At 56.9% G+C, this 137936-nt stretch overlaps 8 protein-coding genes across 16 annotated transcripts; 4 read left to right on the plus strand and 4 right to left on the minus strand.

The window, feature by feature from the left end:
• Window positions 1-52892: 52892 nt before the first annotated feature.
• On the minus strand, window positions 52893-58692 carry LOC117649228 (protein FAM91A1). 2 transcript variants are annotated; one of them, XM_034391777.1, is made up of 16 exons: window positions 58621-58692; window positions 58215-58299; window positions 57889-58098; window positions 57631-57812; window positions 57449-57549; window positions 57202-57361; window positions 56965-57113; window positions 56662-56842; window positions 56317-56582; window positions 56009-56172; window positions 55749-55897; window positions 55608-55671; window positions 55264-55529; window positions 54937-55178; window positions 54768-54837; window positions 52893-54665 (listed from the first exon to the last, which is right to left on the minus strand). In XM_034391777.1, exons 1-16 carry the CDS (start codon window positions 58690-58692, stop codon window positions 54567-54569), a joined length of 2460 nt encoding a protein of 819 aa, XP_034247668.1. In that variant the 3' UTR covers window positions 52893-54566. The 2 variants fall into 2 exon arrangements, with proteins under 2 accessions (XP_034247668.1, XP_034247667.1); XM_034391776.1 differs by having other exon boundaries at window positions 54937-55181.
• A 141-nt stretch (window positions 58693-58833) lies between these two features.
• LOC117649229 (BRCA1-associated RING domain protein 1-like) lies at window positions 58834-61982 on the plus strand. 2 transcript variants are annotated; one of them, XM_034391778.1, is made up of 9 exons: window positions 58834-59021; window positions 59114-59229; window positions 59387-59578; window positions 59653-60352; window positions 60431-60627; window positions 60775-60984; window positions 61061-61170; window positions 61244-61356; window positions 61438-61982. In XM_034391778.1, exons 1-9 carry the CDS (start codon window positions 58863-58865, stop codon window positions 61777-61779), a joined length of 2139 nt encoding a protein of 712 aa, XP_034247669.1. In that variant the 5' UTR covers window positions 58834-58862; the 3' UTR covers window positions 61780-61982. The 2 variants fall into 2 exon arrangements, with proteins under 2 accessions (XP_034247669.1, XP_034247671.1); XM_034391780.1 differs by having other exon boundaries at window positions 58834-58931.
• On the minus strand, window positions 61862-63951 carry LOC117649230 (DNA repair protein XRCC3). Its single transcript, XM_034391781.1, has 5 exons — window positions 63218-63951; window positions 62801-63139; window positions 62580-62722; window positions 62284-62496; window positions 61862-62205 (listed from the first exon to the last, which is right to left on the minus strand). The coding sequence occupies exons 1-5, from the start codon at window positions 63264-63266 to the stop codon at window positions 61993-61995; spliced, it is 957 nt and encodes a 318-aa protein (XP_034247672.1). The 5' UTR covers window positions 63267-63951; the 3' UTR covers window positions 61862-61992.
• A 4318-nt stretch (window positions 63952-68269) lies between these two features.
• Window positions 68270-70968, plus strand: LOC117650063 (zinc finger and BTB domain-containing protein 17-like). 4 transcript variants are annotated; one of them, XM_034393347.1, is made up of 6 exons: window positions 68290-68423; window positions 68908-69207; window positions 69300-69341; window positions 69451-69519; window positions 69607-69654; window positions 69787-70968. In XM_034393347.1, exons 3-6 carry the CDS (start codon window positions 69303-69305, stop codon window positions 70798-70800), a joined length of 1170 nt encoding a protein of 389 aa, XP_034249238.1. In that variant the 5' UTR covers window positions 68290-68423; window positions 68908-69207; window positions 69300-69302; the 3' UTR covers window positions 70801-70968. The 4 variants fall into 4 exon arrangements, with proteins under 4 accessions (XP_034249237.1, XP_034249234.1, XP_034249238.1 ...); XM_034393344.1 differs by having other exon boundaries at window positions 68291-68423; window positions 69601-69654; XM_034393346.1 differs by lacking the exon at window positions 68908-69207 and having other exon boundaries at window positions 68270-68423.
• A 255-nt stretch (window positions 70969-71223) lies between these two features.
• Window positions 71224-73114, plus strand: LOC117650064 (acidic fibroblast growth factor intracellular-binding protein). Its single transcript, XM_034393348.1, has 7 exons — window positions 71224-71444; window positions 71547-71745; window positions 71823-71942; window positions 72027-72134; window positions 72205-72432; window positions 72505-72633; window positions 72715-73114. Exons 1-7 carry the CDS (start codon window positions 71360-71362, stop codon window positions 72917-72919), a joined length of 1074 nt encoding a protein of 357 aa, XP_034249239.1. The 5' UTR covers window positions 71224-71359; the 3' UTR covers window positions 72920-73114.
• On the minus strand, window positions 73109-79227 carry LOC117650062 (biotin--protein ligase). Its single transcript, XM_034393342.1, has 16 exons — window positions 78864-79227; window positions 78335-78517; window positions 78131-78252; window positions 77866-78036; window positions 77634-77787; window positions 77500-77556; window positions 77205-77302; window positions 76927-77114; window positions 76608-76847; window positions 76187-76531; window positions 75890-76061; window positions 74779-74970; window positions 74510-74689; window positions 73999-74419; window positions 73708-73921; window positions 73109-73628 (listed from the first exon to the last, which is right to left on the minus strand). The coding sequence occupies exons 2-16, from the start codon at window positions 78492-78494 to the stop codon at window positions 73457-73459; spliced, it is 2886 nt and encodes a 961-aa protein (XP_034249233.1). The 5' UTR covers window positions 78495-78517; window positions 78864-79227; the 3' UTR covers window positions 73109-73456.
• A 218-nt stretch (window positions 79228-79445) lies between these two features.
• Window positions 79446-88277, plus strand: LOC117650060 (testis-expressed protein 2-like). Of its 4 annotated transcripts, XM_034393338.1 has the most exons (20): window positions 79447-79616; window positions 79921-79979; window positions 80286-80469; window positions 80857-80982; window positions 81078-81257; window positions 81341-81424; window positions 81502-81846; window positions 81919-82069; window positions 82159-82356; window positions 82445-82697; window positions 82793-83034; window positions 83114-83439; window positions 83513-83633; window positions 83719-83896; window positions 83974-84285; window positions 84358-84644; window positions 84742-84828; window positions 84903-85133; window positions 85221-85341; window positions 85436-88277. In XM_034393338.1, the coding sequence occupies exons 3-20, from the start codon at window positions 80418-80420 to the stop codon at window positions 85502-85504; spliced, it is 3363 nt and encodes a 1120-aa protein (XP_034249229.1). In that variant the 5' UTR covers window positions 79447-79616; window positions 79921-79979; window positions 80286-80417; the 3' UTR covers window positions 85505-88277. The 4 variants fall into 4 exon arrangements, with proteins under 4 accessions (XP_034249230.1, XP_034249229.1, XP_034249232.1 ...); XM_034393339.1 differs by lacking the exon at window positions 80286-80469 and having other exon boundaries at window positions 79446-79616; window positions 85436-85504; XM_034393340.1 differs by lacking the exons at window positions 79447-79616; window positions 80286-80469 and adding an exon at window positions 79634-79822 and having other exon boundaries at window positions 85436-85504.
• Window positions 88278-90417: 2140 nt separating this feature from the next.
• Window positions 90418-120595, minus strand: LOC117649665 (meteorin-like protein). Its single transcript, XM_034392609.1, has 4 exons — window positions 120189-120595; window positions 96114-96547; window positions 95969-96025; window positions 90418-92701 (listed from the first exon to the last, which is right to left on the minus strand). Exons 1-4 carry the CDS (start codon window positions 120338-120340, stop codon window positions 92322-92324), a joined length of 1023 nt encoding a protein of 340 aa, XP_034248500.1. The 5' UTR covers window positions 120341-120595; the 3' UTR covers window positions 90418-92321.
• Between the last annotated feature and the right edge of the window lie 17341 nt (window positions 120596-137936).

The raw sequence follows: 137936 nt of genomic DNA on the forward strand, positions 1-137936 counted from the left end.
ATGCGGCAATCAAAAACCGTATGAGGCAGACCAAAAGCCGTACCCGGCAAACAAAAAACCGTATGCGGCAAATCAAAAACCGTATGAGGCAGACCAAAAGCCGTACCCGGCAAACAAAAAACCGTATGCGGCAAATCAAAAACCGTATGAGGCAGACCAAAAGCCGTACCCGGCAAACAAAAAGCCGTATGCGGCAAATCAAAAACCGTATGAGGCAGACCAAAAGCCGTACCCGGCAAACAAAAAACCGTATGCGGCAAATCAAAAACCGTATTAGGCAGACAAAAAGCCGTACCCGGCAAACAAAAAACCGTATGCGGCAAATCAAAAACCGTATGAGGCAGACCAAAAGCCGTACCCGGCAAACAAAAAACCGTATGCGGCAAATCAAAAACCGTATGAGGCAGACCTAAAGCCGTACCCGGCAAACAAAAAACCGTATGCGGCAAATCAAAAACCGTATGAGGCAGACCAAAAGCCGTACCCGGCAAACAAAAAACCGTATGCGGCAAATCAAAAACCGTATGAGGCAGACCAAAAGCCGTACCCGGCAAACAAAAAACCGTATGCGGCGAATCAAAAACCGTATGAGGCAGACCAAAAGCCGTACCCGGCAAACAAAAAACCGTATGCGGCAAATCAAAAACCGTATGAGGCAGACCAAAAGCCGTACCCGGCAAACAAAAAGCAGTATGCGGCAAATCAAAAACCGTGTGAGGCAGACCAAAAGCCGTACCCGGCAAACAAAAAACCGTATGCGGCAAATCAAAAACCGTATGAGGCAGACCAAAAGCCGTACCCGGCAAACAAAAAACCGTATGCGGCAAATCAAAAACCGTATTAGGCAGACAAAAAGCCGTACCCGGCAAACAAAAAACCGTATGCAGCAAATCAAAAACCGTATGAGGCAGACCAAAAGCCGTACCCGGCAAACAAAAAACCGTATGCGGCAAATCAAAAACCGTAGCAGACCAAAAGCCGTACCCGGCAAACAAAAAACCGTATGCGGCAAATCAAAAACCGTATGAGGCAGACCAAAAGCCGTACCCGGCAAACAAAAAACCGTATGCGGCAAATCAAAAACCGTATGAGGCAGACCAAAAGCCGTACCCGGCAAACAAAAAACCGTATGCGGCAAATCAAAAACCGTATGAGGCAGACCAAAAGCCGTACCCGGCAAACAAAAAACCGTATGCACTGCAAAAAAAATCTATCTTAATTTTAAGAAAGTAGTTTGTGAAGCAGTTTACAAAGATTTTTTGCTATTAAAAGTAAGAAACTTTCTCCTCTTAAAACTAATGACCAAGTTTTTTAAATTCATAGATCATGGTTTATTAAAATTTATAAACATATTTGACTAAAGTGGGAGGAAAGAACTTCTATACCGACGTCCGATTTCCAGTGTGGATGTCAGAATTCTGAAATGCATCTTACATCGTGTCACATAACAGTGGCGGTTGACAAAAATTAATCGGAGCACGAACACCTGACATTGTATGTCTTCCATCTTCCGACTGTGCCGCAGCGGAGGAGGTGCCTGGACCTAACCTAATGGCCGACAGCAGACGCCAGCGAGTGGCAACATGGTTATGCGTTATACTCAACTCCAGTGGAATATTTTGTTAAAAAATTTGAGCTAGCGGCTAGAGAAGACATTTACTAAGGCATCAGATGGTATCATTTGCCAAAAGAAGTTCTTTTAGAAATACAAATAGGAAATACTTATTCGGGAACGGACACGGCGCTCTAAGCGCCACCTAGCGGCAGGTCTGTGAAACCTGACCTTGAACCCAGCGGCTGACTGTGGGCCATACTGTGTGAGAAGTGGCTTGTCGACAGTTTGCGTGAAGTAATCAAACTAAACCTTCGGTTTACGTTGAATGTGACAGCTATCACTGAAGCGTTCAACTTTAACTTCAATCAGTTAGTTTCAGAAATCTAGTTATGAAAAGTCATCATTTATGTGGATTTTAAGAAACCAATTTTTACTTTTGGCAGGCAATCTTAATTTTGACAACCCTGTTCCCAAGTTTTAAAAGTGGTTTTGAAATTTACCAACTATTTATTACTTTTCATTTTAGTTTTGGTAAATGTAATAAAGTATAGCACTTTTCACAAACTTTTCTGAGTTTTCATATCATTTCAAAATGTTATTAAATTTAAGACATTTTCATGTCTTAAATTTCAGAATTTTTTTTGCAGTGTGCGGCAAATCAAAAACCGTATGAGGCAGACCAAAAGCCGTACCCGGCAAACAAAAAACCGTATGCGGCAAATCAAAAACCGTATGAGGCAGACCAAAAGCCGTACCCGGCAAACAAAAAACCGTATGCGGCAAATCAAAAACCGTATGAGGCAGACCAAAAGCCGTACCCGGCAAACAAAAAACCGTATGCGGCAAATCAAAAACCGTATGAGGCAGACCAAAAGCCGTACACGGCAAACAAAAAACCGTATGCGGCAAATCAAAAACCGTATGAGGCAGACCAAAAGCCGTACCCAAAAAACAAAAAACCGTATGCGGCAAATCAAAAACCGTATGAGGCAGACCAAAAGCCGTACCCGGCAAACAAAAAGCCGTATGCGGCAAATCAAAAACCGTATGAGGCAGACCAAAAGCCGTACCCGGCAAACAAAAAACCGTATGCGGCAAATCAAAAACCGTATGAGGCAGACCAAAAGCCGTACACGGCAAACAAAAAACCGTATGCGGCAAATCAAAAACCGTATGAGGCAGACCAAAAGCCGTACCCGGCAAACAAAAAACCGTATGCGGCAAATCAAAAACCGTATGAGGCAGACCAAAAGCCGTACCCGGCAAACAAAAAACCGTATGCGGCAAATCAAAAACCGTATGAGGCAGACCAAAAGCCGTACCCGGCAAACAAAAAACCGAATGCGGCAAATCAAAAACCGTATGAGGCAGACCAAAAGCCGTACCCGGCAAACAAAAAGCCGTATGCGGCAAATCAAAAACCGTATGAGGCAGACCAAAAGCCGTACCCGGCAAACAAAAAACCGTATGCGGCAAATCAAAAACCGTATGAGGCAGACCAAAAGCCGTACCCGGCAAACAAAAAACCGTATGCGGCAAATCAAAAACCGTATGAGGCAGACCAAAAGCCGTACGGTGTGGCGGCGCGTGGCGGCGGCGAGTCCTTTTGCCGGCACATTGACGCGACAACAGCGGCGCAGGCTGGCTGCGGCTGCAGTCGGGCCGGCTTTCACGGAATTACATCGGGGCTTAGCGAGGGGCAGGGGCAATGTGTGTGGAGCAGGGCGGAGCGGGGAGCCTGTTGCTCGCTCTTGGTGGCGATTACGATGACGTCACCCTGACAGTGGAGGCGCGCAGAGGGCGCATCGGCGGGGATGCCTTCGGCGCCACGCCTTGCCCCGCCACGTCCCGCGGCCCAGCCACGCCGATGCTGGTTTCAGTGCCAAGGCCGCCGCACTGAATTGGGTCGTGAGGGCCCGGCCTGCGAGACCGCGGCCTGGCGGCCTGGCCCGTGAAAAATCCCCCCTCCCCCCCTCCATCAGTGCCGGGTCCACGGGCATAGCGCCGCAGTTAGCGTGCAGGCACACGCTGTTGTCGTCAAGAAGGCCTTAATGACGACACTCGAGGGGGTGGAGTGAAGGAAAGCAGCACTTTCTTTCTCGCACACCACTGTGTTTCTTTTTATTTTTCTTCGCGTGCAGTGGCGCTCACACACACACGACAAGCACCGCGCCGCCCCGGGCCCCGGGCCGCACTACAGCGTGCCGCCGCCCTGTCTCTCTCGCACCCCTCCGGACTCGTCGAGACGAGACGCCCCAGGAGGGCGTGGAGGTGGGAGGGAAAGAGCGTCGCGAGGCCGCACTCTTCGGAATCAGCCCGCGGGGCGGGGCGGGGCGGGGAGCCTCACCTGCCTCCCCTTATTGAAGGCGGGATAAATCGGCCCGCGGCTCACACCTGCCAAGACACACACACAGAGGCGAAAAGACGCGCAGATACGCCCAAATGGATGGCGCCTCCCCACCCCTCCCCTCGCTGGTGCAGCGTCGCTGTGGTACTCCCGGCGGGACAAGCACCCTCGCTCACCTCTTTGAAGTGGTGCGGGCGAAGCGACGCGGTGCCCCGCGAGAGGAGTACCCCCTCCCCCCTCCCTTCTGGTGCGGGACGGCGACGACCAGCCGGCCGGGGCTGGGCCAAGAATCCGCGCCTTGCCGCCACTGCCCGCCACTGTCCGCCACGGCCGTCCCGCTGCCGGTTTTACGTCCACGGCGGGGACTCGGACGGGCGGCAAGGTCAGGCTCAACTCACGCGTGGCGCGCGTGGCGCCGCTCAAGTCTGGCCGCCAATCAGACGCCGTCTCTACCCCTCGCGGGGCCGCGGCGGGCGGCGGGGCGCAGGGGGTATTTTCGGCCGTCACAATGGATGGGGCATCGACCTGCCCCGCCGACCCTAATACGCGGCTGGCACGAGCACAAAGGGTCGCCGAGGTCGAAGGGTCGGCCCAAGGGTCGGCCCGAGGGTCGGCCGAAGGCGAGAACCACGCTGACGAGGCGGGTTCAGGCAGGCCGCCACCCGATCGCGCGGGCAGTCATCATTTTCATTTCTCTGCTGCCAAAACGCCGAAATCCAAGAGGAAAACAAAACTCGAAGAGCATTGGCGGCAGGGGTGGCGACAGCGTCGGAGAGAGACTGACGCAGACTTAAAGGAGCCAGTACGAGCTCCACCTCAACATGTAAAACCGGTTCCTTGAATGGGATCATCTCACAAGGTTGGACCTTTGGGAGAAACGCGTCCCCATCCGGCCGACACAAAACGGCCGCCAAGTCGAACGAGGAGTGTCGAGTGACTCCGGCGACAAAAACAGGTCGATGTCGGAGTTTCTCTGGACTCGGTGTTGGCCGTGTTGGCCGTGTTCGCCGTGTTGGCCCTGACCCGACTGGCTCCCCGAACCCGCGCCAGACCGCCAAGGGCGAGATCGGCGAGACGCTGCCGCGGCTGCCGCGGCCCGCGGACAATATCCCTGGCGTCCTGCGTCGCGCAGCCAAAAGTTTTTCATTAACCTGATAGTACCGGCCGCCGCGGCAGGCGGCACACATCACAGGAGAGACGCCCCTGGCAGCCATCCCTCTCGCTCCCCCGCTGGCGGGCAAACAAAACAAGGATGGAACACAACTCGCGATTTCATTTCCGGACGCTGGCCGCCAAGGCGCGGCGGTGGCGGGCGCACCGCGCTGCAGCGCTGCCAAGGCCGGCTGTCGTCTGCACGACCACTTTATCAAACGAGCCGTTTTAATAGAAACACAAAGGGAAAGGGGGAAAGAGACGTCATTTGACAAACTTGCTGAAATTGCCGTTGTTAAAGATGTGCATGGGATCGGTGGGAAAACCCCGACTAGGTCAACGTTCGGCAGTTTGCACAAGTTTGCGGAATTGCGTCAAGAGGCAGTGCGGTGTGGATGGGTAGTATAACGAAAACGCACGGACGAGAAGAGAGGGGAGCATGGAAACACGTACAATAGTGAAAGGCATGACTGATGCCAGCCACCGATCCGGAAGGGACCGTGACAGAGCGCCCCGCCGGCCGCACCCGTTCAAAGAGATTACTGCGCTTGGATTGCGCACAGCGCGGAGCACAACGGCCCAAAGAGGAGTCGCGGGAAGCGGCGCCGGGGTCGCTGCTCGTCAAATGACCGCGCCACCGCGCCCCGAGGGGGAAATCACTCCTAAAACCTGCGACCCGACTATTACGCCTATAACGCTCTAATACGCCTCAAAATATAGCGATTTAGCTGAAAACAGACCAAAAAACCCCTAAAATCGATCAAATTTTGAGAATTTCAGCTATTACGCTACTATTTCGCGCACTATTACGCGTGCTATTACGGACAGAGTGACCCGACTATTACGCGAGTGCTTTCCCCCTCGCCGCGCCCAGTCGCCGGACGGGCGCCGTTTTCAGCATGGACAGACGGTGCGCCCGGACAGAAACAACGAGACACTGCTCGAGGTGGCCACGCAGCCGCTGAATCTCCGGGTCACAAATTCGACTGAGATTTGGGGACCCCAGCATGGCTTTTGTCTAGCGCCTCTCTCCTGTGAGTGCGACCTGACATTCGTGTCCGACCGAAGAAAGAAAGAACAGGATCAGTTCCACACCTCCCATTTCGATCCGGCTGCTCGTTCATCGCGGCTGGGGGGCTGCTGCGCGGGTATGAATCAAACTTTGGCGGAGCGGACGCGCTCTGGTTGTCTCGGTTTGGCTCTGCCGCGTCCCGACGCAGTCCTGCCACCTTCCGAATCGAAAAGTCGCCCCTCGGCGCTGCGTTCCGCGCCGCCACGACGCCACGCCATTGACTTGGCGAAGCGGCGCGCGTGTTTGGAGAACTGGGGCGGAGGGAAGGCAGGGCCCTTACAGGCCCTACAGGCCCTTGCAGGCCCTACAGGCCCAGCCCGGGGTCGATGGTCACGCAGGAAGACTCCGCTGACGTCACCGCGTGACACGTACGACGGCCGCACGCGAGAGGAGGCACTCCAACAGGCAGACGAAATACATAAAACAGACCCTCTGCGGCGCCGCCGCCCCGACGACGACGACGACGACGTGCATGATGGGGGTCAAAGCCGTGCCGCGGTCGAGGTCAAGGGTCGCTTTTAAACACGCCAACAACTGTGGAGAATTTTTTTGAAAGGCCAGACAGTCCCTTTCCTTCGTGCGTTCTCTCCATGTGTCGCCTTTCACGCTCTCTCTCCCACTTTCCCACCACCCCGCTTCTCAACACTCTCGACTTATAATCTCCCCAATCCGGCCGGCCGTGCCGAGTTAATAGCCGGCGCCGGTTAACGTGCGGCGTGATACAGCCATTTTTAACGCGGGGCGGGGCGGGCCGCCTCGCCGAAAGTTTTTATTCCATTTCTTGGTTTATACGACGCGGCCCGCCCCGCCCCGAGACACTCTGTACGCGGCGCGGTACGCAGCTCGGCGGCCCCGCTTTGCATAACGCCTTACTTTCATTCGGGAGGAGCTGGCGCGGCGGCGTGGCGGCTTGGCGGGCCAATACGTGCTCCGTGTGTGTGTGTGTGTGTGTGTGTGTGTGTGTGTGCGCGCGCGTGTGTGTGTGTGTGTGTGTGTAAGTGTGTCGCTGGGACCAGGATGCCAACACGCTCAACATGCATGGAGATTGCCCTGCTCGAGCTCCTTAACGCGATAAATAGAGAATACCGGGTCAACAGGGCAGGCTTTGGACCAGCGTGGACGACCCAACGAGGGACGCCACCCCAGTCCACTATGGTCGTGTGATGCTAAAAACCGAACGAGTGGCCAGTATAAGCTGGATTTAAACCAAAGAAGCCGTTCTGTTTTTCAGCGTGGATCGAGCAACGTCCAACTGCGGCTCCGCGTCGAGCAGTGTGGTCCACGGTCCAGGGGGCCAGGGAAAGCTCTGCGGACAGTCCGACACAGTGCGAGACCGCCGTGACACCCGCCCCTCGCCTCGCGGTCAGTGTCCTGAGTGTCCTGTCGCCGTGTCGCCGCCCTGGACTGCGTCCAACATGGCGGCGGGCAGCGCCAGGGCCTGGCAGGGCAGCCTGGCAACGGGCAATGGCCTCCTCTCTTGTCGCCACTTTCGGGACCCGCCCTTCCTGCGTGTTGTCCATCCCGCCCAACACGCCACACAGCCACGCCACGCGGCCACGCCCGCTCGAGGAGAGCGTGTGGGTGTGCGAGAGAGAGAGAGAGAGAGAGAGAGAGAGAGAGAGAGAGAGAGAGAGAGAGAGAGAGAGAGAGAGAGAGAGAGAGAGAGAGAGAGAGAGTGGTGAGCGTGACCCCGTTACTTGCCCACACCACACGCCACCACACACGCCAAGTCGCTCGCGCGCCAAGTTCGGGGCGTCAGAATAAGGCGGGTAAAAGAGCCGACGAGACACTCTCAAGGGGCGTCCCGTACAGGTGCGAGCGAGACAGAACGACGAAAACGAGTTTCGGAATTCGTCTTAATTGCCGACGCGGTGGCGTGGCGCCTCGAGCCTCCCCTCGGGGAAGTGGCGGCAGCCAGCAGCCGAGAGACAACAGCCCTGCCGGCGCCAACCCCGCGCCCGAGCACCCAAAGCACCCCCTTAAAATGGCCACGCGGGCAATTGGGGCACGGCAGTCAATCTAAGCAGCAAACAGGTGACGTGCCCCTCCAGCGGGGCGCGGCGTTTGGTGGCCCCGGCGGCGCGCGACCCCCGCGCGTTGATTGCCCCGACAAGCGAAGCCCTCCACGAGCTTGCCGGAAACGGGGCGGGCACTCGGCCGTCAAGCACTTCGCTCTCGAGCGACCCTGGATGCGGATGGCGCGCGGCGGAGGACGCCAGTCGTCCTCGCCAACGGCACGGCGGCACGGCGGCCTAGAGCACCATCCCCACCGCTCTCCCTCCATTCCCCCGAACACAAGGACGGGAAGCGAGGGGATATTTATTATGACAGCTATCCCGGCTATCACTGGCAAAGGAATCGGAAAAGAGACTAGGATTTATCCGGCAATTTGCTACGTCTTCGATCGCGCACCTGGCAGCCGACGAGCCTGTCGAGCGTCGCAAAAATAACCACAGTTTTCGAGGGTTTCTTGTAAACTTTGGCACATGTTTCTTCTGGTTTTCGTTTGCGTTTGGTCAATTTTGTGCAGTGAATTGTAACTGGGGCTGCTTCCCTCTCGTCGCCCACGACGTTAGGCCGGGCACTCTACAAATCAAAGAGTGTACATGGTACGCTCTAACTGGAGCATGCCTGCAAGCACGCTCTAACTAGCGCATGCCTGCCAAGCATGCACTAACTAGTGCATACATGCCATGTACACGCTAACTGAAGCATACATTTACTGCATAAGGGATAGGGAGTTTTCTGCATCAGGAAGCGTGTACATGGCATGTATGCACTAGTTAGTGCATGCTTGGCAGGCATGCGCTAGCTAGAGCGTGCTTGCAGGCATGCTCCAGTTAGAGCATACTATGTACACTCTTTGATTTGTAGAGCACAGTGTAACACGCCACACCAGCATCCGTACTTGCCACCGTAAATCCGGGCGGTCGCCTAGTTATCTGTCCGGTCCGTCTGTCCGTCGGCGCCATGCCGCATCCATGCGGCGCGGAAAACAACCAGACGCAGCGCGCACAGTGATATTGATGGCTTCGACACGGAGGGGAGGGAAAGGGAAACCCTACCCTGGTTTCCAATGCGCAAGCTTGCAATCCTAACTTCGTCGGAGGTTTTATCACCGCAAATGTAAAAGCAAACACAAACACAACAAAAAAACGCATCACGTCCGGGGTATAGTTACTTCTGCAAACAAAAGCGCTCTCTCTCCCTCTCTCTCTTTCTCTCTCTCTCCTCTCCCTCTCTTTCACTCCACACACACACACACACACACACACACACACACACACACACACACACATACACCATGCGGTCGAGGGGGTCGGGGAGAATAATTATGTTGCAAAAATCTTGCGATAAAGGCGCGGTGCGGGGAGTGTGGGGCGGGGCGGGGCGGGGCGGGGCGGGGCTGGACTGCCACCGGGACGCAACACAATCTCGGCCGCCACCAACTTTCGCTATGTGCGGAATGCCTCCCCGGCCAGAATAAAGCCCACCGAGCATACGGCGGCGACACGGGGCGGGGCGGGGCGGGGCGGCCCCTCGGGGGGTGGCGGTGCCGGGCGGTGCCGGGCGGTGCTGCATTTCCATTTCGGCGAGCATTTTTGTCCGAGCCGCCCCATTTATCAGCGCTCTAGAGCGGCCCGGCCGGGGCTGCACTTGTTGCCGGCGCATTCCTGAAAGAGAGAGAGGGAGAGAGAGGGAGAGAGAGGGAGAGAGAGGGAGAGAGAGGGAGAGAGTCGCGGAGGAGCGGGCCGCGCGGGGGAGCGCGAGAGGGATGACCACTAGGTGGCGGCGGTGTGGGAATCACATCAGGGCGTCTGGTATTTCTGTCCTGCCCCTCGCCCTCGGGCGAGTCCTGCCCCGATCGCCTCGCACAATACATCCCCCACCAAGTCTTCCTTCATTCGCATTCCCGCGTGAGCCCCCCTCCCCTTGCCCCTACACTGCAGTCCTCGGCCAGGTTCCATCGGGGCACCCCGCCCCACCCCGCTTCCGCGACGGTTGGCCCAAACACACTGCAGAGGAAAATATATATATATATATGCCGGGCCTGAAATGACCCTGCCGCCGTCGCAACTCTCAGCAAGTCGCGTCGTGGACGACGACGCCGTCATGGTCGCCACGGGAACCACACCACAAAGCAACGCCCGCCACTGCAAATACAAATTATCATTGGCGCCGTGTCTGAGGGGAAAGTAGGAGTTAGCTGAGTCAAAGGGAGGAAGAAGCGGGACAAAACCAAGTTTGCTCCAAGTTACGCGACATTACTTTCCCCATTACGATGCCGGGTGCCGGGCCTCGTTCTCAGAAATCATGCTGCAATGCCCGGCGAGGCCTGGCGCCCCGTGCCAATAGCGTGCGCCACCAAAACAGTCCCGCTGCCAAAGACGACGATCCAGAGAGGGGGTAGGGAGGGCTTGGACTGCAGCCGAAGCCAAAGTTGTTGCGATGGGCTGTGCAGAGACTCGGAGACCAAACCCCCCGCATAGCGCCGTCGACTTCCTGCTTCCGCAAAACGTCCGTGAAAACTCAGCCAACGCCGCCCCCCCCCCCTTTCCACTTGCCGTGTCAGCAAAAGTTTGGATTGAAACTCATATCCCATCGGAGAGGGCCTGAGGGGGCGGGGGCGCGAGTTTAAGAAGGGCTGAAGAGGCTGATCCCCGTATAGGCCGCGCGGCGCCGAATGGCTCCCCCCCCTCCAACGCCAATTCCATTCATACGTGACTCAATGCACAATGCAGTGCCCCCCCCCCTTTTCCCTCCTTCCCCCGGCCCTAGCCAGCCCTACTGCCTTCGCCTCGGCGAGATTAAAACACACCCGACCGCATTACACCGATAGCGACTGCACACAATCTGCGAAAGAACCGAATTACGCCGCGTAATTTTGTCTCTTCCCCCTCTCCCTCTCCTTCCCACCTCTCTCTTTCTCTTGCGCTGCGATTGCACTCCGAAAAAATTGAGCTGAAGAGGTCCAAGAGATGCACGTTTTAATTCAAACAATGTGGACTTTGTTGGCGGTCTTTTATCTCTATTTTCAGGTTGGCTGCGCCGCTGCGCCGCTGCGCGTGACGTAACATGCGGTTCAGAGAGGAGGCGCGGCGCGCGGCTCGACCTACACACTACTTTCACGCTCCCAGTTTAGCGCGTCCTTTAGAAAGGCGCCGAGGACTTATTCCGAGCGCCGCGTGGTGGGGCTCGGCGGGGCGGGGTGCGTCGAGACGCGGCGGCAGCAGCGCGGTGGGGGGCGTGAGGCGCGACGCAGTGGGGAAGGCCATGGCGACCGCAACGAACTGACGAACTCACGACGCGCGCCCTCGCCAGGCCGACGGACCTAAAGACCCAGGCCTTGGCGCCTTGCCTCGCAGTTTCCACCTCAAGTCCGGGCCGCTCGGACCCGACTCGACCAACACCTTCGGAGGTCCGTCAGCCGAGCGGGAAAAATCTGCCCGCTCGCCGAACACGCGCGGCGTCTGCCACAAACCTGCAGCGAAAGAAATTGGCGTTAGAAAACAGCTTGCGACATCAACACCAATATTATTGTGGACTGCGACCACTATCCCTCGCTCTCTGGTTGCGCGTTCATGAAGTTGTGTACGTGCGTTTGTGTGTATTTACATTGCTTTTGCGTGTTGTCCGACAGAGAATTTTTTTTTCTGTGCGGTCAGGGAACCTGTAGAGGCCCCGCGACCGCGCGCACCGCCGAGATACGACTATTCCCACCCACCCCATCCCGACCCGACATCGAAACACCCTGCCCGGGCCGGGCGGCCAGCTGACGGTGCCAGATTGCCGAGTCATTCGCAGCCCTTCCTTATTAAACTCTTGGCAGCAACAGGTGTCAACATGGAGAGCCCCCTTCCCTTCCCCACTGGGTGACAGGCCTGGGCATTATGGAGATGTGTGCGCAGCGCAGGCAAGGCGCAGCCAGGGCGCGGCCTGCGAGGCTGTAAGCCAGGCTCTAAGTGAGGCTCTAAGCGAGGCTGTCACCTCGAATCACTTCGTCAGGGCGGTGCGGGTTTGTTGACCCTCAGGACTGCTCGTCACGGCGCGGCACGGCGCGGCACGGCAGGCCAAGGCACGGACCAACAGAGCGGGCTCATTCGCAAGTCAACATCGACGACAAGGCCCGCGCGCTTTAAATCTCAGGGAAAAAGATGTTTCTTCCGACGTTTTGGAACTTTTATGGGTCACTTGGAAAATATTGAGGCCCACATTTGATCTCAGTCTGAACTGAACGATTGTTTTTTCACAGTTTCACATGGTAAAAAAGAAAACACTTTCAAATAAAAAGTGAAAGGCCGTCAAAAATTTAGTTGATTACTTCATTTCTTGTGGTGGTGCCCGACGCGTCAACCCTCGCAGGTTTACCCAAATGATCTTCGTAGATGTGGCCAGCAGTGTCGCAGCCACGTGTACAGCACACCAGGTAATGAACCGGCTAAGGTACGTGTGCGGCACGGAGCCGATCTAGGCGAGCGTTCGCTCTCGACCCAATCTTGGGGAACGGGAGTTGAGCGAGGTCACTGGCGAGACTTCGGTCTGGCCGGTAATCCGTCTGTCCCTGGATTAAGAAGTCGTCCCGGACGGACCTCGTCTGGCGCACTGGAGGACGACGAGAATTACGCGGCCCAGACGCCGACCACGGCCGACCACGGCGCCGGCGGCTGTGGCCCCGCCCAGGATGGCACCCCGGTGGACTTCAACATGGCCTCCAGCGTGGACCCCCGCGTGGTACTGCAGCATGGACGGCAGCAAGAACTCTAGATCTCGCGGGCGTGAGTGGGCCAAGGGCGAGTGAAAGCCTGAAAGGAACGCGACGATGATGCCACGAGCGCGTTCAGCTCTGATTTAGCGGAGTGTTGTCTCTATCGCGCCCCTGCGTGCGAGAGAGACGGAAAGGGCCTTCCGGAATCAGCCCGCTGGGTCGCTGGCGGTTAAAAAGGGCGCCGCATTGCCACATTGCACCCTGAGTTGCGGCATGGCCGGGCATGGCCGACTCCATTTCCCGGCAGAGCATAGAGTGGACCCAGCGCGACGACGCGCAGAGGCCCCTCCGGGGGCAGGGCTTCCGGGGCCCCTCGAGGGGCCGGGCCAAGCAGCCCCCAGACGGCGCGCTCGTTCTCAGCCATTTCACCTCTGTTAGCACCTCCACCTCCGCACCGCGTCCCCCGCGGGGCCCCGCCCCTGATTCCCCTCTCCGAGAAAGTGCTGCACCCGAAAATGCATTTCGCCGAATTCGCATTACACTTGCGTTCGCTTGCGTGCCCACCCAGCCGTGGCCAAGTGCGCCGCAGCGGGCCCCGCGCTCGAGTGGCCCCTTGCCCACACTGCCAAAGCCTTTCCACCTCTCCTTCGGTCCACGCGGGCGTAGTGCGCGCACCGTTGGAATGCAGCAGCCACCGCCGCGTTTTATAGGATCTCCTCGCCGTCCTCCGCGACGCCAGGTAAAAGGCCTGCGGTCAGGTTCCTCGATCCTGTCAGCTGCAAGCCACGCCACGCCGCGCGCCAGTTCGAATGCTTGAGATTTGACAAAAATTTGACTCAGGTCAATCTTTGTATAGGGCACAAGCTCACTCGTGGAACATCCCTTTCGTTGAGGATGCTCATTTACCTAAGGGCGCCTTTCTCCCCTGTCCTCGCAGAGAGTATGCCACTAAGTGGTTTATGACGCTCCGAGAGAGGATGAACCTGCCCTTGAGAATTTGCACGCGTCACCCTGACAGCGTGCGACGATAACTCTAGGGATTAGTTACCTTTGTTCGGGAGCGGAGCGTTGCCGCAAAGTTTGGCAGTGCGTCAGTGGGGGAATTTTCTCCCTTCCCCAACCCCTTTCCGCCGCGCGTGCGGTGCCGGTGTTGAGTCCTCGCACAAACAAATCGTTCCGGTGGCGGTGAAGGAGGCAGCTCTGAACGCCGTAAGCGCCGAGAGTGCAAACTTTTGTTAAATTTCGACTTTGTTTATGAAGTAAAGGTTATGAAAGTGTGGAGCTCCCCAGCCTTTTAGAGCTGCTTGCCTCTGCCATCGAAGCGACATTGTCTGTGCGGACTTCCTGGAAAAGAACCCCGATTCGGTGGCGCTCAACCGCCACGCTGGCAGCCCCGCTGGCAGCAGGCTGCTGCGATTCGAGAACTGCGATCGCGGCTCACCAGCGTCTCTCCAGTGCGGTGGCTTTCCAGGCAGCGCTCCACAGGGAGGGAGCAGGGCGCGGAGTCTCTAGAGCTGGAGGAAAGCGCGCGGGGACGCCCTGAACACATCACGCGCGACACGCTTCCCCTCTCGAGCATCCGCTGCAGCCGCATCGACTGCCGACTCTTAAAAAGCGGCGAACGCACTCCGAAGAGAAACGGCAGGGAAGCGGAAGAGAGCGAACAGACAGACACTCGCTCACAAATTAAAATGAATCGGAACAAAGGGACGCACGGCTGCAAGAACAAGAGCAGGCCGAATGAAAAGAAAGCATCACGCAACAGAAGGAGAGCGAAAAAACACCGATGAAAGGAAGGAAAAATATTACTCCAGCCCGGTCGGTCTGGTCGGTCCAGGTGATGAGCCCCGTGGAGATGGACTGCCTCAATGGTCCGGCCACGACCCCGCCAAGGATCGCGAGGGTCCCGGCCACGCACTGCAGCCACGCTCTGGAGCCACGCACTGCAGCCACGCTCGTCGGCCGCAGTCACGCCCACCCCACGCTCCAGATCCACGCCGCTCCACGCCCCATTCTCTGCCGACCTTTTCACCGGGACGCGCCGCTACGCGTGTAGGGAAGGTATCATACCTCGCACAGTTCGTTTTACGACCCCCACCCCCTCTCGCGCTTTTAATGTCTCTGCCGCGCGCCGCGCCACGCGAAAGATAGCATCACTAGAAACTTTTGCCGCTTTCTTATATTCACCTTGTTCGTTTTGCCGCGTTTTGCCGCGTTTTGCACATACATAATTCCCTTGTCCTCGATTTGGCGGCCTGCACGGCCTGCACCGCCTGCACGCCCCCCGCGCTATCGCGTGCCGCGCGGCCGCAAGCCGTCACGCCGCCGAGCCTTTTTCGTGCCTTTATTTCTCGGAAAGTGAGGCGGGCGGGGCGGGGCGGGGCGGGGCGAGGCCTTCCGCACCGCAGTTCCACGACGGAAAGGCGCCGGGCGGGCGGAGCGGCGGAGCAACAGTCCGACGGGGTGGCCTCGGCCTCGACCGAGGGGCAAACAACTTGAATTTAGGTTACATTCCGTGAATCGTGAAATAACGGTGAAATAACGTGAAAACGGTGTACTAATAAGACAAAATAAGCGTGAAATGCGTGAAATAACGGTGAAATAGCCAATAACGGAAATAACACGAAATAACGCAATAACGTTGAAATACCCTTTAAATACCCTAAATAACGTGGAAAACAATGAAATAACGTGAAATAACGTGAATTTGAAATAACGGTGTACAAATTTTGACGAAGTTGTTTGCCCCTCGGCCTCGACCCCCGTCAGCAGCGCCGTCAGCATCGTCAGCAGCGGTTCATTTAAAATAGAGGCCGTGAACGGTGATCACTACAACGGCCGCGGCCAGTCTTTTTGAGCGCCATTTCAAGCGCTGCCCGCCACGGCCTCGGCTTCTTGAAGCGCCTTCCTAAGCACTGCCGGCCACAGTCAGAGCAGTCTCAGCCCCTCGTCCGTTAAGCACTACCAGCCTCGGCCACGGCCGCGCAGCGTCTCGGCCTCTCTAAGCGCCGCGGCCCTGCTTTCATTAAGCGCTACCGGCCTCGGTGGCCCCGGCCACGGCCCCGGCCACGGCCCCGCCTGCGGTGGGCTAGCCCGCCCGGTGGCCGGCCTGTCCAAAGGAGAGAATTCGTCTTTATGAATAGGCCAACGCGCGTACGGCGCTAAATTATGGACGAAAAGTGCTGATGACTTATTCAATGTAACGGGAGGGAGAGAGAGAGAGCGTGCGTGTGTGTCGACCGAGAGAGGGGTACGAAGCGAGGGACAGCGAGGAGAGGGTGTGCGAGGCAGAGAGCGCGTTCTGCAAGCCCCAAGCCCAAGCCCCACGGCGCCGACCCGGCTGGCTCGGCTGGCTCGGCACACCAGGGCACAACGCGCAAGCTGGCCGCCAGCAGCCGCAACGCGAGGGGACGGCCGGCCACGTGACCTCGCCAACCACCCGCCGCGCTGGCTGCACCTCCCCGTCGTCCGCGGCTCCGCGGCCACCCCGTCCACCCCGTCCGCGTCGTCTCGCCGAACCGGCCTTGACGAGGCCGCCGCCGCCTTGAATATTGAACGCCGCGGAACGCCGGTACATGCAGGTTTCCTTTCGTGTGCGACGCGAGCGTGCAAGCCAAAAGCGCTGTTCCATCATTCACGCCAATCACAAAACGGCGTGACCCAGCGCTGTCGTGTGTGTGTGTGTGTGTGGTGTGTGTGTGTGTGTGTGTGTGTGTGTGTGTGTGTGTGTGTGAAAGACAGACTAAAGGAGCGCGGCTCCCGGGTCTGGCGCGCTGCATTCTCCGATAAGTTTGTCAATTCAGTCGCAAGCCGGCGGCCGGCCGGGAATTGATGCTTTGATAACGTCATAATGAGTCTCGCTGCTCCCCCCCTCCCCCAGCCGCCACAATGGCGACACATGTAGCCGCGTATGTAAGTGCTTTACAGCGCAGCAATTACGCGCTCTCCAGTCCGGCAGGAAAAAAAGCGGGCAAAAAAAAACAACGACAATCCGTGCGTCCCGTCTAGTATAATCCTTTTTCTTTCTTTTCTCCTCCTCCTTCTCTCTCTTTTTGGCCAGTTTCATTCGCCACCACACAGCGGGACACAATGGCAGCGGGGAAAAACACGGGCGGAAGCTTCAAACAAAAGGAAACCAACAGCGAGTACAACCTGCAGCCAAGGTCAGGCTGCGAGGCTGCGCTCTTGAGAAAGGGGGAGGTCGCCCTAATTGTGAATTGTGGCGGGGGACGGGAAAAAACTGAAAACAGGAAAATAGAATGGGGCGGAAAACGTTCTGGCCATCCCCTATTTCGAGAAAAGCACACAAGGCGACGATCGCAAAGCGCCATCCGGACAGGAGCACGTCGCATACGGTCTCGCATGGTCTGGCTTTGATTTCATGTGACACTGTTAGGGTTGTGCACTTTCCAAATGTCTGGGGAAACTTTTTGTCACCGGCTCGAAACAATTTCGTAAATTGCAAAGTTAAACAGATTTGTTACAGCCCGGTTACAGGTTCATCGCCAGATTGGGCAATGCACAAAACGATTTTTGGTTGGTGACAAAAGTTGTCTGAGTGAAGGGTAGTCGAAATGAGTAGAGCTGCGCCACTGCGGGGCGCAGGACTGTCCGCGCCCAAACTGCGCTGCGGAGATTTCTGCGTTCCCCGGGGCCACTTGACGGCGAGGGTCCAGAGGAAAGATTAGTAAGGGACACTCCATAGAGAGGCGAGAGAGTCGCAGAGAGAAGGGCTGGGATGCAAATGGTGTGGGCCCGGGGGCGGCGGAGGCGAGGCTGGGGTCAGACGGGCTGTTGTTGCAGGCGGGCGTGCTGGCCTGCGGCCCTGCGGAGCGGACGGCAGCCGACGGCAGCGAGGCCGGCCGGGTTTTCCCTATTCCAGTGGATTATATCACAGGCGGGGCGGGGAGGAGCTGCTGGCGGAATGAAAACATTTGCCGACGTCGTGACGGAGACGAAGCGGCGAGGCGGCGAGGCGGCAAGCCGTAAGCCGGGCCGCAGCGCCGTGGCGCGCCGTGCCGCCGATCGGGAGATGGAACCTATCAAGGGAGCGGATTACCGGGAGACGTGACAGCACGCCGGGGCACGGCCAAGCAGGCCAAGGCGTGGCGGTGCGGCTTACCGCATCGAACGAGCGCCATTAATTCCTCGTCTCCGGCAGCCTAGCTAGTGGCGTGGCAGCGAGTCAGTTCGAGTCGGGCGGACCCTCTGCTGCGACACTTCTGCCTGCCCCTAGCCGGCCAGCAGGGCCCGCGTGTGCCAGGGCTGGGAAATACCTAGGTAAAAAGTACCTAGGTACTGTACCTAGGTACTTTTTTGGTACCTATAACTGTACTAGGTACTCAGGTCACAATTGTAACTGTACCTGTACCTAAGTACATTTGGGCAGTAACTTTACCTAGAACTGCAGGTACTTTTACAGGTACTTTTGGGCGCGAATGTAGGGAAAGGCGGGTAATGAGATGCGCTCACAACAGTGCGGGGATAAAGAGAGACACTCAGAGGACTGCCTGTTTTCGGGGAAGAAACAGATATTCGGCCCCCTCCCCTTTTTATGTGCCTCCTCCGGGCTCCATGTGGCAGGTCTGGTCACCGCACGCACTGCCAAGGTGAACGCAGAGGACTTGCACTATGAAACAATGGACACATCTCAGCAGGGATCATAGGGATTGTCCCTAAAATGCGTTACCGGAACCATCCCATTATAGGAGCGAGGTCAAGGATAGTCCCTGGAGCCGCCGACGATGCGGCGTGACGAATCGGGGTTGTAAACAGCACACACGTTGGCATGAAAAGGGTCATTGACGCAAGAAAGTTTAAAGGGACGAAAAAGTCGCGCGAGGTTTGTTTTGGTTGCGTTACTGGGCGGATGTGTTGAAATATCAAAATATCTGAAAGTACCTGAAAAGTACCTAGGTATTTTGCCAAAGTACCTGTAACTGTACCTAGGTACTGAGCTCGATCAAGTACCTGTAACTGTACCTAGGTACTTTTTTGATCCAGTATCTGTATCTGTACCTAGGTAAAAATATAAAGTATCTGTCCCAGCCCTGGCGTGTGCCAAGTCGGCCAGCGCGGACCCTGGCCGAGCCTGGGGTCCCTCGCGAGCCACTTTGGGGAATTATAACGGGCGAAATGGGGGAAACAAACGGTTACTGTCCATTATTAAGGCCTCCAGGCACAACCCCGCACAATGTAAGGATCCCCGGCCAGAGCCCCGCCCTGCAGGGCACCGGCCGGCACCGCCCGCCAAGCTCAGCCGAAGAGCCACGCTTCCGGTCTGAATCTTTTACTGTCTCTGTTTAATTGAGTAGAGTGGATCAAATCTCGGCTGAACTTCATAAAGCCCGGCCGGCACCTCGCCGCCCCGCCCCCCGTAAGCCGTCCTCCTTGCCCCATGCCCCACCCCAGGGCACAGCCGCTGAGGAACACCACTGCAAACGGAATGCCGAGGCCTGCGATTGATTGTCGTAATTGTTACCTTGTTGTATCTGATATCATTTTTTAAATGAAAGAATTTGATGTCTGAGGGATGTTTTACTAAAGTGTTAAAAGACATCTAAACGAAAATAGGTTTACTATTTTTATATTTCAACAGTTAGAATCATTTTTGGCTGCCAAATGATTTAGACCATGTCAATGTCCAACGCAGACCACCTTGAAATTTGTGGTCAGATCATTCTTTCCGGTTCAATCCGTGATAACAAATTACAGTGAAAACTTCTAGGATCGTCATCACTTAATTCAGTGTCAACTACGTACTGTCCCTCATCTCCTCTTTCAACGCCTCCGCATTCATCCATGACGGACTTGTATGAACCTCTCGACACAACGGTCCGCAGGATAACTTCCCGCGCAGACATTCTTGATAGTTCCTCGTCTCGATAGAGCTGTCCAGAACAAAGAGATCTCAAAATATGAAATGACCTCCATACTGAGTAAATTACGTAAACTGCTATCAATACCCGAAGATCGGACGGAATCCATTCGTTTGGCATAACGAAACTTAGTACTACAATGCAAACGGTATTAATTAACAAGCATCCATAAACTCCAACAGAATGTTTGTTTTTCAAAGCTACATTCAGATAGATGACAACGAGAACATCAAAGGAGGCAATTGACATTAAAATATAAGCCACACTAGGCTGGTTCAAGACATTGAGTGTCTCAGTATATCTAACATAACAGCTTATCATAACATTAATTACAACTGCAATGTCTAATGCAATGGAAAAGTACGACAGCAGACATGTAACTTTCTGTACGCAGCACATACTATCTAACAGTTAACTGATCGAACAGTTCACCTCAGCAGAAATTTTCTATTTTTACCAGGGATTAAGGACAGCCAAGCCGACAGCGCACGTTTTTTCTTCTTTTTCATGCGAAGGTGTTTCACTCGCTGATGTTCAAAGTGTGTCCCGCACTTCATTCAAAGTTTGAACACATGGGAGAGCACAACGTAGCACGAATCAGCACAAAGTCACTTGTCGCAATGGTAAGACACCTTAGCCAGTGGAGGACAGCTCGGTTGAAGAAAGTCTTTCTGTGTGCCGCCAACGGCGCTGCTTCGAAACGACCCGCTCGGAACGGACTAGTGAACTGCGGGAAGTGTAGAGAGTGAGTGGTAGGCCAGCGCGCTGCTCCAGGCTGTCCTGGCCTCAGCGGCAGCCGATGACTCATTCGAAGGAGCGAATCACTCCGCGAGGCAGCTGGCAATGCCGTCATGGGATTTGCGTTATCGCCTCCAGCCTTCTCTCTTTCTCAAAATGGGGACCAAAACTGGACCAGCAACTACTACTATCTGGCAGGAAGCTGGCATTTCAGTGACTTCGAGTGCGCCCACAACTGCAGCTCCGGACAGAGAGGGCCTTGAAACTCTCAGGTCCTATCAAGTGAAAGGATGGGCAGGGTAAAAGGGACATCAGCTGACTGGCACGCTGACCTTGCGAGTGTAGGACGCCGCAGCGCCGCGCCGCCCCAAATGCCACAGAAAGGCCAGCCCTAGTGCGCCGTGCCTCGCGGAGTCGCAGGCCTCGTCGTGCCGCACGCCGGTGACTCACCTGGTCCCCTGGTCTCGACAACAGTGCGACGGGAAGCGAATTCCGTCAACGGTTCCAACAGAAAGTGAGGATGCAACGAATTGAACAACAAACCCTCCCGCAGCAACAGAAGCTCGTGCCAAGGCGTTGTGCATCGCGTTGTCGGCTCGCTTATCGCCCCGCCGAGACACTGGCAGCGCAGCAGCGCAGCCCCGATCGGAATGCGCAGTCCGGCGGGGCCGCCACTGCCGCCGCCACTGCCGCCGCCACGGCCACGCGGCCATGCGGCCCCAATCGGAATTCAATTGTCGGCCTGGCCGAGCGCTATGGCCGCTATGGCCGCCATGGCCGAGACCGCCGTGCCGGTTTCGGGTCAGTTGCTCGCACCCCACGCGTCCCGCACCCGAAAGAGGGGTTCATGTCCAGAGAGATTCTCCAGCTGGCAGCAGCGAGCGATTGTCGCGATTGAATGCACTGGGCTCAAGGTCATTGGCAGCCCATCGCGCTCGGATCGTGGAGCGGAGTTGCAGGGCGTCGCCAGCCCCGTTTCTAAACGAAACGAATACCTGACCGGTTTGCGCAGCGCAGGCGCGTGGCGCAACCTGCAAGTCATGCAACCCCCACGGGGCGGCCTGCCCTACCGGCCGGGCGGTCGGGTCGGGTGGCACGCACTGGCCTCGCTTGGCTCGCTGGGACGCTTTGCGTAGCCTTTGCCATGGTCGCCCGGTGGCGCCAAGAGGAACGGGAAGGGTAGACGGACGGCAGGCATGCGCCGGTCCGCTCGGACGCTTAATCTGATAAAAGCTCACTCCAATTGACGCCCCATCGATTGACGGACAAAGCACACACACAGACGGGGGAAAGACACGGCGCGCACACACAGTGCGAAAAGACGGGCCGCACGCACACAGGGGCACGCCGGCACGCCGCAATCAATAAAATGGATTGATTAAGAGAACGGCCGGAGGTGCGGCCAGGTGTCGTGCAGGTTCGCCTGCCCCCGCTAGCAGTGCCCCGGCCCCGCAGGCACGCCGCAGGCCACGCGGCGTGGAGGGTGTTGGAGGAGGGGGAGCAGCACCGGGGAAATATAATTCCGGGCTTCCTCGCGCTTCAGGTACAGAGAGATAACTTTTAGATTCGAGTTGAGAAAGTCGGCCACTCCGTTCGCAGCGCTAAGTAAGTAATCCATTGGCCGGCCGCCGCCTCCGCCACTGCCCGAGCAGCACTTAGAGCAGCACCACGCAGCGCCATGCTTCGCTTCAAATTCGTGCCGAGCTTTACCGGACGCCATCAACAGACACCTTTATTTATTTCTCTTAGCCACACGACGCCTTGCCCAGCACGAGGGGGCCAGCAGAGGGAAATTAAAGCAAAAACAACTCGCCGTTCTGCAACACATGCCACCGGCGGGGCGTGGCGGGGCGTGGCTTTTGCTCTGCGTCATCCACCCCTTTTTTCGCCACAGCACAATGTGGCGCGACGTTCGGAATGTGTGTCTGTGACTGGACAGCTAGCCAAATCCCCCCTCCGCTCCGGGGGGGGGGGGGGGGGGGCTGTGACAGACCGACTGCCACGCGGCGGTCTCGCCCCGATAACGCAACATTCCCTGTCTCGATTAGCAAACGAATGGAGGAACGGCATCCTCTATTTCACGGATCTATTTCAGGACGTGCGGAGGACGAGAAAAACGACACGGGTGTCATTTTCCCAAATTAAGGTTGCACGACCCAAAAGAGGGGATTTTCGGCTCGGAAGAAATTTTTGCGGCGTGCGCGACTCGGGGGAAACAGCACTTTCACTGGACTCTCGTAAAAGGCGGCTCACATTAATACGGCGCCGAGCCAAGCCTAGAGCCGGGCCGCCAAGCCTAGACGACGCCTCTCTCTCTCTCTCTCTCTCTCTCTCTCTCTCTCTCTCTCTCTCTCTCTCTCTCTCTCTCTCTCTCTCTCTCTCTCTCTCTCTCCCCCCCCCGGTCGCCGTCCCAGTGCCGTCGCCGAGCTGCAGGCCTGCAGGGGGACATCAAAATCACATTGGCCGACTTTTAGAAGATGATGGATACCCTTTTGAGGGCGACGCGGGGCCACCCCGGGCAACGCCCCCTGGTGGTCGACGCCGGCCGCCCGGCCCGGCTCGCCGCACTGGCGGTGCCACGACGGCAGTGCCACTGCAGTACTGCCGAACGAATTCGCCGGACAAAGCGTCTCCCTACAACCTCCAGATAAATCATTCCTGCCTGCTACTCGCTCCCAAGCAAAGTGCATCTCCCGGTCCCTGCCCTGCGCCGCCCCGCCCTGCAGCGACCGCCCGCCAGGCGCCACTGCATCGATTCCACTACGTTCCACTACACTGTACGAAGCCGGCCGCGGTCACCGAACCACGGCCACGGCGCGTACTACTGTACGTGACGGGCCGGGCCGGGCCGGCGTGCACGCGGTGTAGCCAGGGCTGCCAACACCGGGGTTGCCAACATGTCGGGCCACTACCACGCCAAAGGCCGACGCTTGGATTGGCAGCACTGCACGCGCAGAACACGCGGGTCGCTCGGGCGGGAATCGGCAATGCTACGCCCCTGGGACCCCGAAAGAGATCCCGAAAGGGACCCCAAAAGGGATCCCGAAAGGGGCACCGCGCCACCGCCCAGGAGGGAGAAGGGGGAGGGGGAGGTTTTGGGTACGCCAGCCGGACACAGCCTAATCGCCAGTCAGCTGGGACCCCAACACTGCGCTCCCTCCCAAAACACCCCCACCTCTTTGGGGCATGTACACAGCGTCGAACACGCGCGCACTCACACACACACTGGCTCACACACACATACACACACGCGCACACACAGAGGCTCACACGCTCACTCACACACGACGGGGTAACTAACTTTCCCTGCAGCGTTTCCTTACTCAATCCAAGTACATTTTGCCGGGGCACCCTCGCAGGCACACACCACCACCATCGCAAACACCCCGAAGCACACTCAAACGAAAAAACACACTCAATAGTAATGCCAGTTTTCACATATTTGGTCGTCCACGATAGCATTTGGAGTAGTTGACGCCTAGAACGACCACGGCCGCCCACTCACGCTCGGCTCGGAGAGAGGAGGGAGCCTAACGTAAACTCCCCATGGTCTTCCTCCGGCCGCCTCGGAGCGTGGGCTTCGCCGCTTCGCCGCTTCGGGCTTTCGGCCGGGCCCGCACAGTGTACATTGCACAGTGCGCACGGAAAGGCGTGGCGCATTTCCATTTTAGTGTGTACACAGCGAGTCGGCAGCCTTGTAGTCCGACTGTAGCGACTTTGACGAGGAAACACTGCACGCTCATTACAGCGCGAGGCGGGGCGGGCGGGGCGGGGCGGGGCGGGGCGGGGCGGGGCGGGGCGGGGCGCGGTGCAGATGGGCGAAAAGAAAACACGGCCCTCGAAATTCCTCGCCGACGGAGTAATTAGTGGCGGACCAAGATTATCACGACCACCTCGTCTGCCTCCCCCCTCCCCTCCCCACGCCATGTCCGGGACGTTTCACCGCGGCACACAACAGCACTTGACCTAGAACCTCCTCCCCCCCCCCCCTTCCCACTTTTCCACCACGACCTGTGCCGGCTCGAGGCTCCGGAGGTAATCCGCGGAAGAAGCTGAGCATGCCTTGGGATTAGCCCACAGCTTGCCAGCCTGCCTACGGCCCTACGGCGGCCCTACGGCCCCACGGCCGCGCCGCGGTGTGCGGCTAGAGTGGGCGTGGCTGGCGCGGCTGCAGCCACTAGGGCCGAGTGGTGGGGGGGGGGGGGGGGGAAGTTCAAGGGGGAAGCGGCAGGTCGTTGCGGCGTAAGTTGTCATCACACAGTCGTCGGAGCACAAAGCCACACATTCACACACAGAAAGGGCGCCGAGACAGGCCGGGACCGTCTCGGCTGAAACACCGAAAGGCACCCGCCCGAGAGGGTATTCAGTTGAAGTACCCGGCGGGGCATTCATATTCTTGAGCATTCATGACAATAACAACCTTTAGTTTTCGACCAACTTTTCAACACTCCCAAACTAGCCGTGGTGAGGGCGTGTCCCAGACGGGGCATGAAAGAGTAGGACGTTGAGGGCGTCCTTTGACTACCGCTGGATCGGATGCAGAAGCCGCCCAGGGGCAGCAAAAACCGCTACTTTCCCCACCACGTTGGTCCCACCACGCCGACCCCACCACGCCGGACCCATTACGCTCTTCATAATGCAAAGTAGGCTGATGGGGAAACGTAATCCCGCACTAAATCGTCCACATTAGTTGGTTCGCTAATCCGCGCTCCGCCTCGCCCCGCCCCGCCCCGCCCGGCCCAGGTGCAACGCGGTTCCCTTTCACCCCTCCCATTTCCACCCCGCGGCCCCGGGGGGAGGAGGGGGGGTCAAAGCACGTGGATGCAGCGCGCCGAGCCACTCAAAGCGATGACTGCGCCGCGTCCAAGTGGGCACGGAAATGCAACGGAATGCTAATGAGTGGCCGCCAGTCTGGCCGGACAGGCAAGGACAGACAGGCAAGGACAGACAGGCAAGGACAGGCAAGCAAGGCTCGCCAACGGGACTAGGCGTGCGGGAAGCACACAGCACACCACGCAGAGGCCCACTGGACCGGTAATTTGTGTCGCACGCTAATTGCTAATTAACTCCTTATTTCAAAAAAAATTATTATTATTTTTGCAAACAAAATATTCTGACTCTAGGACGGCAGGCATTTTCTGTTTTGTGGAAGCAAAGCTGTAGTCACTGCGCAGTTGCGACCGCCCTTCTTCGCAGTGTCTCCGCCTGGCAACAACTCTCAGACCTTTGCGGCGAACAGAAACTCGTCATGGGTGGATTCCTAATCCGGTAAGGCTGTGGTGCGACGGTCAGCGCAGCATTTTAACTTTCTTTTGTTCCCCTTCGGCAAATCGCTGCGGGTGGCGAAGGGTACGCCGCGGCAGTAAAACGAGAAGGCGGGAGAGGGTGGGGTGGGGGTGGGGGACTGGGGCGAGGTCAGGGCTGTCTCCGAGCACCAGCCCTGCCACCCGGGGGCCGCGGCCCGCCTCGCCCGGCCTCGCCCTGCCTCGCGGCGCTTTATAGGCATTTAATGAGCAGTGCGAGATGTGATCGGCATGGCGGATCGCTCGCTAGCTCCAACGAGTGCGCCCGCAAGGAGGCATTCTGTCGCCGCAGCGACGCGCCCGCCTGGCGCCGCCGGGAGGGGGCGCCGAGTATGAGGGGCGGGAGGTGCATTTTAGAGCTCGGCGAACAATCACTCTCGCCGCCCCCTCCGCCAACCCCAACCACTCCACCCGCCACTGCCACCACCCCCTGGAGGGCCTGGACGCATCGCGCGGGTCAAAAAGGCTTTGGCCCGACACTCCTTAATGAGCGTCCATTTAAATCCAAAGCGGTGTTGTTTGTTTCTGCCGCGACTTTGACGCGGCGGGGGGAAGGGGGGGGGCTGCGCCCCCATTGACCGTTTGCCCGCCGTCAGGGGCGAGGCAGGGCAGGGCCGGGCACGCCTCCGACGCCCCGGCCGGGCCGCCTCGGCGTGCGGCATAGCGTGGCACACGTCGCGGGGGGATGGGGGGGGGGGGGGGGCGGCATGCCACACTATAAGCAGGCAGGCGGGCCCACACGGCAAAACCAGTTCGCCGCCGGTTATTCTGGTCAACCAACGATCGATGATGGCCAGGCCTGGTGAGTAGCAGCGTACACGCCGCGCCACGCCGCGCCGCGCCCTCAGGTGCAAGCGAGGGGAGGGGAGGGGAGGGGGAGCGACCTCAGGAACACACGCCGGGCCGCTGTCCGCTCGCACGGACGCACGGAATACAGAAAAGGCCTTTCTTCGGCCGCGGAACGAGGAAGACAAGGTAAGAGCGCTGGAGAAATGGACGCAGGGCGGTGCGGCGAGGCGGCTCGCCGATGGAACCGCCTATTTCATCCTTTTCTCGAACCAGTTTGAGTGGACTCGTCCCAGTGACATTGTGTGTGGAGGATCGCCGAGGTAACACCCTACGAGGTTATCAGGCACAGGCAGCCAGTTGCGTGTTCCTGCAGTGCAGAGGCCGACGAATGGACGCCGGGGCTTTCGGTGTTTCGACACCACCATTCACTATCCACCTCCCCTCCAAGGCCGGCAACGGTTAGCCTAAACTTCTTTTCGTCAGTCGCCTTCCTGCCTCGCATGTGTGGACGTGCTGCGAGCGCTCGTGTTACCAGCTTGAGCCACGACAGCAACAACATCAGCAACAACAACGGCCATGTTGGCGCAGAGGGCGCTGGCGTGGCGACCACCTGTCCTAGTGAAAGTAAAACAGGCACGCACGCACGACGTGGAATCGATACCGTGCGGCGGCCGGGCGAACGGCGAAAGCGGCTCGCCGACAGCGGCCGAGGCCTCCTCCGCCACGACCAGCACACTGACAGCGGCCGGGCCTCCTCCGCCACGACCAGCACACTGACAGCGGCCGAGGCCTGCATCGCCACTCCTATTCGATTGGAAGGTCCCTCGCCTCATAACTAAGAACAAACGGCTGAGGGTCATTTTCCATTTTTGGGGGGACACAATAATCCCAGTCTCTTTGTGCCGTGGGATACAAAGTGGGTGCTCGGCGCGTTGATCTCGGCGGGGCCGCTACACAATTGGCCGGCACCACGGCAGACACGGGCAGCCCGGCCCAAAAACAAAGACCAGGAAAGAAAAGAGCAGCTGTTCCCGGCACACGAGGCCCTGACAAGGGCTCACGTCGGATCAGCGAGGATCAATGATCTACCATGCACCCGCCTCGCTCCGCGACAGTGTGGGTGCGTGTGTGCGCAGCAAGGGGGGCGCTTGTTTGCTTCCATGAGATCCAGTTTCCCAGGTTTCCCGCCTTAAAGAACCTGCACGTGCACACACTCTCGCCCCAGCAGGTGTGCTCTCTCTCTCTCTCTCTCTCTCTCTCCCCTCCACACACACACACACACACACACACACACACACACACACACACACGGCAGCCACTGCCTTTCTGGAAGCCGCAGCCCTGATGGACGGCTGGGCTGGAATCACGCCGGAGGACGGACGGTGCGACGAATCCGATTACATTTTGAGGGCGGACCATGGAGTGGGCGCACCCTTGCCTCTGTGTGTCTAGGTGTGTGAGTGTGTGTCTGTGTAGGTGTGTATGTGTGTGTGTGTCTGTGTGTAGGTGTGTGTGTGTGTGTGTGTGTGTGCATGGGTCGTTAGGCCCCGTTAGTGGGGCCCTAATCAGGAACAGGCCAAACTGTCCTGGCAGCCTGAACCCGAAACCGAAACAAGCCGTGGCACTGGCAGCGCCCGACCACTCGGGAGGTCGAGTCGAGCCAATTGCAAAAGGAAAACACGTGCCCTGGCCTGGCCGGTCCGTGGGAATCAGTTCGGCACTCCCATTTCGGCTTTTCCTGGGATTCTGGATACTGGCACACTGGCAGCGTTTAGACAAGATACTCGCATATGTTGCACTTGAGCAGGCTAAATACACACAAGCTGTTTGCGTTTCAAAACGCCTCAAGGCCCCACTACCACCTTCCTTGAAAAAAAAAATACAACAACAGACTCACGCCGGCTGACCCCCCTTAACACGCGGCCAAGGATTGGGGGAGCCCGGGAGGGGGGGGGGGTTAGTCCACTAACGAACAATGTCCTGAGGACAATTGCGCTTCCCCCTCGCGTGGTGGCCGACGGTGGCCGCGCTCGGGGCCACGCCAGGTAGAGCGTGAAATAGAACCTCACTGCGGACTCCCTCCCCCCTGACTGCAGCGCCGCGGGCCTGGGCGGGCCTGGGCGGGCCTGGGCGGGCCTGGGCACGAGGACTTTGTGGCACAGAGTCACACAACCCCTTCCCCTTTTTTGTTTCGTTGGCATCCCGCGCAGCCCATGACTGGCCGATGAGTTTAAAATTTTGATGTGGTCGGGCGGGGTGGGCGCGGCTGCCGCCATAGACCTCTTTGCCGTTCCCACGGCCCCCCTCCCTGGACCACCGTTGCCTAGCAACGCGAGCCAAACAAATCGCAGGTATGCTGCACACCGGACGACGCGCGGCGGGTGGGTTTTCCGGCCATATTTCCTAAACCGTTCAAGATAGACGTGTACAGTAAGCGAGCCGATTGTAGATCTCAGCTTAAACTACAATCGGCTCGCTTACTATACCCATCTAGCTTTAACGGTTTACGAGATATGACCAAAAAACGCATCCGTCGTGCGTCGCCTAGCAGGCAGCATACCTGAGATTTGTTTGGCTCGCGTTGCTAGGCGACGGTGGTCCAGGGAGGGGGACCGTGGGAACGGCAAAGAGGTCTATGTGGGTGAACACTACGCCGACCCCCATCCGGTGCTGGTTACGCACGCTCTCGGGGGAGTGCTGCCGCCCCACCTTGGTGGGCCACCTTGGCCCGCAAATTTGGCGCGCATTTAGTTGACTGTCCGTAGCGGCGCGGACGAGCGCTGACCCACTGTTACCCCGTCAAAGGAAGCAAGTGCCTCCTTGTCTACACCACACACGACAGTAAGAATGAGGAAACTGAAAAAAGACTTCTTTCCCGATGGTCCTGTGTATGCAAGTCTGAATACGAAAAAGATATACTTCCCACGGCTGCATTCATCATTCAATTCGCGCAACTGGGCAATTTTTTTCTCTTCTTCTACGTTGCGACTAATAAAGAGAGGAAGCCACGAAAGAGCGCAGCAAGAGGTCTAGGCAGGGCGAGCCAAGGCGAAGAATAGAACTTGTGTTTACCTTGCACTGCTGCTGTTGTTGTGGTGGCTAACGGAGTCCCCACCCCACCTCGTCTAAGTAGCCGCAGCCCCGCACTGCCCCGCGGGCCAACCTAACGAGTTTCGCATCATTTTCAAGTTTGATCAACAACTTAATTACAAACACAGGGGGCCACCCCGCAAAGAGCAACACAACGCCGCGAAACGCCGCCGCAGCCAGCCAGCCAGCCAGCCAGCCAGCCAGCCAGGCGGCCAGGCAGGCAGGCAGACAGGCAGCGCAAACAAATTGCAGCCAATAAGACCGCGTGCCCGAGGGAAGCTAGCACGAGGAGCAACATCAGGACGATGCAGGATGAAAAATCAATCTGCACTTGGGATTGAATCGCTTCGCTCGCACGGGAGGTTGCCGCCCCCAGGCGGCGCTGCCGGCCTGGCTGGCTGGCTGGCTGGCTGGCTGGCTGGCTGGCCCGTGGGACGAGTGCCTGCCAAGCACGGCGCGCCTTCCGCCGGTCACTGGCATTTCGGATGGCGCCGAGCGCGCCAAGACGTCGGGGGGAGGAAAGGAAAGGAAATCGGAGGGGCACGGCAGCGTATGAAAGGGGGTCGCATGGATTTTTCATACGGCGTTTTTGGAACGGGTCGCCCCCTGCGGCGCACGGCGCGCATGGCAGCAGCGTGGCAGCCCGACCGAGGCTGGCGGCGGCGAGGCGGCGCGCGGCGCACGCCAATAGCCCCGGGGTGTCAAAGCCGCCCTCACAGAATAATCAAGAAATCGCGTGTGAAAGGGCATATGGCTCGGCGACGCGGGGGGCGAGGGCGGGGCGGGGCGGGGTGGAGCGGGGCGGACTGCGGGCCAATAATGGTCGCCAAGCGCACGCCAAGCGCACGCCAAGCGCAGTGCCAAGCGTCACCCCCGGCCGGCCGATGCGCAGCGACAAGGGGACAAGGGCCGTCCCTGCGTCGCGTTACGCCACGCGCGTGACGCGACCCGACGTGGAACTCCGTGACGCCCGGCCATAATGGGCCGATAAAAAAGAATGAATAACCCACGGGGCCGTCACAGTGTGGTGACACAGTGTAGCGACACAGTGTAGCGACACAGGGCCAATCGACCGCAAACTTTCGGCCGGCAAAATCACGAAGCGAGATTGGCGGAAAGGGGTGGGTGGAAGGTCCGCCAAAATAAGGGTCTCTCTTTGAACTCTCTTAATGTGCATCTTGCGTCTCAGTGTTTGCCCTCTTTGTGTGCTTGACAATGAGAGAGACCAACCAAATTTACATTCTGAGGGCTCAAGGCCATTAGTACGAATTCAAGGACAAAAACAGAACCTTTTTCTCGCTGTGTGTGTGTGTTTGTGTGTGTGCGTGTCAGTGGGTCTGAACCAATCTCTTTGTGCATGTTGGCAATCATGTATTCTGCGGTGTCGCGAGGCCCATGGACGGCGCCCCCGGGCCGCCTGGCCCCCCTGGCGACCGGTGAGCCCCCACGGTGCCCCGTCCTGAGGTTTTACGGAGCCCATCCCCACCCGGCGCCCCCCCCCCCCCAAAACCCTGCTCGGACGGCAGAAAAGTATGCCCCCCCCCCCTCTCCCCTTCCTTGCCGTCTTAAGGAAGGACGCGCGCCTCTCGGGCAGGCGACATGCACTTCCCCGTCGTGTTCGAGAGATGTAGTGGTCTGGGGGGGATGGGGGGGCATGGGGGGGGGCGGGGGGGGGGGGGACGCCGGAGGCGCGGGGCATCTGCAGTGCCTGGTATTTCTCCGTCCGGCCCAGCGAGAGCCAGCCCGCCTCAAGGCGCGGCCGCTTGGCCCTCTGGGATCATCCCAGACCAGCCGCACCGCGGCAGCAGCACGACAGCCGTGCCTCCGCCCCCCCCCTACCCCCCTGCCCGGCATCATCAAAATAAATCGGAACCCCGCGGTTCTTGTCTTTTGTAATTTCGCCCCCGGCGGACGTGAGTGAAATTTATCCGACGGCTTTGGTTTACGACATCGGCAGCAAGCCCCATCCGGAAGGCCGGTGGAGTAAACTAGAAAAAAATAATGTGCCAACCTTCGTGTTAGATTTACAGTTTCCTTATGTTTTACAACCATCTACATCAAAACAGCCAGCTAGGTTCTCGGGAGGTAATGGCTCGTTCGAATCGCCGACTGTAGTCAGAAAAGAAGGAGAGAGAGAGAGAGAGAGAGAGAGAGAGAGAGAGAGAGAGAGAGGGGCAGCCTGGCGCGACCCCGCCCCTTTTTATTCAAATGCACGAGGTAAAGGAACTCCTCGCCGCCGCCTCAAAGCGATTACAATGCCGTTTTATTTATTTAATTTTGTTTTTGGCATTCGCGGGGAAGAAAGTTAATTTGAGCCGCTGCGGCGCACTGATGTTGGTGGTGCCTCCCCCCCCCTCCCAGGGCCGCGTCAAGTGCAGCGCGGCATACACTGCCCGGAGCCCGTTCCGCCGTTTTGCCGTTTTGCGTATCGACATCCACATGGCAGTCGGCGTAATTACGTTCCGACGGCCTATCCGCCCGGCCCTCTCTCTTCCCATTAACCTCCAGACACTGACATCGTGACATCCCCGGCGCGCATCCGTGTTTATGCACCGCCGTGGAATCCCGTTTCCCATCGGATTCTTCTTCCCCTTCGTTTTGTGCGGAAATAAAAAGTGACCCACTTCTGCTCTGACTCCGGACGGACAGTGCGCGGGGTGGTCCTTCCGAACCTCGGTTCTTCCGAAAGCCGCAGAGCAGCGCGAACCGCGAGTGCACCTCTCTCTCTCTCTCCTTCTCTGTGTCTCTGCCTGTCCCGCCCGGCCCGGCCCGACCTGCCATGCCCCATCTGTTGCAGACATAAGTCGCGCCCATCCTGCCCAGCGGTGGGTTTTACGTGAGGAAGCGGAGGGCGGAGGGGGAGGGGAAGCCGTCTGCCGCACCCCGAGCCAATCCGGGCGGGCCTGAGCCAGAAGGAAGTGGATGTCTGTCGTACTTTTATTCGGTCCCTCGCGAACAATCCACCACGGCCCGGCCGAGAGGGCCGCCGGACCGGGGAACAGCCTCGGGGTCTGGTCTGCCTTTGATGCCCCGCTGCAGCCCAGCCAGCCGGCCGCCCCGCCGCGCTCTGCCTCACTCCGCCCGCCCCGCCAAACTGCTGCATTGGGGATCAATCAAGGGAAACGATTTCGACATTCGGCGGGCGAGGCGGCGGCGGCAGGGCGCGCAGCCAGGCAGCAGGCAGACGGCCTGCCAGGCAGCCAGCCAGCTAGCTGGGAAAAAGTGTGCAACGAGAAACAACGGCGGCCGCGCGGCCCCGCGGCGCAGGGTAAGCTGGCCTGACACATCCGACTTCCGACTCCGGCATGAGAAATTCGAACGGAATCGCGGGCGACGCTGACATCTTGACATCTGTATACCGCGAGCGTCTTGTTCGCAGGGAAGTCCCAGCGTTATTGGCAGGCAGCGGCGTCTTGCTCGCAGGGAAATCCCAGCGTTATTGGCAGTCTTGTTGCTCACTCGCAGAGCGTAGGCCAAAATGCGCCGAAATGGCGTTTTCGCGCGCGATCGTGACCGCAGCTGCCGGGCACGCGGCTGATCCCGTCCGTCTCTCTCGCACTCGCAGGCCGCTCTGAAGGGGTGCGAGAGAGACGGAGCGACGGCTGGCTGCCAGCCCCGTCCGACCGGCTAATTGCGGCCCGGGGCTGCTTGGCCTGAGTGTTTATTTTTCCGCGCGCTGAAAAAAAGATGAGGAGGGGAATTCTCGTTGTTGATTCGCAGGCGATCGGGAGTTGCGGCGGCCGCGGCACACGTCGCGAGCACGTCGCGGCGGAGGGGGATCAGTACACGAGGCAGGTACACCACAAGAATTACGTCACGTCCGGGCCGAGTGGACGGGGACCGCCATCTCTTTCATTTGCAAGACACAGGGCGAGTCCCGCCTCAAAACACAAAACACGGAACGAGGCCTCAAATTATGCCACGCGTTGCGAGTCTGCGAGCCCCGAGCCTCCGAGGCGTGGCGTGGCGTGGCGTGGCGTGGCGGTGGAGGGAGGCCCTCGTCCAGGTCGAGAGCCCCTGGAGGGCGGGCCGCGCAGGCACACGCGTACCTTGCGGGCCGGCCTACCCAGCGCTTCGCAGGCGTTCCATGCGGTCTCCGGACACTGCCAGCCAGCCAGCCAGCGCGCGCGCGCTCGGTCAGTTGGTCCGTCTCAGACTCATTCGCACACACTCGCACTAATACACTCGCTCCCTCTCTCTCTCCCTTGGCGGGGAGCGCCGCATAAATCCGTCCGCTGCGGGCGTTGTTGCCGCGTTGCCGCGCTGCCACGCACATAACGGCCGGCGCTAAGGCCGCGGCTTCGCAGCGCCCCGCAGCGCTCCGCCTAGTCTAGCCCAGCCTATCTTCCGTGCGGCTCGCGGCGGCTCGGCCGCACGCCGCGGTGCCGTGACGCGGGGGATGCGAATGGATGGGTATTAGCGCGATGCATTTGCCGCACGGCCTGTCTGCTTGTCGCGGAGCGGCGCCGCCAACACACCGGCACCATCAAAGAGCGGCGTTGCCCAGCGTGTCGGTGACGTCATCGGATGTCATGTTTTTGGCGGCGGCTGCGTCCGAGTGCGTCCGAGTGCTTACCCAGCGGTTCAGGCTGCGCGGCCGGCAGCGAGCGTTGGCCGACTGGTCTGGCGCCACACCACGGCGCGCGGCGAGCAGGGCGTGAACCTGGGCTTGATTATTATTCCACTTCTTCCATCCCTCGCAGCGAACCTCATTTCGCAGTGGCGGCGCGCGGCGCGGCGGCCCCAGCCCACGCACACTGCGCGGCCCCTTGCCCCTCGCCGGCCTTGCCCGGCCTAGCCCCGCTACCGCCATCGATTAGTGATTAGTCGGGCGCTACACCCTTTGCCCGGCAGGCTCATTTCGAACGGGGCTTTCGTCGCTTTCTCTCTCTCTCTCTCTCTCTCTCTCTCTCTCTCTCTCTCTCTCTCCTCTCTCTGTCTCTCTCGCACCCGTGGGGCGTCCCGCTGGGGTGCGAGAGAGACAGAGCGACGAAACGCTGCTCGCAGTGAGCATGCTGCTGGGCGCGGTTCGGGTCGGAATTGCACCGCCAAGTTGGTCATTCCCCTGCCGGCCCCTGCAGTGCGTGCCCTGCCCTGCCTCGCCCTGCCCTGCCCTGCCTTGCCCCGCACCGGCACTGCTTTTTTATTTAAATGAAAAACTGGCGGGGGATTATTAGAGCCGGCCTCCGCGTTGGAAGAGACGCGCCCCGCGCCTCCCCGCGCGCCGCCGAAAAGTTGAGACCGCTGTTGTCGAAAAACAAAGGTGAATAGAACTGAGCCAGGTTGATAGTCTGCTTCGTTCTATGGTGAGCAGTCAAATATAGTCCAGGTGAAATCTGTCATATGGCGACGGGGTGGCGATACACCCAGGAAACGTTTTCTCTGTCTTTTCATTCTCCTCCAATTTGTATCTCTCGAAGTATACGAACGCTTGGACGAGCAGCCGATATAAACATTGAAAATCCAAGACAAACACAATCCAGAGAAATCGGAAAACTGTACTCTTTGTTAGCGTGGTGTTGACCATGTTGGGGCCTCGTCAATTCGCTGCCTCGCTGGCCGACACAATCCTTCCCGATTCAGCAGCGGTGAGCGGAGGGTAAATATTGGGCCAAGTCGGACAGTCGTAAGCAAAACGCGGCGACCAGCAACGGTCGGTACAGCGATGGCCGGCGAGGGCCGGCGATGGCCACGGCCACCGTGTTTGCCGCTTATCGGTCGGCACTCGATAAAAGGCACACCGGCACAGCGGCGCCCAAGCGCTGAGGCGGCTTGGGTCGGCCGCACCGGAACCGGCCGCACCGGAACCGGTCGCACCGAAACCGGTCGCACCGGGACGTACTAATACGACAATTAAAGGGGGCGCCGGCCGACGCCCCGCCGCGCCCTGCAGCGCCCCGCTGCGCCCCGCCGAGCAGACTAGCAGTGCCGGCCCACTCCGTGCCACTCCGTGCACTCCGCCAGAGTGGCGGCCCGGCCGAGGACCCGGCCGGTGACGTCAGCGCGTCACTCGAACCGGACAAATAAGCCGCACAAATAAGCCGCACACCGCGCCAAAGTAAGAGCCACATAAATACGGAAACTGCGCGCGAGGCGCAAAAGGGGAGGGGGGAGGGGTTGGAACGACCTCGCGCAAGGTTCCTGGTCGGGGTGGGGGCCCCACTGGGGGGACAGGGCGCGGCGGGGCCGGGCGGGGCGCGGCGGGGCGCGGCGGGGCGCGGCGGGGCGCGGCGGGGCGCGGCCAGGTGGGGGCGCCGTCCGCTACGTCCCGCTACGTCCGCCAGGCAAGGGTTATGAATGCCCGGCACGTCGTAATGAGAGCTGCGGCTCCGCTGCGGCCTGCGGGCTCGGTTCGGCTCGGCTCGGCGCGGCCCGGCTGCACTCGCCGTGCCCCGGCTCGGCTCGGCAGTCGGCGGGGCAGGGAATAAATAAGGGGCGGAAGATGACAGCGCGAGAGATATAAATTGTTTTCTTTGCGGCTCAAATATTCGGGCGCGGCGTGACACCGCCCGGCCCGGCCCCGCTGCTGTGGCTGCCTTTGGCTGCCTCGGCATTCACCTCCGCACCCCTTTCGGCCCAGCGGCCTTGCGGCCGTTCGCAGTCGCTGCTTCCGAGAGTCGCTCTCGTCGCTCTGTCTCTCTCGCACCCATACGGGACGCCCCATGAGTGCGAGAGAGACAGCGCGACGAAAAGGAATCTCGGAATCAGTCGACTGCTTCAGGAGCCGCTGCTTTATCGACGCCTCCGCTATTGATTGAGGAGTCCAACGGCGCCAGACCGAGGAGCGACACCCCCTCCCACTCCCTTCCCACCCCTCCCCCCTCCTCTCGGCGACTTCATCAAGAAAACATTACGGAACTCATAAATACACTCCACTTGCTGTCCGAGTGTCTCTGAATGGCATGAGTCGCGCTGCGACCCCGCCAGCCCCGCCAGCCCCGCCAGCCCCGCCAGCCCCGCCAGCCCCGCCAGCCCCGCCAGCCCCGCAGCCCCGCAGCCCCGCCAGCACTGCCAGCCCCGCCAGCACCGGCCCGCCAGCCCGCCACCCTGCCAGCCCCGCAAGTCCCCGCCAGCCGGTCAGCCCGCCAGCCCAGAGCAAATCACCGAGCCGCTCGGCTCCGCCTCCTCGCCCATTCAGTCACTCAGTCACTCAATCACCGGCGGCCTGTCCTTTTTAAATCTGATGTCCGCAAAGTCTTCGGTGTGTGTCAGTCCACGAAAGCAAGAGAAATCACCAGAGTCCTCAAGAGCCATCATCCAAAAAAATTCGCATGTTTTTATGCGATTTTGGCGAATAGTTTATTGAGAAGTAAGTGCAAGAGTAATTGTCGGCGCGAGCCTCAAGGCCTCGCTGACCTGCTGCCCCCGGGGCGGCGCGGCCAAGGCGGCTAATACAATCACGGCTTGCGGAGTGGCGTGGTCGGCGCCGCGCTCGGCACCGCAACCGGAAGTGACCGACCGCGGCACGAATCCGCACGGCCCGTCGTGTGTGCCGGCCCCGCCCCGCCCCGCCAGGGCGGCACTCCAGCCGGACCTAGCCGGACCCGCCACCGCAGAGTTAACAAAATCCGGCCCGCCAGAAGTAGGACACGATACTACAGTTGTTTCATTTTTTTCTTCTCTTCCATGACGGCCCGGGGGCCCTACGCGGCCCCGCGCCCCAGGGCTCGCCGCCCCCGGAGGGCTGGAAGGCGCCGAGCAGCGCCCAGCAATACCACAACACGGACTCCATCCCGGCGTCTATGAGAAATTTATACCGAGAATTCGGCCATTCGGCCGCAGGCATCACGCCACGCCTTCATTCTTTACGGAGTCCATCCGCACGATCCCGGCGTCGTGGCGGCCAGCCCCCGGGCCAGCCCCCGGGCCAGCCGGCCGGCGGAACCGGCAACCGCCCAACGGCCGCAGGGGCCCCTGGCGGGCGGGCCTGGGCCGCAACGGCTAGAGTCCCATGCGCTGCCGGTCCCGGCCTTGCTTACCTCCACCGCGACGACGGCCTCCGACGCCGACACCCCTCGTGCGCGCACGGGCCACTCACCTGCAACCACACAGAGCAGAGGTCAGGAGGACGCACACTCGCCGCGTTCGCGCGCGAAATGGCCGTAAACGGCGTGGCGGTCGACAAGTCACCCGGGCGTTTCTAAACGAAAATTAGACGGAGACTTCAACGCACGGGCAGGAATTCCATCCCATGGGAATGGCGACGCCATGGGAAAGTTCACACCATGGAGAGGCCCCCTCCCATGGTGTTCATCCCGCGCCATGGGAAATCACCTCTATTTTCCATGGGAGGCCACTTACCCATGGTGCTGACCCGCGTTCTCATGGGATTTCAGTTAGGTCCCATGGAATATGACTCATGGGATCCCATGCGACTCATGGTTTTTTGGGACTGGGAACGGCAACGGCCTGCAGGGGCGGGGCGGGGCGGGGCGGGGCGGGGCCGCAACGGCTAGAGTCCTAGCGCTGCCGGCCCGGCCTTGCTTACCTCCACCGCGACGACGGCCTCCGACGCCGACACCCCTCGTGCGCGCACGAGGCCACTCACCTGCAACCACACAGAGCAGAGGTCAGGAGGACGCACACTCGCCGTGTTCGCGCGCGAAAAGGCCGTAAACGGCGTGGCGGTCGACGAGGACGGCGTCGAGGACGTCGAGGACGCCGTCGGCGCGGGCGGCAGTTGGCGCGGTCGTTCCGTGCCGCCCCGGCCGCGCGCCGCGCCTCGCCGCACCCCGGACAATGCTGAGCGATCCTCACACAGATCATTGGTGGCGCAATGGCCTCTTCCGAGCCATAAAAAGAAAGGTCCGCCGAGGCCGCGCCGCCGCGCAGAACAGTGCCCCCGCGACGTCCTCTCCGTCTTCACCATCTTACCGTCATCTCGCCTCGAGAGAGACTCGGCGACCGCCCGCCCCAAGCAAGGTTGACGTTGACCGCTGCATTCTTTATAAGCCGCAAGCTTTATATACAGTGAAAACAGTCTCGCTGTCTCGGAGGTCTTTCTACAGCCAACCTGACGAAAACGGGTAGGTTGCCAACCCGTGTTTGTCCGTCACTTGTCACTACAACAGTGACCCACCATGAGACTTCCGCCAGAGAGTTTATAGGTTAGGGTGGACACAAGAACTGTTTCGATGTGCCTGTGCTTAATGTGTGAGTGAGGAAACGAACGCAACACTAGCAACACTCGTCAAGAAACCAATTATTCTGCTGCACTGCTGAGAAAGTACGAGCTACGAACACACGTTTAAATCTTTTCCATTCGTTTTCACCACGACTGTTTGCGCGACTGCGAAGAAACAAAACACTGAAATGCGCACGGGACATTATTTGCACTCTACGTTGACTGCCACTCGGGACTATTCGCAGTCGCTCCAACAGCGGCAGAGCAAACGATCAGGCCACGGCCCGACTGTGCTCAGGACTTTTTATTTGATTATGATTAATATTATAACTAGGCTTTGAACCTTATGAACTCTATGAGACACGATTTGAGACAAGAAAGAACAAGTCTTTCTAAGATTTCCCGCCAAATAATGTTTTGTTTTTGTTTTCTTGGAGGTCGTCTTAAAGCCGCCGCCGCGGTCGCTAGGTGCGATGCGGGCACGCGCGGCTCGCCTGGGAACGGCGCGGCCCGGCACGGCACGGTTCGGCAGTGGCACGCACGGCCGCTGCACGGACTGCGACAGTGCAAGCCGGCTGGCCATTGCGGGCCCACACCACAGGCAGGCCGGTGGGCCCAGGGCAGCCCAGGGCAGCCCAGGGCAGCCAGACCAGGGCGGGCCCGGCACGGCCAAGGCGTGCAGCGTTGAGTGGCGTGCACACAGGCATCGATCCCCGCCTCTGACCTGCAGCACCAAGCGTGGCCTGGCGTGGCCTGGCGTGGCCCAACCCCGAGCCGGGCCCCGGCCGCGCCCCCGCCCCCTCCCCGCCGCCATCACACGCCGCGCCGCCACGCCACGCCGTCGCCACGACCTTCGACCCCGCCCTTGTGCCCAGGACACCCCGCTCCGTCCCGCCAGTCCCGCCGCTGTATCGCCCTGCCTCTGGATTTATGGGTAATGAGCCGCCAACTAACCCCACCAACCGACCCGCCGCGAGCAGTCTCATTCCAAGCAGTGTTCTCGTCGCTATCTGTCTCTCTCTCGCACTCCCGGCGCGCCCCGCCGGTGTGCGAGAGAGACAGAGATAGACTGCCGCGCAGCACCGCTGATAAACAATAACTGTAAAAGTTGCCAGCCCCCGGCGGTACTCGAACCCGCGGCGCCGGCGCGCGAAGTGGATGCGGAGACAAGGGGTATAAATCAAGCAGCGCGGGAACGCCGCCGCCGCGCACGGCCGAGCGTGCATGCATCGAGAGCGTTACGAGGAATAAAGAGGCGAACGGCATGCACAGTGTGGCGTTCGGCGCAGTGTGCCAGTCGACCCGGTCGACCTGACGTGTGGCGAGGTGGGTGAACCCCGACTCCCAGACTCCCCGTCCACACCGACGTCACGGAACGCACGGCCAGTGGCGTGGCATGGCACGGCGGGGTCAGCCACGGCCTTACCTGACACTCTACCACCGCCGCCTGCACCGATAGTAAGTACAGTCACGCAAAACATGCGCCCATTTCACTTCGCGTTTGCACAATTTCGCTTACGCGAACGTCCCCAAAATCCGGCCGGCCCGGCCATGATGGGGACTTGATTGAACTTTGCTGGCGCCCCCCCCCCCTCACGCCCCCTCCCCGTCTCCAGGCGCGGGCCGCGCGGCACCGCACTGCCAAGCTTGGCACGGCGGCACGGCACTGCCAAGCGGCGGCAAGAGACTTGAACGCTCTAATCCTCGGCGCGCGGACCGCCTGGCGGCGCCAACGCGAAGCACACGGAGTGCGGCCTCGCGCCTCGCCATCATTTCGACAATTAATCAGATTGTTTACTAAAACCCGCCGACTGGGAGGGGACTGGGAGGAGGCGCGCAGAGTCGCAGTCGCAGAGCAGGGGGAGGGGAGGTGGTCGAGGCGGGGAGGGGAGGGTGGAAGGGGGCGCGGTCGACGGGAAGGCAGTCGCGCGGCGAAAGAAGCGCCGCGACGCGAGTCGGCGCTGTACTTGGTGAAAGGAGAACCGCGGCGGGGCGGGGCGGGGCGGGGCGGGGCGGGGCGGGGGGGGGGCCGGGGGGGGCTCACCGCAGCGCCGCAGCGAGGAAGGCTTCAGGATGCAGGGAGCGCGGACATGCGGCGTGACGCCGTATACACCGCAACTCCAACACTCCAGCACGCCCCGCCCCGCCCCGCCCCGCCTTGCATCGGATACCTGCTGCTCTTTTGTGCGTGTTTTATGCGGCCCCCGGCGGGTGAAATATAGTCCTACAGATAAAGCGCGCTGCCACCCCCACACAGACACACACACGCGCGCGCACACACACACATACACGCTCGTGACGCGAAGCAGCAAGTTGGTGACGCTCAGTGACACCCGCACCTCAACCCCTCAACGCGCGCACTACACTGGAAGGCGAAAGGAAAGTGCACTGCAAGCTTGCGAGTCAGGGCTGCGGAGGGAGTCGGCATTCCGAATGCATAGCAATGCAGGCGTCGTGTTTAGGAGTTTGGCGCTCTGGATTTAATCATGGTGCCCCCCCCCCCACACACACACACAACAACGCCACCGCGTTCTCACTGGGTAATGGGAAGCCCGTCATTGCCCGTGTTCGTATTCATTGTTATGGTCGTTGTTTGCCCCCAGAAAACGGATTATTTAACAAATGAAAGTTACAATGAATTGTTTAAAAAATACTACACAGTAAACACTTGTTCAAGATGCTCATCTTAGCGGGCTGGGTCCTCGAGGAAAAAAAAAACAATTTTTAGACCAGCAGAGAAATTTAGCAGCGGCGCTCAGAAATGGTTGGCGCTTGGAATTATTTCTTGGCGTAGACCACAAGTAGTGAGCCGGGCCGAGTTGGACGCGGCGACGGTCTTGTCGTGCCCCAGGGCCCCCGGGGCCCCCACTACACCACTCTAGAGACGAACGACTCTTGCTTGTAGCTTTTTATTGCAGCCCTGCTCGCCCCTCCACGCCCCTCCACGCCCCTCTCCCACCTCATGCTTTTCACATGAGCGATAAGCGGGCCGTAAACGCCGAAAACACCTCGCCGTCGGATTGGCCGCGGCCCGGGGCGGGCCCAGTGTAGGCCCATGGGGGCACCGGCAGGGCACCGGCCGGCCGCGTCGCCGCGTCCCCAAATCAGGGCAGGTCGGGGCCAGGCGCGGATTCAGAGGGGGCGAAAGGACAATTGAACCCCGGCCCGGCCCGGCCCCTGGATAGCCATTTTCCCCCTGTGAGTAGGCAAAGAGTGCTACTTTGCCCTCCCTCAGGCCGGGTCTGGATCCGCCGCCGAGCGTCCGAGCGTGTGGCACTGTGGGGGTGGGAGGGGCGCGGAGGGACCTTGGGCCTTGAGGCGCGATCGACCTGCAAGGCTCTCTAAATAAGTAAATTAAGTTGGAAAGACCGAGTGCCGCGCCGCGCCACTGCTGAGGACCCCCAAGGCCCGCGGTGGCCCATGCGAGTCCACGGTGGTCGCCGTGGCCGCGTTGCAGCGCGTGGTGGTGGTGGTGGTGGCCCCGCCGCGAGTCCACGGCGGCCCGTGTAGGCCGCGAGCCTCGGCAGCCTCGGCAGGCTCATGCTGGGCGTCATCGCGAACATGGATCCTGCCGTCGCTTTGTGTGCATAAATATGCGCATAGATACGAGTCCCCTCTCCGGGCGCGGTGCGCGGTGGGGCACGCTCCCCCAGCAGGCCGGGCAGGCCGAGCTGGCAGCCGCGAGGCACGCGACACGGCGCCGCGACGTAGGGGCTCCGCACGTGTGCGTTTGTGTTTGTGCGTTCTGTGTGAGTGTGTGTTGTTTTCCCGCGCAAAGGTGCGTCAAAAAGTCAAAAATGAATTGTTTTTGTTGCTGTTTTTTTTTAGAGAGAGAGGGCGGCGCGCAGCTGGTCTGCCCCCGCTTCTGTTAAAATTACAATGAACCTGCGCGTAAAAATTCAACGACGACGCGTCTCCCCCGGCCTGGCCGGCCCGGCCCGGCAGGCCTGCCGGTTCACCGGTCCGACGGTCTGTCGACCTGTCGGCCCGTCGGACGGCGCGCGGTGAAATTGTAATAAAGCCGGAACAAAGAGACGGCCAAACAGGCAAGCGGATTTTCCTTTTTCCTCCCGACTTTTCTTGTTTGTCTTGCCGTCATTTCCTCCCTCCTCCGGGAGCGGGGGGGGGGGGGGGGAGCTCGCCGGGTCCTTGGTCCTCCACTCGCGACACCGGCCGCCCCGCCCCGCCCAGGCATGCCCAGAGGCCGACGAGTGTCCGACGCCGCAGCCCGCCTTGCAGTAGTGCTAGTGCACTGGTCGAACACTCGTCCGCGACACGGGGTTCCCCGGGTCCGGCAGCCGCCACCGGCCGCCGGCCGCCGACTTCCGCGTCGACCGGACTTGAGTGTCAAACAAAAGCAGGGGTGCCGAAATTGCGGGCCCGCTCCTCCGTCCTCGCAGGAATGATTAAAGAAGAGAAAGGCGAGGCAAACGGCGCAAACACGAGAAAATGACGAGGACAACGCAGCGCCGCCGCGCCGCCATTTGGCGCGCCATTGCACCCGAGCGTCCCCGACGTCGTCCTCGCCAGCCCGGCCCGTGGCCGTGCCCGTGGCCCTGCTGTGACAGTGCTTCAGCCCCCGCCCTTAAGGGAGCGCCCCCACGCGACGAGGGACGAGGGCGCCCCCGGCAGGCCGGGCAGGCCGGGCAGGCCACTCCTCGGCGCGATGCTCCCCGCAGCTGCGCGCAGCACCCCTAGGCTGATTCCGATTCAGTGCTTCGTCTCTCTCTTGCCCTAACGGGGCGCCACCCACCCATGAGTGCGAGAGCGACAGAGCGACGAAGGCACTGTTCGAAAGCAGACACGGATCTGGTACCACACGCTCTGCCGTCGGCGACGCACGTGGCACTCGGTGCCTCGCCAGGGACGACTGCGACTCGTGGAGGAGGCAACTCTTGAAATGGGAGTGCCCGCCAAAGGAAGCGCCGCATGGCAAGCCGCGGGGCGCCGCTAACTCATTGCACTTTGCGGCCTAAGTCACTTTGGGGAGAAAAGGCCATTTCCACAGCGCGAGATAGCAGCAGCAAGGGTCTGCGGTGACGAGGGGGGGGGGGGGGCTTTCAATTGTCAGGCACGTCCCCCGGTGCGGCACCTCGCCGCGTGGCCGCGCGCCCGCGTCCGTGTTTGCGGGCTCCGCGGCCACGGCCAGGGTCGAGGGTGCAGCGCTTCATAATGCATGGGCCGGGCCCGCCGTGACGCATCCGGAGAGGCGGGGAGGGGGGCACCGGGCCGACGAGATTACCGCACGACGTCCGGGCATAACTCAATCCGGGCGCTGTTCGACGCGCGCCTCTCCGAAAGGGAGGTTCCCGTCGACGGCGCCAAGGCCGAGAAGGCCGGCCGCTCTGCGTCGCCAGTTCACTCATTCGCGGCTCATCGCGCTTCGGCGCGGCGGTGGTGGCGCACAGTGGGCCAGAAGACCGGTGGAGGCGGCCAAAACTCTAGACGCGTTTCGAGCTGCAGAGTGTAGCTAAACATGCCTCGAACTGAACGTGTGACCACACCAATGGGTTCCTCGTTCGGAGAGCAATCCATTGGTGGGGTCACACGTACGCTTCGAGTCTCATTTATCGACGCTGGCCCACTGTGTGGTGGCGGCCGGCGGAGGGCCCGGCGGTCTGGAGCGCCGTGGAGGCGGGCCGGCCCGGCGGCGCGCGCGCGGCCGGGTTGCATAACCACGGAGCGACAGGGGCTCTGCGGGCTTGCAGGGCGTCCAGTGCAGCGTGCAGGCCGAAGTGGAAGCTAGTGGAAGTGGGTCGCACGGTCAATGTCGTGCGCCGGGTCCGGGTCGACGGGTCGGGTAGGGTCGGGCAGGGCAGGGCCGGGCCCCGCGGCGACCCACAAATCAGAGGGGTGCACACGGCGACACGGCAGCACGCCGACGACGAAGGCAAGTGCATCGAGAAGGACGCGACGTCGGCCTCGGTGAAGGCGACGCCAGGGCGACGCGGCGCCGCAGTGCCGTGAGTGGAGACACTTTGGAATGGGACTCGTAACGCCGTTAGCCCGACAACTCGACGACCGCCGCGCCAGCCAGTGGAGCGGAGGGCGAGCGGCGAACACAGAGCAGAAAGGCGGTGGCCATATTCAGCGGCACAGTCCGTGGTCCGGGAGGGGGGGGGCGTCGTCGAGCGGGTTCGGTCGTTCGTTACGGGGCCTCGCCTTTTACCTGTATTAACCCGGCGTAAATTGCACAGAGAGCTCGTGAAACATTGAGCAGTGACCCGAATTGTCACACTAGATTAGAAAGAGACAAAAAGGGGGCGAGGGTCAGGGATGGAGAGAGAGTGCGAGGAGAAGCAGAAGGAGAGAGAACAAGCGAGGCGATTCGGGGGGAGGGGGCGCAAAAAAGGGAGGACCGAATCCCGAATTGATGCAGTCATGACGTCAAAGCGTCGATCGCAGTTTGAGGGCCAGGCACCCTCTATTCACGGCCTCAGACCTCTCTGTCAGCTTTTCAGCGCTCTCACTCACTCAGACACACGCCCGCTCTCGCGCAGCAGACAAAACGGCGAAAACACGGGAAAGTGCTCCCGAATCGGATGCAGGATGCAGCAGGATGCAGCGTGCTGGAGTACGATGCTCCAATTAGCGAGGCGAGGTCTGCCAGTGCACTGGCATGCCATGGGCATGCAGTGCAGTCCTGCAGTCCGCATGGAATGGAGCCGAGCCGTAGCGCCAAGCGTAGCGCAGCATAGCGGGTCCATTAGCCCAGTGCGTGCCAATCCACGCGGAGCCGCGCGGGGCAGAGAGACGACTATCACGCTGGATAGCGGGGCTCTCATAAAACCGGACCAAGGCTACCTGCGTCACTGGGGTAGGGACCGGGTTCCGGGTACCCGCGTTGTGGGTAAACCCGTGGGCCCGGATAAAGAATATTTCTTTGTTTTTAGTTGAGGTTTTTTTTTCGTACAATTAATTTTGCCTGGCGGCGCATGTGGTTGACAGCCGACGGACGAAGAACGCGCGGCAAATCTCGGCGACACAGTGCGACCCAGATCGACGCTGCGTTGCTCTGTTACTCTCGCATCCATGAACCGCCCCATGAGTGCGAGAGAGACAGAGCGACACGAATACGAGCTGCAGGCGGGGCGGTGCGTTGGCCGGAGCCGAAAGGAGATCATTTTCCGCCATAGCAGCAATGCCAAGTCGCAAACCACCAGCGGCGTAATGCCTCCCATTGCGCATTGGGCAATTTTCTTTCCCAAGACGAATTACGCCTCATGCACACACACACAACACTACTGACTCTCGGTGACTGCGCAGAGACGGTGCCATGCAAATTGGCCTCACCGCCCCGCCGCGCCCCGCCGCCATCGCCGGCCTCGGAGATGACCGTCCAGGGCCTCCCCGCCCTCGCAGCCCTTCGCAGCCCTTCGACCTGCGCGTGCGGCTGACACGCGGTGGAGTGACACCTGTCCGCCCCGTCCGCCCTGTCCACCCCCGCTACCGGCCCGGCCGGCACAGCGCGGTGGGGGCGCGGCCGGCGCCGACCTCACAGCCAGCACTGCCAGCAGCACACATTCAATCCTCATCGCCGACCTCGGCCCGGCCCGGCCCGGCCCGGACCCCAGGGCTAGCAGACTCATTCCGAGAGTTCGCCTTCCTCGCTCTGCCTGACTCGTACTCGTGGAGCTTCCTACAAAGCTGCGAGAGAGACAGAGCGGCGGAAACGACTCTCGGAATCAGTCTGCGGGGACACGGCCGGGGCTGCGTGGTGCCGGCCGCCCCCGCGGGGGCCGCCCTGCGGACCGTGATTGGGGCCACGGTGCCGGCCGCCTGCCCCACGGCCTGCCCCGCTGTCTCTCTCGCACCATCGCGGAACTCCCCCTGAGAGCGAGAGAGACAGAGCGAGGCCCGTCGTTCGGGATGAAACAAGGACGGTGATTAATTACGTCGTCACCGCGGACGCGCCTTCATTGTCATTCTTTTGATTGATGGTGGAAATAGTCGCGCTTCGGCGGCCCGTCATCGCGATGCCTTTATTTCGCGGAGTGGGCGCGGCTTGGCGCGGCGCACGTGCAGCGGCGCTCTGTCTCTCTCGCACCCCCGCGCAACGCCCGAACCGGCCCGAACGCCCCGTGAGTGGGAGGGAGACAGAGCGATGAAAAGCCTCTGTTCGGCAGCGGGGATGACGTCAGCGGCCGTCTCGGCGGACTCGGCCTGGACGACCTGCCTGGACGTCACGCTTGGTCGCGGTGCATTATGGAGGCGATGCAACAGGACGAGTCCACCGAAACGGCAAACGACCACGACACGGGCGATGTGGGTCCTGACAGTGGTGAAGCGGGTGGCTCTGCACCGAGACAGACTGAGCTTACCGCCCAGACAGGGTTGAGGCAGCCCCTGGCAACTCCCATGCCCGGGCTGTCCACACGCTCGCCGCGCTTTTTCGACCGCCGGAGCGCTGGCGACGCCGTTCCGCGACATTATAAATTGCAGAAAATATTGAATATCAACTATTAGAAACATATGATGACCTCTGGGCGATGTAAAATTTCACGCAGAATCGTTTTCTGTATTCAGTTTGCCGATATAATGAACGGATGTGGAAATAAATGCGAAATAAGACAACACTATGACGCCCGTTTTGCCCGCCGCATATTTCCCTTTTGTTAATGCAAAGAAACCATAACATTTAGAGGCAAACGGGCACTTGCAATCGAAAGATCACACTTTTTACCTTGGATTTTTCACTATGGAATGAATGCGAGTCCGCTGAAACACTTACGGTAACTCAAAGAACGGGATTGATGAATTAGGGCAACATAACCTCTTCTTCCCAACGCGTCTTTCTTTCTCGACCTTTTTGATCGTTCCAGCGGACTCGCATTCATTCCATAGTGAAAAATCCAAGGTAAAAAGTGTGATCTTTCGATTGCAAGTGCCCGTTTGCCTCTAAATGTTATGGTTTCTTTGCATTAACAAAAGGGAAATATGCGGCGGGCAAAACGGGCGTCATAGTGTTGTCTTATTTCGCATTTATTTCCACATCCGTTCATTATATCGGCAAACTGAGTACAGAAAACGATTCTGCGTGAAATTTTACATCGCCCAGAGGTCATCATATGTTTCTAATAGTTGATATTCAATATTTTCTGCAATTTATAATGTCGCGGAACGGCGTCGCCAGCGCTCCGGCGCTCGGAAAAGCGCGGCGAGCGTGTGGACAGCCCGGGCATGGGAGTTGCCAGGGGCTGGTTGAGGTGGTTGGGGTAGCCCCGGCACCGCGCAGCTCGCCGCCAAGCTCGCCGCCAAGCTCGCCGCAGCCCCAGCAAAACGACGCGCCTGGACACCGCGGCCCGCGACATGGCAGCCCCGGGCCGGGACCGGCGCAGGGTCGTGTCAGAATATAGTTAGCTGTATCATGTTCGGCCATGTTGTCGGGGGGCGGTGAAGCCCCTCGAGGGGCTGCCTGCCTGCCTGCCTGCCTGCCTGCCTGCCTGCCTGCCTGCCTGCGCCCAACCCCAAAGTACGGTCCTGACCGCGGCAGAGCGCGGCGCCCTGGCCAGCAGCATCGCTGCGCCGTAGACGGCCGAAAAACCGCAAAAACCTCATCACACACACACACGCACACGCGAACCTGCCTTATTTATGAATCACGCCGGCCGTCTTGCAGCGCGCAATCAAAATGGACAGAAAGCTACACGGGTCGCGGCGGCGGGCCGGCGCGCCGGCGGGGTGAGTGGAAGCTATGGCCGGTGATCCCGTGTTCGGCTAGGTTCGCTTCCCTTATACACTCCACGGGTTCAAGGCCCGGTAAATAATATGTTCTCGGCGGCCCGTGGCGCGCCGTGGCGTATGAAACAACCCCTCCCCCCCCCCTCTCCTCTGTCCCCCGGACTGGCCCGCCTATGCCTCTTTGTTTCCGGGTGAAGGCTATATAGGGCTGGGAGGCCCAGATCCCACGGGAGCCCCGTGGCCCTAGCCTCCTACCACTAAATTACGGGCCCCGGCGCCACCAGCCCGCCAGCCCGCCAAGGTGGTGGTGGTGCAGCACAGCGGCCCACGGCCTGCCACGGCCCACGGCATGAAGGCAGGCCCCGTCCAAGCCATTCGGGCCTTCGGGCCAGCAGCGCCAGCACGTCCTTGCAGGGACCTCGCAGGGACCTTGCCGGCAGGGACTCATTCGCAGGGCGCGTTAAAAAGAAATCAAAACGGAGAGGACTCTCACCGCGAGCCTGATGGAGGCGGCCTTCCATTTTACGGTCTTTGCCGGTCTTTCGGACGAACAAAAGGGACGACACGTCTCTCCGTCTCTCTCTTTTATTGGTTTCCCTCCCTTATCTCGGCCGTGGCTCGGCCACGGCTTGGCCACCTCGCCATCGGCACCCACCTCACGCGTGTTACAGTGCCCACATGCGCGGCCTCCAGGACCTCAAAGGACCCGGCCCGCGGGACCCTAACGGAGCCAGCCCCAGCATCTTTGCATAATCCTCCAACTCTCACGGGACCTTCGGGGACCAGCAAGGCACGCGGCACGAGTGCGCACTCTCGGGACCGCACCGGGCCCTCACAGGACCGCACAGGACCCTCACAGGACCGCACAGAACCCTCACAGGACCGCACAGAACCCTCACAGGACCGCACAGAACCCTCACAGGACCGCACAGGACCCTCACAGGACCGCACAGAACCCTCACAGGACCGCACGAACCCTCACAGGACCGCACAGGACCCTCACAGGACCGCACAGGACCCTCACAGGACGCACAGAACCCTCACAGGACCGCACAGGACCCTCACAGGACCGCACAGAACCCTCACAGGACCGCACAGGACCCTCACAGGACCGCACAGAACCCTCACAGGACCGCACAGGACCCTCACAGGACCGCACAGGACCCTCACAGGACCGCACAGAACCCTCACAGGACCGCACAGGACCCTCACAGGACCGCACAGAACCCTCACAGGACCGCACAGGACCCTCACAGGACCGCACAGAACCCTCACAGGACCGCACAGGACCCTCACAGGACCGCACAGGACCCTCACAGGACCGCACAGAACCCTCACAGGACCGCACAGGACCCTCACAGGACCGCACAGGACAGCCCGCGAAGGTGTGGGGGCGCACTCAAGCCTCACAACGTCCTCTCCGCTCAAGGACCTCCACGAGAGCCTCCACGAGAGCCTCCGCGGCACACAGGCCTGCACGGCCCGCCACAGCCCCTCCGGCCTCCGGGCGCCACTCGGGCTGCATGCCGAGGGCGATATCTCTCGATATCTCGAAGGCTTATGACGCCTCGAGTGGCCGTTTGACGGCGTAGGAGTGGTGTGGGACACACTGTGGGACCGGGCCGCCTTGTATCGCCTGTATCGCCCCTTGGCGCCCCTCGGCCTCGGCGCCCCGGGCCGCCCTCACACTTTCAGGGGGCTAACGCGCGAGCGGCGCGAGCGGCGCAAGCGGGCCCTGACAGCCTTTAAGTCTTCGTAAGCCCTTAATCCCGTTAACCCGTGCCTTCAGACTCTTTCGCTCGGAAGCGGAGAGAAACCCGCTTTGACCCGCTGGGGCGTTCAATATGAGAAGTATAGGCGCCACCCCCTTCCACCCCTTCCCAAACACGCACACACACACACACACATATATGCAGAGACACACACACTCACACCTCCGCCGCTTTCTTCAAATCCGAGAGTCGCGGTGGAGGAGGCGCCTGTTGTGTCATTTGCACAGCATGAAAAAGAGACGAGGCTCCTCCGAATACGCAAGCTAGCGCTGGCTGGCGTGGCGCCTCGCATCACTCCTTGTCGCCCTGCTCCGCCTGCTCGCAGTCCGAGCCCCGGGCCATCCGACCATCGACCATCCGACCATCCCCGTCGCTCGATCCAGGCCGGGTCGGACTGACGGCCTCGGCCGGCCTCGACCCCGGCGGCGTCAGGCCAGATTAGAGCGCCGTAAACAGGCCCCACCCCGCCCCGCCCCGCCGTGTATTTAAATAAAAAGCGACGTAAATCGAGGACGGCAGGGTAACCGTTCCGGTGCGAAGTGGCCGGGCAAGTGGCCGGGCAAGTGGCCGGCAAGACGATGGCCGATGGGCCACTCGAAATAAAGCCTCGCCGCTTTCGCGCCTCGCGCCGGACGGAGAGGGGAGAGGAGCGAAGGGTAGACCGGCCAGACCGTGGCGCCGCGAGTTTCGCGAGTCTTCGAGCCAGCCGGTCCCAACCGGTGCCAGCGCAGCTAGCGCAGCCCGCGTTGTGGCCGAACCGCGTGCGCGGGCAGCGTAAACGCGAGCCGAGCCAGCCGAGCCAGCTGAGGGGGGAGGGAGCCGAGCCAGGGCGACGATAAGTGTGTGAAGCCGCCACCCAGGGCCCAACAGCCACACCCCCAGCTCGGCCTGTGTCCACCGCAAGGTCTACTTTAATTAAGACACATTTTTGCCACTTTTTACTTAACCAAAGCATGCTTTTCTTTCAGCTTTACATAGTTCCTCCAATATACCGTTTTTATAATTGTATTTTATTTTGATTTTTTGTTTTTTGCCCTGCTCACATGGCGGCATATTCCTAGGAGGTGGAATGACGCAATGGAAGCCTTTTTTAAAACGTATTTCTTTACATTGGCACACGTTGACTATGGTGGACCCACACAGCCACGCCTTGATCCAATAACATTAAACCCCCGCCGCAGTGAACGCGTTAAAAAGGGCCTCGGCGTCGCCGGGGCCGTGCACCGGGCCGTGCGGAGCGTCCCGGCAGAGCCGGATGGCCCGGACAAGGAGAAGGAAGCCATCCACTTCCACGGAAAGCCCAAGCAGCCTTTCCTTGTCCTACCGGCTCTGCCGGCCCTGCCGGCCAGACCGGGCAGCGCACCGGCACAGCGCGGTGGGCGAAGGGCAGATTTACGGAGGCCAGCCACGACACCGCAGGGCTAACGTAGGGCTAACGCAGGGCCGGGGCCGCGGCCGCGGGGCCCTACGCAAAGCCCTGCGCCACTACGCGTAGCTACGCCGTGGAGGGGAGGCCTTCGCCGTGCCGCCGTGCCGCCGCGCCTCCGCGGGAGGGGGCCGGTCAGCCCCGCCAGCCCCGCCAGCCCCGCCAGCCCCGCCAGCCCCGGCCGAGGGAATGCCAACTTTGCCAGTGCAGCTCACCTGTTAATGTCCGCGCCGTCGCTTCCTCGACGCCGTCCTCGATGTCACCTCGCAGGGCTGCCACCCGCAGGGTTGCCACTCGCCGGCACTACACCACTACCACCAACACGACCGCGAACAACAACAACAACAGTAGCGTCAAACGACAACAACACACGCGCACGCGCGGTACCTCGGCACGGCACGCGGCAGGCCGGGCATGCCCTGGCGTGTTGCCCCTGGTGCCCTCGGTGCCCTTGTGCCCTGCGGTGCCCCAGCGGTGCCCTCGCGCGTCGTGTCCTGCTCCGTGGCGGGTCTCGGCGCGACTGGTGCGGTGCGGCGTGCTGCGAGTGCCAGCCGCCCCCGCCCCGCCTCGCCCCACCCCCGCGGCCCCCCTGGCCCCGGCAGCCCCGGCAGCCCCGGCCCCGCCGCAGCAACGCGCAGCAACGCGCAGCAACGCGCAGCGACGCCGTTAGGCTGTTAGGCCCTCGGCCACCGTGCCAGCCCAGCCGCGTGCCAGCGCGCCAATGCCTGCACCAAGCCCGCCGAACCCACCAGGGTTGCTAACGGTTCACCCCACACCCCTGCTGAACGGCATGGTCGCGACCGCTAAGACGTCGGTCGCCGCCATTTGAATCCCGGGTTCAAAAACGGATTCCTTTAAAATTTTCCTTGTTTTTTCCAGGGGGATCCCCACCCTGTCTTTTGTTTGAGGGTGAGGGTGGCCCAATGATGGGAACGGACTCCAAAGAGGTTCCACATGAAAACCTCTGGGGTTTCCACCTGCTACCAATGCCACGCGACCGAATGAGACAGGGCGACGTTCGCGTGCTTCGCGTGTGCCCAGGTGCACCGAAGCCAAGCCGAGGGAGGCGGTTGGCCTTCCCTGCAGTGTGGAGAAGTGGGGGAGTAGCCGCCAAGGTGCGCAAAGCCTGCAAACGGGCGGCCAAAGGAGCTGTCCGCTGCTTCGCTGCTTCAAAACACCGCGCATCGTTCCGGGTTCCGCCCGACAACGTCCACGCTTCTTGGAGGGACAGGGATGGAGTAAGAAAGGAAGCAGAGAAATGTCAGCAAGGGTATAAAACACTTTATTAATATCATACCACGTATAAAAGTAGCGGCATCAATTAATTCATTTCACTTTGTGCAAACAGCAACAATGGTTACAAAAATAACAACTTGCAATAAAATCATTCAAACCGGCTAATAACTTTGGTTCAGAGCATAATTAATGCACCACCTGCAGCCTATCACATTGAATTCAGCAGCTGTCATTACATGGACTTACAGCTAATGTTACTTAATATTTAAAGGAAGCCTTTGCAGAAAAGCTTAGAACACTTTTTATTCAATGGGAGCTGCTTTTAGTAGTTAACTACAATGAAATTACAAGGACATTTCCATGCGTTTTGTAGACATGCAATCGACTGTGAGATAATTGACAAGTTTACTGAATTAAAAAGCTATAACAATTAAATTGTAACAATCACAGAGACATCAGACCATGTTTGCCTGGGCAAAGAAATCGTTCTGGAAAATCTCAGCATTGAGACTACAGTATCTAAAAAATGGGAATGCATAAATGAAAGACTACGCAAGAGATCTTAGACAGAAAAACGAAAGCCTTCAATGACATACAATGGTCAGCTTAGGCCATAATAATAAGGATAATTTTTCCATAACAGAGAGAAAAGCCTAAAGCAAACAAATGAATGTTTCAAATCACTAGTTATGGAGTTTAATTTTAAAGCACTTTGACTAGAAGCTCCACAACACTTACATTTATAATTATCAAAATTTGACATTAATTGAGCTTTGCATTAAAAAAAAAAAACACAGACCAGCGCAAGTAGTTTTATTTTAAAATTAAAATATACTCTTATCATCTCAATGTAGCAACAGCTATACATTTGATTCACACATATAATAATAATGATAGCAATAATAGTAATAATAATAATAATAATAATAATGAAACAGCACATTCATGAGAAAGGGCGCCCTTTCTCATGGCACATTCAACATTTAACAACTTTTTAGTGAAAAAGCATTTTTTCCCCTCACAACAGCACAGTGTGAAATTACAAGTGATATGTAACAAATGAAAGAACTGTGAACAATAACAGATCCAACATCATAAAAGTATTTCCCACTAAAATGGCTTTTATTGACCAGCTTAACAACTTGGGAATGTATTGGCAACTTGGGAGCAAAAATCACAATGACATCACTAGACATTCAAAAGTTGCCAAAGAGCTACAAGCTGTGGTGATGAGTGAGGGAAGAAGTGGTGGTGTTTACCATTTACAAAATGACTAAAATGAAAGTAATTAAAAATGACTTATTGAATGGGAATGGAACAAAGAGTAAGAACCAGAAATTTCCTACCACACTATCTCTCCGGTTTGGTACATCAATAGCATCAAAACTGTTATTTTCTCCACTTGATTAAAGGGGGAAAACTTTATCACAGAAGTATGATTTGACACCAATATCATGAAAACACAACAATTTAGTTAAGTTCTATGAAACATGGAATGAAAAGAAAAACTGCCCATTGGTTTTTTTCTTATGGATCACAATCACCTGATTGACATGAATGAGAAATGATTATTAGAAACCTTAATAAATGTAAAACTATCTCTTTCAGTTAGTTCTTTTTTTAAATGCCACAGATAACGTAAAATAAGATACACTTGTTTAAAATCATGTGCTGATAAATTGCTATTTAAAATAGGATTACTTTCCATCCCAGTAATCTAATTTTCCTTGATAGAAAATGAGGTTTTGCGTTGGCAGAGCTATAGGTGGTTCTGAGCCAACTGAAGGCATATCATCCTAAGAAAAGGTGGCAAAGAAAATCATGGTGAGTCATACACAACCAGAAATATAAAACAGCATTTTTTAAAAAAGAAGAAAAAAGTGCTCAACTTGATTTACCTGGAATTGTTTTATGAACTCCATTAGGCTGGATCCTAGTTTCTCACCACTGGCTCTCAGGTTACTCAAACTAAAAAGAAATAGAAGAGAATAGTATACAAAGACCACACAACCCTTGAGTACCAATCAGCTACATTCAGAAACAGAAACCAAAAAGAAAAATAGCTACCTTTCTTGCTCTCCTAAGCCACAGCTAATAATGGATTCACAAATAAGTTTATTGGCTTCCACATCAAATAGGGGAACACCAAAACAACAATCAAGCAAAGTCCAGGAGTCTGATGCCTCTGGAAAGTCTGATTGGCATTCGGGTAAATTCAGCTTAAGTTTCCCAGCCAGCTGATCTGCCACTGATACAGTTTCACTATCTGGGCCAACTGACTGTGAAGTTTCAGCATTCATGTCCCCGTTCTGCTACAGCAAAAAAGTCATGAGCAAAGAACTGAGTGTGATGAAGAAGAAGTTACAAAATATTTTTCATTTCATTTGCTCTTACTTGCTTCAAACTGTCCAACTCCTCGCGCAATATGTTTGCACATTCTTGGTTGGTTATTCCATTTACAGGACTTGGCTGTCTATCATGTTGGCATTCCGTAGCCAATCCAATCACTCTAGTAATGTTTGAGGTCTCATTTTTCTTCCCTACAAAGTCATTTGACCCTAATGACACCATAGTCACAAACCCACAGTTGTGTTTAAGATCAACATGATCGGACAGTCTTAATATTGCAGGATGTTTTTGCCAATCTAGGGGTTTCTTTGCTGTAAGGTTAAAATATGAAGAATTATGTCACATACACAGTACAGATATGTTAGGATGTGCTCATGTAGACAGCTTACTTGATTTTGATGTAAATGGAAACGGCACAAGTGCAGTTTCAGCCCCTCTCAAGACACCATATGCCTGAAATATGATTTTCACTATTAGATAAATTATGGTAAATCCAAAACTACAAGGCATCATTCACGCCACCTACACACCTGAACAAGGACTGAAGAATGACACAGAGCCTCATTCAAAGTAACAACAATGTTAGCCACAGGCAAAACGCCAGGGTCATGACCCCAAGTAGTGACCAAAACTTTATCATAATTGCGGAACATTCCTGGCATTCGTTTTAATCTTGTACCTAAGGGAAGAATTTTTAAAATGTTTATTTGGTTTAAAAGGATTTTTTTTATTGGGTGTAAGTAGTAACGATTTCACTTTTAAAACAGTAAATCAGTTATATGAAGCCTACCCTTTGCAAGCAAAAGTGATGGTGGGCCATATCCTGTCTTTTGATAGAGAAATAATTTAAACCATGCTGAATTGACTTCAGGGATAGCTGGGCCAAGGTGTGGAGGTTCCATACTGGTGATAGGCCTAATTTCCCGGCTTAGGGGAGCCATCGACACAAGTAATCTGAAAAATAAGAAAAGCAAATCACTTCTACTCTTTTAGGTCAGTCCATTTCATTTGTGAGTCTTCAGTAATAATTCTTATATCACAGGACATCTTAAAATAGCAAGAATATGTTGAGAATAAAAAATTAAAATCAAGACTTACAAATAGTTTTTATTAAGTAGCCTTGTGCATGTGGCAAAGTCAAGAGAAAGCAGGGATTCACACCGTACAAGATCCAAACAATGATTTTGTCTAAGAAATAAGATAGTAGACCTAAGAATAACAGCATGGTCAAAATATCTTTGGGCTTCTCCCTCTCCCTCATTGCCTTCAACAGAAACTTTTTCAAGCTCAAGTAGAAAACTATCTAAAGATTCATCAGGTAGCTTTCCAACTTCAAACATTGTTACAGCATGATTTTTGAGGCCCTAGAAAACAAAACAAATGATAACAAAACACTTTAAGATTTTTTTAAAAAATGGCAGACGCTTAGTTGTGTTTACTTACTGGTGACAAATTTCCCATCATGAGAAATGCTGTTAAAGTTGAGTCAAATAGAAATGCAATACGCTTTGCACGAGGCTGTGCAACAGCTGCTTCACTCTCCTCTGTACCGCTAGACCCATCAGCATCAGCTAGAGCAGCATTTATCTCTTCAAGTAAAGGTTCTTCAGGCGGTGATACAGTTCTAAAACAGTAAAGAATAATACCTACATAAATCCAGGGTGCAGTGCATTGTTTCTGATAAAATTAGTTTTATTAATATAGTACTGGATTGTTAATTTTCAAATCTTGATGATTAAAACTGACTTTTTTCCTTCAGAGGCAGCCTGTTTCCATGAAGAGTGAGTAGGAGCACTGCAGACTTCAGAGACTTTCTTCCGTGCAAATCCTAATCGGCAATAAAGAGAAACCGCATTTTTGACAAGATGGGCATCAATCTGAAGAACACTTGCAAGCTAAAGGAAAATACACTGTATAAATATCAGATAACTCTCATACTTTGAAGAACCATGATCCTATGAGCAATCATATGAAAAGTCTCACCTCCCCAACAGATGTGTGTTCATCAATTGAAACAAATATTTTGTACAGTAGTGTCTCAAAGTAGTCACCTAGGACTCTATTCATGACAAACCCCTCCAGTGGAGGCACAACAATGAAGTCTGTATCATCAATGGGAACATCTAAATAAATAAGACCTTTCCTGCAATCGGATTTAAAGTGAAATCAATCAGTTATCATACCATAAGATACATAGCAAGAAGACCAAGATTCAGTATAATTTTCATACTTGTATAAAGAATGTACGAGGTAGTAATCTAAGTCACCTGCTCGCTGACTACCCATGTCAATTATTTTGTCAATTATGGCAACCTCTGCTTCAGACACCAACTGTGTATGGAGAAAGAAACAAACCATATGAAAGGAGATGGATAAAAAGGAGAGAAAAGAAAACAGACAAGATCAGGGCACCTTTATGTCTTCCTCTGTGATGTAGCCAACATCAACGCACCACCAACTTTCCATGGTTATGTCTACGGGTTTAGGAGGCAGTAAGTCTTTGACATTTTTGCGCCGGAAAAGCTTTCTGCCTGACCTACATTGATTCATGAGCTCAATGTATTCATTTCGACCAATGCCCAATAAACGCAAACCTGCAATGAAGTAAAATATCATGTCTTCCTATCCTATTAAGTAATTCAATAAACCAGGCAAGACCAATTTACTCACAATCTGCAGCAGTAAAATTTGGAAGAGAGTCATAAGAGCGCTCCTGCTCCATGATCCCACCCATTACATTCAAATAATATTGAAATGGTGTTACTCGCAGACCTTTTACCATAACATCGGCAAGATGATATGGGTACAGCATAAGATGTTGTTGAGAGTAATCAAGTAGTTCTTCATAGTACCTCTTTTCATCTTTCCTGACATATTGCACTGTAATGGAAATACAAATATTATTCACAACAGAATTTTGAGTGAGATACATCATTTTTTTTTTTTCAGAAATAAAAAACGGAAGTTAGATGACTTATACTTCAGAAAAAACATACCTAAGTTGCCTCTGAATCGTAATTGGTTTTTAATGCTAAAAAATGTAATACATTTCTTGTACTCCTTCTGAGAATTGCCCAGCCGCTGAAACAAAACATGGAAAAAATAGAAAAAGAGTAAGGATAAAATCAAGTAAAAGTCAATGACATTACAAACGAATTGAAACTTTAATCTAGTCAAGTTGATAAACAATGGGGAAGGAGACTTGCAAGATTCATTCAACAATACTGGTCAGGTGCCATAGATAAAATGTCACCAAGCCACACAATGAGACTTCAAAATGTAGAAATTCAATTAATGTGAAACGACCAATAAGGCAGCGTTTACCTTCTAGCTCAAGGCTCAAGTAAAGTAATGACAGTTGTATCTTAGCAGACGAACTGGAAGGTGTAGATTTTATCTTACCTGTTTGACGTTAAACGGAAGCTTGCTCCAGTCATGATTTTGGCGGATGTGGAATTCCACGTCGTTATTCATTTCTGTAGTGTTTCATAGACACTCAGACCAAAAGTACTGTAAGCAACATAGTAAAAACTGGAAGTAACCTCAAGGCACGTCACCACTTCACAAGCACACACAAACACACAAAAAACATAAAAACAACAAAAACTAAGCGCGGCCTTGCAGCATAGTGACAGGGGGTCTCCATGCTTGTAGTTGTGACTATAAACAGTGCTACACAGCTACTGGCATGCAAAATAAAATGCATCAACTTTGTGCGTGAACTTAATCTTAATTTTGCAATTGCGACGGCATTGCTAATGCGGTCTTGGTCTAGAGGGGTGTATTTCCGACTCCGTCAGTTGGTAGCACTGTTCAAAGCATGGCGCGAAAGATTGTTTCGAGTTTTGTTTAGTGTAATGGTGTGGTGTTGATGCCGTCAAATTGAACTTTTCAGATTGAACTATCGTTGTTTTCTTTGACAATGGCAGCGAGTTCAGAAGACAGTGCGGGTTGGAAAAATCTGAAGCCAGCCATGGCAGACTTGCAAGATTTACTTAGGTGTTGGACATGGTAGGATCTTAGTGCCGTGTGTAACCTCTTACTTTTCTGAATTTTATTTAGCAGTACACAAAAAGACCACATAGCATTTTAAAAAAAGATGATTGAGAATGATATTACTAGAGCCCTTTATCATTTTTATTTAATTGTTGTCTTTTCCTCTTTTTAGCAACAAAGTTTTCACAGAACCCGTTAGCTATCGATGTGGCCATTTCTTTTGTGGCCATTGTGCCAAAGAAGCTGGGTCAAAATGCGGTTCGTGCAATGTTCCTTCCCTGCCATCAGAAATTGTACCCGATCGGATAGTCACTGCTGTCCTTGGATGCTTTCAGACCTTATCTGCCGTTATAAATGGGGAACGGTGAGTGTTTAAGTTTCCACCACAAGGCTTACAATTCTAAACGTATTTATGAGTAAGTATTTAACAAATTGCAGAGAAGCTGTTTGTCAACTTGCTGTTCGTGCACCAAATATGGAAAATAGCAGCAGTAAGTCCGTGCACAGTGTAGACAACAGTGCCGTGGGAATTAATAAAAGTCCCCTAAATGGATCTAAACCAGACCCTCCGAAAGGCAAGGAAGACTCAACAATAACCAAAGCATCTCCTGCTAAGTCGGAAATTGAGAAACCATTTGTTAAACCATCCAGAGGCAGAAAACCATCTTTGAAAGGGGCTAAAAAACCGGTTGCATTAAAGAAGTCTGAAATCAGTAATGAGAAAAAATCTTTGGACTGTCTGGAAAAGAACAATCCTGGCAAAAAGACAAAACTTGGTTTGGACCGAAGCTTAAGCATTGATGCAGCTGTATCCACAGCATCAGAAAGAAGCAAGAAGACAGGTGCCCAGGATGAACAATTTTCACCCGATTGTTTTGCTACTCCCAAGAAGCCCAGAAAGAGCAACAATAAACTGTCTGATGTTTCTTCCATCTCTAAAACCAAAGAGATGAACTCTACTGTGAAGTCGACTCCAAGAAAAAGTAATACACCCGGAAGAGAACTTGCGAAGAAAAACCACAAGGGTGAGACCCCGCTACATGTTGCTTGCATCAAAGGAAATATAGCCCGTGTGCGCTCTTTACTGGAAGCCAATGCAACACCTAACACTAAAGACAATGCAGGCTGGACTCCCCTTGTAAGAGAAATATAATCTTGATTAAACATAAATTTTAAATGACACATTCCTATGTTGATAAAATATTTCAATTTACAGCATGAGGCAGCAAATCATGGATTCACAGAAGTGGTTGAACTTTTAGTCAAAGCTGGAGCTTTCCTTGATGTTCCTGGAGCTGGAAATTTGACGCCACTTCATGAGGCTGTCGCAAATAACCATATTGAGATTGTTAAACTTCTTGTGGCTCATGGTGCAGACATATATGCTAGATCATCAGACGGCAACACTCCTTTGTGAGTACATATTTTCACTTTAACCATTTTATCCTAATCATGCTGTTTACTACGAGCATGTTAGCAAGTTATTGGATTGTGCTACCCAGTGTCAAATTTTTAGATTGTCAATCTTTTTAAAAAAATTATTTTGCTTTCATTTTTAAGGGATCTAGCTATATCTAAGGAACTAAAAAACGCTCTTCTCAACTCAAGCAAGGTAGAAGCATCTCCCAAAACTGATTCAAATACTTTAAAGTCTGCTCTTGTCCAAGAAGAAGCAGTTCTGTATGGAGACCATGGTCTTACTTCTGATGAAAAAAAGCAACTCCAGACTATTGCCGCAACTTTAAATGTTAAACTGGTTCCAGCATTTGGGTAAGCCAATGAAAATTAATATTTGATATGAAAAAGTGTCCTTGTACTAAAATTATTTGCCTATCGTCATTTTCAGTCCTGATGTAACACATTTTGTTGCTGCCTCTGATGATGAAGGCTCTTGCCCACCATCCCTGGATTTATTGTCAGCATTATTGAAAGGCACTTTCCTTTTGAATAGAGATTGTAAGTTGTTTTTAATGTTCTTGTGTTGTTCTGTCTGTTTTTCTTTTAAAACCTTAATTCTTTTGTATCCTAGGGCTGGAACTTGGTGAGAGAAATTTACAAGACGATAGGTTTGAACTTGCTGGCATCACAGATTTCATAGATGCAGAAGCACCTAAACTTAGTCGAACCAATTCCTTGAAACAGGTATGTACTGCATCAGTATGTTGTAGAAGTAAATCTTTTAATAAATAGTAGAAATTCATTTACTTCCTACTCTCTCAACAGCTGCCGAGATTATTCAATGGGTGCCACTTTTATGTCACCAATAATGCACACTTCAATTTAACCAACTGTAATTTAACCAGAGCTGATATAATTGCTCTCATTAAAGCTGGAGCTGGTATTGTTTTGACACGCCAACCTGACCCAGAAGCCATACCCGCTTCAGAGAAAACAGTTCCATACCATGCTCCAAGAAATGGTGCCCTAGTGTCTACCTCACACTTCATACTTTACTCCCCCGGTAAAGGGGAACCTGAAATGAAGTATAATATGAAACATTGTAAAACGCTTCCAGTAGAATGGTTCATTAACTGTGTATTAAACTGGCAGCTCTTAGATCCTTAGGCAAGTGTTATTCCTAATAAGTCAATTCAGGTGTTTCTGTTTAGCTTAAACTTTATATTCAGTTCACCATGTTTAGGGTGACTTACAGTAGTTAGTTATGTTTTATTTCATGATGGTGTTTACAGTCAATCCCTAAGATATTTTTTGCCCTCAAATTAATATTTAAAAAATAACTCTGGTAACATTAAAATTTTAAGCATAAGCATATCTTTCTCATGACAAACCAAATACACCTGCTTCAGAAACAGTATAGGGTACTGTTGCTTCAGGTAAGTCTGGAGCAAATACGACCTGTAGAGACCTGTGGGGTGCACCATCTATCCCATTTGGTTCCATAAGATGCAGTTGGATCCGTGTTGTCACTAGGTTGGACCAAGCTAAGCCAAGAGCAGGTATACATCGTTCAGGGCCATCTGATGCAGTAACCTGGAAGGAAAATAAACCTTTACTTTTTGAGTACATAGGAAAGTACTGAGATACTCCTCTAACTGATCAATTACTCACTTGATTTACACAGATGATGCACACTCCATACTCTGCTGCAATTTTATGCAATTGCCCTGCTACAACTCTCATATCTTCAGCTCGGTTTCTTATTTCATTGTTCTCATAGGAAGAACGAAATATCCCAGCAACAGAATCTATCACAATCAAGCCCACTCTCTGACTGGTCATAAGCTTAGGGAGACGTCCCAAAACACATTGTCGCATTCCTGCCTTTAAATTAAGATCCAACATCACTAAAAATAATGCTAATTAAAAACTGTACCATGAAGAATAAACAGAACAAAATTACTTACAGCATCAGCGATGTGTTCAATAAATATATTATCTCCAAAGTTTTTGGCACTACCACAAACTCCTCTCCTTCGTGAGTATGTGTGAAATAGTTGCTGAAGACGATTTGTTGGGAAGGAATCTTCTGTGCATATGTATACTGCACCTGTAGTTTAGAGCAAGACCCTAAATTGTTATTTTAGGAAAATTATAAGAAAAAGCAGTGATATTATAAGTATGTTACCTGAATTGAAGCCACCTTGAGACTGAGAATACTGGACACCTAAACACAGCTGAAGACACAATTGTGTCTTACCACACCCACTTTCACCTGCCAACTCTGTTATGCCTCGTGCTGGAAACCCTCCTCCTAATGCATGGTCCAGGATATGACATCCCGTAGAAAGACGTTTCCATTTTTCAAGTGAGTTTTCTGATTCGAGAGCAGTTGTAAATCCTGGGTTTAAAACAGTTGCTGCTGCAGAGGTTGATAGTGAGTCAGCTTCAGCAGAATTCAACGAGCCTATCCGCAAAAGGCCAAATTCTGAAACTTGAAGGACAGCACCTGGACCTCTAATATCAGCTAAGGAGACAAAAATTGAAATATTATTTCGGAGTTGTTGCTTATCTTTGGAAATAAACGTAGTTAGTCACCACAAACCTTTCTTCAACTCCTCCTGATGTTTATCTGAGAGTTTAGTTCCCGCCATAACCAATACTCCCCAATATCGACAACACGCATAATTATCAGCCCAATAGCGTCATAACTGACTGAGCTAATTGATAATGACCCAACACTCGATCATATAAAAGCGCGACAACAAAGAGTTTCACTCCATGGATGTGAAACTGACAAGATCCATTCAAAGGATCCACGCTTGCCGCGGACGTCTTCTGCTTTCATTTGGCCTGCCAATAACGATGGTATTCGCAAGACGCAGCTTATTGGCAGGGAAGGCGCAGCACGCAGTATCGACAGGACAGGAGGTGGACGGAGAGCCGCGGGAAGGGAAGTGCCCTTGAGCTTGATACACTCTCACCGGAAGTCCGGGGGCGATGATAGGAGATAAGCGTGGATCCAGTCTACTTGTATTGAGTCCGCAGAAACTTGAGTTTAGCGCAAGTTCGTGACAAGGCCGGCCGGGCCGGCTCCAGCAAAAACTTTTTCGGGGGGAGAATGCGAGTTCGCGCCCCCTTCCCCCTTTCCTTCCGTCCCGCACGAGGAGCACACGTGTCTACGATAACAACGGAGCCGACGTCGTTCAGGTGCGGACCGGGCGAGGGGGAAAGGCCGAAACTTTGCCTCTTTCGGCTGCAGGGGCGGAAAGTGACAGACTTTTTCTGCCTACCTCCTAGGCGGATGCACTTGCCTAAACCTCGCGAAGAACTGTCTTCGTTCCCGAAACTGGGCGCTTGGCTAGCTCATGAAGCCGCGCCAAATTTCTGCAAACTCCTCGTGGCGGCTCGCGGTGAGGCGAGGGGGGGGGGGCAGCGATAAGCCAGGAGGCTCGTTCCGAGAGTCGTTTTCGTCGCTCTGTCTCTCTCGCACTCCTGGGGCGTCATGTAGAGATGCGAGAGAGGCAGCGACGAAAACGACGCTCGGAATCAGTCTACATAGAGAGGAGTGCCAAGAAAGAGTGCTGCCTGCACTTGAAAGACGGCATGCATGACGGCGAGTCAACCGAGTCGTTGGACGCGGCAGCGCGGCAGCAACAGACACGAGGCGTCTTTGCAGATAGCCAAAACTGTTTTCATAGTCATCGTTCCACTGAAACTTTTTCACATTTGCCTGCCCACGGCCCACGGGCTTGTCTTACGGGTTGATTACTAGGCCCTAGGAGAGTCTGACAGGGGCGGTCAACCCTCCTCCTTCTGAACCGCGCCTGTTCGGCTGCACAGTGTACGGACACGGACGGAAGGCCGATGAGTCATCGCGTGGTGGATCCCCTGTCGCGTCGCGAATCGAGTCGCGAATGAACCGAACACCCAGGCGAAGCGTCATCCTCGCCGCGAGGCGCATAGATGGCATAGCTCTCCTCTGCGGGAATTACCGAATTACTGCGCCGTCCAGAGACACTGGCACACTGCGAGTCGAAAACCAGTCCGGTTGCGTCGTTCCATTATGGGACTTCCATGTCGCGCCCGGACGAGAGAATCCTATGCACCACGGCGTGCCGATTATGCCGAGGCTGCTTCCGAGCACCGTCGCGTCGCGCTCTGTCTCTCTCGCACTCATGCGGCGTCTCGTAAGTGTGTGAGAGAGACAGCGACAAAGGTCGGGGTCAGATTAGCCTAGGCTCGCCACTTCTCCGCGTTCGCTATTCGGCCCATTCGGCCGCGCGGCGCAGCTCCGCTCATTCCGAAGAATCGTTCCGTCGCTTAGTTTCCATGGGGACCGCGGGTGCGAGAGAGAGAGAGAGAGAGAGAGAGAGAGAGAGAGAGAGAGAGAGAGAGAGAGAGAGAGAGAGAGAGAGAGAGAGAGAGAGAGAGAGAGAGACCAAGACGCAATGACGACGCGGTCTTTCTGTATCATGGGCGGCGGCGGCGGCAGCCCGCTCCTCGCGGTATCGTGGCCGGTGGCAACACGTCGTACGTATATCATTGGTTTCCGCAAACGGGCGGGTGTTTGCGAAGGGTCGCTTCGTCGCTCCGTCCCTCTCGCACCCCTTGGGGACGCCCTATGACAGTGCCGGATCCAGAGGCGACCTAAGGGGGGTCAAAGTAGCACTCTTTGCCTACCTTTCAGGCGGCTAGGGTGGGCGCGCTGGGCCTTGGCAGCCTTGGCAGCCTTGGCAGCCTTGGCTGGGCCTGCTGGGCTGCCCCGTCTCAGGTTAGCTGGCTGATACCGCACAGCGTCTCCTTACTCTCTCTGTCTCTCTCACACCCCCTGCACGCCCTTGGAGGCGAGAGAGACGCAGCGATATCTGCAATGCGCGACTGTGTCGAGTGGCTTCTTCCGGCGCGTCTTACTTTGTCATCGACCGGGGGGGGGGCGCGGAAATACAGCTCCCCTTGCCCCGCTATCTCTAACCTGTCTCAACCGGCCTCAACCTGCAACAGAGACAGAAAAGAGTGCCTCTTCGGGGGAACAGTGGTGTTCCTTAAGGAGGCTGCCACCCACACCGGAAGGGAGACGGAGGGCGGCGGGCGCGGCGGCGCTCTGAAACAGTCCGGCTTCGGACCGTAGAAAACGCACACGAGAACGCCATCGGCATGCACGGCGCGCCGCCGCCGGCCGAGCGCATAGCGCGCCTCTCGCGCGACATCTAAGTAACAGTGGGAGGCTCATGCTTGACGGAGCCGTTTGTTGAACGTCCAACCTTAAACCTTAAAACCTCGGCACGAGCCCTGGTTGTGGCAAAGAGCAGCGGTGAACGCGCAACAAGTGCGACGCCCCCGCGTGTGGCTGCAAACGCCGCAGTCTGGCTTTCGTTCCGGCGCACGTCGCGCTGTAGCGCCTGCGAGGTAGGCAACTGACAAATCCCGCAACACACCGTCGTGGAGACGGTGGCCTACCTCGCCCCTGCCGTCAGCACGGCGGCAGGGTAGGCCACCGTCTCCACGACGGTGTGTTGCGGGTCGGGTGGGTGGCCTACCTCGCAGGCGCTACAGGCACGGAAAGACGGTCTGTCCGTCGGTGACAACTTCGCGGGTGGCTCGTCGAGAGATGCGGATGCGCGAACGGTGGCTTGGCGCAGCCGACAGTCTGATTAGGTTAGGTTAGGTTCGTTCAAGAAGTCGGCTCGTCGGCTGGCTTTACCGCGCAGCTGGCTGCCCGGCCTGACCCAATGTTGTTGTTATGACTCAACCTCGGCCCGCGCGGGTCGGGTACTGTACAGGCCCCTCTAGCCTCTACCTCGACTTCTTCCCGCTGTTCGCTGCTTGCCACTTTGCTCGCCCGATGACCCAAAGACCGTTCGGCCGTTCGCGTCGCGTGCCGTTTGGTGTCGCTGGCGCCGTTGGCAACGCGGGGCCGAGCCGGGCATTTGTTTCCCGATGCTGCTGCAGCGTGGCTTCAGCAGCCGGCTTCAGCCATTGTGTCGGGCGGCCCGCGAATTCCCCCCGCCCCGCCCCCTCCCCACTCCCCCATCTCCCACGCTCACGCGCCAGACGCGGGTGGCGGGTGGCCGCGGGTGGGAGGGGGGGGGGGAGACTGCCACTTTTCCTCATAGCGGAGCAAGTCGCACATTGGTCGGCTGGCTCCTGATCGCTGACGTGGTGGCGGCCGGGGCGCGGCGGGGCGCGGCGGGGCCGAGCGCCGCAGCCACCTCGCCTCGCCACTCGACAGGAAGTGCACACAAACAAGGATCAGAAGCGTGATTCGCAAGACTCGCGTCGTCGCTATCTGCCTCTCTTGGCCCTAGCCCTACACACGGGCCGTGCACGGGCCGCCCCGAGAGTGCGACAGAGACAGGGCGACGAGACGATTCTTCGGACTCTCTCTAGAGTCGGGGGACAGCCTGGAAGGCTAAGAGTGCAGCAGCAAAAGTTCCCAGTGGGCAACTGCTGGCAGTCCCGGCGGGGGAGGCGGGGGGGAGAACGCTCTTGACGAAAGGCGAAAGGATTAAGCTGATTACTTGTGGCCGCAATAGTCTCACCGAGGGCGTGAGTCCTCTTTCCGTGCAGACCGATAGCAGGATGGCACTCTTTTTTCAGCGAAGGCCCTACAAGTAAATGTGTCTCTATACAATATTGTGCGTAGCCTCACACGACTTTGTGCATGCCAAATTTTTCAGCCCGCATGGCAGCAGGCGCGGTTTCCAGAGAGGGGAAAGAGGGGGGGGTGGCGGCGTCGCCCCTCCTCAAGGCGGCAAAAAGTGGCCTGTAGGGTGGTGACTTTTGCGACCGCCCCCTCCCCTCCCCCCCCCCTTGGATCTGGATCCACCCTTGTCCGGGGGGCTGAAACCCTTCTCCCCTCCACGGCGCGAAGGCTTTCGCCAGTGCCGTGTCACCCAGGCATGACCCAGGTGTGCCGGAGAATATTAATTTGCACAAAACGGAGCCGGCCGACCGGACACCTGATAATATAATGATAAAAGCAAACCGCGTGCGTCAGCAAACCGGCGCGTCTCGTCGCCGACGCATCTGCCTCGCCGTGCCGGCGCGCCCGGCGCCTCTCTGGCCTCTTGGAGCGCTGCAGCGCCGTGCAGCGCCATGCACCCACCTGCCGGGTAGCACGTGATTCGCGGCACCGCACCTGCCAGTCCCAAGAAAGAGCCGCCATGCCGTCGGCAACAGCCATCTAGGCCTCGGCCAGGGCCTCGGCCAGGGCGCGCGGAGAGATTCAGCGCCATGTTTCGTCGCTCTTTCTCTCTCGCACTCTTACGGAGCGCCCAATGAGTGCGAGAGAGACAAAGCGACGGAACCGCCGGTCGCGATCAGTCCGCTGCGCAGCGCAGAGCCAAACTAGAAGATCCCAGGAACAGCCGCAAGATGCAACAGGGGTTGTGTCGGGTTTGGGCCTTCGGCGTGGCGTCCTTCTGAGGAAGTTTCTAGAAGCGCGCCACGCTCCGCATGGTGTAAGTATGCCCTCTATTATTTTTTGTTTGTTTTGGTTCGCGAGGTTGGTCGCGAAGGGAGTGCCAGAGGCGGCCAGGGGGCTTCCCGGCCAGTGCAGCCCTGCGCGCACTGCGTTGACTGCGTTCCGATTGGCGGAGCCAAGGACACGCGGGTGTGGAGGGGGGCCGCGAGACACAGACGTGGACGTCGAAGGGGTTCGGGCCTAGCTCGGACGCGGTCGCCAAGCCGTGGCCAAGCCGGCCGGCGTCGCAGTGGTGCAGCTGCGCTTGGAGGACACAGTCGTGTGAGGCACTGCACTCTCTGTACCGGCACCACATCCCGCACTTCGAACGCAAATTCGCTTGGAGGTACGAACGCGTGCGCGCCTGTGTGTGAGGGTGTGCGAGTGTGTGGGTGTGAAACTCCTCCAGGACGCCGTCCAGTGCATCCTTCCAGTGAAGCCAAGAAACAGTGCAGTGCTCCCGTTCTCTTTCTCTGCCCCTGGGGGTCGCGAGTGTCACTATTCGCACCGCCTCTGGGACGCTAGGCTCTCTAGGCGGTGCGAAGTGTGAATAGTTTCGGCGTGATAGCCGCCTCCCTTTGTGCTGGCGATCGACCTCGTCAGTTGGCAGTTTTAATTAGTGCTTTTACTGCGGGTGTGTGAAATTATCAAGTATGTGAGCCCCGCCCGGCGCGAGTCGCTGAAACGACGCCATTTTTCAAAAGTTTCCTCTGGTGCAAGTGCATCCATCAGTGCTATCGTATCGCGCAAAAGTGAGACCTAGGAACCTAGGATAAAAAAAATCCAAGTTGAAGCAATGACTTGATATCCCTCTCATTTTCCGGGCCAAGAATGCATCCTCCCGCTCGCACACGCAGACACACAGGGGTGAGCGGCAACTGCGTGATGCGAGACGTGGCACCTCCGGAAAGGAGTGACGTCGTTTCTGCCCCTGCCGGTGCATGTTGCATCACTTTGGTATCAACTCGCTCCGGGAGACCCTTCTCATTGAACCGTGATCAGATGTGGCGGTCAGAACGTCGTGGTGGCCGGGGTGGGCGGCGGGGCAAATAGGTCCTTCACGACATCCCCCTGGGGTCCCCCTGGTCGGTGCGCCTTCACGGCGAAAAAAAAAACAACTACAGCAACAAGTGAATACCAACAAATATATAGGATCGAACAAAAATAAATAATTAAAGGCGTGTTGCGTACAATAACGAAAATAATTCTCTTTTTTTTTCAGGAAATGTCTGTGGAGCCCGATGACGCTGTTCAAGGCCACCTGGTAAGTTTCGTACGACGAAACCCAGAGAGCTTTTTGCGTGTTTCTTGAACCAGAAATGTCGCTTCGGTAGTGTCCTTCGCGCAATAAACGAACCGCTCCCCTATTTCAGGCCTCTAATTCCAACAATCCCATGTGGTCGCAGCCGATGGCGATCGAAGTGGATGAGTTGAGCCAAAGGGTAAGTCCTCGATCTCCGGAGGAGGAACGATGAGTTTCACACATGGAAACACCACAAGAAAATAAAATCTGAAATGTCCAGTTGCAGGGGACGGGCATATCGGAGGAGGAGTCCATGCTCTGCGTGCAGAGGCCGGTAAGTTATTGCACTGTAAAAGGAAAGGGGAAAAGGGAGGTGGGGGTGGAATTGGCCTCCTGAGTCGCACCCCTCCGTCACCGAGACAATACATCCCAATAATTGTGTTGGCATTCCCTCCTTATGTTGCAGCCCTCGCCAGAGCTCGTGAGCGATGAAGATTGGATACAGATTTGCGATGATCTTGATCCGGAGAACCCAAAAAGAGAACATTATCTGGAGGTCTTGCGTTCTGCCGCCATTGAACTTTCTGCTCCGGAGAGCCCCAAAACAGAACATTATGTGGACGTCTTGGGTTCTGCCAGTCCTGTCGGCGGCGGCACCTCCTCCAGCACTGATCAACTTTCTCCTATGCCGGAGAGCCCGCGTTCTGCCAGTCCCGTCGTCGAAATCCTCGCCCTCGCCTCCCTCTTGGTGGCAGCCCAGCCCAGCAGCCCTCCATCCCCAGTCGACGAAGCCATGGACACCTCCGCCGCCTCCGCCGCCACGGACCCACCCGCCGAGGAGACTGCTTGCGAGCGCCCCAGCCGAGTCGGCCGCCGCACGAGGTCCACCGCCAAGAAGGACATGACCGCCGGGAGCAAGGAAGACGCCACGGCCAGAAAACGGCGAGGCCGCCGGCCGGCCGCCGCGACGAACAAGAAAACTGGGCAGCGGACGAAGAGGCGCTCCCCAGTTCTAGAGTGCGACCTTCGCTGCGAGCAGTGCGACAAGAAGTTCAAGAGAAGGGACTACCTCCGGCGACACGAGAATCTCGTCCACAAGAATCTGAAGCCCAAGTGCTCCGAGTGCGGAGAAGAGTTCAGTGGCAGGACGATCCTGACTCGCCACATGAAGACGATACACGGGCTGAACGCCCAGGGCGAGCTGCTGTACCAGGCCAAGACGCAGTGCGACTACCCCGGCTGCGACTTCCGCACCCACCGCCCGGCGGACAAGCTAAGGGCCCACATCGAGAGCGTGCACAAGGACAAGCTTCACCAAGTCTTGCGGTGCAGGCTGACGCGCGGACAAGTGGCACCTGTGCCGTGCAAGTTCATTTTCTTCTCGGAGAAGTGCAGGACGCAGCACGAGGAGCGGCGCACCGCGGGCCACACCCGGCAACCCGAGCAACCCGAGCAATCCAGCTGCAACCGCGAGGAGTAGTCGCTCTACCAATCAACTGTCATATGGCATATATTACATGTTTGTTTCTTTTATTTGACGATTGAGCGGTCAGTTCTCCTTGTATTAAGAGTGATGACCACTTCTTCGCCAGTAATTTTATTCTTGTTTTTTATTTCTTAATAAATGCAATAAGTTTTTTCCTCTGCCGTTTCCTCTCTATTATTTCCCCTCGAAACTCCGAGTCATTTTTCAATTTAAATTTCCCGGTGAGCTTGCCGCAGGAATGGCACCATGACAAATGTTGAGGCGGGAAGGCCTTAGGTTGGCGAAATAATCAGTGTTCCACATGGTTTCACATCAAGGAGGTCCCACAAGTTGAATTTAATATTTTATCAACTTGAAAATATTTCTTGTGTGCTCCTGAGATGAGCACGGAGAGACTTCTCTTAACTTTTCCGCTTGGTTGGTACAACTGTTAAATGTAGTCTGCTGCTGTTGCCGTCTGCTTGGCTGTTCTGCTTGTTTGTATATGAGCTTTGAAGTATATTTCTGACGAAATTCACCTGATATCGATGAAAAGAACTTGTCACATGATAAAATGTTTGCCGAAGTCGATGTTTTTATTAGTAATTATACTTTAGTGGATCCAGAAGTTTACCAGTTATGGATTGATGGAAGTTCATGTGAGTAGAGGTTATGTGTGTTCAAACAATCTTTGGAACTATATCTTTCGCCTTGATGTTTCCTTTTATGATAACACTCTTCCGTCTCCATCTTTGCTGCAGCTTCGGAGGCTGTTAAAAGCCTCCAGGAGGGAGGTGTCGTCCATCAAACGGGAGCTACTTTGGAATTAGTCGCATCTGACGTATTGGATCACTATCGAACCTACAGTCTGCTAGAGAAGCTACTTCACAACCCACCCAAGCTCTCCGAACAACTTGCCTTTCAGATTGAACCCCAAACCCGTGGACTTCTTATCGAAAAGTCAGTGCAATTTCAGTTTTTAACTTCAAACTATCGGTTGATGAACCTTGATAAACAGATTGCCTTAAAAATTTTAGGTACTATGCTTTTGATGATGCCGTCATTCGTGAGCTGTTAGGAAAGAAATTATCTTCACGTCACCGGAAGGACTTAGATGAAGTTAGTGAGAAGACACATGTCCAGCTAAAGTCATGTCGGTTTGTATCAACCAATCCTGAAGGAGTAGTTACTACTGAATTCTCAATCTCCTTCCTTCTCAAAGCTATTGTTTATGATTTCAGGCGCCAGTTTGACAATGTCAAACGGGTGTTCAAAACTGTTGAAGAGATGCAAGGATCTGTTGTAAAGAATGTTTGCAAACTCTTTCTACTCCCAGAGCCTCTTGCAAGGTATTGATGGCATTGCATCCATTTTGTGCATTTCCTATCTTTTGTCTCTTTAACACCTTCCATTCCCTAGGCGTTATGGTGCTGTTGTGTTTTTGGCATCCATGAGGTTTGAAACTGGAAAACGAAAGCTTCAATACCTTACTTTTCCTGATTTTTGCCACTGCGCCCAGGCAATGATGTCTACTTGGACGTACAAAGATTCCCAACAGGACTATGATGATACTGATTTAGACAGAGAATTTTTGTTAGATATTCGAGAATTTAGGGTGTTGTTAGAGAAAGAAAAAGAACACAAACAGTAAGTGAAATGTCTCAGTTGCTTGTGATGTAGTGGCTTGAGGTTTGGTTATATCTTCCATTTGTTTTACAGCCTGGTGTGCAGTCGCCTTAAACCTCAACTTCTGGAACGCTCATATCAAGAGTTAGAATCGAACTTTAGATCCTATTCACGCTCTATTGTGGGCATAGCATGCAACCTTCATCGCACGAAAGATCTAAAGTAATATTTTATTCCAAAAATTCATCTTGTTCTTATTTTGCAATTTTCACTCGTCTTATGCTGACTTTTTGAATGTTGCAGGGACCTATTTGTGGATTTGGTTGAAAGGTGTATAGAACCATGGCGACAAGCTCACTGGTCTCACAGTGACCTGACTAACTTTTTGTCTGTCTACACAAGCAGTGCTCACGAGCTTGATGTATTTCAAGAAAATGATTTGAAGTCCCTCTGGGCTCGTTATATGAGTGTCATTACTACTTGCTTACTCCGTATGTTTCATACATAATCCTATTGTTTTGTGTTTTCCTTTTTAAAATTTGCTATATTTTATGTATGCTTTCTACAAGTTCTAGCTGTATAGATCACTTTACATTCTGTAACATTATATTTGTGATTTACTGTATTAATTAAATATGCAGAGAACAAGACATTGTTGAAATGTTTGTCTCAGGAATGAAGAATAAAACTACACAAATTTCTATCAATGCAGTATTTATTATTCCAGTGGATAACAACAATAAAGAGCAACATAAGCAAAGACTTTACAAAAACATAAATATATGGAATCATAATGGAATGATTTTTTAGTAAACAATTTCATGACCACATTTGCTTTTTTCTAGGCTAGTTTATGACTAAATCATGAATATAAAAACTAAGGTACACAAATAGAAGACACAAAGACCTAAGAAATCATAATAAATAGTCTATTTAAAAAACAAAACAAATCAAGTCTCATTGAAAGGGTTTGATGATGAATTATTTCAGTCTGCTTAGAAGAGTAACTCCAATAATCCAATAAATGAACACACAAGGTGGCTATCTACTTAGGGGCAATTAATCCAACGCACATGTCAAAAGTATTACCATCAGGCTGCACACTAAATACTTTGCCATTTTTTTCTCGAACTGACAGAAAACCAAACTCATCAAGTCCCTGGACAACTACTGGTTTCTCATTTCCTGATGTATCTCGCACCACAATTTCAGCACCACTGTAATAAGAACATGAAAAATTAGGTGACTGAAGAAAAGAAATACCTTTCATCTGAGTGTCAGCTGAAGATGATATACCTGTGTAGCCAGAATTTGTAATAAAGATCCAAAACTTGTTTATCTGAATTGTTTTGCATCAGCATTAAGATCCGCTCAAGTTCTGTGAAGAAAATGGCCAACCACTTTTCCAGTGAGAGAGCAGGTATCTTACTTCCACAGCGTGCATTGTGGAGCATTATCTGTTCATTTATGCAAGTTGTTGGATCATTGTTGTCAATGTTGACAGCAATCCCTGCAAATAACAAAGTGAAGATCAAAATTTTATTTTGAGCTGCTGTGTGTAAATTGAGAATATGAGACAAGTCTTACCTATGTTGCAAACCAAGCTAGATCCACGATTAGAACAACAGACAATAAGTCCACCAATTTTAATAAGCTCGTTTTCAACACCAAGATAAATATCATTAGGCCATTTCAGATGTAAATTTAGAGCCTTTTCAAGACCAGGGATGCTGGCAAGGGCAGAAACTGCTGCCGTGGCCACTACATGCTGAATGAGAGACGCTCTAAGGCCAAGAGGTGACGAGAGTGGAATCACTAAATGAATGGTCGTCATGGCACATCCTTCAGGGCTGATCCATACATTGCCCCCGCGTCCGCGCCCGTTTAGCTGCTGCCGTGGGATGACCACAAGGCCATGCCACAGCTGGTCATATCCTGTCACGTTCATGGAGCTGCCCATAATCTCCGAGTAGATAACCAAACGACCAAGCCATTCAGTTTGTAAATTCTGAAGAAAACAAAAAGGAAGAGATATTAAAAATATGTGACAGCCTGAGTGAAAAAGCGGCACTGCCTTATATTATTGTACTGAACTGACATCAAAGTACTCGACAGTAGAGAATGAAGGCGGACAAGAATGCAATAGAATGGGAAGAAGGCGAGCACTGGCTGGTGGAGGCTTCTCTCCTTTCCCACAGAACTGAAGTTCCAGGTCACCATTTTTTAAGGAGTTCCCATTCATTCGGCTCTTCACTGATGACATGAATTCTTGCTTCAACTGAAATAATATAAAATTTAATCACAAAACCTGACCTTTAAAAAAAATAAGAGCGGGGGTGGAGGACTTATGCTTGTTTTAAAACAAACCTCATGTCGACCAAGGAAGTACCCTTGTGTGTGACCCATACTTGAAGTTTTAGCACTGTCTCCACATTCCATATCAAGATGGGCTACAAGAAGGTCTCTCAGTATTTCTCGGCGAGCTCCATCACTCTGACGTAGCGTGGAGTATTTTCTCTCTTCACTTTCATATTGAGATGGGTCCTCCTCTAGATGTACCTAAGGAAAGATTATAAAATGTTAATTTTAATTTCGGTGTTTCAGAGTGAATGCTGAGGAAAAGAGAAGTGCTTTCAGTGCAACAAATTCAAGTTACAAAGTGGTAAGGTGAAAGTGCATCTCAAAGACCACTTAATAGAAATCATCCAAAGCTTGGCTAAGTACAAAGTGCAAATAAAAAATGAGCAATGTTCATGAAGGTCACAAAAAAGGCATATGATAGTAAAGATAAATGAGTTTGAAACCCAATGGTATTTCAAAAGCGAGTATGTAAAACATAACTACCATTCAACATTCATATTAGGAGATAACCCACATAATTTAGTTTGCTGAAATTTAATTGCCTAAAATAATATTGCAGAAGATAATTGAGACATGGCCCATACTCAGCAGCATTCAAACCGTTGAAAGCATAATTAAAATAATGAATCAAAACCAAGTACTGAATCTGTAAATAAATAACTCGCCATGTTTTTCAGCAATGGTTCAATTTGGTATGCCTCCCAAGTATTCACCTCCAGATGTACCTGTTACATGGGGATTTTGTTGAATGAAAATTGATAAAAGAGGATTTTTCAGCTGAATTTTTACAAGGCCTAATATGAGTGGCGTCAAAATAATTTTTGATCAAAAATTCTATAAACTATATTTGATGCAGCCCATTAGAAATCCGAGTGCGGTGTTTCAGTTGTCACCCACCGTTTAGCCCCCTTACACACGTACATCCATTAATAAGTGCTCATTTCCATGTGCAAGAAAAATCTAGTCCCTGGATAACATTTGCGATATACACTGTAACTGTTTTATGATTACTTTAGCCTGAATAAGCAATCTCTAATACAAAATATACAAATACAGTTAATCTATTCCCATCATACCAACAAGCATGCATGTATATTAACACATATCAAACTCTTGCCTGTGAGAAAACAATTTTTCCAGCTCCAGGTCCTGATCCAGTTGTTGCCAGCAAGAGGCTGGGAGTTTGCCATGTTTCCTCTGTTCCTAGTACTTGGACTTGCAATGTATGGAGCCGATTTTCCGAATCCAACACTTCTACTGATGTTGGTGTGGCAGGAGGCTTACCACTTCTGAGCAGAGTAGTTGAACAGAAACGTAAGAGATTTAAGAGAGAACACAATTATTGTGATGTATCTACCTCCACAACGGACAGAATAAAAGCACACAACACATATTCCCATGAAATATCACTTACCCAGTGTTCTTAGATGACGCAGACTTGGGATCACCAATGGGGAATCGTGTATGCACAGGAGATGCTTGATAGCAGAAAACATGGTGCATCAAAGGCACATTCTTCCATTTTGAATAGGAGAAACGAACGAGCTCATGTTGACGGACTTCAGCAGTTCGAAAAGTTGGCAAAACTAGATGAAGGAAGTCAGAGCAGAGACACAATATCCGACCCCCATTCAATATGTAGGAGAGAAATATTGGTGCCAATGAATCAGGTACACTTCCACAGATAACAAGCAACTTTGCTCCTTGCATCCAAGGGTTGGACAAAAGTGACTGCCTAGACATGCTGTAAATTACATACCTGAAAGAAAAAAATTCCAACTCTATGCAATATACTGCTATAAACAACATATGATGCCATCTTTAAGAATACTTACTTATGTCTATGCAAAGTGTTTTTAAGCACATTCATTACATTATCCTGCACTACCGTGCTGTCAGAATATATGAGAACATTGGGAGGTTTTGTAACAGTAGAAGAAATTGAAGACAAAGAGAGGGTTGAATAAGCTGCTGAGAAGCTTGACCGATTAGGTGATGGTTTTGGTGTCAAGGGCAAACAAGATAATGTTGCACTGAGTGAGTCTTGGGAACAAAATGAGTCAGTACTCCTTCCACTGCGAAATAAGGGAAAAGAATAAATAAAATGGTAACAAGGAAAAATATTTCACAAAAGAATGTCAGGTGAAGTACTACCCTGCAGATGCAACTCGTACACAGGGCTCTTCCAAATGGTTTATGTGTTTGGAAAAGCAGGAATCAGTCTGCAATTGAGATGCTTCATCTGGAAAGTCATCCGTTTCATCTTCGACATCCAAAATGTTCGACAAAGTATCGGAAGATCCAGCTATGATAAGGACATCCTTCTGGCCATCAATAGGAACCTTTCAACGAGACAAATTTCCAAAATTGATAAATTTTGACAACAATATATACTGCTGAAATATGCACACAGTTGAGCACTAGAACTTTACCTCACAACTGTTGAGTGCAGCATCTTGAGCAGCACAAGTAACATACTGCAACTGCTCCATGAAAGATGCACCACTTGCATCATCTTGTTCTTCCGAACCTGAAAAATTTTGGACCAACATATGTTTGAAACTTAATTAACTTGTCTCAAACTATAAAATATGTGGCTCTGAGGGAATGTGCAGAAGCAAGAAAGAAGGATGAGCAAACATACAGTAAGATGAATCAACTAAGCAATATAAGCACCCTCTCCTCTTGCCTTGTCTCAAACTACGTAAAACTAATAAATTATTTTACCTCTAAGACTCTGAGGATATTGATGAATTTTACAAGGTTCTCCTCGAACAACAACAGCTGCATCAAAGAAGAGACAAAATAATTTCATCAAATTTCATTTTTATATTTATTTGAAGGGGATCTCTCTCACTTACTCTGTACTCGAGTCATTTCAAGATTTGGGTGAAATGCAAGTCTATTGACCATCAAGCAGCCACATAAGTTCACCAAGTGCTCAACATCTGTTTCAAGAATTAATCCAAAAGTATCTGCTGCCAGCCATGCTTGGAAAATGCCAAACTGCTCCAACTAAATCACAAAAATAACATGAAGGTTACAGAGCATGAAGACTTTTTATTTTAAGTTTGTATTATGTGGGTTTCGTACCTGACAGCGGTGTACTTTACTTGTATCCAAAACAGCACGGTACTCCGCTTCAATCAGCAAGTGGACTCTGCACTCAGTCGATAATATAACAGAACTCTGCTGTGAGTATTCAATTGGAAAGAGAGTAGACTCTTTTGGAAAGGCAATCCATGGAGATAGATCAATGAATTGCTGATAACAGAAGAAAGCGAAAAAGGTTAATTTAGGCCTGACCAGTGCTTCATAATGAGAGCGGTTCATAATGGACAAGTTATCAGATTCGAACCTGAGGCAGAATGGAGCACACTCTCTTGGAATCATGATACCAGAGCAAATCAGCAACTCTTGCCTCATGTTCGTTTTCACATAAGGTTGAGCTGACACCACGTAAAAACTGACTCCATACCCCTGCAAAGACACATTTTTCTCTTCCAGTGATCCAGGGACTATAGTATGTAAAAACAAGACATGTATCTTCTGTTAAACTTACGAGTAGATCCACCCTGTTGAGCAGCAGAAGATACGTCTGGCTCCTGATAGAGAACTAAGCCAGCTCCATGTGTAAGAATCTCATTCACTTTGTTTCGGATGGAGCTCAGTCTCCATGCTTGGAACCATGTGGCAGCCATGTAGTATAGAGTAAGCAACATTCTGGAAATTCAGCAGCTTAAACCTGCAGTTGAAAAATGCATGTCAAAAGCATAAATTTAAATTGTTTCAAAGAACATTTCATCTTTTCCTTCAACAGATAGTTCATCTGGCTGGCAAGAACATTAAGTTTTGAAAGAAAACTCATTTAACTGCTTATGGACAATTTGAATAACTGAAAATGGAACTTTCTTGTAAAGCAAGACCAAATGAGGAATGGAAATTAATGTGGCAGGGCAGAGAAGGTCAGTTAACAATGTCAATTGGACATTGGACAGTGAAAAGGTTATTGCCCACCAAATTATATGAGACTTCACACAAAAGTATCAAGAAGTATACAAAGTTCACAGTTTTCAGAAAGAAAAACTTACGTGACTTCCAATAAAAAGGCTCAACTTCAACCTAATCATTTTCTTAAAAAAGAAATAAAACATATCGACCCATGAATGAAAAGCACATTTTGCACAGCCTCCTGCCTGCAGTGCAGACGACACTGACACTGTCCTTTCCAAAAGTAGTCCCTCATCCCTCATCGGCAAAGTTTATTCGAAATTTCTCTAAAATCAATTGATTGATCCCTAAAATGAAGTTTAATGGCATGAAAAAGAAAGTCTGGAGCGTAGAATGGTGTAAGCTGCAATGGTGCACTCTCCTTAAGTTTCTCGATCCTAGAGTAAAAAGAGGGTCTGGGGGGAAATAGTTGGGCAACCGGCGCGTCGTCTGCTTGTGGAGATGCAAAACCGGGAATGCTTCATGACCAAATCTGAGGTTGATTGTGATTTTTCTTACATCGCATGCTTATACGATAAATTATAATCAAAATGATTCCACATTTACTAAAACCTGCGGGACCGTGGAGGAACTAATTTCTGTTCTCCGTTCTCCAGCAGTATGCACATAGCCATATTCGCAGAACGTCTGAGAATAGTCGTCAGCCGCCGCTCGCTCTGTGCTTGTTGTGTTCTGCTGTGTTTCTGCTGTAATCGCGCAGTATGTAAGCGAGCACCAAACGAGAAAACGTGAACTGCAACCAGATTCTGACTCTTCTTTGACAGTTAATTTGGTCGAGGATATTCTGCTGAGCAATGCTGCCAGAGAATTGTGTTATGTGCAGCTTTGATACCGTGAGTCTTATCTAGCAATAGTCTTGGGTCTTCTTTCCTCTTATCTACGTTCATAGAAAACTGCATCGAAATTTATTGTCTCTCTTACTGTTCTGGTTTTGCCCGTCTGAAATTCCTCCGTTTTACTATAGTTCGTGTGGAGAAGTGGTACATTTTATATTTTTGTTGTGTCATTTCTAAATTCTTAACCTCAGCATAGTCTTTGTGTATGTACTTGGTCTTGGTTCTGGTTTCCTCCACAATGAGGAACATTACACCATTGGGAAAACTGCTTTCACTCTGCTTTCTCTTTTCTTTTTGTCAGAAATGCTATTGAAGCATTAGAAGAGGTGAACAAAACCATGGATCAAGCAAAATCTCACGGTAAGAGGAAAAACCATTTACATATGTGCTATCTGTGACTCATTCCCTTCTTTCCCTATCTTGTTTCTTGAAACTGCAGGGAGGTTCTGGTTGCAGGATCTAATCTATGGGGAAATTCATTTTTTTCCTTTACTGGCTAGTTGGGTTTTTACATTGTGGAGAAATATTAGAAATTCAAATTATCTGAAGCTTTGGTTTTCTATTACCACTATCCTCATTCTCACTAAGCATGTTGAATCCTATCTTTAGCCCATTTTTCCTATGTCTCTGGTGAAAGTGTGCGTGTTTATCTGTTGTGGGCATCAGGTGTGGATCATCTCTTCCTCATAAGACAGGAGTTTATCGGACTTCATGGTGCCTTGCTTTTGCTTGTACTGAACTGGTACTAACTAGCAATTAAATCACCACACTTAGTGTTGTGCTCTCTACTAATCCAATATGAGTGACCGGAAGCGTACTGCTAGCAAGGTGTCCCTAGGCATGCTGAAAGGTAAATTTCTGTTAAAATTGTTATGAATTTATTTCTTTAAAAAAATCGTAGAGTCTTGCTTTTAGTCTAACTAGGTGGACCCCAATATCACTCTTCACTCCTCTGTTCCTTTTCCTTCTGCATTTGGGCTATTTTGCATGTTCATGTCTTATGAGAAATTCTTGAATTTACCTGATCTGAAAGTAATGATGATAATAACTAACAGTAGCTGGAATTCATCAAATCTCATTAAAAGGAATGAAAGGAACTCTCCTCCCACTGTTGCTGCATTTACAACACTTATACCAACAGATAAATATCATATTTGCCAGCTCTAGATACACTTTAAATAAGTTCCCAATTAAAATTTAACATTGCCTTTTAATATTTTGATCCCATTTATTTTAGGCAAGCCTATGTCCACATCAGTGCCAACTTTCCGTTTCCATGCTGGTGAAGATGAGATAGAACAGATTTATCCTGAAATTGAAGAAGAAACGGTGGAGAAGGAAAACACTTCCCCTTCTAAAAATGGTATTTGTATTGAACCTTGCATCTCATTTTGACTTGCAATTGTTTTTCACTCATTTCTATTCTATTTCTATTTCTGTTACCACTTTCTGTTTCAGACACATTGTCAGTCACACCACCGACTGCACCACCCCGAAGTCCGAAGCATGGGCGCCTTCACCACAAAACAAATAGTGGAGTAGCTTCAGGGGACGTTTCACCTGTTCATACTAGTCTCAGCACTGGCAGTCTCAACAAGCGGTCAAGTAGTATGGATACTGGCATCGTTGATACTCCAGGTTCTTAACATCAATGTTTAACTCTAAAATTGTTTCAAGATAAATATTGTTTATATTTTGCGTAATTTTTTCAATTTTCTTAGGTCACAATAGTGGCTGGGGCCTATTCACAGATATCAGAGGAAAAATAAGTCGAACTGTAGAAGAAATCAAAAGCGATCGCCAACGTATGTGCTTTTCTATCATGAATTCAGGTTTCTTTGCTTTCTTGTGTTTTGAATTTTCTGCATTTTTTTTCTTTAAGGGGGAGAGGCTCCCAAGCTAAATCAATCTCTAAAGGAAAACACCAGTTTCAGTGATTCTGAAGAAGCCTCATCTTCAGAATCTAATCAAGTTCCAAGCAATAATTTATCAACATCAGATTCTGTATCACAACTCAGTGGGGTATCTGGACTATCAAGTTTATCTACCACCCCAACAACTCCCTCTACCATGCCTATTGGTCAGAAAAATAACCAAAGTAGTGGAAAATGGCATTACAAGTTTCTTGGAGAACGGAACAATGATGAAGAGAAACCTAAAACTTCGCGTCCGACTACACCAGTTAAATCCATGGAGGATAAAGGTGCTGCAAAGTCTAGTCGAGCAGGTAAGGATAAAAAAAAATTGTGAAATAAATCAAAAGTTTGGCAGGATTTTTATTTTATATTTAACATTGCAGGTTCTGTGCCCTTGGTTCATGAGGGCTCCTCTATTTCTCCACAAAAGCGTGCCACCTCATTAAGATCCCGCTTCAGACCCAAAATGGCTGAACTTCGAAATAGAAGGAAGAAAGTTAGTGTAGACTCCCGGTCTAATTCTTCTTTGAGCAGGTATTTCATTGTGTTGCAGTTTGATTGTTATAATACTTTGGAGGGGCGGAAAAAGTTTTGTCTTATATCAGCTTCTATATTTTTCCAAGTGCTCTGTATGCAGCGGATGGTGATGAAACTGATGATGATGTTGAGTCTGGAGTGGAGGCTCTGGAGGAACCTTGGGAAGATGCCAGCAGCATTCCTCGCTCTTCATCAGCCCCTCTTGGAACAACTCTGAGCAATATGCATCAAGGGCAAGAACAAATACAAGAACTCAGCTTCAAATGCATTCTTTTCAATCACAAGTTTGTTTGCCTTTTGATTTTGAATTTGACTTAATAAGAACAATGTTCCTCACAAGTATAACTCAATTTACCCTTCTCTCTCTTGTAGATTTGTCATCCTACTTGCTTGCCTACTTGGTGTAGAATGGACCATTTCACTTTCATCAGTTTTTGTTCATATATTGGTTGGCATTCTGCTGGTCCTTTCAGTCCAGGAAGAAAAACAGACACTTCTTACTCCAGGACCTGGGATTGCTGGCATGCACATGGGCAATAAGCCTTTTGAAATTCCTGACTACCGTTCTTTACCAGTGCTTCAGGTTCCTGCGGCAAAAGAAATATTTCCTACTGATAGTTTCCAGGTGAAATACTTTTCAAATCAGCTATAGTATCATTTATTTAATAAAATACTTTGTTTGAGAATTGTCAGTAAGATACCTTGGTATTGTATTTCCAGGGGTGGATGAATGAGCTGAATGGTACTTATGACACAAAGTCTTACCACATCAGCATGACTGAATCCGTTCATGTGAGATTGGATGGTTCTTGCTTGGCACTGTCTCACACAAGAACTAAAGTATCAAAACGAGCAATGTGGAATGAAGCCCCAATCAGAAGTGTGCAGTTCACAGATGAGCGTATATTTGATATTAGGGGGTGGCAGGTCAAACTCTTACCTGAAGGTATTACAAGAAGAAGGTATGTGTCTGAGAAATAATGAGTGAGGTTTTAAGTGTTATTGCCCCAAATGTTTTTTGACCTTTTTGAATTTTTACAGACAATGGAGCAAGAAGTACCCAATCTGCCTAATTAAGTGTGATGAATGTGACACTCTTAATCAAGATGATCTAAGTTTTAGTGGAGAGGAACAGAACCTTGTGAAGAAGGATGAGAAAGATTCACGACAAACTCGCTCAAGTTCATGCCTGACCACAGCCAAATTTGCAAAAGGTTCTAACTCCACCGATTCACTTGAGGTTCTACTCCTTTCAGCAGAACCTCAGAAAGAGACCTCCAAGTCTGAAAAGAAATCTCATAAATCAGGAAACCTGGAGGATACTGACAAAAGCTATGAGGATAATAAAGCATCAAAAGGGAAATCAGGTACGTGCAATGTCTGCCAAGTGTATGAGCTAATCATTTTTCTGGCTTAATTTTATGATGTATTTTTTCATAGATCCTACTGAGAAAGACATTAGTGATATTGACGATGAGTCATTTTGTGTCATCAGTTCAGATATGACTTCACAAAACTGCCTTTACCTATTTGCCCGAGCAGATAGAGAAAAAGAGGAATGGTATGTTTGGCTGACTGACTTGCACCAACATTGATCTGCATTTCAAAGTACTGTATTCATTTTGAGAATCCTCTTTGTTTTCTAGGTACAGAAGATTAGCTGAAGCTGTCAGAGAAAATGAAATTCATTCTCTCCCTGTTACACCTCAGAGAAGTAATGCTCCTACTCCAACTATAGGAGGAGAGCTACCACAGCTTACACCGGAGGAGGCTTTGGTGACCATGGGGGAGTATATGCGCTACATGCAGCAACTCTATCTTGAGGTGAGATTGATTATGTTACATGTAATTTCATATTTCAGTAAACAGATTTAAAAATTTGCATAATAATATTTTTTTAGCATAAGATGTATCCTCCACGCAATAAGCACCACCCATCAGTTAAAGAAGATAAAAAGGCTAAAGAAAAGGACAAGGACAAAGAAAAAGAAAAGGATAAGGACAGAGAAAAGGACAAGGAGAAGGATAAGGATCATGATAGGGATCACATAGAATCAATGATTGAGGAAGAGGAACAGAAAGCTGTGATACATGGTTTACCAATGTCATGGCTTAATGCTATTATTGGCAGGATTTGTTTCGATCTTTTGCGTAGTCCCTTATGGCGGGGAAGAATTCATCAAAGGTTGCAGAAGAAATTAAGTACCCTTAAGGTAAATACAATTCATTAAATATTAATTTTATTTGTATCATCCACTATTTACTATTGATTGTCATGTTTCCAGTTACCTTACTTCATGGAAGCACTCACCATCACAGAATTGGACTTGGGAAACACTGTCCCTGTGTTCCATAGAGCTTCTCAGCCCTCTTTGGATGTTCGTGGGCTGTGGGTGGAACTAGATATGACATACCAAGGGAACTTCCGAATGACCATTGAGTCTAAGCTTAATCTAATGAAACTGAAGCGCAGTACTCCAGAAGACAATATTTCACTGGTTTCTTCGTCTTCATCTTCAATAAATCTACCTGAGGTGTATCCGATTCTTGCTACATCTGAGATTTCATCAAGGTACATTCAATCCCAAAATGTGATTAATACAGATACCACTTGTAAATTAAATCTTTAATTAAATTTCTTTTCTTTTTACCCTTTCTATCTTCTTTAGCCGGTCTCCTGTATTTGATAGTGATTTGGACGACTCGGCAGAATCTTCTTCTGATGATGACACAAGTAGCATTAATACTGAAGATGGGTAAGCAACAAAGCAACTCCCCCTCTCTCCACTTTTTTTGTGCAAATAATGCAACAATTACTTTTTTTTCTCAGGTCACACCGCCCATCTGCCAACGCATCAAGCAAAAAGGCTGGCAAAAAAATATTACGAATGGTTGACAGAATTGCTAATTCCAAGTACTTCCAACAAGCTACTGAAATGAAATACATAAAGAAGGCAATGGAAGGTGTCTCAAACACTCGTATTATGTTGTCAGTTGAACTGAAAGGATTGGTTGGGACATTGGCAGTCAATCTTCCACCTCCACCATCAGATAGACTTTGGTTAGTTGTGTTTTAACCCCAAGCCTAAATTTAAAAAATCTGAGTAGTTTTCTTTAAAAATTATTAATTTTGTTTTGATTTTTACAGGTATGGCTTTCATGGGAATCCAAAGCTATGGCTATCAGCCCATCCAACTCTTGGTGAGCGTCAGGTTAACTTTTATCATATTTCCAACTGGATTGAGCAGAAACTGTGTCAAGAGTTTCAGGTTGGTATTGACATCATGCTTCTTCTCTTTTCACCATGAAGCAGTGTTTGTAAATCACCTTACTCATGTTTCTAATTTTTAATTTAATTTTCAGAAAATATTGGTGTTACCAAATATGGATGACATTGTTATACCTGTCATGAATCCGCACTTGCCAGTTTAAGGAAAGTCGCTATTATTTCTTTCTCTAAAATTTATTTTATTTTATGTTCCATCCCCCCCCCTCTAGTGTAAACTCAGGATCAGTAAGGATATTTATCCTGGCTTAACTGGAGTGCAACTGGAGTCATGCTTTGGCTTAAACCATAGACTCAGTTTGTAAGTTACTCATCATGAATCTTGCTATGCCTGTTACAAATTTGTCTCATACTTCTGTCCAATACTGACATATCTGTTTAAGACAAAAAATATGTCATCCCTGCCTAATAATAAATAGAATCAAAATTATGTTGTGATGTATGAAACTGTTGTGGCTTCTCATTTGGGAATAATTTTGTCACCGAAGGTTTTTGTTTCAAATCCCAACTTGAATGGTGCATCATTTTACTTGGGCCCTGAATTAAAATTCATTTGTCTCAGTACTTAACTCTTCCTCAATGGCTTATCTAGCAACAAGCCTGTGATGATTTTCCAGTGATCATGTGGAACTTGCCACAGAAGAGCAGTTGTCTCGTATCCTGTGATTTTTTTAATGGTAGATGTGATTTAGCTTGTAGACCTTATTTAAATTGTTTGAACTCCTTTTTGTTACTGTTGCAATGAAAATACGAATCAGCTTCCTAAGCTCAAACAAATTAACTTACAATCTTGGTTTTACCTCCGATTACTTTTGTTTGTCCAGGCTTACAAGTCTCCAAAAACTTTTTCTGTGATACTTCAGTAACCAGTTACAGTATCGTGCTTCCTGGATGTTTCATTTTCATACTTGAGGGTGTCACTAACTAATGTGTTGTGTTGTTTGTTGCAATTGACTAATCAAATATTTTGAACTGTTATGTGTTTTGTTTTCTTTGCCAAATTGAATTGGCATCTTGTTTCTCTATTTTATGTGATCAATGTATTAATGCGTAGTATGTGAATTGTGAAAATTGGGTTTTCTTGGACTCTTAATTAAGAAAGAGATTTTGTATTTGTTCTTTGATAGATTTATCTACAGTTGGTTTCATTTTGATGATGAAGCTGGCATATGGTATATTACATTGGGCTAGAACCTAATGTGGCTAGGTAACTTAAGCTGTGTATTTTACATGCTTCATTTAAATCTTGATTTTTTGAAGATATTTTTCTATTGGATAATAATTTATTGCTGTGGTTTGTTATTATTGGGGGAGATTTAATTATTTTAATATCAGTATTCTGTCCAGGAAATTTTTTATTTTCAATAGTATTTGGTGACCTTAGAATGCAAAATATTTTCCAGTTACCTTATTCGACTTCTTTGAAGTATTGAGTTCAGTCCTCAGAAAAATTCGGTTTATAGTTTTCTATTGTGAGTATTACTAGTGGGTCCCCTCTTTAAACATATTTCCTGTTGTTCAGATTTGGGCAGGATTTTGTATTATTGTGCCTGGATCTTGAATAAGAACATCACCAATAACTTCTTTAAGACACATTAGGAAGTCCAAGTTCAAAGACATTCATTTTTATTTGGTGTTTTTTTTTCACATACTTTAAGTTTAATGTGATGTTGTTTGTTTCTTTCTTAACTTTTTCGTTTGTGTGTGTGTGTGTTAGCAGTGTGTACAAGGCCATAGCCAGCTACACATGTTGAAGTAATTTCTGGGTATTAAATAACTAACTTAGTTTGATGTCAATGTCTTTCGTGTAGAGCAGTTCTAGAGTCCTAGAGAATAACCAATGTGTAGCTCTGCTAAAGGGTTGTTTCGTGTGAAAAATGTCAGAAATGCTACTAATTTTACTTTGAGTTCACTTAACTTCAAGACTTGTTTATTTTATTCATTATCTTTTCTCTACATTGACAAATGGTTTGGAGTATGTTGTCTTCTTCTCTATATCTTTCTTTTGTAGAAGACCTCACTGATTGTTTTAGTGTTACTGCGACTGACTTGTCTGCCTTTCCATTATTTCTATTGTATGTGGAGCTATATGATATGTGCATTATTTAGAAAGCCTATTACATGTAACTTCTTGTGACACAAATTCAACACTTACCTTTCTATGCTTAAAATGGTGTCTGTGCTATTAATGTTCATGCTTAATAGTTGGATGTTGCTTCAAACAGGGAATAATCAACCTTAAAAATCATCTTCCTGTGGAATAGAGAGATCAGAATTAGGACCTTATTGTATTTTATTTATCCCTCCTTTTTTTAATTTTTCAAATAAGACTGTGAAGAATTTGATTTTGTGAAATTCTGATCTCTTGCATTGAGGACTAGTATCTTTGAAATGTGAATCAGAGGCTATGGGATCAAATTTAAATTAGCCCTTTAGCCAAAGGGAGGGAGCTTAGTGTTGTGTGTACTTTTTAGAACGGGTCTCAATTAAGTCTGCCAATCATCAGATTGTTTTGGGCCTTTTCATATTCAAAATAGTTGTGATGTGTCTTGGTGATGGGCAAACTACAAATTAGTATCTTAAAACAATATTAGGGACTCTCAGATGTCTTTCTTCTAGTCAGTTCAGCTTAGTACCACATTTACCTGTGCTTCCTCACCCTTTGTATGAAAATCAATTGGTATTCCATCAATTGTTAAGAAATAACGTACCTTGTTGTATTGTTTATTTATCTTTTATTGCCTTCTGGCCAAGCCTCCTCTTATGTCCATGACCAGATTGCTGTCTTGCCACTATTTTGTGATATTCTGTTTTCTGTTTCCCCCCTTTTTTTAGCGACTATAACTTGTCTGTTGGTGTTGAAAAGTGTAGAGAACGAGTTCCAAAGATGAAAATAAATGTGGTTTTCAGTGTGATAAAGGGTTGCAGTTAATTCTCCCTTTTCAAGCAACACACATCTTCTAGTGTCGGCCCGAACCGCCGAGGTGCGTACCCAGAGGGGGGTCACTCAGGTCATAGTCTTATGGGTCGAGCGTGTACGTGCGTAAAAGTGGCTCGGAACGCAGGGGAAGCGGCAGCTGTGATAAAGGATCAAGGTTCGATCCCCAGGTGTGGCTGTATGCTGCATTCTTGCTTTGCATGTCTTCCCTGTGACGAGCCAAGAGGGTAGTCTACCTTCCCGGCGGGGTGTATCCATCCCACAAAAAATGACTTTCCCGTGAAGATAGTTCACTTCTGGTGCGGTGGACGAAGGGTTGCCTACCTTTCCGGCGCTCGCGAAAATACTTTATGCTCTGAACGGAAATTCCGACACCACACCGCACCGCCACGAGGATTCTATACCACGAGGGAGGGCTCGTCCCCAAAGCGGGTTTCGGCCACATTCTTTGAGAGGCCGCACCAAAAACAACTACAACACAGCAGCCGCCACACCGGACTTTCGTACGACAGAATGGAATCATGTTAATGGACACCCCCAGCCCCATCGGCCCCATCCAGGCAGGCGATTCGGACGTGAGTGGAGTACGCGACGCGGCGACGCGGCCGCCCGGAATGCCTTTCCCGGCAGAAAAAGTGCGGGGCCGACTTTCGGCGGGACGGCAGGGCACGGCAGCCCCCTTTGTGCGCCGGGCGCGTCCGCGCAGGGCCGTCGTCTTGCCGGTCTTGCCCGTGCGCGGTCGCGGTGGCGGCGGACATGACGTCCCTTATTGGAGCGACGGTGCCGGTTTCATTCCATATCGCGGGCTTCGATCTTCGATCTCCCGCGAGTGCGCCGTGCAGCAGACAAAACAAAATCGGAAAACGAGGCGCAAATGGGTTCGAAATTCTAGAGAACGAATCTTTGGTTGGTGGGCGATCGACCTGATTCGGTGGGCTGCTGCTGCCGCCGTGCCGTGCCCGCTGACCAGCGCGAGCACCAGCCCGTCCAGCTCGTTACAACCAAAATCAATTTGCGGCGTGGACCCAAAGCGCGGCCTGTGCAGAAGGCCTGCCCGCACGGGCGTATGGCGTGGTCGTCGCCCCGGTACCCCGGTAGCCCGGGGCGCGGCCTGGGGCAGTACGGCGAGGCAGGCAGCCGGGTTGCCAATGCCCTTTGCTTGCACGGACGCTTGGGCCCTACACCTCTCCGCCGCCCCGCCCCGCTCGCCGAGACTGAGACGCTCTCGCTCAGCTCCCGCCAGTAAACCAGTAAACGAGTCATAAAGGCCAAAGGCGGCCGGGCTGCCGCGGGCTAGGGGTGGTCCCTAAACCAGTACGACACCGCCGGGGGCAGCCGACGGCAGCCCCCCAAGTTCGGGTGCTGTGGCCCGCAGCGCCCAGCAGCGACCGTCGCCCCGTTACGGCCATTGGAACATCGAAACGGACGCCCTGTTCCAAATTATACGGACCGCCCAAACCTGGCCAATAATGATTTTCCTGCGCGCCGCATGGTGGTGATGGCGACGCCAATCCGTTACCACCGCCACGTGCCCCCGTGTCCGACGAGCAGTACTACGTACACTGTAACCCACGCGCCAGCAACACGGCCGGCCGGCCCGGCAGGACGCCGTGCTGGGCAGGCTGTCCCGCACGACACGTGCGCGCGCGCGCTGCAGAGGCTGCCTATCCTGGCCCCTGCACTGCGTAGCACTGCGCAGTGCAGGCAGGCCTTATTCGCCTTCGTCTTTCCAGCAAATGCTGACCTGGACGACGCTGTAGGACTAGGGGGTGGACGGGTGCGTAGCAGACAGGCCCTTTCTCTTCCGAGGAACTGCTGCGGCACTGTGTCTTTGGTGTCTTTTTGTGCGTCCAGCAGGGCCCGGCACAAGCCCGGCACAAGCCTAACACCGCCTCGCACCTCTCAAGCCCCCTTCCCTCCCCCTCCCCTCCCCCTGCCACGGGACGGGACGGCGACGAGGACGAGATGCAGGATGATAGCACGCGAGGTGAGGCGGGGCGAACGGCTGAGCGTCGAGATCCTTTACGACTGTCCGCTTGCCCGCACCCCATCCACACTGGTAAAAAAAAGGAATCCGAATTCACCAAATGCAGGATGGGAGTAACAAGGAAAACATTGAAACTCATATTAATATTTTTTACTATATCAATTCTTAAACAATTTATCACAATCAACAAAATCAACAACATATCAGCGATTTTCAACAGGATCGCACTTATTATTTGTAACACAGTAAAAGCGAACGTGCTTTCAGAACATAAAGAATCGTCAAAATTTGTAATGAACAAATCAGGGTTTGCAGATGTAAAGGCTACCCTACTACTACAAACAACAGTCGAAAAATTGTTCATATAATTTTCAAGACTTATACCTCTATTGCAAATTTGAGATCCATTCATAAAATTACATTCAACCTCCATAGCCATTAAATAAATGTACACCACAAGTGCCCACTATGTACAATAATTTATCACTAAGCTAACTTTAAACATGGCACATTTCCCTCAAAGAGAGAACATAAAAATCTGATGAGAGTGACAACACAGTTGCCGCATCTCTGCACCTAACAAATTATTTTAAATTACAGGGAAGTTCTCCACAAAATTGCTTAATGCAACAAAGTTAGAAATTAACAGAAAGAGAAGAAGAAAACCCAACTGTTGATTCGCAACAGAATGGATAGATGGCACATACAGAAGACCCATTACTACAAATTTTAATGTTAAGGAGCATCTGTGAATCCTATGGGACAAAGCACTTTATAAATAAATACAGCAGGTGCTTTAAAAAATACTTTGAAATTTTTTAAAATTTTATAAACAAGAGCAACTATGAAAGTTACCTGTATTTAAAAAAAAAGATAGCTTAGGCAAAACTTTCAGCATCAGCAAACTATATGTGGCACCATGAATTCACAAACTAACAGAATTCTTTTTCTTTGTTAAGAACTAAATATTAATTGAAGTTAGTCACATACATTTGATTTCTTGGTCTGAAAGATGTGCATTTGAACAAGAACATTAATTTTTAGTGTCACATTCATTAGTTACGGTAACAACTACAGATACCACAATCTGGTAAATGTCGTCCCAGAAAGACCTACACACAAATATTTCTACAGGCACTTGTCAATAAAAATTGTACAATATGTAAATTTTAATAGGGCGTTGGAGGATGAGCTTAGTTACAATTTACACAACAAATTAGTTAAATAAACATCTGTACATGACAGTTCTTAAACAATTTACAGCAATTGAATTGGCTTCTGTACTGAACACACTTTAGTTAAAAAGTCACCACAGCATTATATTCCTAAAACTTAACAAGAGTTTATCACGAACATTTCTGCACAAAAGAGTAAAGATGTAAATTGTATTTTTGCTCCTAGATGAAAACACTGACGATTTCCAAAGGCATTTTGATGCCAAGTAAGAGTCCAGCCAGCACAAAAGCCAAAGTATCACAGAAGACCAACTGTCACAATAATAAAATTAATGTACATCTATTACTACAATTACAAAACTATGTTGTGGTGTACAGCGTTAACAATAAACTGTTGTACACCTCTCTCACTTTATGTCTTCCGATGCAGATTCAACACCAATGCAAGGTATCTTCTGCAATACAGTACAACAGAGCTCTGTTTGTTTTCCTGAAGAAAAGTAAAAATAATAATAGATTGCTTTTACACAACATTTTTTAATACACAAGGCAAATAGTGAAAAGGGAGGGAGGGAGGGAGAGAGATACAGCAACAAGGCATCAATCAGTCTGGAGTTCGGCTGGTTGCAGAGACCAGTGGGGAAGTCCTCAAAGAGTTTGCTGAGGGTGGCTGAGGGTAGCTGGGGGTTGGCTGGAGGGGTTTCCACGCCGCAGTGCACTGACTAGTGGCAAGGACTAGGGCGGCTCGGAGTCGCAGGCTCTAGGGTGCTGCCGTGCTGCCGCCATGTTGAGAGTGGGCGCGGTGGCACCATGGTGGCACCAGGACGGCCTCCCCTCGGCCGGCGCGGCAAGGCCAGGCAAGGCTAGCTCCGCAGCACGCAGTGCGCGCTGCCCTGAGCGTTCACGTCGCTCACCACCTGCACCCAGTTGTCCAGGCTGGCGGCGCACGTGAGCGCGAGCTGGCTCAGCTTCCGCCTGGCCATGAAGACGTACTCGCCGGGGCCGGGCTTGGCGCCGCAGTGCAGCGGCATCCTCAGCGTGGCGGACTCGTCGCCGTGCACCCACACGGCCTCGTCCTCGTCCAGGCCGTTGGAGGCCGCGTCCGGCCCGGGCCCCAGCCCCGGCCCCGCGCCCTCCACGCCGGCCTCGGCGAGCCGCCGCAGCACCCGGGTCAGCTTCACGTTCACCCGGGACTCCTCGAGGTCCTCGTCGTTCTCCACGGTGCGGATGTAGCCACGAGCAACTGCAACAAAACAAAAAGCGGGTTAGATTTTCGCCTCCGCCGCAGCAGCCGCAGCAGCCGCAGTGACATGTTCCGGGAGTGCCGTCGAACAAGCCCTCCCCTCGCGTGTTGCACGACTGACAATGCAGTGACCTCCATACGCCGGCGGGGCGGGGTGGAGTGGGGCGGGGCGTCTCATAACCGGAGCAGATCGCCCCGGAGGACCTGCAGGCCCCACAGGCCCTGGAGCAGAGGACTGCAAGGGACGAGGGAGCGCTGCAGTGAGCCAGCAAAACGAGTTCCAGCGAGAGAGTCAGTCCAGTCCGATTCTCTTTCCACCGTTTCTTTTTTTCTCGTTTTCGTTTCCCATCTTTCTCGTTTTGCAGCCATGCGGCGTCGCGCCGTGCAGGGCGAGGCGAGGCGAGGCGTGGCGTGTGCATCGCAGGGATCGCACTGCTGTGCCATCGCATCCCGTTACCAAATCAGGGAGAGCAGGGCGACGCCCCGCGCCGTGCGGCGTCCGCAGCGTGGCCTCGGCGTGGTGCAGGCCTAGTGCAGGCCTGGTGCAGGCCCTCGACGGCCACGGCGGCGGCGCGTGCGACGGGGCAGATAACAGCGCGTGCTCCGGAGGGGCGTTCTGGCCGTGCCGGGCGTTCGGGACGCCCCGCCAGCAGCGCGGTACGCCCTGCCGCCTCGCCTTGCCACCACGCCCGCCTCCGGGCCTCCGGGTGCTTCGATCCGGCTCCATTAAAACCCGGTCCGTCCGGCGTGTCCGGCCGATAGCCACCAGCCGCCCCACGCCGGGGCCACGCCGGGCCCCACGCCCCCAGCTCGTGCCCGAAATAAAGTACTGCAAAAAGAAGACGACCCGCCGTAACAAGCCGACCGCCCCGTTCCGCCCCGCCCCGGCCCGGCCGGCGCGACGCGTTGCTCCTGCATTCTAAGGGGGCCTCGGCTCGGCAGCCTCGGTCCGGCCGGCGGCACTTGCGGCACTCCGGGCAGCGCGCCGACACCTCTTAATTAAAAGCGCCTAATTTGGAGGCAGTGCCCCTGTCCCGCGCCACGCCACGCCACGCCGCGCCACGCCGCGCCCCTCCGGCCGCGTCTCGCGCCTTGGGGCGGATTTCCAAAATCCGGAGAGGCTTTGCCAAGCCAAGTACCCCGCCCTCCAAGCGGCAACAAAACGAAATACAGCAAAATAAAATGACGCGCGCCGAGACCAGAGGAGAGAGAGAGAGAGAGAGAGAGAGAGAGAGAGAGAGAGAGAGAGAGAGAGAGAGAGAGAGAGAGAGGAGGAAGAAGATCCTGTCCCGTCGCGCAGCCTCGCGCAGCGTGTTGATGCAAATGAGTTGCGGGGACACGCAGCACGCAGCAGGCAGCAGGCAGGCCGGGGCGCCGCCGAGACAGAAGACATGCCGGACGCCCCGTGTGGTGCCTTATCGAACGCACGTGCAGCCACAAGTGTTCCCGGGGCGCGGGCCTCGGACACGGCCTCGGACACGGCCTCGGACACGGCCTCGGACACGGCCTCGGACACGCGTGCACAACACGAGGCGTCCATTAGGCCGCCGGGTCGCGGCCTCGCCGCGTCCAGTCGTCGTCCACCTTTCGGGGACTCGAACCGAACCCTCCGCCGCGGCCGTCGACGTGCTGTTGCGTGTCCGCGGCCACGCCAGCCCCAGCCTGCCGCCACGCCATCGCCACCAGGCCCTTTGAATTGCAAAGCCACTGCACTGCCGCCTCGCGGGCCGCAGGGGCCGCAGGGCGGGCACGTTTGCTTTGCGCTCTGTGACTCCTGCGTCGCGCAGTAGTTGCAATGCGCTGCAATGCGCAAGGAAGGAGGCTCCGCACTGCAAGGCTCCGCCGCGACGCGTAAAGGATGATTCGCTCCTTATTCAAAATGGCTCCGCGCTCGTAAAGCAGCAGCCCGCCCCGCCCCACCTGCACTTGCATTAGCATCTAAGGGGCCAAACAATGCAACAGGTGAGCGCTGCGGCGCTGCAAGCAGTGCACGGGGCTGGCTGGCTGCAGCGGGGGCCCCGACAGACTGGCTCCGAACAGTGCTTCGTCGCTCTGACTCTCTCGCGCCACGGAACGCCGGAACGCCCCACGAGTGCGAGAGAGACAGAGCGAGGAAAGCCCCGCACGGAATCGGCCTGCTGCCGCGGCTGCCGCGGGGCGTGGGGACAAAGCCGCGGACTCGCGGGGAAAGAGAAAGAGAGAGAGAGAAACGCTGCCGATTCCTCATTAATTGACATTTAAAAGGCAGTCCGTGCGACGACGCGGCGACGCGCCGGCGGGAATGTTGGGGTGTTCTATCCTAACGGAGAGCCCAATGCCTTGCGGGTTCGTCGTGTTGGGGCCAGTGTGGGGCCAGTGTGGGGCCAGTGTGGGGCCAGTGTGGGGCCAGTGTGGGGCCAGTGTGGGGCCAGTGTGGGGCCCCACCGGGCCGGCCTCATGTGCGGTTGGCCGCGCTGCGGTGCTGCGGTGAGCGAGAACGTGTGTGTGTGTACAAACTGTACAAACGCAAGAGGCGCGGCTGCGGCTAGGAAGCCTGCCGCCCTGCCGCCGCTGCCCGCTTCCAGGCTTCCAGTAAAGATCCAGCAGGAGACCCGACCCGTCCAAGCCATCCGGCAGGCCGCAGGACGACGCCAGGAGTCCAAGGACCAGTCCAGGGGGAAGCCTTATCACTCTAGGAGCGTTTTATGTTTTTATTGGAAGGCGGTGGAAGGCCAGGCCGGTGCCTTGCCGGTAATGGCCTCGCTGAGGTGTGGACAGACGCGGCCCGTGGACGCGGCAGCCTCGGCCTGCCCTGCCCAAATAGAAAGCGGAGACCGGTTGGCGGCGGCGGCAGCGCAGCTTGCACTTGTGCCCTTCGCGGCACCACGCGCCGAGCAAAAGCTACTGGCAGGAAAAATAAAAGGCTGAGGCGAGTTGAACCCGACCCCTGCTGGGTGAGTGCACCACCCTTGTAGGGCTACGGCACTGCGCTGCGCACTGCACGCATCAAAGCCCGTCCTGCCCGCCCATGCTCGATTCAGATGAGTTCATAATACACCGCGGGCGAGAATAATATGCAAAGATGCACTGCCCACTGCGCGGCCCAGCCTCCAGCCTCCCGCCGCTCGTTTGCATAATCGAATTTGATAAAAATTAGCGGGCCGGGCCGCCCCGTCCCCTCCCCGCCCCGGGTGCCCCTCGCCCCTCGCCTCGAGGTACGAGGCCAATCAGGCGACGGCTTGCCGTCTTGCCGTTCGGCCGCTCGCTGCTGGCTATAATGATACTCACCGAGATCGCTGGTGCAGTAGGCTCGCGCCATCTCGTCGGACGTGCACGGTCGGCAGTCTGGAGGCAAACGGAGTCAAAATTAGAATGAGGCCCGTCCTGGTTTCGGGGTGCGCCTCTGAGAAGGCGACGCGGGCGACAGACTCACCTTGCGAATCGTCGAACTTGGCGCCGCGGGGCAGCAGCTCCAGGTCGTACTCCAGGCCGAACTCCTCGTGGGGCTCGCCGACGCCGGGGGCGCCCAGCTCGCTGGCCTCGACGTACAGGGCGGCCTGGCCGTGGCGCGAGTAGAAGCACCTGACGGGCACGGGCGCCACCAGCTGCCCCTCCACGTCGCCGTCGAGCTGGCGGCGCGCGCGGCCGCCGGGGCCGCCCGGGTACAGCGGCGCCAGCGACCGCGGGCCCTCCAGGAACAGGCGCGCGCCGCTGCCCCGCGTCCGCACGCACGCGCGGAAGTCGCGGCCCGCCGCGCCCACGCGCAGCAGCACGCGCAGCGCGCCCCGCGGCCACCGCCACGACAGCGCCCCCGCCGAGCAGCGCAGGTACACTGGCGTCACGCCCCTGCCGGCCGTGGACACTCCGCTGCAACAGAAACACAGACAGGGTTAGCCAAACATCGTCCGGGCTCGTTAGCATACGGCCGCGTGCGTGCACACTGTGGCGCGCGGCGTGCGCTGCCTCCGTGTCGTTCGCGCCGCCCTGCCCGGCTCCCCGTCCCGGTCGCAGTCGCCTTCTTTTACTGCCGCTGCAAGTCATCCCGGTCCTGCGGTCAGCCGGTTTGGCTGATTGGCTGGCCGTCAAACGCATGACGCGCAGGCGGGGCTGGCAGGCTGGCAGGCAGCACCGAACGAGAAAACTGTAGTGGCCCGAGGTGACAGGGCAGTGCATCAAGGGGCAGGCAGGCAGGCAGGCCGTCAAGGCGGCCATCCAGGACGACGCGTCATTACCCCGTGATCGCACCCACCAAAATCCATGCATAATTTGGGCCAGCAGTGCGTGATTTATAGCACTGGCGGGAGGAAAAAATGCAGCGCGCCGACCGGGAGTCGAAGCCGAGTCGAGTAGTCGAACCCACACGAGGCTTTGATCGGGTCAGGGCTGGGCTTGGCTGGGCAGCACCGCCACTGCCTCCAGGGCCTCGTGCCCGCACTGCATGCCGCGCTGCATGCCGCATGAGCATGGCCGTCGCCCTAATCGAGCACGGAGGAGCAGAGGGCTGCTTCCGGGGAGTGCTTTCGTCGCTCTGTCTCACTCGCACTCAGTGGGCGCCGTGTGCGTGTGCGAGAGAGGCAGGGCGACGAGAGGTCATTTCGGAAGCAGCCCACTGGCCAGCCTGTCCGGCGGCGCGCGTCGCTGCGCTGAGCGGTGTGCTGGACAGTCCGGAGGACACCGTCCGCCGAGACAGATTGCATCTTGATCCTTCCGGACGATATCATTTCGGAAACACATTCCTGGCCGGCGATGAGATATAATTGGAAAATAATGCAGTCCGGCCGAGGACAATAGAGGGAAACAACAAAAGAATATACGGAGCGGGGCATTGCCCGGCGTCGCCGTCGTCGACGCCACGGTCCCGGTCTTGTTCATGTTCGTCCGGAGTCCACGGACTCCAGGGCTAGAGCAGCGCGAGGCGGTGCGTGGCGTGGCGCGGCCGGGGCCCTTGCACGTGCCCGCAGTGCCCGTGCTGCCCGTGCACCGTACACCGGCCTGCCAGGAATCCAAGTGCCCCGCCGCCAGGACGCCACGCCGCCACCACCGCGGAGCAGAGCAACAAAGGCGAGCATTGTGTTTCACGTTTTGCGTACAGCGCACAGCGCAGCACAGCGCTCGGTACGCGCGTGCCTTATACGGCGCTCTGCCCCGTGTGTGTGTGTGTGTGTGTGTGTGTGTGTGTGTGTGTGTGTGTGTGTGTGTGTGTGTGTGTGTGTGTGTGTTCGAAGGGCCCGGAGCAGGGCCCAGACAATAGCGGCGCGGCGTTGCACATTGGGCGAGTGTGACTAGCTGCGCGCGGCGCGCTGCGCTCGCATGACGCCGCCACGCCACGGCGCGGCTTGACTTGCACCTGCTTATTTATATTGTAAAGCTCGCCTGGACGCCGCGCCGCCGCAGCCGGCCGCAGCCCGCGGCTGGAAAGCAGATAGCCCCCCTGGACAAACAATAACACCGAGGGCCGAAGAGCCGGCCGGGCCCCGTCACGGCCAGGACGACGACGACGACGCGAGCCACGCGGAGGGGCGGCTGAGGTCCTCGCGGCACAACGGCGTTACTCTGTCTCTCTCGCACCCCTACGGGACGCCCTGCGACTGCTGGAGAAACACCAAGGCGAGGCACTGTTCGGAATCGCCCCGCTGCCGTGGCTGCCGTGCGCGGAAAACGGCCTCACGACGAATCGGGAATGCTGCGCGCCGCGCCGCCGAGCCATACGTAGTCCGCAGTCCGCACTGCAGTGTGCTGGCTCTGCGGGCCGCAGTGCCGCGGGCGTGCCGCGGGCACGGAGCGCGGACGACCCGACCACGGCTCGCCTGGCTGCTCCGATTGCAAATCCGCGCGCAACTCCGAGAAATTGGCGTCGCCGCCGGAAGGCAAAGGGAAAAGGGAAGGCAGCACACAGACAGACACACACACACACACCACCGCGCCGAGCACCGCCGGGGCCTAGTGGGGCTGGCGCGGCGTCACACGACGGCGGCGTGGTCGCGGCGGCGTCGCCCCCAGCTGCGAATAGTGCGTGACGGGCGCGGCGGGCCCGCGGCACTGCAAATAGTAGTGGAAATGGCTTCATTCCAGTTCCAGGCACGCGCTGCGCACGCTGCACACGCACCGCTGGAAGGTGCACTGGAGGCGGCTGGAGCCCGTATTTGCATAGCCGGGAGTCAGGGGGCTCGGCCTGCCCGGCCCGGCGCGGCCTGGCGGCTCGACCGCGGCCCCGCCTAGGACGCGCCGGCACGCGGCACGCGGCCAGGCTCGCGGCCAGGCGAGGCGACCTGCGGCGGCGACACGCAGCACCAGTCAGGGCACCAGTCCTCGCTCGCGGAGCCTCGCGGTCCTCGCACCAGTCCCAGTCCACCAATCAGGGGATTGAGTCGTAATGGCGGGACACGCGCCGGGCCGACAGGCCGGCAGTCCGACTCGCCTGGCACTACGCCGCGAGCCAACAACCAGGCTGATTCCCAGAGCGGTTTCTCTCGCTGTCTCTCTCGCACCTAAGCGGGCCGCCCCGACAGAGCGATAACGACCCTTGGGGTCAGCATAGCAGGTCCAGCGGCGGGAAAAATGAAGGCGCGAAGCTGTGACCCTCGGTGGGTGTCGAACCCGGGACAGTCCAGCGCCACGGAGACGCGCGGCCGTCAGAAGTGACAGGCCGTGATCCGGCATGCAGGCTCAGCCGCATTCCTGTGCCGAGGGCCACAGGGCCACAGGGCCACAGGGCCAGAGGGTGGGGCCCAACTGGCCGGTTGGGCCGAGAGGCCGAGACACGTCCAGGGCACAGGGCCGCACAGGGCCGCACAGGGCCGCACAGGGCCGCACAGGGCCGCACAGGGCCGCACAGGGCCGCACAGGGCCGCATAGGGCTGCCCGGCTGGAGGCTGGACCGACCTGGACCCAGTGACCATATAAAGGGGTCCGGGCCCGGCGAGGCCCTTGGGCCCTGCAGACCGACTGCGAGAGTAGCTGTCTCTCTCGCACATATAAAGGACGCCCCATGAGTGCGAGAGAGACAGGGCGACAAAAACGCGCCTCGGAATCGCTCTTATCGCAGCACTCATCAAGGAGCCCGCCTAAGCCTTTCGCGATAACGCCCTCGCCCCCCACTTTCTTGACACAACAACCCCTTCGCCATAAATCGCGACTATTTGACACCACTGTATCAACGGTTTCTTTTTTTTCCTCCTCAGAAAAAGAAGGAAAGAAAGAAAAAGAAAGCTGGGGTCTCGTCCGCCGCTCCCACCCCCACCCCCGCGCGGCCCGGCCCGTCAGGTAGGGAATAGAAGATGACGAATCGCACCGCTCTCCCGAAACAAGGCAAGCCAGGCAAGCGGGGCAGGCATTATTGGCGGGAACACCTGCATTGCATTCTACCTGACTGACAAGCCCGCTTAGCCCGCTCCCTCCCTCCCGGCTGGACTCCCAGTGGACTCCCTGGACGGCGCTGTTGGTCAAGCAGCCCGCCAACCACCCTCGGAAAGATTTTTACGTTTCTTACAATATTTGACTGTACGATGTACGAAACTTTTTCTCTTTTTTTTTTTTTTTTTGGAGACGGCGACAGCAACCACCGCAGAGGACAGATGAATCACGGACGCGGTGGTGACACAACCGCACTCTCTCGCTCGGCCCCTCGTTCGTTCGGCGTCCCGTATGGGCTTGCGGTGAAGACAGAGAGAGAAAGGTTCCAAGGAAACTCTGGGCGTGGTGAACCACACACATACACTCACACACCTCGCTCCACTCACCGCCACCAACACCCTTCTCTGAATCTCGGCCTCGGCCAGGCCTCCAACAGGCCTCGGCCCCTCCGGTCCACCGGAAGTCAGTATTTGCACAACAAACGACTTCTTCCCCGCTGGCCGGCTTATTTTTCTTATTTTTCATATTTACTTTCCGATGGTGACACACACACACACACATACCTCCTTAAAGCCCCGTCCCGTCCCCCTCTCACTCACACACACACAAAGGACGCACACTTGTGCGATTGTGCGACTCTGTATTCCAGGAATGGCCGCCAATATCCGAGAGATACGCCCTGCACGCACGATAAATCCCCCATGTATATGTATATGCGCGTGCGAGTGTGTGTGTGTGTGTGTGTGTGTGTGCGTGCGGGCCCACACATCCACACAAGGAGGGCTGCGCGTAAAACTCCAAGTTTTACGACTATTAATCTCCCGGGTGACGGCGTCATGACCGCGTCAACCCGTCGCGGCGTCGCGGCGTCGGCAGCGCCACCGCAAATGCGTTCCTCCGCACCTCCGAGGAGGCCGTGGTGACGGAGGCCGTGCTGGAGGCCGAGGCCCCCGACCACACGACGAGATAAGACGACCGCGGGGCGCAGGAGGCTCCGAAAAACACCTCGGCCACGACATTCATGACGACGCGGAGGACTGGACCTGTCGACGTGCACACACACACACACACACACACACACACACACGGACGCTGTGGGCCTATCTGTGGTGCAGCACCGGGGGAAGCAACAATGAATCACATCCGTTTGTCGCGTCTGGTTGGCTGGTTGGTCTGGTCGGCGGGCGGCCTCCCTATCCCGGCCTCTACAAGTGGTCTGTCGGTCTGGCGGGCGCACCGCGGCCACGCACGGCCTCGGCCAAGGCTGGCCAAGGCTGGCCAAGGCCCGCGCGGCCGCGACGACCAAGGGACGGACGGCGGGGTGCTCGCTGCTCGCGTCGCCCCAGCGCCCCAGCTGCAGCCGCCGCCGCTTGGGCAACGAGGCCGTGGGGGCCGTGGGGGCCGTGGCGACATCCACGGCAGGCGGCCGCGGTGTCGGACGAGCCCTCAATGTGGTGCCGGGGCGCCGCGCGCCAGCAACGCCTGCACTGCCTGCTGGCCCACTGCAAGCTGGTCTCGATGATGAAAGTCGCATGGGGACGAAGAGACATGGTGACGCGGCAACGACCACGACGCTCCCACGATGGTCCGAACTCGAATACTACGTACGCCGTTTTCCCGATGCGCCAGCCAACCCACCTGAAGCCACCGCAGTGCCGCAGCCACGCCGTCGAGGCCGTGGCCGTGCCCGCATCGCGACGAGCTCGCCTCGACATTCCTGGCGCAGACCTGGCGCGGACCTGGCGGCGCATTCGTCATTTTATTTTCTGCCCGCGAAAGGACGCGCACAATGAACCGGCGCGGCAAAAACGGGAAACGTTTTTCCTAGGACGCGCCGGATGAACACACACAGACGCACGCGTACACGCACACACACGCACACACACACGCACGCACGCACGCACGCACTCACGCACACGCACGTCAGTACGGGAGGGGTGGGGGTGTTTATGAAGAGGGTCAAACAGTGCTGTGCCCCGTCCCCCCCTTCCCGAGGCCCCGCCACGCCTCACGAAGCCCCGAAGCCCTCTCCAACCTCCACGCGCAAAGCCGCCACACCGCCACGACAAAAAAATTTGGCCCAAAAAAGGGGGGCAAATAGAATAAAACTCCTTCGGGAAATACAAATGGCTGCTACGTGACTAATAGGTCGCCTGAGTCTCAAAGCCTACATGCCTCCAGCCCTAACAACTGCGTTCGGTGCGTGCGTGTGTGAGCGCGCGCGCGCGGCAGTGTGGTGTGTGTGTGTGCGTGAGCCGGGCCGTATTATAGCCAAATCGGAAGCCCGGGAAGGGAAAAGGCGGTCAACTTTCATGGAAACACAACGCCGCGACCCGAGACGACCTGCAGCCAAAGTGCGGCCGCGACCCCGGCACACAATGGAAGGGGCAAAATCAGGAAATCGTAAAAAATCAAAAGGGGGAACAGTGGTTGGAAGGGGCAGGGGCCGAACACAAACACACACGCACGCCCCTCCGAAAGTCGCAGAGTGCAGAGGAGGAAGGAACATCGCCGGCGACACGACGGCGTTCGAGAGCTGCAGCGGTGCGGCAGCGGCCGGGGCTGTCTGACCTCAATGCTTTTACCCCAGTCGCTCTTATCTGGTCCAGCCATCCGAGCGAGCAGAAGGGCTGGCCCTTGCCCTCGCCTTGCCCCTTGCAGTCCCCGACACCACAACCACCGCAGCCTCCCCACACAACACCTGTGCGACACTGCCGACCGTGTGTGTGTACCTTGCGTGCCCATCTGTTGCCCTGCAAGATGAGCGTTCCCCCTCCCCTCCAATTTTCCCGCACCTTTTCGTCCCACACAAAACCATTGATTGGCCCTCTAAGGGCAGGAGGCTGCCGGCCGTGAGGGCTTGGCCGAGGGCCCCGCCGAAGGGCCGCGCCGAAGGGCCAGGGGCCAAGGGGGGAGCGGCGAGCAGCGGGGCTCAGAGCGACCGCTTTTCGCAATGGACCGTGCAGTCGGCCTGCGCGGCACGGGACGGGCAGGGGGCTTGGGCCGGGGCCGTCCCCGAGCCACCGGGACAAAAACGAGTCGACGGGGAAAAGGGTTACCGGCCACGTGGTCCCCTGCCTCCTCCTGCCTTCTTGTCTAGGCGGAAAATGAAGACGACGTCAGGTGCGAGAGAGACGGGCAGAGGGGCGCCGGGGAGACAGAGATCTGGAGGAAGATCTGGAAGGACAAAGAGGACTATTGGCTCGGCGAGGGCGAGGGGGGCGACGACGCCGAGCGGGCATAGCAGGCCGGGCGGGCGACGGCGACGCGGGATAGAGTTTCCTCCCGAGCCGTGTCCAGCCGACCGGACAATCACTGGAGCCACTGGAGCCTCTCCAGCTCGGCCAGCTCGTGCGCACGAGGCGCAAGACGTTAGCGGGCAGTCCACGGCACGGCACGGCCAGTCCGGCGGCACTCGCCTCACCGCGTTTTGGCGCCAAAATCCCGGCAACGCCGCCAGGCCCGCCTTCGTCCGCGAGGTCCACGACGCCGAGGTCCACGACGCCGAGGTCCCGGGCGATGGTATCGCCTGCCTATCGCCAGCCCGCAGGGCCGCAGCACTTTGGCGCGTTACGGCCTTCCGCCTTTACGGCCGGTCGCGCCTTATCCGCCATCTCGCCTTTATGCATTATCATTTTATCATTTTTTAACGGCGGCCGCAGCCACTTGGGTGGTTTATGGAACTCTCGGGGGTGCGCGCCGCGCGCCGCCGTCCAGTGTGCGAGGCCCGAGGGCCCGAGGCGGGGGCCGGGGCAGGGAGGGCCGGGGCAGGGAGCTGGACCATCAGGCCGGAAGCGAAAACGGCGAGCCCAATGCCGAATCGGGTCGCCGATCTCTGAATGTCACACCCACTCTGTCCCCCACACTCACACACACGCACACACACTGCAGGCGATCGCACCGCCCACCCCTCTCTTCCCATTTTCCTGCCAGAAGGACCATTATCACACCAGCTAAACCGTAATCTCGGAAAAACGAAAGCAATCGGGGACCATAGAACGACAGGTCGCCCCACCCCATCCCCTTTTCGGATGTAAAAAGTAAAAAGATGCGTGTGTGTGAGGGGGAGGAGCGCTATCTCTCCCCGCGTCCCTAGACTGTCCCTGGGGGGTGGCCGGGTAGATTATCCCAAATTACACACCCCTTGCCTGCCTCGGCCCTTCCCGAGGCCCTTCCCCAACCAAAACACCGAAACACTCCCACAACAAAAGCGGCGCACGCAAGGCGGACAGAAATTAAAACAGACACTCGACGGTTCCCTGGGTCCGAAAGCCACCCCAGGTCAGGTCGTCCTCGCGTGCCGCCACCAGAATAAACGCCAAAGTATGAATCTTCACCTCGTCAGACCGATCGGCGCGGATCGACGCCGGGGAGATTAAACAATTAAGAAACTTTCGACGATGGTGGAGCTCTTTGTTACGGACCCTGGGCGAGCCGCACACCGTACAAAAGGGCTGCACTGCACTGCACTGCAAGGGATTCGGAAGGGCCGAAGGGGGCCGATGGGGGCCGAGGGAGCAGGGAGACGGGCCGCCCGGCACAAAAAGATGATTATTAAGTGGATGAAGCGATCCCCGGCCTCCGGTCACGCGACGCGGTGCGCGCCGCAAGGCCAGGAAGGCCAGGAGGGCCAGGAGGGCCAGGAAGGCCAGGAACAGGGCGTCGTCGGCCTGCTCGCCGGCAGCGCGCCGCTCAATGCCACAGTGCCACAGCTCGTTAGAGGCGGCCGACGGCCCGAGTGGCCCGAGGATGACCCGGGCGGCGCGGTGAGCAGGGTCAAACCGCCCGGCGAGGAGTCGCACTTCGCTGAGGCGAGAAAAGATGCGTTTTGCACCACTTGGACTGTCGTCCGGCACAGAGCACACAGAGCACAGTGCACCACTCGCCGGGAACTTGGGCCTCACTTCCAGTTTGTATAAAGTTCACAAACAAGCGGCCGGCCGCGGTTTGTTTGTCCAGCGCTGTCCGGCCAGCGTGACTTATGACTGGCCGGGTAACTGGACACCTCGACTCCAGGGCCCCCGCCACTCCAGAACCTGGCCGGCTCGCTGCCTGGAGAAGACCGTCGTGAGCAAACAAGCGACAACTGAGATTGAAATTGAACTGGTTGGCATGGCAACACCGGGGCGAGGCTGCAGGGCGAGGCGGGCACTTTTAGGCTTGCTTTCGGGGCCACGGGGCCACCCATATGGGGCCGGGGTCGGGCTTGCGCGCCAAATGGTGTGCCGATGACATGTGTTTAGGCCCCGGCAGGGCTGGGCCGGGCTCGGGGATGCGACACGGCGACACCCGGGCCCCGCCTACTCGAAGAAGCGACTGCAGGAGTCCGTCGTCCCAGAGGGCGGAGCGCGAGTTCCCGGAAAAGCCTCAAACCCAGCGGTGAATAAATCAGCGAGCCGCTACGCGAACCCGCGACCTCCGGGTCAGCGAGCCCGTTCGCTAACCTCGCGGCTACCGGTGTCGGCGCTCGGGGTCGCGGCGCGCGTTGCGGTTTCCTCCGCAGGTGCGGCGCCTCGCGGTCCCTCGCACCTGCGGCCGCCGGGCGGTCCGGCGCGTCTCCGCGGTGCGAGGTGGGGCGGCGTGCGGCCCGCGGTGCCCCCTGCAGCTCCCGTGTGCCCCCCGCGGGGCCCAGGCAGGCGGCCCGGGCAACAATCGAGTAACTCAACGCGGAGGGAAACAAGCTGACGGGTCGCTGGTGTCGGGTTGCGGGTCCGGAGAGGAGAAGGGGGTTGCAGGAGTCGAAACTTGAAAACGCAGCCCGTTACAAGACATGTTTATACGCCCGGCCGGCCTCGACGGCGACCTCGGAGGACGCGCCATGCGCCGCCACCACGCCCACGACCCTTATCATGCTGTCACTGCTGTCGCCGCTGCGTCACTTCACGAAAAGCCACCTCAGCGCCGCCGCCGGCCGGATTCGAACCCGCCGACGCAGCGTTGCGCTCACTCCCGTTTCGGCCGTTGGCGCGCGCCCCCGAGCGAGATCGAGCTCGTCGTGACAATGGGCACGTCCACGGCGTCAGCCGCGTCAGCACCACGGCGGCGGGGGTCTTGGTCTTGGACGGCATCCCGCAACGCGACACCCCGGGCGTGCTGATAGGCAAGGCGCGCGCGCGTCCCGTCCCGCCCCGTCCCGCCCCGCCCCGCCCCGCCCTCCAGCTCGAGTGTGGCGACACTTCCGGCGTCCGTCGACGCAGTCAGTCGGACGCAGAGTGACGATGTGGCCGCGATAACCGCGAGGCCCGCGATGGCGGTCGCGAAACGACTCCCCAGCCTCCCCAAGACTCTCCAGCCTCTCCAGCGCCCTGCGGCGACGACACGTGTGTACGCAAAGCGACGCACAGCGACGCACAGCGGTCAGACTCCATTCAGACTCTCATTTGGCCCTCTAATGCACGCCCCCTGGGTCCCTGGGTCATCATCCGACATCATCAAGGTTCAAGGGTTCCGCTTTTCAGCAGTGCAGCAGCCCATGGCAGCAGGGCGTCCACACGCACGCGCAGGCACCTCGGACTGGAAAGCAGTTTCTCTAAATCGACAGTAAATTGCCTCCCAGTTGCGCCCCTTGCTGATGACGCACCTTGGCCGCGCCCTGGCCGGGCAGGACTGCACCGGACATCGGACGGTTGATTGTGTTTAGCTGATTGACACCATTTTCGCCATTTCGCTCATTCCTCAGCCGTTTCTGCAGTGTAAATGAATGGCCACCATCGCGTCGGCTCTCTCCGACATAGATTCGGTCCAGCCGGGACGTTCGTTCGTTCGTACAGACCGTGTATAGCGGACTCGCCGTTCTGGCAACAGTCAGAGCCAAGGTGGTTATCCAAGCTGTCGCCAGCGGGCACCGGCAAAGCCACACACACGCACACACACTGGCGCAGAGCAGCCGTCCTGGCGGCCTGGCATGCCGTTGGCCAAATGGGGCGGAGGATCCGATCGGAGTAGTGGTACAGTGACAGCGGCGGCAACATCAACAACACGACCAACAACAGGAGCATGGCAGCGTGCCCGCACTGGCCGCACTCCGAGGTGCCCGGCCGACTGCGGTAGGTCAGCCCGAGGCCCGGACGGCCCCGGACGGCCCGGACACACACCGCCCCCGAGGCCAAAACGAGGGCCCCTGGCGGCCCCCGGCGGCCCCCGGCCATGGCCGCCAACGGGAAGCCCGCGGCCATCCTGTGGCCTTTACCTTTTCGGCCCACTTTTACGCGCCCGGCGCACTGCGAGTCTTTACGCGCGGGCTTAACGACGGCCTTAACGACGGCGGCGTCGCGGCCGGGCCCACGCGGCAGTGCTGTCGCTCTGTCTCTCTCGCGGCCGCTCAGAACGCCCCAAGAGTGCGAGGGAGACGGCGCGCTCCGCATTCGCTCTGCAGGTGACCCGCCGGCAAGGTGCCCCGAGGTGCCCCACCCAGCTGCGCTGCTGCGCGCAAGCGGAGCGGAAAAAATGGACAAATGTAATCCCACGGCAGTGCGCTCTTTCTCAATTGCGTTCGGCAACTGTGAGCGAAATCCTCTCCGGTCCAGTCGGCACGGCAGTGATGCAGTGCACGGCGACGAGCAGTACCTGACGGCCCGCCGGTCGGGGCGGAGGGGAACAGGGCCGAGAAAAAGGGGGCTCAGGTTACGTCAAGACGACGACGGTGGTGGGGAGGAGGAGGAGGGGCTCTCCAAAACCGCTCGGCAGATGTTTTCCCGGAAAAAGACGGAACGGCGCGGCAGTTGCAGCTAGAGGGGCGCAAGTGGCCACAGCCATACGCACACACACTATCTCGCTCCCTCACACACGCGCAGGTTATTGCCGCGATTGAAGCTTGCGCCACCACCACCACCTCCACCTCGGCATGCCTCTGATAACCGTCGCTAAAAATAACCTCCCCTCCAGGCCTCGAGCCTCAAGGGCGTCTGGGCGGCGCGGCGGCGGCAACAGCAGTGCCGTGTTCCGGGACTCTTCCGCGCGACACCCGATAAGCTTTGAATCGACTGGACGGAAATCTTTTTCATATGACGCGGCGGGGCGTGGCGGCGTGGCGGCCGCAGGCCTGGTAGGCCGCAGGGTGCGTATCCCGTCACCCGTATCGTTCTCATCACTGCTCCAATTGACGTCCAGCCGGCCGGCCGCGGTACAGTGCTGCGCTGCTGCGGTCCAGTGTGGTGGTACAGTCCGCCCGTGGCGAATGGCCGAATCACACAACGCCATCTCTCTGGCCGAGATCGTGCCGGGCTTGGGCTGCTTTAGCACACAATGCGCGCCGCGCGGCACAGCGCGGCAGGCCCTTATTTTCATTCTTACATATTAACCCCCTCCCCCCTCCCCTCCGCCGCCCCGGCCGTCGAGTCTTTGTGCCGGTAAATACATACGCCCCACCACGGCCCCGGCCGTCACGTCCACGACGACGCACATATGAGTCGCCGCGCGCCCCGCGTGGCCATTGTGCGCGCGGATCGCACTCGGGCGTCCCGCGGCGCGGCGGCTCATCGGCGCCTCTGTGGCGTCGCCGTCGGGCACCTCTCCGAGTCCCCTGCCGCCGAAACGACTCGTCAGAGATTCGATTCGCGCTCGGATTCGCGTCCGCCGCCTCCAGCCCGGCCCCCTCCTCGTCGTGGTCCTCGCAGCGCGCGTGCGTCGAGCGGCGACTCGGTGGTGGCGACGCCGTGCTCGACGCCGTGCTCGACGCCGTGCTCGACGCCGTGCTCGACGCCGATACGACACCGTCCTCGCCACCACGGCCTCACCGGACGGCTCTCGCTGTCACGCGCCGCATTGCCATGGACGGCACAAACACACAGAGTGAGGGTAACCTGACTGTAAGTACACACACACACAAGCACTCAAGCACTCACATACGCCCTGGCCGGGCCATTAGCAGTTGGGACCCCGCCGCGTCGAGCTCCTGCTGTTGGCTACTGGGTACACAAACCTCAAACCGCACACACACAAACACACACACACACACACACACACTCCTAGAAACGAGTAGCGCACACGCAGTGACTCGCGCCTCGACAATTTCCGCCCCCCCCCCTCCCTCTTTCCCCCTCTCCCGACCGAATCGAAGCCGAGAGGACCGAGAATGGACCGAGGAGTCAATCAGCAGGCATCAGGCATGAGGACCTTCCCCTGGCCCTGGCCGCCCTGGCCTCAGTCTTGCCGGCCCTGTCCTCCTCAGCCCCTATAATTTTTTCGAGCGCGCGGCGCGCGGCCGGGCGAGTGCCGGCGAGGACGCAAAGAGCGAAGCGAGACAAAGGGAATCACATTTTCGAGTGGCTGCGCCTTCTCCGGCCGCGCTGCCTCGTCGTGTGCGCACTGGCAGTACTGGAAGGCCCGGGCCGCCGCCGCCGCCACCACTGCTGCTGCTGCATAATGTATAACCATTAGCAGGCTACGTGGTGCGGTTAGGACCGTCCCCCCTTTCCCCGCGTTCGGCGCAGGAATCCATCGTGTCTCCGCCAGAAATGACGTCCGCTCCTCCTCTCCCCAAAGTAACGCCTCCTGGCGCCGCCGCCGCAGCCGAGCCACGGCGGAGTGCGGTGCCGACGCCGAGCCGAGCCGAGGTTGTAATGAGGAGAGTGTCATCGTGTCCCTCGGTGTCGCACGGACAGCCACGACCGCCATGGACCGCGTGGCCGTGCCGTGTCGCCACCCACAGGCCCCACGCAGGCCCCACAGGCCGTCAGGCAGGCCGTCGTCAGGTCGGCGGGGCGCGGCGCCGACCACGGTGAGGCTCTGCAGGCCCTTCTCCAGCGCCGCGCAGCGCGTGTCTGGCGGGGCGTGGTCTCCAGCAGACTTGTTCCGAGGGTCGTTTTCGTCGCTCTGTCTCTCTCGCACCTCCACGGCGCGCCTCATGAGTGCGAGAGAGACAGAGCGACGCCTCTCGGAATCCGTCTCCGGAGCCATCGCGACAAAAGCGAGGCCCATAACGCGCTGGAGAAGGAGAGAGACGGGCGGAGGGAGAGAGGGGCCGGCCGGCACTGGAGCCTGGAGGAGAAACCGAAGAAACCATGGAGAAACGCGAGTATGACACGTTTGAATTTGCTGAGGTGGAAAAGCTTTAGGCGGCCGGCCGATGCCTGCCTGCGCCACTCCGCACACTCCGTCTACTCCGTGCCACTCCAGAACCGGTCCGGCGACGCGACCGACGCGACGCGCCGCCTGCATGCCAGTGCAGGCGACACGCCGACGGCACGGCACGGGACGGCACGGGACGGGCCTCGTTCCGTTCGACTGCGCCGAACTGAGCGAAAACGGACACGGCCAGACGGGCCCAAAGGTTCAAGGTTCAAATCCCGGTGCCGCACTGCGGTGTCGCCGGCTCGCCGCCACGTATTCAAATGGACCTCTATCTCCACTCGCCTTCCCTTCGCTGCCTTCGGTGCCTCCGGCCGATGCACGGCATGCGGCAGGCCGATTCCGAGGGGGAGGTCCCGTCGGCCTGTCTCTCTCGCACCCATACGGGACGCCCCACGAGTGCGAGAGAGAGACCTCCCACTCGGAATCAGCATGCAGGGCCATCGGCAAGGCGGCGAGGTGAAACTTGAGCGCGGCGCGGTTTGGCGCGCGGCCTGGGGCCTGGGGGCGGCAGCGAGCGGCGGCAGTAGGCCCAGATCCGCCGCTGATAGTAAGTCCCAGGCCAGAGTCCCGGGTTCGAATACCCGCTCTGCCTGCTCCTTTTTCCCTCCGCCCCGTGCGTATCGCGGCTACAGCCCCAAAGCCGCACATAAACATCCGTCACTCCTGAGCCAGCCGCCCAAAAGACGCCCGAAAATGAGGAAGGCTTATCATTGTGGGCAGAGCGGGCAGGGCAGCGCCGCGGCCACGCAGGTCCTTAATCAATCTTATCGCCGCTTAAGCCCTTCCGAGACAACCCTCACCGGCTGCCGACAAAAACAAAACAAAAAGTGAAGAAAAGCCGCGAAAAAATAACCCAAGCAGACGACACGGGGAAGCAAATCCTGCCGCAAAGCCCTTATTGGGGTCGCTGCTGCCGTCGCTCCGTCTCTCTCGCACTCCTACGCCCCTTCGGGCCGCCCGAAGAGTGCGACAGAGACAGAACGACGAGCCCCCGCCCGATACAATCACCACGGGACAGTAATACCGCGATGCTCGCCGGGTCCGGGCCGCAAATCTTCACTTCATCTCTCCTGGCAGGTCCGGCGTGTAGAGCGTGGCGGGCCAAAAGTCGCGAGACACGCATTTTGCATACACGCCGGACACGCCGCTACACGGCAAGGGGCCGAGGGGGGGGGGGGGGGGTCGTACGCCCAGCACGGCGGGGACAATGCAACGATACATCCAGATAGGGGCGATACCGATATGAGTCGTCCCGAGAGAGAGCGAGAGAGAGACAGAAAACTTATTGCCGGATGCGGGGAACGCGCGGCCGGCCAGCGCGATTCGAAATATAACCACGCCCGTGTGTTAGGCGACACGCACTAAAACCAAAGCAAATACACGAGGCGGCGTCCTGCCATATACCATGCACACGACACCGCGCCCCGCCTCGGCTCGGCACGGCTCGGCTCGCGCGTGCCCCGCGCCCCGGCTCCGCTCGGCTCGGCTCGGCTCGCGGACGTAGGGCCTTATACCAGAGACGCGGTATGATGTGTTGCCCTTTGTCATTCAAGCCCGTCTCTACAGCCCTTCCTGGCTGGCAGCCACATTCTAGACACGTATCGGCACATTGCGTCCCACAATGCAACGCAGGCAGACAGGCAGGCACACAGACAGGCAGGCAGAAACACACACACACTGCAAAGTGTGCTGCCATGCCGCTGTGCTGCGCGGTGCTGCGCAGGGGGGCGCCTTCCTGTTCCTGTCCCCAAAGTGCTGCCCCAACAAGCCTCTTCTCCGCTTGCTCCGCTGGCGTCCCCTGGCCGCGCCGTCGCCGCGTCAGGGCGTGACAATGGGCCGTCAACAGACACAAGGCCTCTTCCTCCGAAGTCCGGCCAGTCCGGCACCACACAGCGCCTCGGCGTGCACGGCGTGCACACTGTGAGTGCACCGCCAGCAACAAGCGTCGCGCCTCGCCTGCCTTCTGCCTGCATTTCCACACCCTTCCCCTTTTATTCGCTTCGCGGAAGCGCCTCGGTGAAGCAGTGGGCGCCCTGCGCGTCTGCCAATGCACTGCCGATGCACTGCCAATGCACTGCCAATGCACTGCCAATGCACTGCCAATGCACTGCGAACGCGCATCCCGCTCGCTAATCACCATCGTCGTGGTCGCCGTCGTCGAGGTGCGCATAATTGATATACGTACACCGACACGGGGGGCTCCGGTCCGGCGGCCGGGGTCCAAACAAAAACACCCACTTTTCACCTTACGGGAATTCGCGGTTCATTTTTCACCACCGGGTGCGCGCTGTATACTACACAGGTGTTTGTGTTTTTGTGTTTGGCCGGGCGAGAGCAACGCGGCGGACACGGATAGTCCATTAAGACGGACACACACACACACACACACACACACACACATGGACACGCACTCACACAGACACACACATGCACGCAGAGGACGGCGCTAAATTTGCGAAACCATTCATTTTTCTTGTCGCGTTGTTTAGTACGTACCGCCTTTATGGCGAAAGGCACACCACCACCACCACAGTGTTGCAGAGTGGATCGGGTGAAAACAAAAGCGGCTTCTGCGACGTGGCCGTCGAGGCGGTCGAGGCCGAGAGGATGGATGGAGAGGGGCCGGTGCCCCGAGAGCGAACGTGGCTTGGCCCGGCCGGGCAGCCCGATGGCCCGATCGCCGTGTCCGCCCATCAAACTAAAACAGTATCATTAAAAAGTTGGGGCGGCCCATTTATCACGGATTGCGGACCGGGACGGACGGGGCGGACTGGAGTGGAGTGGAGAGGAGGCAGTGGAGTGGAGGCGATCCTTACCGGACCGCCGCCCCGCCCCGCCCCGCCCCCTGCGTTCAAGTTTCCAGGGGTTTGAAAGGGCGGGCAGGCAGGCAGCCGCCCAAGATGGACGACTGCTTTCGCCGCCCCCGCGGCCGGCCGAGGTGGTAATGTGGTTATCAAACCCCCGGCTGTGGAAAATCGACGCAGATCGAACCTCGCGAGGGGTTCGTACGGTCCTAACGCCACAATGCAGCCACACACGCCATTAGTATCAGTCGCGCGGCTCGGCGCGGCACGGCACGGCCAGGCGTGGCCAATGCGGGCTGATAGGCTAATGGGGCATTCGTCTTGGGCTTGGGGCTTGGGGGTGGCTGGCTGGCTGGCTGCCTCGCATCCATCAGACGGGCTCGCCGCTCGCAGCGCATACTGATGGCGGATCGTCGCCGCCGCCACGCCCGCCGTCCCGCCATCCCGGGGTGCGGGGTTCGACTACCGACGCTCCTTGTCCTTCGTCCACCCGCCCCCGACGACAGCCATCTCCGTCCACTTTGCGCGAGAGTGCGTGCGACGGTGTGACTCAGCAGGGCGGTGCGCTGCGCTGCGCCGCCTGATGGACGCCTTCGCCGTCGACGCCAGATCCATCATGACCCGAGTGTTGGAAAAACAGAGGCGCGACGTGGGCGAGGCCACGTCGGCCGTGGCGCCGGCGCGATAGGCCGATAGTCCGCCCGATAGGGCAGGTTTGGCTCCTCCGCTTCTTGGCGCGTTGCGCGCGTTTAGGACGACTTGACGACAAAAAGCGCCCAACGAACGGTCGGAGCGGCGTCTCTTTTTGCCGCGGAACGTTGAAAAATGGGCCGGCCTTGGCGAGTACTCGAACCCGGGCCGGCCGTGGCAGCAGCACCCACTTCCGCCGGGACGAGTCGGAGGAGCGCCCCGCCAAAGTTCATAGCCGCGCCGCCGCCGCCCTCGCCGGCTCAGTTTCCGGCAAAAGTGCAAGGCTGCGACACGACCACGACGTGCACCTTCATCAGCAGTAAAACCCGGCGGGTCAGCACAGCGAGCGCGCGGCCCACCGTCGTCGTCGTCGTCGCAGCACCGCCAGCTTTCCCGTCCTTTTTCCCCGCTCCGCCACTGCAGAGCCACTGCAGAGCCACTGCAGTGCCACTGCCGCGACGTTCCGCTCGCTCCGGCCGCTCCGGCGTTTCAATTTTCATTTTACTGCCGACAGCTCCGCGGCTCCGCGACCTGGCATTAGGGGAAACGCGACGCGGCGACGCGGCGACGCGACGGGTAATGACAGCGCGGGCCCCGAAATCAACACCGATAACCGCGACTCGTCCACTGTAGTGTACGTGGCATGCCGGTGCAGGGGGAGGGGGCACTTCGTACTTCTCGGCCAACTCCCTTGCCTCCTCCAGCGACCGCAGATCCACTTAGAAAGGCACGCGCGCCGTGTGTGTGTGTGAGTGTGTGTTTGTGCGCCACGCTACCCGCTAATTACTAGAGTTCCAGTCGGGACTGCGATATGTGGCCATTGGGCACGGCGCTGTCAGCCCTGCACTGCAAGAGACACTGAGCAGCTGTGTGTGTTGTGTGTGTGTGTGTGTGTGTGTGTGTGTGTGTGTGTGCTGCTCCGGCCAAGGAGCACAGCCTGCCTGCTCCGCCAGTGCGCCGCCTGCCTGCGGTCTGCCTGCGCAGTCTCCTGCGCACGGCATGCACGGTGCGGGGGTGGAGGAGAAGGCCCCCTTGGCGCCGGGCCCACAAGCCCCACAAGCCACAGGTGGAGGGGGCCGACCGGTGCACTGCAAGCACTGCACGCATTTTCTGGCGTCCAGGACGGTCCAGGAGGCATCCAGCCGGCAAGAGGCTGCACCTGGAACCGATTCACCAGTACTGGCGCTCTGGAGCGCGGCGGCCGAGAGAACCAAGCCCTTCTTCAGCGCGTCGCGCTCGCTCCAAAACTCTGGTATTGTTTCACTTGACGCCCAGCCGGGCGGCCAGCCACGCGGCCAGCCACGCAGCGAGTCACGCCGGGCAGCCCGAGCAGGCAGCCGGCGGAGCCACGGGCCACAACAACGGCATGCACTCGTATCGCTGTGCTTCGCTGTGCCGCCAACGCCCAACACAAACCGGGGCCACGGGGCGTTGTCGCGCTGCAGCTCGGGCGGGGCGGGGCGAGGCGGGGCGGGGCGTGGCGGCTCGGTGCTCACGGCTCATGACGGATCCGGTGGGCACACGCGGCCATGAGCGGCAGGGCCGGGCCGCATGGCATGACCCATTGGACACGGATGGCCCCCCGGACCCAATGACCCATCGCATGGCTGGCCCAGGGGCCCAGCGCACGGTCCACATCAACCTACGGAACGCCCCATGAGTGCGAGAGAGACAGCGACGAAAACGACTCTCGGATTCAGTCTGCAAGGCAGGGCCGGGCAGGGCGGTGTCGCCGCTCGGTGAAAGGCCATGGCGCTCACGGCGGCGGCGGTCGACCCGACGGCCGCCTCTATGAGGGGATTTGCAGGCGAACGCCGCGCCGTCCATGCAGGCCGTTGCCGAGGCACGCCGCCAGGACGGGCGCGGCGAGCATGGCGGCGAGCATGGCGGCGAGCGAGTTTCCGCGGGGGCGGGGCGGCGGGGCGTGGGCGCGACATGGCCGCAGCGCCGCGAGCCGCACGGGCAGTGCGCGGACGGGCAGCGCGCCGCCAGAGTAACATTTTCAAAGACGCAGAATGCATCTGCCGAGTGAAACAGCGAAACTCCCGGGACGCCCCGACGAGTCCGGCGCGTCGTCGCGACGCGGCGCCCGGACGACCATAAATCGAATCCGACTCGATTTATCTTCAATTCAATTCGATTCCCGCCGCCGCCATTTTTTCCCCGGACACCTCCGGCACGGCGATGATGAGTGGGCCGGGCCGCCGGGCCGCGGCAACAGCGCTGCCAGTCCGCTGCCGGCCGGCCGACTTTAAATAATAAAATTCGGGGACTTTATGGTGTAGCCGTCGGCCGGACACAGTGGAGGCGCGAGGTACTGCCAGGCGGACGCTGCGGGGGGCGGCGTCCCGCGTCCCGCCCCGCGTCCCGCACGTCGCCGTCGTCGTGGGCGGACCGCGGACCCTCTTCCGCCGCGGCGCCACCGCACACACCGCCAAAACGGCCAACGGGACGGCCGCGGCGGGGATTCGAACCGCCGACCTCAGGCCCAACCAACCGCCCCCGGCGCGCCACGCCCGTTCGCTGCGTCACCGTACCCGGAATGATCCCTTTCACCGGGGCAGCGCGGCCGCCAGGACCTCCACTCGGCCCCCAGGACCCCGCCGGCGAGCCCAGCGACACATTCCAACACCCTGTCCGCAGCAGCGGCCGCGCCGCCGAACAGCCGGCCAACAAGATGACTTGGATAAACAATGCCCGGCGCGCTGCGCGCTGCGCGCTTCAAGGCAGCGCCAACAGCGGCAGCGCCAACAGCGGCAGCCGAGGTGCTAACCGAGCGGAATGACGAAAATGTACTCATTTGAATGTCCTGCAGCCCTGCCGCCTGCCCCCTCTTACTCCTCCTCCTCCTGCTTCTTCCTCTTCTCCTCCTCCTTCTCCAGCGCGTTCCCCCAGCACGCTCCGGCACTGCTCGTCGTCGTGGCGGGGCGGGGCGGGGCGGGGCGGGGCGGGGCGGGGCGGGGCGGGGCGCGACGGGTCCTAAAGCTTTTCAGGCGGCCACGCCACGCCGCGTCGTGCCACGCTCCCCCCGTCTGGCACGAGTTCAATGTCAGGAACCCCTCCCCACTCCTCTCCAGACGTCTCCAGGATCTCCTGGCGCGACGGGCGGCGGCGCGCTGCCCATGGCGCTGCCACGTCGACGACGACGCACGGCGCACGACCGCCGCGACGAGGCACTGCTTCACCTTGCGGCGCGTCGCAAGGCAGCGCATTGCGGCGTCGGCCAAATGAGCAGGGGGCGTGCGCGTGACTGCGTCCAAACGGAAGACCGACCGCAGCACGCCCATTCTGATGTCTGTCTCACTCGCACCCCGACGGAACGCCCCGCGAGGGCGAGAGAGACACAACACTGAGCCGGCTGCAGAGACATGCAAAATAATGCACCGGTGGCACGCAGCCCGCTCGCAGCAGTCGCAGCGCCGCAGCACGCTGATCATCGTTTGATGCCTCCGACGCTGCTCGCCGGAAAATGACTATCATTTGACGCGAGACGCGAGCGACCGAGGCGCGCGCGGAGGGCGGGGGCAGGGCGGGGGCAGGGCGGGGGCAGGGCGGGGGCAGGGCGGGGGCAGGGCTCACGGCCTGCGCCGCCACCGCTAGACGTACGTACTCGCCGGGCAATCGACCCCAACCGGCGCGACACAGAAGCCGCAGCCAGCAGGTTCATAAGGCCCTCGACGACAACGCCGTTTTCCCCCCGTTTCATCAAGCTCGCACACGCACACACGCGCAACCAGCTTGCGTGTCGCGTCATGAGTTGCTGCGCCAACAAATGCTCTATAAAGGCGGCAATCAGCCACGGAGCAGCCTAAAAGCAGCAGCATGCCTTTATCTCTTTAAGACATGTGTGCGTGTGTATGTGTGAGTAAGTGTGTGTGTGTGAGCAGCGCATGCCCATGCCGTGTGCGGTAGAGTCGTACAATTAGTTTAATGAACGGCCCGTCGACAGTGTGTGTGTGTGTGTGTCTGTGAGGGCGTCCATGTGAGTGTGAGTGTGTGAGTGTCCGCGCGGCACGCGAGGCGGCCGCCACTTGCCGGACCCTGGATGAGACAGCGAGCGATGGGAGCGTTTTTGTATCCAAAGTCATTACTACCGCCACTCGGCCGCGCGCCGCGCCGCCTGGACCAGACAGGGCCGAGGGCGTAGGGGCGTATCGACGCGGATAGAGGCGGATAGAGGGAGGCAGTGCGACGGTCTATCCGCCCCCTTTTTCTATCCCGGGAGATGATGATGCCTCGAATAATAGCGGTAAGAAAGGGCTGGCTGCCGCCTAGGCTCACTCGCTCACTCCGAGGCGCAGCGGCGCAGCACGGACGCACTTCGCCCCGCCCCGCCCCGCCCGTCAGGACCGGGAGTCCGTCAGAGGCCGTCAGGACGCCGTCAGGAGGAAGAGGAGTAAAGGGCGTCGGGGTGGTCTCTCCATCTCGCTCTCGCGCGCTGTCGGCGAGGTGTGAAAACGGTCCATCAACACAAACCATCCTTCTCCAGCATCGCGGCATCGCGGCCACAGAGGCTCCAGCAGCTCCAGCACTACGCGGGGCAGGGCGCGGCGAGGCGCGGCGAGGCGCGGCACGACAGACTCGACTTGCCGCCGTGCAATTAGCTTGTCCGTTAGCCCGGCGCGGGGAATTTCCCCGCGTGCGGGGGATTTTTCCCGCAGCCGCGACGCGCACCTGTGCGCCGCGATTGTCACGACACGACGGCGACCCGCAGCCGCAGCGAGCGGCCACGCCGAGCAGGCCGTGCAGGCCGTGCAGGCCGTGCTTGTGGTAATTACACGCAGCTGATCGACAAAAGGGCCTCGATGCCCGCATGGCCGCCCCGCCCCGCCCCGCCATCGCATTCCGAGGGCGGGCAGGGACTGCCGCCACCGCCACCGGCACGGGCTGGTCGCTGGTCCATCGGGGCGCGCGCGAGGCGAGCGGGGCGGGGCGGGGCGGGGCGGGGCGGGGCGCTGGAATGCCTGACCAAGCGAGATCAGCCCCCTTCCCCGCCCCGCCCTTCGCCGGCCCGATGCCGGTTGGCCGGGGCCGCTCGGTCAGACAAGGTGTCCTAAACGGATCGCGCCGCGACTCGCTAGACACGCGCCGCGCGGACGGGCAGACAGACAGACAGACAGACGGACAGGCAGACGGACAGACAGACACACAGACACAGGCGGGCAGACAGGCAGGGCAGGACGTGCCAATACGCGAAAGCCCGATCGGTTCCGGAATGCAACGCCTGCAAACTGTTGTGTCTGCAGCACAGCCAGCACCGCCGTCCGTCGCGGGGGGCGGCCGCGAGCGCCGAGTCAGGCGACTCAGCGACGTCGCTTAGCGACCACCCCCAGGGTGCCCGGCCCACCCCGCCGTCTCCAGAACCATCCAAAACAGAGTGGGCACCCTGTTTACGGTAGGTTTACAGTCCCCCGCCGGGTCGCCGCCAGGTCGCCGCCAGGTAGCCGCGCAAAGTGCACTGGTCCGCTGGCTGGGCATCGAGGGTGCAGCGTAGTGCAGCGAGCATCGGTTGGCGGCGCCGCCTCGGTGGAAGCATGGCCGTGCTTTTCCTCTCCACCGCGCCGATTTCCTCACCCCCGCTTCCAAATAAGGCACCAGTTTTTGTGCCGGACTGTACCGGACTGCCCGGCGGGCTGACGCTAGAGGCCTAGAGGTCTAGCAGCCTGCGACGTGCCCCCAGGCCAAGCCCCGCCCCTCTAGGCGCGCGAACGACGGCAATAAAATATCGCTTCGGGACCCTACTCGGGTACCCTCGAGGGCACAACGGGGTGGGAGGCGGCGCAGTGCCTGCACTGGGAGGCGGCGACGCCCTCGACGCCCGGCGCGGACACCGGCCGAGGCAACAGGCAAACGCACCGTTAGAGCCCCGGCAAGGCGAGCCGCTGACCGGCGAAAAGTAAAAATGATGGCCGCCGGCGGTACTCGAACCCGCGGCCCGACCGCCGCGTTGCACAAGCGCGCGCGCGCCGCGATAGCGATGAAAGAGAAACACAACCCTTGACCGGCTTGGACTGTTTGGACAAGCCGGAGATAGGGGTCAGCGGCGGCACGCCGGCGAGGTCGCCTGGCGCCGGCGGCTGTCTGGACTCTGGGACGCCCGCGCGGCGTCAGCAGACCGGATTACGAACTGAACCGGTGTCAGCAGTGTCAGACTGACCGATATCACGCCTCCTTGGAAAAAGTGTCACGGACGTGGAGCGCGTTGCTGCGCACTCTTGCTGCTTGTCGTGATGTATATACGAGGGTGGCGTGAGGGCCGCCATAAAACACACTCGAGGTGAGAAGGGACAGGGCCTGCACGTGCACGCACAGAAACAATAAGGCGACACGGCCTGGTGCCGCTTGGTGCCGCCACTGTGACCCCCAGGCCCCTCGACTCAGGTGCTGCGCATTGCAGCGCATTGCTGCGCCACCGCCACACCGCCCTGGGGTGGGGACCTCGGAGGTCGTCGCCCGATAATCCGCTTTGCACAGATCATAGTCTTGTCTGGGGTCAGGGTGTCAGAGTACTCCACCCACGCACCCTCCCCGGCTCCTTGGCGGGAACAAGGTCTGAACACTGGTCGCCGCGTTCCGTTTTCCAGACTCACCTTCCGTTCCAGTCGCACTGCTCGCCCATCTCCCCCGCACACGCCCCTCGCAGCAGGGCGGCCACCGCGGCGGCCAGCAGCAGCACGGTGTGCAGGGCCGGCAGGCCGGGCAGGGCGCGCACCAACCCCTGCCGGGGCCCCAACGGCCTCATCTCCTACGATGACGCCTCAGGACGCCGTCGACGCCGTGAAGAGAAGGTAATCCAAGGCATGGAGTAGCGGGACGTCCAACGCACGAACGAGCCGTCGGCCTATCGCGTTGACATCGCTGCCTCGCGCACTCACTCACACACAGCACTTGCGTCGCGCCGCACACTCACACGGTTTACGTAACTAGCAGACTCCGCACAGGGAAGGCTCTCAGCGCGAGACGGCACACGGAACGAACGTGCTCTCACTTCGGCGGCTGAGGCGCAACTGGCGGCTGGGCTGGCTGGCTGCTGGCTGCCGGCTAGCGGGGGCCCCGGCCGGACTGGCTGGCTGCGTGGCTGGCCGCCTGGAGCGGCGGCGGGGTGGGGGTGGGCCGGCGAGGGGCGCGGCGGGAAGGGGAGGTGGGGGAGCGGGGAGGGGAGGGACACCCGGATCACTTGTTGCCGTTTGCCGCCCCCGACTGGTCCATCCATCTATCCATCCATCCGTCCATTCCCAAGTCCCCAGAGGCCCCCGGACCGGAGACCGTCGGCGATGACCTGCTACACTCGCAGGTCACCTGAGCCTTCTGGAACACCAACCAAACCGCCAAGACTTTTCACTTTGCAAAATCGCCAAGGCTCGTGCTTGCAGCAGTGGTGACAAACTCTCCCCCAGTCCTCGGTAATTATTCCTCGCTAAAATGTTTATTTCGTTTACCGCGTATGGTGCGGTGCGTACTACGGTCCTCCCGCCCAGCGAATCATAAATCAAACGCGCACATGTGGAACGCCCTCCGAGTCCTATATGGCGCCAAAACATTTCGGGGCGGGCCTGACGGGCCTGACCGTCGGCGTCGGCAGGGGAGGGCGGGGCGGGGCGGCCAGTAAAAGAAGTGCACATCCCGCCAGTGTAATTTTCGCCGTGTGGCACAGCCCTCCGTTTCTTGCCAATGCTCCAAATAAGATAACTGCAGAACTGAAAATCGGCGCTTACCGGCGTCGCCGGGATTCGAACCTCGGTCCACCTGATTCCATGGGAGGCGGCGCGGGGGCTGCTTCCCACGTCCTCGCTACAAACAACAACAACATGGATGCGCGCCGCGGCGGCGGCCGGGCGGCGAGTCAAACACTCGGTTTGTTTGGCCGTTTGGTCCCTCAGCCCAATAACAACTGCAATAGTCAAGGTCGCTGGGTAATGGGGTAGTACTTCTTGTGCTTCTTACGCGCTCGCGGCGATCGCACGGACCGTGGACGCTGTCTCACTCCCACACACACAGACACACACACAGCGCGTCCGTCCCGTCCGTCCGCTCCCAGCAGCAGCCGCAGCTGACGCGCGCTTTATAAATATAGACCGCCCAGCTCGCGCGAAAAAACAAAAGCGCGTTTGGACCACATGATGCACAACGACCCGGCGACCCGACGAACCGACCGAGCGTCCCAACCCCAACCACCCCAACCCAATCTCGCGTCGGCAATTTTTGGCGGTACGTAATCAAGCGTCGCGCAGTGTTCCAAGCCGACAGTCCAATCCAAGCCGCCTTGGGTAATCCGATTTTTGTGTTCCCACGCGCCGGGGTTGCCGCACCTTCCGGTTGGTTTCGTCGCTCTGTCTTTCTCGCACTCGTGGGGCGTTCAGACGGGTGTGAGAGAGACGCTCGGCCTCCTCATCGGCCGCGGCAGGCACCCCCGCAACAGAACACCCCCGTAGATGTCATAATAAACGACGAGGTGCTTCTTGCTGCTATCGCTGCAGCTACCTACCTGTCTCATTCTCGCAACCCGCCCTTTTTTCTGTCGCTGTTATCCGCCGGCCGCTCGAGGTGGTCGCATTGTCGCCGGCCCCGTGGAAGGTGTAAACAGTGTCACGGCCCGAACCTGAACGGTGCCTCTGCGAAGCGCACCTTTGGCAGCTCCCTTTATTTTCCGGGATAGGACTTGTCGTGCGGGACTCGACGTCGACAGCGACGACAACGAGGAGGAGAAGGAGGAACTGTCCGTCTTCGTCGCTCTCACCAGCCCTGACGCCGCTGCCGCGTTGCTGCCGCGCGGCTGACGGAGACGGAACACGCAGGTTCCCAACAAGGAGGCCCGCAGCAAGGCGGCACGGCGAGCCATGCAAATGGCGGGGATTTGAATCAGTATTTAGGCACGCGCACGACGGCGAGCCTCATGCTAAGCGGCCACATGTATATGAACCGAGCGATGATTGTCAATCAGACGGGATCCGAATCTGAATTTCAAGTCGCCGGGCCCAAAATAATGCGCCCACACACCGTTATCGATGTCGGGATGTTGGTCTGGCCATGGCCTGGCGGCCAGGCCCGGCCGCTCCAGACATTTCCCTTCCAAATCGGCAGGCTGGGCCTTGGGCAGCCTGGGGCTGGGCCCGATGGCCGATGGCCGATGGCCGGCCGGGGGCGACCGCCTCGCGCAGCAGCGTAACTGCGGCCGACGGCGTGGTCGTTACGCCCGTCTCGACGCCAGGCTGCGTCCGAACGGTGCTCCACCTCTCTCGCACTCACGGCGCGCCCCGGAAGGGTGCGAGAGAGACAGAGCGAAGATCCACCGGTTGGAATCAGCCGGCGGGACGGACGCTCGGGGCGGCAGGGCAGGACAGCGACGGCGGCGGCGTCAGAATCCCAAATCAGTTTTGTCAACGGTTTGTTGCCGCGCGCTGCTGCCTGGCTGCCTGGCTGCCTCCAGGAGCTCCACGAATAGCAGGCAGCACCCCGTCGACGCGCGCGTCCATGGGAACCGGAGAGGGAAGGCCCTGCTGTTCCGGCAGTGTGGGAGAGGAAGAGGAATCTCGAGAGTCCGCCTTGGACCGCCTTGGAGAGGCCGCCGCCTGCTTGCACTGCTTGCACTGAGCCGCGACGCGCTGACGCCCCGCCACCTCGTCGAAGCCTCGTCGCTGTCTCCCTCGCACCCCTGCGTCACGCCCCGCGAGTGCGACAGAGACGGCGAGGAAGCGATCGCTCGGAATCTGGCGGCCGCCACTCCCTCCTCCTCCCCCGCGAGGAGGAAGCCCTCGCGACGGCACGGCGGGATGGGACCGCGGGGAAGTGCTCCTTCACACGCTGTGCCGCGCCGCGCCTTGCAGCCACGCAGTGCATGTTGATGATGACAATTACTCGACGTCGCAGACTAATGAACGAATGAATGTCGTGCCGATGCGGCGCCGACGCCAAGCTTGTCGGTGTGCGAAATGAGTTTTCGGCGACGCTGCTCGTCAAAGCTTCGCGATGATGCCCCTACCACCGCCCTGACCCCCGTGGACGTGGACCCTCCCTTCGCCGGAGCTTTCCGCGTCGCTTGGCCGCAGACACGCCAGCCGGCGTAGCAAGGGCTTGGTGCTCGTTGGCGTCGGCCAGGATGCGGCGCGACAGCGCGACACGCCATCGGGACATTCCTCCGGTTCTCCGGTGCGATACAGCCGCTCCCGCTGGCCAAGGGCTATCCAGTGACGTCCGGGTCCTCGCCGTCCCATCCCGCCCGCCGGGCCGCCGGGCCGCCGCGCTCGGCGGAAATTTTAGCCGGAACATGTCGTCCGATTTCGGGGCTGTTCACATCATTTGGCGCGGTGCTGGTGCTGACCTGGTCCAGCCCCCCGCGCCCCTGGCCCCTGGCCCCTGGTTGCGTGCGTGCGGACGCCCTGCAAGCTGAGTCTGAAAAGCGCTTCGTCGCTCTATCTCTCTCGCACTCGTGGGACAGTCCGTATAAGTGCGAGAGAGACAGAGCGACGACGAGTATGTTCCCCTCGGCCACCTGTTGCTGTGCCCCGCTTCGTCGTGCCCCGCAGCCACGTCGGCCACGTCGCGTCGCCTGCTGCTCGGCTGCACAAAAGGGGTGGCTGAGGTCCTGAGGTCCTCGGGAAGTCTCGAGAAAGCGTGCAGCGGGCCCCAGAGGCCGTGCAGGCCGTGCAGGCCGTGCTGCTGGTAAGACGGATAGGCCCCGCGAGACACTCGTGAACCGATGTGGCCTAGCTAGCCGATAAAACAGGTAGCAGTTTGTCGTCCTGGCCAAAATGCAGTGCCCGACAGTGTACTGGGCCGGCGGCGCGCGCCGAGTGCGTGTTCTTAGTACAACGACACTGTTCCAGAGTTCCACAGTGCTTTAGTCGTACCGGTTGTGTGGTTGTGTTGCACGCGTCGCGCCGCCCCTTTGTCACGATGCCTTCGAGATTACGGAGCTGTAAAACTGGCTCGCGCCGGACGTCACAGAGCAGGGCTTCTCCTTGCCGTCCACGGCGTTCTGGGCGTCCACGGCGTCCACGGCTCATGGAGGCGTCGAGTCGAGAGTGCCGAGGCGGGGCATGCACTGCGAGTGCACTGCCAAGCGCGCGGCGGGGACAAGGTGTGGATGCTTTGAGTGTCCGCCGCACCGAGCCGCCTTCTTGTCACCAGCCTGGAGCCTGCCTGGAGCCTGCCTGCAGCCTGCCTGGAGCCTAGTCCAGCCATTACGCAGTGCAGCGCCAGCAGTCAGGCGCAATACATCACCGGGCGCGTGTGTTGCCCCCACGCCCCTGGAGTCCTGTACTGTAGCCCTGCAGTCCTGGAGTCCCTGGAGCTGGACGGCAGGGTTGCCACAGCACTGCAGCGCGGTGTCACGCCTCTTTGTCGTGGTCCAAAAAGCAGTGCGGCTGGCGTCACGAAAACACCGGCGACGTGACAAAAATTTAATCCCAGCCGGTTTTGGAGCGTTTGCTGTTCCTCGAAGCTCGAAGCCCCCCGCGGGCAGGGCAGCACCCTGGCAGCGCGGCGCACCCTTGCCGCCGCCTCGCCGCCCATTCCGTTTTATGGCCCGGAGCATCAAGCAGCACCACGTGCAGGTGCCATACGGTGCCGTACAGTGCCGTGCCATATGCAGCATTTTTAATTGCTTCATCAAGGCGGGAAAACGGTTCAAACGACCGGGGCGCTGCACACCCATCACCAGCACAAGTAAAGGGTTGGCGGCGAGGCGAGTCTTTGGCAGGCCTTCGGGGTGGACCGGGACCCGCAGGACGGCAGGCTGGTTCAGGCTGTCTCTCTCGCACTCATAGGGGTCCCGCAGAGGGTGTGAGAGAGAGGGACGGACCTCATTTGGGAATCAGCCCGCTGGGGCACTGGGTGCGGCGCGCACTACATTACATTATCCCGACGAGGAGGTGGCGCAAATGTGAGAGAAAACAAATTGAGGTGGCAGAGGCCCCGACCCTGGCCGGCGCCGCTCCGCCGCCCTGCCCGCCCCGCCGCCTGCCCCAATAACCGTGATATCACGGCCTCGGCCTCCGCCCTCCCTTCCCATGCCAAAGGCATGCCGAAGACGGAGGCCTCGGCCCTCGACGGCGTACCTCCCGCGGCGAACACGGTTTGGCGGCGCGCTCTGCCTCCTGATGATCTCCTCGGCCTCGATGGCGGAGGCGGGGCGGGGCGGGGCGGGGCGGGGCGGGGCCCTCCGCCGTCATCCAGACATCATTTGCAGTGGCGGGCCGGGCTGCAGGTTGCAGGCCTCAGTGCAAATACGGAAGCGGCTTTGTCGGCCCGCGAATGCAGCCCCAGCCCGGCCTAATCAGCCTTCATCAAATCCCCATCGCAGCGCCGCCGCGCGAGCGCTCACTCCAGCAACTCGACGTTCTGGACTTATTTTTTGCTCCCGCCGCGTCTCGCGGCGCTGCGGCGCTCCAGTTGCACCGAAGGGAGTTCGGCCCGTTCCCTTCGGCCCCTTCGGCCGCGACCATAGTCGACGCTCAAATCGAGGAATAGCGCCGCTTCTCGGCTCCATAATTACGTAGGCCGTAAATTTGAAAAGGCGATCCGCCGGTCCGGCCGTGCAGGCCATGCCGTCTGCAACACCAGCATCATCGGGCACACTGGATACTGGATCGCAGGGCAGTCATTGTTGCCCATGGGTTCTGTTCTCCCCTTTTGCTCCAGCCATTTCGCTTTGCAGTAATTGTGGGTTTTACTGGGCAGACGAATGGCCAGGCCATTTGATACACCTCAGAAGCCGGCGCGGCGGGGCGGGGCGCACTGGCGCTCACCGGTGCGGACGGCCCGGCGGCAGTAACCCGGGGACGTTGTCAAATTTGAGGCCGCTCGTTTTCTGCCGGGGCCGGGGAAAGCATTGGACGTAAAACACGCGCACACCTGTGCCGGCCCGAGTAACCTGTGCCGGCCGTTGGCCATTCAATGCCGGCCAAGAGTCGGAGTCGCTCAGCCGCTCGACTTATTCTCTTCAAAGAGTCACTCTGCAGTCCCGACGGCGGCCCGTTCTAGGGTGTAATAAGCCCGGCCGGCCGAGCCATGAATTCCGCCATTCTGCACACCGATTCGGTCCTTCTCGCACTCATGGGGCGTCCCGCACGGGTGCGAGAGAGACAGCGCGACGAAAACGACTCTCGGAATCAGTCTGCCGCCGCACGAAGCTTGCTCTCTCCATAAAGCGATCTCTTTTTCCCCTCCCGGCGGGGGCCTCGGAGAAATGTCCCCGCCGCGTCCGTCCCAGGACGGCCAGGACGGCGACGGCGACTGCGCCGCGCGCCTCCATGTTTGGCAGGTCGTCATACTCACTCACAGCGAGACAAGAGACAAGCGGCCAGCCCGGCCAGCCGCTCCGTCGGCCTGGTCACTTTGCGGTCAGAAACAAGGCGCGTGCACGTGCGTGTTGCGCAAGGAATGCGCCCGCCGCGCCGCCGCGCCTCGGAGCACGCCCTGCAGCACGAGCACAGCGCGCTGGTGCTGCTGGTGCCGACCGCCACCATGCCAGGTGCAATCGTGAAGCTTATGAAGATCGCACCTCCGCGGTGAAAGCTGCGTCCCGCAGGTCGCCTATACGGCGCGGATGGGGTCATCGTCGGGGTGCTAAGTGGGGCCGCGTCGGCGACCGCCAGGACGCCAGGCCCGCGGGGAGTCGGCTTTTAGGATATGGGGAAATATTGACACACCCCAGTTTGTTGACTTTCATCCCTCTAGGCTGTCTGATGCCCCCCTTTTTCGTCCGACATCTCCGCGTGTGTGTGTGTGTGTGTCTGTCTGTCTCTGCTATCCTTGTCGCACTCACACTCACGCGCCGCGCACCCGACCACCTAGGGAGTAAGCTGGCCCAGTCTTCCAAGTAAGGCCGGTGTTCATACCCACCACGCGCGCGCGCGCACGCACACACACACACACACACACCACACACACACACGCACATTGTTTTTCCGCTACAATGGCCAGTAATGAGGATCACTCTTGGGACTCGAACCTGCATTTTTACGTCGTGTCACCACCACAAGCGCCACACACAGACCTTCACACTCTCACACGCGCACTCCCCCCCCCCTCTTTCCAGGTGCGTGCATACAATACACACACGCGCGCGCGCGTACACACACACACACACACACACACACCTATACACACACACACGGCGAAACTCCTGTAGAGTGTCCCCTGACTGCCCGTGGAGCGACCGAAAACCAAAAATAAGTCATCGCCCCAGTGAGTCGTCTCTCTAGCGTTCTAGCGCCTCTCCAGTCCAGTGACTCGGCCGACACGGCGTCGCACGGCGTCCTTATCGGCGTGCTATCGCGGGGCGCGGCTAATGGAACACGCCCGGACACGCTGCAGGCCCTGCTGGCGGACACTGTCTCTCTCGCACCTCGACGGAACGCCTCACGAGTCTATGGGTGGGACGGAGACAGAGCAACGTTCGGAATCAGCGCCTGCTTGGCCAGTGGAACCCGTCCTGGAGTGTCCCGGCGACACCGCCGCCGAAAAGCCTCGCTGGAGCGGGCTGGAGCGGGCTGGAGCGGGGCACTCCGGGTCCGGAGTCTCCGGGCCATTCATCTGGCGGATAACGCACGCGTGCTTTTACTGCGGCACGCACGCGGCACGCGGCACCTCATCGCCCATCAAAACGCCGAGGCCGCCGTCAACGTCATCGCCGTGGTCGCCATCACCGTCATCGCCGTGGTCGCCGTGGTCACCATCACCGTGGTCGCTGTGGTCACTATCACCGTCATCGCCGTGAGCGCCATCACCGTCATCGCCGTGGTCATCATCACCGTCATCGCCGAGGTCGCAGTGGTCGCCATCACCGTGGTCGCCGCGTGGTCACCATCACCGTCATCGCTGTGGTCGCCGTCGGCGCGTTGCTTTGCTTGGCGGCGTCGCGTTGCTTGACGTCGCGGTGTCGCGGTGCTCCGGGCGTGCCCATTGTAGTGCATGATTGCGTGCGGCGCGGGCCCTGGCGGGCCTGCATGCTCCGGCCCCGCCATCCTGCGGGCTCTAATGACAGCGGGGCGCGGCGGCGACGGCTAGCCTGACGCGTCGACGCGTCGGTATGTCCCTCCGATCCCGATCCGATCCTCGCTCCGCGGTCGCATTGTTCCATTTTTCTCACACGGAGAGCAGCGCGCACTGCGTGGAGCACGGTGGAGCCGCGACGGCGGCGCCCCGGGCGACACACACACCACACACACACACACACACACACACACACACACACACACACACACACACACACACACACGCGCGCGCGCGCGCGCTCAGAAAGGCGTTGGCTCGAAAGGCGCATATGCACCATAACGTCCCACCACGCGATGCCGCGATGCAAAACGGAAGGTTTAAGATTATGGGATTCCGGTCGATAAATAACGGAATATAGGTCAGGATAAGCTGGGCTCGCCGGTTGGTACGTATACGACGCATGCGGCGCTGTGGCGCGTTCCAGCAATACATTTATAGCCGATTGTTCGCCCCGCCCCGCCCCGCCACCGCGCGAGACGCGCCGCGTTGAGTGCCACGTTTGCCGATAACGACGCTTTACGCATGGTCCCTATCTGGCCGACACCGCCGACACCGTTACGGTGCAGCGGGGGCCTCCAGGACTCCAGGGACTGCAGCGTCCTGAGAGTGTGTGAGTGCGCAGCGGTGACCTCCGAGCGATGGAGGAGGAGGAGAAGGACAAAAAGAAGAAGATGGAAATTATGCATCTCATTAGGTCAGCAAAGAGGTTTGCCTGCTTGCTCCGTTTACGGGGCAGCGGTCTCGTGCACGCGTGAAGGAAAGGATAGGTCAGCGTCCATTGCCTCACAGACGCGCGCAAGACACACACACACACACACACACACACACACACACACACAACAGACGCACACGCTTATTTCTGAAACGAGGCACGGCGCGGCGCGCTGGCCACTCGGCAGGCGCTCCCTCGCTGCACTCACCTCTAACCTCTCTCTTCTCGTGCCACGATTGGCTTCAGACTGCCCGTCCTCGGAAGCCGGCGTGCTGTCGCGGGCGGGGCGGGGCGGGAGTAATTAATGCGCGGTGCGAGGCGCCCCCCGTGCCACTGGCCGTGCCTCGCCGCCGATTCGTTATTTATCGAGGCGGGCCGTTCATACCGTTCAAACTTTGGAAGCGATAAATCTGAGAGTCGGGCCGGCAATTGATTCCGTCCGGCTCGTCAAGCAGAGGCCGCCGAAGGCCGATAGCATCTAGCGCCACGACGCGCCGAGCATCCCACCGGGCTTCCCGCTGCCGCGCCACCACTGTTACGCGAGAGAGAAACAGACAGAGAGCTACCGAGTAGCACGCTCTTTCGTCACACGGAACTAGAGTGCAGCCCAAACCGTGTGCTTTGGGATTACTATCGAAAAGCGAGTACTGTGACTGTGCTGGTTAGTGAATGAAAGTTGCTTCACTGGCGCAAAGCAGGCGACAGCGGCGGACTGCGCTGTCCGTGTCCAAGATGGCCGCCGGGCCCAAGTCACCTGACCCGGGACGGCCTGCATCTCGTCCTCGTCGTCCTCGTCGTCCTCGTCCCGCGCACGACACCACCACCACGACACTCGAAGGGCCCCGCAGCGCCGCAGCACTGTCGGGGGAGAGTGCCGGCCGATGGGGCTTGGATACGAGGCAGTGCGGCGCGGCGCAGCACGGCACAGCACCCAGTCGGTCCATCAGGCGCAATTTATTATCATGGTGGCTGTGGCTGCGCTTTCGATGCGACTCGCGGCTAGGCGGTGCAGCGCGGTGCAGCTGGTGGTGTTGTAGATAAGCATCGTGGCCGTACCGCCGTACCGCCGTACCGCACCGCGCAACTCTTTGGCGCGATTCCCGTGTAGAAAGCGCAAGCAAGCGTTGGACCCCCCGCCGCCGCGCACGCCGACCACGCCGACCACGTCGGGAGCATGTTGGACGTCTCAAGCGGCCGGCCGGCCGGCCGCGAGCAGGGCGACGACGGCCTGCGTCACACCACCGATCTGCTATTGCAGCACTCGAATCGGCGTTCCTCTCACTCGCACTCATGGGGCTCGTCGTAGGGGTGCGAGAGAGATTGAGCAATGCTTCGGGGTGTGTATCGTTTGTCCGGCAGGTGAAATTTGGCCAGGTCGGACAAAAGAAGGTCGGCCAAACTATGAGCACCGCGTTTTCGGTACCAGCCTGCTGTGGGAACGCGCAAAAGCAGCAAAAGCATGCCCGGCACGACGCCCTTCCTCCCCCGCGTCGCCGCCGTCGCCGCCGTGGTCGTAGCGGTGCTCGGTGGGTTCATTCCTGTTCCAGGACAAGCAGTGCCTCTCCAGGCCCGCTCACGCCGCGGGAAATACATGCAGTTAATTTGCGCTCCGTTCCGGGAGGCGCACGGCGCGCTGGTGACGCAGTGTGCCGCCGTGTCGCCGTGTACAGTGTATCCGCGGCATAGCGGTGCCGCGGTGCCGCCTTGCCCTGCCTTGCCCTGCCGGGGCGCCGTGTGATTTAGGGACCGCGAACACGAACTGCAATAATGTCTCCCCACCAATAAAACGCGCCGTCGTCGTCGCCGTCGCCGTCGTCGTCGTCGTGGAGTATGAAGATTTCCCCGCGGCGTGTGTCGCGCAGGCTGGCTGGCTGGCTGGCTGGCTGGCTGGCTGGCACGACCCGCTACTATTGTAATGGCGACCGGGGGCTGTTTGCACGCTGCAAGGAAAGGGCCTTGGCGACCAGGCCCGCCTCGATATTTCATTATACCGCGATACCCAGCCAGCTGAGACCGATTCCGAGAGTCGTTTTCGTCGCTCGATCTCTCTCGCAACCAAACGGGACGCCCCTTGAGAGCGAGAGAGACAGATCGACGAAAGCGACTCCCAGTCTACAGCCTCCGGCTGCAGCGAGCAGCAAGCGCAGCAAGCGGCCCTCTTATTCGCACGATGTCCCATTAGGCCGCGCAGACCGCGCAGACCGCGGAGACTGGGGACTGCAGGGACTGCGGCTAGGCTGCCAGGCCGCGCCAGGCCGCGCCGCGTAAATGGCTGAGCAGCGCTAATGGCGTCGCGAGGAAATGCCCGCAGGCTGAGTCGCTCCGTCTCTCTCGCAGCCCTACGGGCCGCCCCACGAGTGCGAGAGAGACGGAGCGACGCAGCAGCCCCGTTTCGGAGGCATCCCGAGAGACCTGACGAGACGAGCGCGATGATGCATGGCGGGGCGTATGTCTCTGCGCGGCACGCCTTGCTAACAATACGACGCGGCCCCGCCCCGCCCCACCCCGCCCCGCCCCGCCCCGCCGCGCCGCGGTACAACACGACAACCTCAACGACGGGCTTGTGCTGATGACAGTCGCCAACATGACACCGCGCATGTCGTCACGCGCGCACGTCTCCGTCGTGGCCGTCGCCGCCGCGGTGGGCGTGCGTGCACGCGGCGCGCCGCGGAATTCCAATTGGCGCGCGCGGTGTCGCGTCCGACACCTCCAGGCGTCGCCGACGGCCACCTTCGAGGCGTCATCGACGGTCACCTCCGAGGAGTCTCCGACGACGGCCACCTCCAGCGACCCTGGCCATGGCGACCCCGCCGGAGCACCGCCCGCATAAAACCAAAACGGCGTCCCACACAATGGAGTGCTGGCGCGGCGACTTCTCCAGCCGCTGCCTGCACAGTGCAGGCACAGTCCGCAGCCGCACGCATTTCCAGCGCGCCCGCCGCGGCAGCGGGGCAGCGGCCCCCACACGGCGCGACGCAGCGACGCAGCGCGCCGTTTCCTGGAGAACGTGCCCACCTGGAGGGGCTCCTGGAACGAGTGCCTGGAATTGTCGTCCGCCGGAGTGGTCTGGACTTGCGCCAATCTCGCGCCGAGCCAAATCCAGCCCTCCAGCCCGGGCCCGGCCGGCCCGGCCCCGCGCGTGCGTTCCCCTGCAGAGGTTACCGCCGAGGCCGACCGCCGCTGTCGCGCGGAGTGTCGCGCTGGAGTGTCGCCCGGACGCCGCGGACGGCCAGACGGTCGTCATCGACGCGCGGGCCGCTTGGATTTATGTATCGACGGGGAATCAAAACGGGCTGCCCCGCCACGCCACGCCCCCCGGCCGGCGTGAATGCGAGCCAGTCGACGGAAATATCTGACCGGGCCATAAAGTAAGCTTAAATTCGAGGGACAGGCCGCTGGAGTGCTGGCTGCGACACGGGCGACATTTGCGAGCGCCCGGGCTCGGGTTTAGGCCCCCCTCCCCCCCTCCCTCGCGGGGGGTCCGAGGTCCGAGTCCGAGCGGCTGGCGAAGGTGACGGCCAGGACATGAACGCGTGCCGGTGACGCACGCGACCAGGTGCCGGAGGTGTGAGGCGGATAACATCCACTCCAACCGGCCAAGTGCGCGGTTCGATTCGGGTGGGAAAACGTATGATCCACTTCACTCGGCAATCAGTTTCTGTGTTTTTTTCCCGCGCGCTTCGCGCTGTGCGGCGCTGTGACGCCCTCTCGCCGGTCGTGCCGTACTGCTGCATCTCCGGTCCCTGCACTGTTCGGCCTTAGCAGTGTGGTCCCCGTCCTCCTCCCGCCTCCCTCCCCCGGCGCGGCCGAGGCGCGATGGGGCACGGTCGTGATGGTGTCGACCTCCTCGTGCATCGCCGGGCCTAGGCCGGCTGGGCCCCGGGGCAGCGCACGCGGCAGCGCACCGGCCCGATCACGCCCGCGCGTTGCATTGCAGCAGGACGGCTGCCGCCCTGCCCTGCCCTGCCGTGCCGTGCCTTGCCCCGCCACTCTGGCTGCTGCAGGTGTGGCTCCGCGACCCCCTCGCCATTGCGTCAGACACGGCCTCCTACGTCGCCTACGGCGCGCCGCCACACTGCGGGACTGACCAGGAGCACTCCACTTTGACCCGCGCGTTTTCCGCGGGGCAGGGCGAATGAGTCCCGCTCACTTCGCTCCTGTGGAAGTTCCACGAGCAGGCCGCGACCCCGGCATGGAGAAGCAGTGCGACGTCCAGCCGATAGGCGAGTCCTTATATAACGCAATGCCCCGCACCGCGGACCGCCGCGGCCCCGCCCAGGTGTGTGGACCGCACTGCACTGCACGCAGACTGCAGTGCAGTGCGCAGATCTGATCCCGATTCCGATTTCGATGCGGCTCCATGGCGGCTCGGCCGCGGGCTGCGCGCGGCGACCAGTCCCCGGCTGGACCGTGCCGGCCATCTGATGACTCTGATGACGGCGGCCTGATTAGGAATAGAGCAGCGCGAGCCCGGCGCGGCCGAGCCGACCCGCCAAAGGACGCTGGACGCTCGTTACCTCGTTACGCGGATGAATCTGCCGCCCAGCCTCATTACGCAACGACCAAAAGGGCCGCCCGACCGTCTCGCGCTTAATTAAACCGCCGCACAAAGAAATTTGCATGAAAGCCCGCGGATTTGAACGCGGAACCTTCGGGCCCAAACGCCGCGACGCTACCGACTCGGCCACCGCGCGGGGCGGCGTGGCGGCGCGTAAGTGGGTCACGTCAAGCGTCGCGGCACGCGTAATTAGACGGCTGCTTTACTGCGGACGGCGCGGACGGCGCGGACGGCACCGCGGGGGGCGGCAGGGGCAGGACGCCGCGCTCGCTGCTGCCGAGTGTTTACAGCGGCGCTACTCATTTCGCGAAAGGTCGGTCGGTACGCTGGCAGCCTGCTGGACGCCGGCCACTATGAAGGATCTCTTCGTCGCTCTGTCCCTGTCGCTCTCATGGGGCTTCCCGTAGGGGTGCGACAGAGACAGAGCGACGAAAACCACCCCGGGGCTGTTCATTAGACCTACCTCACAGTTGACATACCAATATATTTATTAATAAAAATATAAATATAAATACTTGAATAAAAATATGGGACTATAAATAATAGTGTTATAAATATTAACAAAAAAGGTTGACCTACCCAACAGTTGACCAACCCTATATTTTTATTATAAATTTTTTTGAAGTATCGTCTACTGTCACTGGGACACTGTCACGCTTCACCTGCCGCGACGTCATCGCGCTTCCCCTGCTGCGACACTGTCGCGCTTCCCCTGCTGCGAGGCCGTCGCGCTTCCCCTGCCGCGACACTGTCGCGCTTCCCCTGCCGCGACACTGTCGCGCTTCCTTTGCCGCGACACTGTCGCGCTTCCCCTGCCGCGACACTGTCGCGCTTCCCCTGCCGCGACACTGTCGCGCTTCCCCTGCCGCGAGGCCGTCGCGCTTCCCCTGCCGCGACACTGTCGCGCTTCCCCTGCCGCGACACTGTCGCGCTTCCCCTGCTGCGAGGCCGTCGCGCTTCCTCTGCCGCGACACTGTCGCGCTTCCCCTGCCGCGACACTGTCGCGCTTCCCCTGCTGCGAGGCCGTCGCGCTTCCCTGCCGCGACACTGTCGCGCTTCCCCTGCCGCGACACTGTCGCGCTTCCCCTGCTGCGAGGCCGTCGCGCTTCCCTGCCGCGACACTGTCGCGCTTCCCCTGCCGCGACACTGTCGCGCTTCTCCTGCCGCGACACTGTCGCGCTTCCCTTTTTGCCGCGACACTGTCGCGTTTTCCCCTGCCGCGACACTGTCGCGTTTCCCCTGCCGCGACACTGTCGCGTTTCCCCCCTGCCCGACACTGTCGCGCTTCCCCTGCCGCGAGCCGCGCGTTTTCCCCTCCCGCGAGACGCTGGCACACCCCTCGCTGTTGGGACCCCCCCCCCCCTGGCACCCCTCGCTGTGTGAGGCTGGCACAGCCTCGCTGTTTGAGGCTGGCACAGCCTCGCTGTGTGACGCTGGCACAGCCTCGCTTTTGACGCTGGCACAGCCTCGCTGTTTGACGCTGGCACAGCCTCGCTTTTTGACGTTTGGCACAGCCCTCGCTGTGTGAGGCTGGCACAGCCTCGCTGGTGAGGCTGGCACAGCCTCGCTTTTGTGAGGCTGGCACAGCCTCGCTGTGTGGGGCGGGCACAGCCTCGCTGTGTGGCTGGCACAGCCTCGCTGTTTGAGGCTGGCACAGCCTCGCTTTTTGACGCTGGCACAGCCTCGCTGTTTGACGCTGGCACAGCCTCGCTGTTTGACGCTGGCACAGCCTCGCTGTTTGACGCTGGCACAGCCTCGCTGTTTGACGCTGGCACAGCCCCCGCTGTGTGAGGCTGGCACAGCCTCGCTGTTTGACGCGGGCCCACAGCCTCGCTGTGTGAGGCTGGCACAGCCTCGCTGTTTGACGCTGGCACAGCCTCGCTGTTTGACGCTGGCACAGCCTCGCTGTTTGACGCTGGCACAGCCTCCCCTGTGTGAGGCTGGCACAGCCTCGCTGTTTCGCTGGCACAGCCTCGCTGTTTGACGCGGGCACAGCCTCGCTGTTTGACGCTGGCACAGCCTCGCGGTGTGAGGCTGGCACGGCCTCGCTGTTGAGGCTGGCACAGCCCGCTGTTTGAGGCTGGCACAGCCTCGCTGTTTGACGCTGGCACAGCCTCGCTGTTTGACGCTGGCACAGCCTCGCTGTTTGACGCTGGCACAGCCTCGCTGTTTGACGCTGGCACAGCCTCGCTGTGTGAGGCTGGCACAGCCTCGCTGTTTGACGCTGGCACAGCCTCGCTGTTTGAGGCTGGCACAGCCTCGCTTTTTGACGCTGGCACAGCCTCGCTGTTTGACGCTGGCACAGCCTCGCTGTTTGACGCTGGCACAGCCTCGCTGTTTGACGCTGGCACAGCCTCGCTGGGGAGGCTGGCACAGCCTCGCGTTTGGGGGTGGCACAGCCTCGCTGTTTGACGCTGGCACAGCCTCGCTGTTTGACGCTGGCACAGCCTCGCTGTTTGACGCTGGAACAGCCTCGCTGTTTACGCTGGCACAGCCCCCCTGTTTGACGCTGGCACAGCCTCGCTGTTTGAGGCTGGCACAGCCTCGCTGTTTGACGCTGGCACAGCCTCGCTGGTTGACGCTGGCACAGCCTCGCTGTTTGACGCTGGCACAGCCTCGCTTTTTGGGACGCTGGCACAGCCTCGCTTTTTAGCTGGCACACCCTCGCTGTTTTGAGGCTGGCACAGCCTCGCTGTTTGAGGGGGGCACAACCCGCTGTTTGACGCTGGCACAGCCTCGCTGTTTGAGGCTGGCACAGCCTCGCTTTTTGGGGACCCCTGGCCCACAGCCTCGCTGTTTGACGCGGGCACAGCCTCGCTGTTTGAGGGCTGGCACAGCCTCGCTGTTTGACGCGGGCACAGCCTCGCGGTGTGGGGCTGGCACACCCTCGCTGTGTGAGGCGGGCCCCCAAACCAAGGGGCCCCCTCGCTGTTTGACGCTGGCACACCCCCTTTGGGGGGCTGTGGGTTGAGGGGCTGGGCCACAGCCCCCGCTGTTTGACGCTGGCCGGCCTCGCTGTGGGGGCTGGCACGGCCTCGCGGGTTTGACGGCTGGCACGGCCCGGCCCTTTTTTGAGGGGGGGCCCCCACAGCCTGGGCTGTTTGGGAGGGCTGGCCCCAAGCCTCGCCGGGGTTTGGGGAGCTGGCACAGCCTCGCTGTGCCCCCAGGGGAAACATCCACGTGGATGAGACGGGACGCAACGTTAATTTTCACGGGGAAACGACTGGCTGGTGGGGTTCACAATCGAGTAAAAAAACGTCCAAGTCAAACCTCGGGGATGAACGTGGTTTCAAAACTCGCCCTATCCCCCACCACGATGTTCCGGGGGGAGGCGCGTACCGGTCATTCTGACTTGGTGAAGCAAATTCGATTGAGTCGATAATCGTGTGAAATCTATGTCTTGCCTTTCCCCTGCATTCAGGGTTAAAAGTCCTCTGAGGTTGATCACCGTGGGGGATTCCAAAAAAATCATACGATCGAGACATGTCCTATGAGGACCACGTCAAGTCCACCTAGGTTGTCCGAGGGGGCATTGTTTTATGGCTCGGGGATAGGTGAATTGGCATCCTACTTGCGGGTCGAGAGGGAAAAAAAGACGGGAAATTTCAGCGGGGCCCTCTGTGGGTAGTTTTTCAAAACTAATCTATTTCCAAATCCTCGCATAATCTTCTTTAATCCACGGGAATCCTCCTCTGCGATAAATCGGGGCTCAGCAGACGACCATGCTAAATGAATTTTGGATACGTGTGATCGCCATTGAGATCGTGTAGAAAATTTAAAGGCGCTCAATCCTCATACCATTGAATCGATGGGCCCCGCTCTGGATACTCGTCACAAGCCCCGCTTTTATGACGTAGACACAACGTCCCTCAACCCCTTTTACATCCACGTAGAGTCAACTTTGTTTTTCCAATGGACCCCTATAGACCCCCAAAATCGATGTAAAACAACGAAAAAGTCACGTGGTTTTAAGGTAGAAAAGGGTATCCCCCCCTATTCCACCTATCTCACGTGGATTCTACGTGGATTTACGTGGTTGTTCCCATGGGGGGGAGGCTGGCACAGCCTCGC

This window comes from Thrips palmi, unplaced genomic scaffold (assembly GCF_012932325.1).
Source record: "Thrips palmi isolate BJ-2018 unplaced genomic scaffold, TpBJ-2018v1 HiC_scaffold_4, whole genome shotgun sequence".
Lineage (NCBI taxonomy): Eukaryota > Metazoa > Arthropoda > Insecta > Thysanoptera > Thripidae > Thrips > Thrips palmi.

Coding starts and splice junctions, on each gene's coding strand:
- LOC117649228 (XM_034391776.1), bottom strand. CDS start 58,692: ATGAATAACGACGTGGAATTCCACATCCGCCAAAATCATGACTGGAGC. Junction 57,362..57,448: donor CTCGTACATTCTTTATACAA/GTATGAAAATTA, acceptor ATCCGATTGCAG/GAAAGGTCTTATTTATTTAG. Junction 55,530..55,607: donor TCCATTTACATCAAAATCAA/GTAAGCTGTCTA, acceptor TTAACCTTACAG/CAAAGAAACCCCTAGATTGG.
- LOC117649229 (XM_034391778.1), top strand. CDS start 58,863: ATGCTTGTAGTTGTGACTATAAACAGTGCTACACAGCTACTGGCATGC. Junction 59,022..59,113: donor ATTTCCGACTCCGTCAGTTG/GTAGCACTGTTC, acceptor TGAACTTTTCAG/ATTGAACTATCGTTGTTTTC. Junction 60,985..61,060: donor AAACTGGTTCCAGCATTTGG/GTAAGCCAATGA, acceptor CGTCATTTTCAG/TCCTGATGTAACACATTTTG.
- LOC117649230 (XM_034391781.1), bottom strand. CDS start 63,266: ATGGCGGGAACTAAACTCTCAGATAAACATCAGGAGGAGTTGAAGAAA. Junction 63,140..63,217: donor TCAGGAGGAGTTGAAGAAAG/GTTTGTGGTGAC, acceptor TTGTCTCCTTAG/CTGATATTAGAGGTCCAGGT. Junction 62,723..62,800: donor TCAAGGTGGCTTCAATTCAG/GTAACATACTTA, acceptor TCTAAACTACAG/GTGCAGTATACATATGCACA.
- LOC117650063 (XM_034393343.1), top strand. CDS start 69,303: ATGTCTGTGGAGCCCGATGACGCTGTTCAAGGCCACCTG. Junction 69,520..69,600: donor TGGATGAGTTGAGCCAAAGG/GTAAGTCCTCGA, acceptor TGAAATGTCCAG/TTGCAGGGGACGGGCATATC. Junction 69,655..69,786: donor TGCTCTGCGTGCAGAGGCCG/GTAAGTTATTGC, acceptor CTTATGTTGCAG/CCCTCGCCAGAGCTCGTGAG.
- LOC117650064 (XM_034393348.1), top strand. CDS start 71,360: ATGTTTGCCGAAGTCGATGTTTTTATTAGTAATTATACTTTAGTGGAT. Junction 71,445..71,546: donor ATGGATTGATGGAAGTTCAT/GTGAGTAGAGGT, acceptor TCTTTGCTGCAG/CTTCGGAGGCTGTTAAAAGC. Junction 71,943..72,026: donor GTCCAGCTAAAGTCATGTCG/GTTTGTATCAAC, acceptor TTATGATTTCAG/GCGCCAGTTTGACAATGTCA.
- LOC117650062 (XM_034393342.1), bottom strand. CDS start 78,494: ATGTTGCTTACTCTATACTACATGGCTGCCACATGGTTCCAAGCATGG. Junction 76,848..76,926: donor GTACGAGTTGCATCTGCAGG/GTAGTACTTCAC, acceptor CTTATTTCGCAG/TGGAAGGAGTACTGACTCAT. Junction 74,690..74,778: donor ACTTCCTTGGTCGACATGAG/GTTTGTTTTAAA, acceptor ATATTATTTCAG/TTGAAGCAAGAATTCATGTC.
- LOC117650060 (XM_034393338.1), top strand. CDS start 80,418: ATGAGTGACCGGAAGCGTACTGCTAGCAAGGTGTCCCTAGGCATGCTG. Junction 80,470..80,856: donor GTCCCTAGGCATGCTGAAAG/GTAAATTTCTGT, acceptor CATTTATTTTAG/GCAAGCCTATGTCCACATCA. Junction 85,134..85,220: donor CCACCATCAGATAGACTTTG/GTTAGTTGTGTT, acceptor TGATTTTTACAG/GTATGGCTTTCATGGGAATC.
- LOC117649665 (XM_034392609.1), bottom strand. CDS start 120,340: ATGAGGCCGTTGGGGCCCCGGCAGGGGTTGGTGCGCGCCCTGCCCGGC. Junction 96,548..120,188: donor CAGTGCGACTGGAACGGAAG/GTGAGTCTGGAA, acceptor TTTCTGTTGCAG/CGGAGTGTCCACGGCCGGCA. Junction 92,702..95,968: donor CTACTGCACCAGCGATCTCG/GTGAGTATCATT, acceptor GTTTTGTTGCAG/TTGCTCGTGGCTACATCCGC.